This window comes from Fistularia commersonii, chromosome 8 (assembly GCF_037954325.1).
Source record: "Fistularia commersonii isolate RoL2024-O1a breed Wild chromosome 8, RoL_Fcom_v1.0, whole genome shotgun sequence".
Lineage (NCBI taxonomy): Eukaryota > Metazoa > Chordata > Actinopteri > Syngnathiformes > Fistulariidae > Fistularia > Fistularia commersonii.
Genome location: NC_141291.1, coordinates 17,341,292 through 17,484,534, shown reverse-complemented (window position 1 = coordinate 17,484,534; position 143,243 = coordinate 17,341,292). Strand labels below are relative to the sequence as shown.

Here is a 143,243-nt window from a genome sequence, read left to right as displayed (position 1 = left end):
TTCCTACAGAATATTACAGATTTCAAAATACACGGTTGCTTTTCTGCTATCTCTTATCTGTCTAGCTGGCACTCAGGGTATGAATGCACCTCATGGATTTGTATAAATATCCAATATTTATTATCGGTTTGACAACCATATATTCACCTTGAGCATCTTCACACAAGCTGCCAACCCTGCTTAATGTCCTTATGGTCAATGGCAGGGCTTGCATTGCAACAAGGTAGACTAATTCTCTCCAAGTATCCTTTTTTGTTCCCCCATCATGTAAAGGCCCTCAGATTAGTTGTCCCATGTCTGCTGTATTAGCAGTCTTACCCTTGTAATAGAAATGAATACACATAAATCATTTGGATGAGTTCAAATGGTGTTCAGGAGTCTTTGCACAACATTAACTGTAGTAGAATCACTACAGGAGTACCGTGGCCAATTTTTAAGTTGGTAAGTTAAAATTTGTCTGGAAACAACAAACATCAAAAAAACACAGTGAAAGTCCTTGCACAAATTAGAAATAGATTGTTGCACTACTGAGAGGCTAGTACAAAAACCCAGACATAAATCAAAGGGTAAGTTACAGGAAGAGGGAGCAGAAATTCGCCCATGACCAGAGGTTCGTCCACCGGGTCGGACGTCATAGGGCCCCCCTGAATAACCCCAGCTGAGGCTGAATTAACTAATAAATAACTGAGACAGGATGGAACATGCTGTGGGTGTTAAAACACAATGGCACCCTACGACCATAAAACCACAGAAAAAAAAAGGTTTTACTTATTGGTGCCCTGAAATGCATTGCATTGAGATGATATGAGGTGAGATAAAGAAAATGCAAATGTCAAATGTTACAATTTCTATCATGTCATTACTGACATCGCAGCAAGAAAAGCTTACGTAACATGTAATAAATGTAATATTCCGGCCTTTCCTGCCTGGGTGTTTTTGCTCTGCACAATGACCTCTAACCTCCGGCCAGCGTGGTGATCGAGAGGAACCGCTGTTTCCCTCAGAGTAGCCGATGACTCACGACCAGCAACTTTTCCATGCTCAGTACCAACCCTGACATGAGGGATTATTCTTGGGAGCAGCTCCGTGGAAAATAATTCTGGTTTCGATGACATCTTCAGTCATTGTGATGCCCGCTCAAATCCCCACTGAGACCATTTCCAAAGTTAAATTGATACTTTTTGCACACAGTGTTCAGCTCACTGATCAACTCTCACTGATCTTTTCAAGATATCAAAGCTTATCACTAAATTAATTTCCATCCCCAGTGTATTTTGTCTACCACAGCTGAAAAGTCCTTATTTCCTTATTAGGTCTCATGACCTCCTACATCTCCTGGATCAGAAAGTCCAAGTTCCATTTCTTTGATGAATGCAACCGCAGAAAACTATTTTCAGGAAAAGTGGATTTTTATTACTAGTCTGCAGTGCTTTCCATCTCACGAATTGATTATATAGTTTCTCCAGAACAGAAGAAGTAGCCATTGTGGAGTGCATCAGTGAGCCCCTGCATGCTGAATTCATCTGTCCTCCCTCCCTTCAAAGCGGCACTGAATTCGTCTTTGTCAAGCGCAAAAAAAAAACCAAACCTGTCTCTTTATAGCTTCCGCTATTGCTATGATAAATAAATATCCTCTGACACTCCTTGTCTCTGGTTTTGGGCCACAAAATACAGATCTTCACAAAGCTGTTTCAGCACAATGTCTGCTGCTTCATGAGGACCAAAGAAGTGCATGAATTGAAAATTTAGCTCGCTCAATAACTTGAATTTGAACACAGAGAATAGAAGCAGAGTTTTCTGTACAGTTTAGTGCAAAAAACAGTCAGTTAGTAATACCATACGATTACAGGTGAGAAAATGAAGTGGATTTAAAGGCAAAAGCGGAGTCAGTACAATATAGCAGCATGATGGATTTTACTATAGCTGTGCAAAAATAGCAAAAGCAATAGTGCAAAGTGCAAAATAATACAGTATATTGTCAGAGTCCAGTGTTTTGCGGGCCGGCATGGGGGGTTCAGCGTCCAGTGGAGGGAAGAGGCCTTCATGTAGCGGGTCTTGTTGTCCTCGGTGATGAGACCCACCAGAGTAGCGTCGTCTGCAAACTTCACCGTGTGATTGGTGCTGTAAGTTGACGTGCAGTCGTCTGCTGCATGGTTGTTTTTAAAAACAAGGATGACTTGAGAATTAAATGCAACTAATGTTAGCTTCATCAGTGAGCAGGGTTCGTCTTAGCCGGGCAGTGCTGCGATCCAGGCTGTGTATGATTTATCATCCAAGTCAATCTTAGGGCAAACAGAGGTATTCCACTTTTCACACACTTACTCACACATCTGGACAATTTAGGGTCTCCAATTTACCTACAATTTTTTTTTTATTTTTTTTTTAAGCAGGGGGGAAATGGGAAAAAACCCGAACAGATCGAAAAATGCAAACTCCGCACAGAAAGGCCCCCCGTCGTTATCAAACCAGGAATGTTCTTGTTGGGCAGTGCTAACCGCTGTGCCATCCGGTGTTAAATCACAGGTGCCTAAAATTTAAATGGTCAAGTTTGAAGCCAATTTAAAAGTGGTTTTCACTGACAAAAGCTTTCCCTGTAAAATAATCCACTTACAGCACATCTTCCAGTTCTCTTCAGTGGTAGAAGTTGTTTTTGGCATTTGGCATTTGTTGTCTTTTTTTTTTTTTTTTTTTTTTTGGTGAGGTTTACAGCAGTTGTCATAAGCATTTTCTATGAAACTAGTGTGGCCTGCAATCTCCACTGCACACTTCAGTGACAATGTACAATGTTTCTTATTTGTGACATCATCACTTTCACTTTGTTACACATTATTCACCATAGCCAACTGTTTGCTGTGATACATTTCATGCACACAATAGAAAGTACATACAGGAGAAAACATGCATGTAATAAAAGAGCTACTCGATGAATGACAGGGGCAATATTAGATATTACTACGGGGTATGAATGTGTACTGACCCAATTCCATGGCTTGAGCTTCTAATCAGATAATGTACAAGAAAGCTGCTGTTTGGAGTCAGACAAGTATTCCCGCACCATGTCATACTGGGAATATTGATACAGAGTCATTTTCAGAGAAAGTCAGTTTAGATACATGTCTTGGGGAAATTGTCAGGTAGTTTGCTGGATAGAGATGACTAAAATTATGCAGATCTACAATGTAGGCAGCATTGAAAAGTAAAATAGAGACAGAATAATGATGTGAAGAATAGAATAGAATAGAATAGAATAGAATAGATCAATGTTCACCCGGGAAAGTTTTATTTTAGGAATTTTCCCAAACAACACTCCAAATCTCTTTTATTTGGCACAACAAGATGTTTCACGCCAAAGCAAACCCTATTCCTGGATTAAATTTGAATTCTGTTCTGATACACATTGGGTTGTACAGGTCTCACTCTGTTCTTTAGACTTTATTGAGGAGCCGCACATCCCATATACCATGTATATATCATTATTAGCCGAAAAAAACCCACAGTATTTTGCTCCAACCTAACACACAACATCATGTCAAGTCAAATGTTATTTATAACGTGCCAAATCACAAGAGTTTTATAGATGTGGTGCTGCGCGATTCTGACACTTATCTGATCACAATCCCAGTCGTATACCACCAGTCGATTGGGAACCATGTGACAGCACCGAGTCGCACTCACCAAACGCCAACTAATTAGTACAGAATTATTTGTTTATTTCACAGGTTTAGGAACAAAAACAACATAAACATACACAACATAAACAACATTACATTACAGACTCATAATAACAATACAAATATAAAAACATTCTAGGCATTTTATGGTCCAGTGTTCTACAGCTTTCTTATTTAATCGAAGCCCCCAATCTCTTTGTGTTTTGAAAAGAGTCAATTTTTTTTTTTTTAATTCAGGTATCTTTTCTCCCTTTCCCCAGTTTTGGACAACACAAATGAAAAAGTCCAAATATATTTTCCCTTATTTGCATTGGCAAATAAGATTTTATGAACTACAAGTTAAAAATACACATTAGATGGACAAAAGTACTGGAAAACCTGGCCGTTACACCTCCGTTCAAAAGAATTTGTAAGCGTCCGGCTATTATTTTCATCTCCAAAGTACGAGGCCCGTTAAGTCCTTCCCCACAAAACTTCAACCATTGATTTCTTCACAGAAGATGTCCTGGCCATGATGCACAGCCATGTCATAACCAAGAAGGGCTCTCCACAAACACTCCCAAAGTGCATGAAAGCATGTCATTTTTGCTCAGGATATTTTAACCCTTCGCAAATACCATTTGTCCACCCAACTTTACAGCTGGCACAAGCAACAATCAATGAAAAATTGGGCTGGATAGATGACTACACCTGACAGACTAAATAAGAATGGACATACACAACAAAAACAAAGAAGAACTGTAAACATAGCTAATGCATAACAAATGCACAATCCAAACAATACATATAGGGTTGGTATGTGCAGCGACAACAAATGCATTGTTAGCACATTGTGCAAGATAGTGTAAGATGTATTCTTCTTAGAAGACAATTTTTCTCCCAATAAAACGTGCAAAAATGCATCAATAAAGACATATGAGTCTAATGGGAGTGCAACTGAATAACAACTAGACATTCAATTCACTGTTTTCAAACGTGTCAATCCCATGAGTAACAGCACTTTAGTGACTGCACAGCAAGATATAGATAAATATTGTTTGGACAAAGGCAACATCACACAACAGATAAAGGATCAATAAAGTTGTTTTTTTTAAGGAAGTCTTAAAACTAACCAATTCAATTAAAGGAGGGGGAAACTTACTTCACATGCAGACAGGTCACATGCCTCTTCCTCTGGACAAAGATGTCATTTACATCACTAGCAGAGGTCAAACATAGGTTAAGAATGACTTTTGTATTTGGTCACGGCTGACATTTTTTTATTATGAAGACCCTCCCCAGTCAGACATCTTCAAGATAATTGAAAAGCAGACTTATACTCACTCCACTGGCTGTTACGAGGTCCCTCACAACAGGTTTTAGAGTTTCCTCTAGAGCCTGTTCCCCTGAACAATCAATGTATTCAATAACTTAAAGTAGAATTCCCATGGTGATTGTTAAAGTTAAGGTAAATAGGTGGGTGCCCGTTTATCAGGCTGCGCTGGTCTCTGGTTCCTCACTGGCCACAGAATATGTAAGTATGAGGACTGACCATGGATGTAAAAATCTACAAAACTGCCAGACTTTGTCAAACTTGCAAAATGATCTACAGGTGACACCACTATCACTACATTTAAAAGGACAATTTAATCATCATTTTAGATGAACGAGCAACCACATAAAATTCTCTTAAAGATGAATTGTGAATAGAAATGATACTTGTTAATGTCGTATTATCTAAAAAAATTTTTTTCTTAGTTTTGGTGAGGTAATGACTGTACATCAGCAGTTGCACAATGTCAGGGTTTCACGTTTCCCTAGCCAGACTCTTCCATCAAGATTGCCAAAGAAACAGGTGTTTCCTCAGGCCGTAGAACACATTTTAACTGCTCCTGAGTCGAGTGGTGGTGTGTTTACACTACTCGTTCCGCTTGGGGATGTAAGATGTTTGGTCACGTAAACATGGCATACGTGCGCCATGTACATATGGGAAGAAATTTCACAAAATGACTTACAGCAAAAGCGGAACCGGACAGATCCTTGACTTTGCAAAGCTCTTCTGAATGACCCATTATTTCGAACATTTTTTAGCATGCATTGCCTGGTGCTTAACTTTAGATGCCTCTAGCAATGGAACGAATCATCGGAGGTGTTTTCTTTTGTCCAAATAATGCATATGCTTTATACTGACTATCCTCCCATGTTATGACCCCTAAAAGTCAGACATCAACAATCAATCGAAACACCTGGGAAAGAATTTCATCAACACTGATAATCATTTTTTTTGATTCCAAAAATTGAATTTGTTTTTATGTCAGCTGAGTCAACACCAGATTTCTACGATTCAAGCAGCCCCAGGCCTTCGCCCGATTAACAGAATCTGTCAGCTTTGTGTCGAAAATTTTTCAAGGCTGCAACCTTCTCAGACAGTGCCTTGTTTTCTTTTTCAAGCTCAGCTACACGATCTTCTAGGCATCTAATATATTCCTTCTTCTTTTGTCTGCACTTCTGGGCAGCTTCCCTACAATGACATGAAAACTTTTTTTTTAACAGTCTCCCAGCAAAAACGTGGTCAGAAATTAGTTTAATCCACAACTATGGATGGATGGATGGATGGATATTAATATGATTAAGGTTTTTTTTTGGTAATAAGCATTGTCAGCCTTATTCATGCAGTTCCCAACACCAATCCTGTATTTGACTTAAGCATCTGTTGGTGGACCAGACTGGATGTATGATCCGATGAACATGCCTTAACTACCACTAATGGGAAGTGGCCAACATGTATCCTCATCAGGTGCCAGAACCACCTCAACTGTTTACTTTCAACACGAAGCCCAACACTTTCTCTACAGTTAAGCCCAGCCACTCTGTACAGGGAAACGACTTAACGGGTTGGATCAGCCGAATTAACTCACCACATGGGGGTGATCATTTAAGTCTCCCAGCAGAACTATGGAGTCACCAGGTGGTGCCCCATCCAGGATATCTACCAGATGCAAACAACCATCAGACATCTCCTTCCCTCCACCTGTAATCACAATGAGGCAAACCCCTTTCTCAGCAGGGAAATCTCCAACACATTGGCAACTCAAATGGGAACTTGTGAGTACCTCCACACCCACCAGATGCCATTCATCCTGATCAACTCAAGGAAAGGAGAGTCCAACACCTCTGTGGGAGCTTGTTATCAGATTTGATACTTCACTTCTGAGAGTCCAATTAGTTCAAGCTGTTACCACTCCACTACTTGTCTTAGCTCTGGGTCTGTCCGTGACAGAAAGCTAAACATGCCTTGTCCCTAGGAAGAGTTTTCTCAGATAAGGGTAGACACGATTATGACTCAATCTCTTTCTGCTGCATATCAAAAATCACACCTGACTGATTGGTGACCCCACGGGATAAATCTGGGCTCAGCTGCAGCCCCATGAGCCTGGCAACCAGCTGGGTAACGGCACACTTCTTGTCAAAACCTTGCTCTGAACTTTGCCCCGGCAAGCTGCCTTGCTGCCTTTTGTTGTATAACATAATTACACTATAGGCAGCTATCTTATAAAAGGAGAGCAAACCTGCTACTTGTCCATCATTATAGTCAGCGGTGTCACCCTTTGAAGCAAATAATAAAAGTCTGCTTTACAATACGGAGTTGAGGAGACTAATTTTGTCATATATTCTACATCCTCATCATAGATGTCATGGTGTATGATTCAATCTGCCAATAGGTAAATGACATGTAGGTATGATCTTTACAAATGATTTCAAGGTTCATAACCTTGCAAACTACATTATTTGGCTGCAAATATTACTCCAAAATGCAGGAAAGTGTCCTGTTACAAAGTATCATGTTAAATATGTATATTATTAGTAATGGTTGATTTGAGTAAATAACTAAAAGAATGGTCCAACATTGTAGCCATAATGACAAATGTTGAGATGTCTTTTGAGCACCTGATTCTATATCAGTAGCTTCAAGTCATACCTCTGTGTGAAAGAATCCCACTCAATGAGATCTACTAGAGTATAAAAAGTACATCACTGATAATTGCATAAAACTGTGTATACAACCATGTCATGCCCAAGTGCACTTGGAATTTTAAGATATTAACTGACAAGATATGTGCTGTCCATGTCCATGCTCTTGTGGGTATGATGAACACCAGGGAACCCAGAGGAAACTAGACATGGAGAGAACATGCTAAAGGAATTGTGTTGCTGTAAAGGTAGAAGCGCTAACTACTGGGCTAACCCAAAAACAAAAACTCTACAACACTCAGATCTTATATGAAGCAGTAAACAGGTAGGTCCTCCTGTTTGCTTAGAAAGAGATCAACATATAACCCCATATAACTTCACCAAGTCAGATTAATAAGAAAGTGGCTTTCTTGCGAGGATTCTCAAGGCACGGCATGGGAGGATTATGACACTAGCCGCCAACAACTTAAAACCGGTAAAACACCACACCGACACTGGTTAAGTACTGAATAAAACATATGAGGAAGACACTATATAACAAAAAAAGAGGAAAAGTCTCAGAAGAACTGCTCCTGATTTGCACTATCACGGCCGCTATCTCATCTTTAAGCTAACTGTGTCTGCTAAACTGTGAAGGGATGAGAAGCAGCCAAAAAGCTACAAGAAAACTAGACAGTATTCAGTCTGTTTTTAGTGGAGATTTCATTGAGCTTTTATTAGATCACAAGAAAAAAAATTAGAAGTTAAAGGCGGGAACAACTTCAAAAAATTCAGTCCCCTAGAGCCTATCTCACAAAATTAGGCGGCACAAATCTTTTGCAATATAATTAATCACCTTCAGTTGAGGGACTGTACAATTGCATGGGTGACAAGAGGCCTGTTTAGGTGTCAAGCAGGGAATTTAATTGTATGATGTTATGTTGGGAAACATGCATCCTGTGATTTACTTCTGCACTCTTGTTCCTTGAATGCCCCCTTGAGACATTATCACTTTAATAAATCTATAACATCACACCATCAGTGAGGATGAAATGAGCCAATAAAGATTGTCTTTGAAATTGGAAAATAAATGTGTACAACTCATTCACTGTTTATGAACAGCCTGCTGTACCCTAAGCTGAAGTGATTTCATCTTAATAATCTGACACTCTAGACAACAATCTCCCTTTTGCCCTGTTATTTGTACATTATTACCTAAATATGTAGGCAGCTTCATGTAATAGGAGCAAAAAAAGAACTGAAACAAAGGAACATTGCAAAGATATCATTCAGGCTGATGAGAGTAAACCCTGGCTACTACCTGTTCCTCATCAAGCGGAGCTCCCTCTTTGGTAAGGCCTTTTCTCCGGGTTTCTGAGTGGTGTGAGAACCTGTTTGTGCCGCACCTTGCTGGAGGCTGGAGCTGGTGCTATGCAGCTGGAAGGCAGTCAGGTTACCTGAAGAGCCTGGGCAAAAAAATAATAAAATAAAAATACAAACCAATAATGAACAAGAAAACAAAACAAAAAAATGTTATATGCACTACTTGTAACTTTGTTTCTCATGTGTTATCATTATTTGGCTATTTATATGCTTTTAGATTCATAGTTTATTTATGTGGATTACACTATGATGGAAAAAAAGGTCAATTTTTTTCTGATTTAGTTAACGGAACATACCAGATGTACCCTCCACTCAAGCAAATTGATAAATGACTTTCACAAAGGCATGCCGAACGATGATGTATTACATCACATCATTGCCTGCCATTGTTCCAACCGAATGACATCATCTGGTCACCAACAAACAGGTTCATCCTCTCTCACAAGGAAAAAAAGAACAATCATCTTATTTTGAGATAGAAACAAAATATGAAAAAAAGGTTCACTTTCAACAAGAACATTTTTGAAACAAGTATGTTGATAGGGTCCAGGGTACTGTGCCTTTGCACCATGGCAGCTAATGTATGGCTTGGGGAAAGCCCCAAGTTGAATGTCTTCCCTTTAATGCAGATAGGGCTGGCCACAATCGTTACAAGGATGGTACATATGGTCAGGTAATCCAGGAAGTTTAAAAAAATGTATTTTATCCATAGCTGAATGTATCTCTGACCTGGAAAAGAAACAAAATAAAAGCAACAGAGCATCAATATTTGAATAAAAATATGATTCATTCACAACAAATATACCTCATCAATCAGTCAAATGGCTAAGACTAGCAGGAGCTTAATCTTAAATACAACCGTCCTTGTCTGGGCCGACAGACGATTAGCAGAGGCTTCCGGTCCTCTGCTTCTGTGAACCACTGCGATCCGAAAATTTGTACCGAGCAGCAGGGGATTTATCGCAGCATAAGAATATAAGAAATCACTTTTGAGTGTTTTGGTGAAAGCTGATGAATGAAGGTGGGAAACTATGAATTCAAGAATTATCTAGAGAAAAAATTCTGATCGACATATGCAGTTACCCTGCCATTACATTTACCGCTGCATGGGCGCAAAAACAAGTCATCCCATCGTGTTGGACAAGGCTAATGCTTACAGTAGGTCAATTTTGATTGAACGGTACATCCAACCATTGGATATATCCCAGAGACCAAAAAAAAATCTAGTTCGCTTGACATAATGGGGTTCTGCTAGTTAAGTTTCTCTTCATGTGGTCTTCCATAGTGACCAGGTGAAATCACACATTTCACCAACAGATAAGCTCCATAACTCTATACAATTTTGGTGCTTCTCTTGGTTTCTCTTGAATATCTTCACATCTTCACTTGGAAAAAGCTTTCTTTACTGACCCTGATATTGACAGCTCAAGTTCTGTTTGAAATGAACCTAATCAACAATTGAAAGGTTGCAAAGACAGGGGCTTTTCTCAGTTTTATGAACTATCTCAATCTATAACTATGAATGTTATGAAATTGAAGTACTTAAAAATAGAGAAAGTACTACCTGGGCACTGATGGGAGACCTTGTAGTATACCAGTTACTTTCCATCAAATAATGAAGTCTCAGCTTTAAAGATATTTTTAAATATGGATACAATCCCGTGTTAAAGTTAAATGTTAGTTGAAAAAATAATGTTATATCAATACCACATGTGGTACATGTACAGCAATCATACTTTCTTGCTCACAGATTAATGCAACGTTTATTATATCTACTTAAGGAGATGCAGAATTATTCCTTACAGGACATTGAGACCTCCTGTTTTTTGTAAATATCTCATTCATTTTACATTCCACAAGAGATACTATCCAACATTAATAGTAACATTGATGCCACTTGCATTTAGTAGCGCTTGAACAAACCCTGTGGGTATATATCTTGGGACTATATTTCAAGCTTGCATCTTTGAATACTTCTCATAAATGAATTGTAGAAATTTATACAATGTCATTTTGTTAAGATCTTCATCTGTGAAGGGGCCATGTCACTATGACCCAAGCAAATATACATAACTATAACTATAACTATACTGTAATTCATACAATTTGGATCAAGAAAGCATATTCGATATTTTCAGTAGGAAAATAAACACATTCTTACTTGTTTTAGAAATATCCTACAGGAGTTCTAAATTTTAATCTAGAAACTGACTTAACCTAAAGAAGTCAAGACAATTGCGATCTGACAGGAGTAATAATTTAGTGAAGTATTACATACTATATAGTTGTGCTGTGTTCCCAATCCATGCCTAAGGGTGTGCATACTGTATTGATGTGCATATGTCATTAATGCACTTTACCATAAGTTTCTAACTCTGTGGTTCCTACTGAAGCTAAAAAAAAATCCTGCTTTTTAACATTTAGTTAGTTTAGTTGGTACCTTAACATGTTTCATTTAAAATGTTCCACTATTACTTGGATGCAGAGAATAATTGTTCTCTATTCATTTTCTCAAATGAAGAAAAAAATTACTCTTGATATATTATTTTGTATCGTGTTTAATCTACTATTTGTACCTGGTAAGCCTTGAACACACTGCCTCTGCTGGTTATCGCAGTATGGAGGGGCAGACAAAGGATGTAGAGTTTGTGACCCAGTCATAGGCAGAGGGGTCAGAGACTGCAGGTTCTGTGTTCCCCCATGAAGAAACTGGACTGGACCTCATTAAAAAAGAAATAGAAGGAAAAAAATTAGAGGTGTAAGTCTTTTAATTTGCAGAAAAAGCTTACAGCAACATGTATGACTATTTGTTTTTGTTTCTACATTCTGACTGCCTTTAAGGCAAATTTATGGCATATTTTCTTATGACACAAAGGTGCTGAAAATCACAGTCACAACAATGTTCTTGACAAATTTTAGAATGAGTAGTTACCTTGCAATTGTGGAAAATAATAGCTTGGCTGGCAATTTAGCATCCCTTGACTGTTTGGGTAGCTGCTTGCTGAAGGCTGAGGAACGGATGTGCTCGGAATACCCAAAGACAGAGGCATCTGAGTCTCCAAGGGTTCTAATTTGATGTGACCATTCTGAATTATTGTGGCTGAGAAAGAAAACCATATAAGCAATGCATTTTCTTGTGGTTGATAATTCAGTAATGAGCAATAATAAAATGTCTAATCTATGCATAAATTATTCAAATGATTGACATTATGTGCACTGTTTTCATGTGTTCACAATCCCAAACTGAAAAGATGGCAATTAAGTTCCCATTAACTGAATATGCGAAAAAGAAGCTTGAGGAAAAAGCTTCAAGATTAGGTGCATTATGAATGTCACCACTTGGAATCCAATTGAAAATTAATCAAAGATGTGCCCATGAACAAATTGAATCAGTTTGGTTCTGGATATCACTATTTCACTGACATCCCTGGGACTGATAAGAGAATTTCTAATCATATCTGCCTTTGAGATCGACAAAGGAAACTACAAAATTACAAAGGATAAATGTCTAACATTTTCCTTCAGCTTTAAACTAGATTGGAAATAGATGTATCGTCCTAAGGTTACGACTGATATCATACAGAAACCATTTGTCTTCATGAGTCAGACTAAATTGTTATCACCCCATGCAGCTTGGACAATTAACGGTTACTTACTAATGGGACTTGTGAAATTCAGACACTGTGATGCAGAATCATTTTGCTGAATTATATTTTAGACAAATAAATGTACTATATGCACTGCATTACTCCCACCAGATATGCACGGATATAATGTACATTCAGCTGAGAATATTGTTCTATGAAAACAGCTACTGTGATAATAAATGTACTCTTAGTTAAGCTTACGGTTCTGAGTCTGGCTGGTCTTACTATTACTTGACTTCATCCTTGTAGACAAAAAGTGTGTAGGCACTCTGTGGAGATGTAGGACATTGTTAGATCAAACTATACACTTTTCCTGTCAGCTGGGGAACAACTGAGTTGCGGTAAAATAATTGAATTTGATCCTTCTATAAATCCAGAATAGCCTGGGGGTATAACAGCATCTTCCATTATTCTTATTGATGTTCCTGTTTCCCCAGGTTTTCCTCATCCTCCTCCAGCATTGGCCCATTCTCAACAACCTAATCCCCATCTTCCCGAGAGGGAGATGGTTTCTCTCTGCCTGACCACTTTGTCAGGTCACTGGTCACTGTTGGGCTTATTTAAGAATGCGGGTTTTTAAAAGCTTTTAAAAAGTTCAGAAAAAAAATGTGATGTGCCGATATGTACTGTCCCAGTTATGTTTGGTTTTTAGTCACAATGTCAAAATTAGCTTAGTTAAAAACAATTGCGAAACAAATAAGTGACAATTGTTATTCTCTGTGTAGCAATAACCACTTTTTGGATCTTGAACTCACTCAGAATCAGCACAATTTCCTGAAGAGAGTTGGCAGTTATCGAGAGTTTAACCAATTTCTAGTCATTTCAAAACATCAGATCCCTATTTATTTCAAAATAAAAAATATAGATAAATGGCACAAGTAGTGAAATACTGAATTTGGACTGTTTGTTTTGAAGCAGGTAAATTGGTGATGCCTACAGGTTGTTGGGGAATGATGCCTTTTGAAAATTGTGATGATGGTTAATGAATCAAGACAACACAAGAAATTTGTCTTTTTTTTTCTTTATTTGAGTTGCTCTTCAAAGACAAAAATTTTTTTGCATGTACAAACTGAAGGAGCGGCATAGACTGAAAATGGTCGGGTGACCTTATTTCTTCATATTCAGGATCAAAACATCCAATGACGTGGATTAGTCTACTACTAATGCTAACGCTACACTTTAGCACGGGACCAGTCATTGTAGAGCTATGCAGCATTATTTTGAAGTAGCACTAGAATGATGACAATGACAATAGTAACAATTACTGTTACAGATCAACTTCCATCAAAGTGAGATAGACGCTGCTCTGTCAAGAGTAGGATCCAAATGAACAGTCACGCATTCGATTAGTTTATTCCGCCTATCCCAAAGTAAGGGATTTGAGAGTGTTATAAGCTTCCAATGCACCTATTGAATGGTTTGGGACTAGGGGAGAGAGGAAACCCATGTGGCCATTGTGAGAAACTCCACATAGAATGGCCCCTAGTCAGAATCTAAGCAAGAAACTTCTTGCTGTGAGGTGCTACATAAGTCAGTGCTTTCTATAAGTACTGCCCTATCTATCACTGCACACAATACCATATGCATAGAAAGAAAACCGCAGCAGTGTAAGGATCAGACAGAATCACAGAAAGCTGTTAAACTGCATAAGCAATGTGGTCATTCTGTAACTGAAGTGGTTTGAACAGATTGATGCATTTATTTCAGTAAATCTGTGGAGAAAAACGCATTGGCATAAAAAAAAAGGTGGTTAGAAGGAGCATCTCACCCATCTTGGCTCTAAGTAGCACCTTTGCAACAATGTGGTTACCGGCTCATACTGGAGCATTTCCACGAGCAAAACCTTCATTGTACACTAAAGTGGATAAATTGCTGAGATATGAACAAGTTGTGCCCTTTGTTTGTAGTACATCACCACATCATATGGCGTCATCATATGGAGTCATTTGAAGGGTGACCGCACTCATGACCTAAAAGTCATGTGAGCATTGAGTTGAGGCGAAATAAATGGACTGTTTCATTGTCAAAGAAAATGTCAAAACTGCCGTTATCTGTCTCTGATGAAATCATGTGGGTTTTTTTTTGTTTTGTTTTTGTCCTATTTTTGGTTTGTATAATACGCTTATATAATACTCTTTGAAGAAAATTCAGCCTCAGGGGCCGGTGTCTCCCTGAGCCAGTCCCAAGCCAGGATAAATGCAGAGGGTTGCGTCAGGAAGGGCATCCGGTATAAAACTTTTGCCAAAACCAAACATGCAAATCAAACATTTTAACCAGATCCAACCAGAGTAGAGGCCCGGGTTAACAACAACCACCATTGGTACTGATGACCTACCGGGAGCCAATGGAAACTGGGCAACTGTAGGTCAAGGGAGAGGCGGAAAGAGTGTTCAGAAGCAAAGAGAGAAGAGGAAAGGCATGAGTCTGGGACTGAGAGTAGGGACTTTGAATATTGGGACGATTACAGGCAAAGGTAGAGAGTTGGTCGACATGATGCAGAGAATTGAAATGAGATGAGATGAAAACAACTTTATTTATCCCGAAGGAAATTTAAGGTGGATATACTGTGTGTATACTGTGTGTTCACTGTGTGTGCTGGTGCAGGCAATAGAGGGGATGAAGAGGTGATGGGCAGATTTGGCACACAGTATGGAAACGCAGAGGACCAGATGGTGGTAGATTTTGCAAAAAAGATGGAAATGGCTGTAGTGAATACCTTTTTCCAGAAAAGACATGAACATAGGGTAACTTGTAAGAGAAGAGGTAGGAGCACAGGTAGACTACATCTTGTATAAATTAGGTAACCTGAAAGAGATCAGTGATTGCAAAGTAGTTGTAAGTGAGTGTATAGCCAGACAGCATAGGATGGTGGTTTTGAGGATGACTCTGGTGGCAAGGAAGATCAAGCGGACAAAGGCAGAGCAGAGGACAAAGTGGTAATGCAGGGAGGAGTTGAAAAAGGCTCTGGGTGGGCAGGGAGAGCTTCCAGATGACTGGACAACTACAGCTAGTGTTATCAGGGGGACAGGTAGAAGAGTACCCGGTGTGTCATCTGGAAGGAAAGTAGATAAGGAGACTTGGTGGTGGAATGAGGAACTGCAGGAGTATATACAGAGAAGCAGTTAGCAAAGAAGTGTGACACTCAGAGGACTGAAGAGAACAGACCGAAATAAAAGGGAGATACAACATAAGGTAAAGATAGAGGTGGCAAAGGCAAAACAAAGGGCTTACGATGACTTGTATGCTCGGTTGGACAGTTCGGAGGGAGAGAATGATGTATCAATATTGGCGAAAGAGAGAAATAACAATGGAAAGGATGTACAATAGGTCCAGGTGATTAAGGATAGAGAGGGAAATGTATTGACAGGTGCTAGAAGAGTAATGGAAGATGGAAAGAGTACTTTGAAGAGCTGATGAATGTGGAAAATAAAAAAAAGCAGGGGTCAAAGAAGTGACTATTGTAGACCACAAAGTAGCAGAGATTGGTAAAACTGGATTGAGGAAGGCATTGAAGGACTGGTGCAGAACATGTATGCTAGCTGTGAGACCATGGTGCAGTGTGCTGTAGGGGTAACAGAGAAGTTCAAGGTGGAGGTGGGACTCCATCAGGGATCAGGTCTGAGCCCCTTCTTGTTTGCAATGGTGATGGACAGGCTGACAGATGAGGTTAGAAAGAAATCTCCATGGACCATGATGTTTGCAGATGACATTGTGATCTGCAGAGAGAGCGGAGAACACGTTGAGGACAATCTTGAGAAGTGGAGATATGCACTGGAAAGGAGGAAAGAAAGGTAGTCGCAGCAGGACAGAGTATGTATGTGAACAAGAGGAACTTGGGTAGAGCAGGGAGGCCACAGGGAGTGGAGATCATGAAGTTCGAGGATTTCAGGTACAACAGACAGTGTGGAAAAGAGGTGCAGACACAGGTTCAAACAGGTTGGAGTGGGTGGAGAAAAGTGTCAGGGGTACTATGGATGCAATAAATAGATGCAATAGAAGACAATCAGCCTGAATGAAAGGAAAGGTGTACAAGTCAGTGGTGAGACCAGCGATGCTGTATGGACTAGAAAGAGTTTCAATGACAAAAAGATAGAAGGCCGAGCTAGAGGCCGCAGAGATGAAAATGCTAAGGTTTTCTTTGGGAGTGACCCGGATGGATAGGATCAGGAATGAGTCTATCAGAGGAACGGCACATGTTCGATGTTTTGGAGAGAAGGTCAGAGAAGCCAGACTGAGATGGTTCGGTCATATACAGAGGGGGGATAGTGAATATATTGGTAAACGCACGCTTGAATTGGAGCTGCCAGGCAGGAGGTCTCGAGGAAGACCAAGGAGAACATTTTTAGACGTAGTGAGAGAAGATATAAAGGTAGTTGGTGTGAGAGAGGAGGATACCGAGAATAGGATTAGATGGAGAAGGTTGATTCTCTGTGGCGACCCCTGAAGGGAAAAGCTGAAAGAAGAAGAAGATAATAATCTTTGAAAAGGCTTTATTCTGTTGAAAACTGTACATAGGACAATGTACAGTTTAATATTATTTACAATGTTCACCGTATGACATTAGCAGAAAAAACAGCTAACCATTTGCCTATAATAAAGATATAGTACATCTCGGACAGTATAATCATACCTAGCAAGGTTATAGTTTCTAAAACAGGGGTGGGGAAACTTTTTGGCTCAGGGGCCGCATTGACTTTTAAAATTTGACAGACGGGCTGAGTCAACACAAGATACAATACATATAAAAAAAGAAAAGATGCATTTGTTAACACTACATATCGGACTCGTCTGACATTTGCTTTGAAAATAAAACCAGCTTGGTATTGCTGACGTTTGCTGACATTTCACAAACAAACCGCTTTTTCCCTTTGTCTGCAGCAAAGGCTGAATCACAGAAATATTCTGTTCACAGGAACAACCGTTTGAGCTCACACGTTCATTGATCCAATCATTCAATCATTCACATCACGTATGAATTTTGTGCCAATCTTTGGCGGGCCTGATTAAAAAGACCAAAGGGCCAGATGTGGCCCGCGGGCCGTAGTTTGCCCACCCCTGTTCTATAACCTCCTGTTACAGCTGCAGAGGTGCATGTCTGCACACAGTGTCACTTATCCACTTTGTGCATTGTTCCTGCGTGGGGGCATTGTTTGCAAACAAGCACCTTTCTTTCCAATGCAGACCACTACTTTCACTTTCCTTATACACATATGCCAAAAGACTGATACACTCACTCGTCATATAACTACTTATCTGGCTGCACTGCAGATGGCAAAGTCAGAATTTCATTGCATTGTACATGTTTCCAGACTGTGCACATGTGCACTTTTAAGCTTGAATGCTGAACAAAGAGACTCTGCTGCCGATGACATTTGGAGAATCCACTTCCTCAATGTGGCTTCACAGCTCCGTTTACAGGACGCCCCCCTCTTCACATTTTTCACTCGATGCCGGACATTGTCCATCATTTGCAGTACTTCCTGGACGGCCTCTCCACCCTTTGATATCAAAACAACCCTCGCACATGCTTTTATGGCAAATTGACATCATAATGACTTCGAGGCTTTACTCTCTCCTCTGTGTGACCTCATAGTTTTACCCATCACGATTCGGGTAATAATTTGTCTTGATTATAGTGGGTTGCAGCCTTATCTACGCTGTTCATCAAAGTGTCCTTGTTTTGCGTAGGACAGATTGTGACATCCACTGAGTGAGTCACTACTTCATAGTTGGTATATATCATATATATATTTGTCATCAGTGCAGATTCAGTGGACATTCTTCAACAAACTACTGGTGATGCACATTTGATCTCCTCAGCAATGTTTCTGCACCAGCCACCTGGAAAACTGCAACTGCATCATCAGGCCTGTTTTATCTCCATAACTTACATACATACATTTTTTCATGTTTGTTAAAATTGTCTCATCCTTAATCAAATAATCAAAAGGACGTTATGGATCATTATTATAATGAGCGGTGCACTTTTGAGATTGCTGTGTCCGGTCCTTGTTACTTGTTTGCCTGTTTCTGATTTTTCTCTTCACTCATAATCCCTCTTCTTCTCTGGAATAAATTGAAATGTTTAATATTTACTGCATTGACAATATTGGTCATGCCTCTCAATCCAATCGGTAATTACATTTTAACCACCACCCGGATGTTTTGCAGGTCCCATTTTGTCTGCCAGAGCAACCCTGACAATTTAAGACCCCTGGCCTCAACTGGACCTCTGAATCACTTCTGAGGCATTTGGTACCAAGACACTATGACATCAAGTCCTGCTTGTTCCAAAGTGAGACCTTTTAGGATCTGAATGTTTGTCCTGAATGTTGCATGGATGCTCAGCTGGACTGAAATCTTCTGCACGTCTAGATCTTATAGTTGTGTTCCTTCAGTGTTACAAGCATTTTCCTGTTTACAGAGACCGCTCAACTGCAGGAATACCGTTTTAATGAAGGGGTATACTTTGTCTTCAGGTATTTTCAGGTGGATGGAGCCATATTTTTCTACTGCTACATTGCCAATAGCATTATACTGCCTTATGATGGCACCTCCTGGGGCCATGTCCTAGACTAAACAACACATTCGTCCACATGATGCGAAAGAATACCTCATTTATTAGACGAGGCAACCTTCTTCCATGGATCTGTGGTCCGGTTGTAATGCTCCACAAAGTCAACTGCATTTTGTTGATCTTTCACCTAGCACAATGAGTGGTAGCATTTTCAAAAGTTTTTAGTCATAGTAGTCTTCTATATGTGCATCATGTTCCTTGTTTACCAGTTTACCCTGAACCACTCACAAAAGTTACTGACCATTCTCGACTAATTACCCAAAGAGGTTACAGTTTCATAGATTCTCTTACCCTGTAAATCTTTTCATCACAATTCAGCTCTTGTCAGAGTTGTTTTTGTCCTTAGGCTTGATTCATTTTTTCATTTTTCTATCTCATCAACTTCGAATAAATGTTACATGCTAACAGGTGATATTGTAGCCAGATATTAGAATGATTGAATTCACCTTTAGATGGTCATCATATTGGCAGAACACTGTATGATGTGTCTTTTGTGCTCTTTTGCTTTCCTGCAATTGCAAAACTCCTACATTGATTTCAACCATTTTTTTGTGTTCCTGGTCTCTCTTTTATTCAAATTATACCAATAAGTACTGCAAGGCCTGTGAAAGTCAAAGTTTTCCTTTGCTCAACTATATGAGTTGATACAGGCAAAATTAAACATTTCGTGATGCCTCCAGATTTACTATCTTTCTGCTCATAAATGCTGAGTTTCCTATAAATGAATTTCTTCTTCAGCTTCATGTTCACTCAAATTTGATGTCATAGTTGTGGCAAACTGCACAAACCTTCCAACAATCAGCGATTAGGTGTTCTTTTGCTTCACACACAATGGTACCTCAGCTACCAACCATAGCCCTTATCTGTCACAATCAGCACACTGAATGCACATTAACCATGACTACAGTCCTATTATTGTGTTTAATATTAAGTAGTTATATATATGTGCACTCTATCCGCCTTTTTTTGTGATGTATTTTTTCCATGCAGATATAATCATATTTCCTGCTCTCCTTTTTCTGGTCTTGCAGCAGCACATTGCTAGTTTGTGGACTTAACCCATGTGTTAAAATGATCTAGTAAGCGTTAATTGATTTTGCTGGAAAGCTAGTGGCACTTCACTTTTCTCAGCTTTTACTGGGACAGGTGTAGTGAACTGGGAAGAATTGTATATAGCAACTGAGGAATGGAATTGTGAGATCATACTGAGATGTTTTTGTAAATCCAAGATAGCTGCTGTTAGCTGTATAAGTGGATTTACTTTATGGGATGAACCTTGTGTCTACATGGCAACAGTATTCCCTCTCATCACTCTTTGATTTCAAAGTTTTATTGAAATTGTGCATCCCCTCCGCACTGCCTCTGCTTGTTCACCTCTGTGTATGCTGTGCCCAAGTCTAAACATTTGTGTTTGCATGGTCTTTTTTTCTGAGAATTTTTATGCATGAAAGAGTGTATGTCATTGTTTCAGACCCAGTACAATAATCACAAGGATGAGTTGAATGATTTTGTGGAATGTTTGTATGTAATATGTATTTTGCATTACCTTATTACTGTATCCAATCCTCAGTTGGCTCATCATTACTTGCTCTTTGCGATAAGTCTTGCTCTGTCCTGAGCTGAATACAAATAATTTCCTGACAGAGAATGTGCTGCGATTTGAGTGGCTTTCTGGCCACATTTTAGCAGCATCCAATATACACGCTCATGGCTTTCCTTTCCGAATGAACATGCATCCTTTGAAGCATGACGTGTTTGTCTGGCAAGTGACTACATAGCACCTTGCTTTACATTCATCTCCTAGAGACATAATAGCTTCCCATTTTACAGCCCCTCTCTCCTTTGCCTCAGACACGACTCGTCGCCCTCACACACACAGATACACACACGCTGACTTCTTAATCAATGCTAAATTGGTGCAATGGGTCAAGCAACATCCCATGATGTATGTCGATGGCTAAGATCTTAGATAGGCTTGTTCCAGACTTGTACTCACATTACTTTCTTGTGCCCGAGGGATTTGATGACACGTGGACTTGACAGTTAAAAAAAAGTAGTCTCATTTGGTTACAGACATAAAGAAGTACTTTTGTCACAAATCTTGAGTCTAGATTTCTTCTGTATGGTTTTACAGCCGCTGGTATCCATAGAGCGGCATTTCCATCCAATAAATAGCGCTGCAAAAGAACTTTCTTTTTGTCTTCTTGAATAAATTACAGGCTCACATGACACTTTAAAGACCTTGCTGCAGTCCCTAACTTGAAAAGGTTAATTTTTCCTCTGGCCTGAGAATCTCTTTGCTCTAAATGACATCACATGAAATCGTAAAAATGTCATTTTTGCATATAGCGACGTCATGTACTCTGTATTGCATCATGGATTTCTTACAGAGTCCCATTAGCTCCAGCTATCTCCTCCCCTTATTAACATCATAGCTAAGATGTGATTGGGAAATATGTTTAATTTACTCATGGAGTTTTGGGATGGAAAATATTTCAGGCGAAATGTCGAAATATTAAGTCAGCTTGTAATGCAGAATGGACCTCTTCCCCTGAGTGCAGTAAGTAACTATTTAATCAAATGTTAAAAGATGTTGTGATAATGACAAGACTGCTATCATGCGCTGGAGACAGAGAGTGTAAAGAAAAGACTATTTCAGGTTCAGGTTTCTTTATTCATATGCACTCAATAATAATACAGTCAAAAATGCAACAAAATGTATTGGACATGAAGAATGGGTCAAATACTATCCAATACACAGACTAACAAGAAACGAAAAAAATAAGCACGTCATCAAAATATAATAAAAATATAATCTGTAAAATAGGTTAAACTACATTTTGCCTGTATACATGTGCAAGATCCAGAGTTCAAACTAAACATTTACTCTCTTGAAGTGTGAGTGTCTGTGAATTTGTGCGTGCCAAAATGAAGTTAATGCACTGTTTGAAAAGGCTTATAATGAGTTATGTGGCCTAAGCAGTTGAGTTGTTTAAAAGAGTTATTTACATGAGAAGAAAGTGAACAAGGAGATCCACCCTACATACACACCTTAATAATGTACACATTTGAGCTGCTTGTTTTGACAAATATCTAACCAGCTAATCACATAGCAGGAACTCATTGCATCTTGGCATTTATTCATTTATACATGTGACATTCAAACCGAGTATCAGAATGGCGAAAAAAAAGATTACTATCTAAACTTAGAATGTAGCAGGTTTGTTGCTACCAGGGTTTTATTGTCTACAAACCTGAGAGTAATCAAGCAGTCTTACATCCATGGAAATTGAGACAAAAAGACAAAACCAGTCAAAAGAGAGAAACAAAATCAACATGGCATTTTCAGTGTCAATTGGGAACTACAAGGAGGATAAAGTGTATCTTAAGTATTCGCATTAATGGGACAAAACTGTTAAAGGGAGGCATTTGAATCGAGTTGTTTAACACAAAAATACACAAAAATACAGTAACTTGTCCTATGAACAGTTTAATTATAGCACACAGCTATCGCAATAATGTGCTATTTTTACAGGTGTTTGTGATCATCACACTGAGCAGTAAAACAGTGGACCACAATCTCTTTACCGTGCAGGAAATGTTAATCATATTGACAACACTATATTGACTTGTTAAGACAATAATATTTTTAGCTTGACTTTGAAAGCAAAGAAAAACTTCACAGGATGAGATATGTGACAAAGTATTCAAAAGCAAGTTGTACCACAATAAACTCAGACGTGCTACAAAGTGCAGGAAGTTCCAGGTTCTATGAGAACTGTGATCCTGCCGTTGACACCAGTCATACATCCTCAACCATGATTTTCTGTTCTTTCCTCCCACTTTTTGACGAGTAATACCAGAGAAGTGCACATTGTAAAAAAAAAAAAAAAGCTGATATCTGTATGATGGACATGATCACTAATATTTAGTGATTATGTTAGTTTTAGTTTTAATATTTGAATAGGATTACATGTAAAAATGTACATGTTTCTTTTTACCAAATCAATAGAAAATACTGTAAAACACATGAAGGATTGCCTTCTTATCCTATTTTTGTAATAATTTACATTTATTTTGTCAATTTTTGAATGTTTACACTTATGGGAAGCAGATAGAAATGTGTACTGTTGCAATTTAATACAGTTTTGGCCATGAAAAGCTATTATTAGCTGTCATATTAGCTTTGTTGCTGTATATTAAGTGTAGAGGGAAGAAATAATTCACATCAAACTGAATGATGTTTGTATTACAAATGATTTTATGGCCTCACAAGAATGGGAGCTTATCTAAGTGTGTTATGATAAAGCAAAAAAAGCATTCATTTGAGTCAACTGCTTGTTATGTGTCAGTCAGAAGTAGACTTCACTTACGTCTTTGGAATTTTTTAATAATGTAGGTAAAAGTGCAGCCGGGGATAAGTCGTGGTTTATATGTTGAGACACTACTGAGACATAAAAAATTGTGAACTGTATGATGGATTGGCAAAATGTCGTAGGTGTCTGACTGCGTTAAGGCCATCCTTTTTCTGTAATTTTTTTTTTTTTTTGCCACAATAATCTCACTAAATAACTTTCGATCAATTCTATACTCACAGGTGGCATTGTGATAAAGTGGGACATCCGTTTGTAAAGAAGACTGTGGTGTGATAATTTTTAACCACAATACACTTAGCGCAACTATGTTGCCAATACAAAGCAAGCAAGAAAGAAACGTACTTACTTGTGCATTTCTCCAACGTGATCACTTGTTATCGGGACGCAACCAGCACTTTTACACTTCTAAAGTACAGGACTGTCTCAGAGAACTTTATCTTCTGTAATGCAATTACAAAAACAAAAATATCATACATTCTGAATTCGTTACAAATCAACTGAAATATTGCAAGACTTTTATTATTTTAATGTTGCTGATTATGGCTTACATCTTAAGAAAACTCAAAAATCCTATCTCAAAATATTAGAATATCATGAAAAAGTAATTTTTGATTTTTTAATTGCACTACAGAAGATAAAGTGCTTTATCTTAATATTCTAATTTTCTGAGACAGTCCTGTATATGTTTTAGGAGCCATTTTTTTCAACGGGAGACAGAAAACGTAACAATTCATCTACGCCATTGAATAACTCATTCATTTTGGAGTTGATGTAATATTTCCTTCATTTTCCCTGTATACCTTCTGCCAGTGGTTAGCAGAATATCAAAAATCTCAATGTGCTTTATTTGCCTTAACTGTTAAAACCTCTATAATTGTTTGCCTTTCTAGTCTACAATAACAAATTAACAGTTACCAGCCATTTAACATTTTAATGAAAAGTATCAAAAGTGATATTCTGTAAAAGCACTGGCAAGGCGCTTCCCCTGTTTCTGTTGCAACAATGTTGATTTTTTTTCCCACAACCACTGTGACCTTGACATCACCACAGCGGTATTTTGGTTACATTTGGGTTAGGCCTCTAACACTGTGCACAACAACACGCTGATATGTAACCGTTGCCACACAAAAAAAAACACACAAATGAGACTGGAACCTAATGTTTGTGTGTTTGTGTTGCAACCAGGGTTTTCACTGATTCAGGTATCAGTGTATGCATCCTAACTGGCTCCCAGCACTTGAATTCCATGTTGATGGGGCATTTGTGTCTAATCTAGTGGGAAGGAAACCTCAGAACTGATACAGAACTGGGCATCTTAGCGAAACAGGAAATTTCATGTTTCCTCTGCTTCTTATTGCACAGCTTGCATTATACCACTTCTGCATGTTTTTGCTCACTCACACACACACACACACACACACACACACACACACACACACACACACACACACACACACACACACACACACAGACACTAACACACACACACTCACGTTAATGACTGTTCTTGGGCATGCGTAACCCTATAACTAAATCCCAGTTTTAATTTCTCCATTTAAATTGCATTCAGAGGATGGGAATTATTCTGAAAGAACCCTCTATTAATTATGTAGACACTTCAACAGTATATTCGTTTTATTTTGATATTGACCGTTACATTTTTCTCTTAATGTACTGAGCTATTTATCAACTTGTGTTGTTTTCAGTTCAGGATCATAAAGTGTCAATAAGAAGTAGGTTTCAAACATTTCTTTTTGACTGATTTCTCTACTATTTTGGCCCTCAGGTTCATGAGAGCAACAAATGAAATACTCAGCAACAAAAGACAGACTGGCACAAAAAGTACAATATACCAAAATGTGGGTTCCCCTTCCTGAAAGCATAAAAATGATTTGGAATACTGCACTTTGTGTGTTTGAAAAAGATCTTTACATTCAATGCTTGACTGTCCAACCATGTTGAGAGTCTGTGTTGTTTCAAACGTCCGGAACCATTCTGTTTGGCAGCAGTTGAACGGATTTCCTGTGAGGAAAATAGTTTGTAGTTTTGGGGCTAATGCATTTGCTTGCCAAGGGAGAATAGTGGAAAGTTTGTTGTCTCTTAAATCAAGCAATTTTATGTCCAGATTCAAGATTGACCCTGGAAGATAGACAAGGGAGTTTCCCGACACGTTCAAAAATTTCAGACGCCGAAAATCTGAAAAGTCAAGGTCGCTGATATGTGTGTTTCCTATACCTAAATACTTCAATGTTTTGCTGAGACTTTTTATCGATTGTTGGGCAATTAGTCCAGGGTTGTCCGACAGATCCAAGTGTGTGAGAGACAACCCGGTGAACGCAGACGGCGAAACCCTTTTAACGTTGCATCCTTTGAGATAAAGTTGTTGTAAGGATACAACATTTTTCCAGTCCACGCAAGCTGAGGCGGAGTCTACCGGAGTTTCGGCTTCCTCGGGGGGACATGTTTCAATGTTTGTGTAACTGAGGTCAACCGACCTAATGCTGGACATTGAGGAAAATAATCCCGAAGGCAACCGGCCAAGAGAGTTCAAGCTAAGGTTAAGGTACGTTAGATTTTCAAGAGCCGTCATTGAATCGTTATCCGCTACGATCTGACTCAGCTTGTTGTTGCTGACATCTAGCTCGTACAAGCTACTGGAGAAACGTGTTGAGGTGAGATTTAAGGTTTCCAGGCAGTTTGTGGACATTCGGAGTCTGAACAGGACAGGCATTTTCTCGATGAATCCTTTCGGGAAATACTGCACCAGATTTCCTCTTAAGTCTAAAATCTGGAGTGAGGAGATGTCACCATGGAAACCCTCGTCCCACAGCTTGGCTGTTATGTTTTTCACATGCTTATCCAGGTTGTAGTATTCAACGGTTTTGGTAGAGTTGGGGAATGTGGCGTCGTCCTCTAGGTGTTCATAGAAACTCATAAGGTTGTGGGAAAGGTAAAGGTTCCGCAGGTGGCTGAGGTTGGGCAAGAAAGGAAAGAAGAGCAATCTGTTATTGGACAGATCAAGTGTCTCTATCTGGAAAGTGTCATTATAGTCCTGTCGAGAGATGAACCACTCGATGAAATTATGGCTGACGTTGAGGAGCACCAACTGGGTCATGTCGAAGTCAGTCAGACAAGGAAGGAAATTGAAGGCCATATTCAACCTCTGGAGTTTGGGATTGCTGTCAAAGGCGCTGTCGATTTCGAACAGGATGTTCCTCTGTAGGTCCAGCTCTTTGAGTTCATTAAGCGCCTTGAATGACGTCTCATCCAGTCTCTGCAAGAGATTTCCTGACAGATTGAGATATTCCAGGGAGGTCAGATTTTGCAGAAGAGCGGCAGCCATTTCGTTATCGAGCTTATTCTCGGAGAGATCTAAAGATCTAAGCTCAGGAAGCCGCTTTAGTGCATCGCTGGTCTCTCGATGGCCCATATGAAGATTGTTGTTTGCTAAATTTAAACTCTCTAACAATTTTGAGTGTTGAAAAACATTTGACTCTAGCTTCTCCAGATTGTTACAAGCCAAATTCAGGCGTCCGAGCGAGGGGTAGTGGAGAAGGGAATCGTTCTGTAGTGTTTGAATGTAATTGTGGTTGAGGAAAAGCTCTTTTATGTTGACGGGTAGTCCTGCAGGCACAGACAACAGGCTGGCGTTTTTGCAGAGAGCTGTTCTCTGCATCTGCAGAGAAAAAGAGAGTCAGTGAGATTTTTAATAAGTTCCTATAATATAGAGCATTTCTATTATATGACTGATACAAGCCATCTGCAAGGTCTTTTACCTCTTGAGATCGACCTCATCGTTGTCTGCCTCTTGTTGTTTTCATACAGTTTTTGTTTTATCAATTTCATCAATAGAAATATCAATCGGTGGGGTTTATTTGTGGTATTTCTGTTTTTGATAATTTCAGAATATGTAAGTACCTCGGACAGATTTGAACTTTTAAACAAATCTGTTATCATATCTGTCATAATGGTGAAAGGATTTCCTCCAGTTGGGATCAATAAAGTCTTATAAGACTAAGTCGCTTTTCTTATCTTTTAACAATCCCAGTGTTCCTGTGCATTAAAATTTCACCAACAGATAAACAACAAGAATCTAAGGATCTGGCCCTTTGTCACAAAAGGGACGAGATTTAGTTGTGATGTTAAAATGAAATGCAACATTGAGACCCCAGAAGGAAATATATTTGTCAATCGACAGCAGAGCACTTGATTAGTGCCATAATCAATTATACAGTATATATTTAATAGTTATGCAAATGTCAGTTCTTCTGTGGTTGGTTGAGACTTGTTATTAACTTGTTATCATCTTGCTACTTGGAAACCAGATCTGAATCAATAAATAAATTCATAGTCTGATAGCATCACTGTGAATTTCATAAGTAAGTAACTCAGTCGGTTATTTTGCGATGAAATTCAGATTGATTTCTTACCGGCTTTTTTTTTACATACCTACAGCATATGCATCAAGCTATCTAAACCACATGTCTTTGAATTTTGTTTGGTCAGTGTAGCTCTGGAAAACCCTACCCTCAAAACAGTGAAACACTAACTATGCAACATTACCTCCTTTTCTATCAGTACCTCTCACATGAGGCAGAGCGGAAAGTCAGAAGACATAAAATTCAACTCTATTTATATTTGACCCATATTTTTGATATCTTAAATTATTAACGTGACAAAAGAAATAGAGGAACCAGCTCACCAGATTGCACTTGCTGTGTTGTGGATGACTTGAGACGGTCAGGATTGTCCACATGGATATAACGCAACAAAGGATGGGAGTGTGTCCGTGGACTGGCATTTTATCATCCTCACTGTTTGAAGGGAATCAATAAATAACAAAAGAATGGCATTAGACTACTTCTATCGGGCAAGTAGCAAATAACTAACTAACAAATAGTGTATTTGAATGAATTCAACCACTACATTCAACCCATTATGGATGAACCGTGAGCAGAAGGTAGCTACTAAGCAGCGCCAGGGGTTCAGTGTCTTGCCCAGTAATACTTCTGCAGGCTGGGAGAAGCCGGGAATCGAAGCAGGAATATTCGTTTTCAGGGACGATTGCTCTATTTCTCAACCTTAAATTACCAAATTGAAAATGTTCTTTTCCTCTTGCATTTGTCACAATTGTAATAATCAGGCCTTGTGCTCAGTATCTGATACCAACGGTGCAAGCGGTCTGGGTGATTTTCATGAATTTTCATGGTCACGTTAAAACAACTGCGCAGTTTCTTTATGTTTCTTTTTTTCTGTATTTTGTGCTTTACTACAGTTCAATACAGTACATTTTCTAAATGAGGTTTTGTAAAGAAGCATCACACTGAAGAAGACATTTTGTAAAATACTTCTCCCTTTGGAGTGCGGCTGCTCAAAATGACATTCAAGGTGGCAAATTGATGTACTACCATACTGAATACTGAGAAAATTAGCCCCATGTAATAATTCCAAATAATTTCGCTATCATTTTTGCTTTTAATATTTAGCATAATCATGTGGATATAAATTTGAAAATGAGATTATGCCGTTTGATGGCTGTAATCCATAAAATCCAAACAGTGATATAAAAGAATGTTATACAGTACTAGTAATAATGATTAAAAGCAATATTACTATTAAAGATAAAATTATATATATATTTTTTATAGTTGTAGATGGAAATGGAAATAAAAACTTGGGGCATTTTGGGCTCCTTTTAAAATACATGGAGACACCAAAGATGAGCTCAGATTTACGATACATTATTTTCACATTCTGTCTACGACGATCCAATACTAAACTCATAAAATAAATTTATGACATTTAAATGTGATATTATTTACAGTAATGGCAACAGTTCAGCTTTGCACACACAGTTGATCAGTAAGGTATATAGATCCAGCACACTGAAGACTATTCAATCATTAAAAATGTAGCTTATATTAAAATCCACATGATGGTGCATGCAGTTCGTGGACTTACACTGGTGGTTTGGTGTGGATGTCCCAAGCCACTGAAGGTTGATCTCCTGACCATATCGCTGTTTGACTCGCCGTTACAGTGTGTCGTAATGTGTGATGTTCAGCTGCCTTCCTCTGTACTGAGTGAAGCACTGATGCCACTGTTTTACTATTCACGGAAGCAAGCAAGCACCGGAAACCGAGTCACATGGACAAACTGCAATCAGAAAGAAGTTCTCAAGCTCAGGGGCCACAGGAAAGCAAGTAAAGGCTCAACAGCGATCAAGCAGAGAGGCGCAAGTGTTTATTTCTGTCACAATGTGACAGCAGGAATATCGATGCAGAGGCAGCTGATGTTGGTAGAGCAAATGCCACTAAAAAAAACAACTCATTATACACACCCTTCACACTTCTTCACACCCTTCGTTGTTTTTTTTTTTGTTTTTTTTTTTATCAGCAAACATACCAAAAAGGAAACCACTAAACATACACGCCCTTCCTGCTTGTTTCTCTTTTTTTTTTCTTTTTTTTTTTGCCTGTTTCTGCAAAAGAGGACGTATATTTCGGGTAGTGACAGAACATTAACAGCCATGTTAATAAGCTGATAGACAGCACTATCTATATTACATTTCACAAGATAAAAAAAATAATAATCAAAAAACAAATGACATGTTACAAAACATGATGGATACGACAGGTGACATTTTACATCGAGTCAATAAATATTGATAAGATTTACACAGAAAATTCCTTTTTGAGACTCCAGTTTTTGTTTAGCTCCTTTTTTTTTTACCAACCACAGATGTCAGAATAGGGAATCAGGAATCAGGAAGTGATGGTGCTGTCTTGGGGAGTAATATATTAGTGATTCCTTCCTGTTTCACAAGTCTTGCTCATACTTTGCTGCAAGTTGGGCAACAAAATTCTCTACACTACATGAATCGATGAGGCTTGTTCAAGCTACCTGCTCAACACTAAATAAGCAGATAATATGAGGAATGTGTATGGAAATCTGTTTCCAGTCATGTGATTTCTTTTCAAATTGGTTACAGTGTCTTAATGTTTTTTTCTTCCATTGATGGACCTGCCGACTTAATTTCTTTCAGCCTATCAGCTTTCGGCCTGTGCTTATTGTCGCCATGCCGGTTCTGTTGTCCCTAATAAACTTCATGGCATCCTAGTAATGTGCAGTATGGTGTTAAAGGCATAGTGTGGATGACAGAAGAGCTCAAGTGTAAAAGTAGTAAGCACAGAATTGGGCAAGATTTTTAAATATCACTTCTACTTGTGTCGAACATGAAAAGAGACATTCACTTGTTGATTGATTCTCTACCCTTGAGTTAATTATCTAATCTATTATTAATATTGTTATTACTATTATTATCTTGTCATTTATAAATTATTGTGTGAATTTTCAACTAATGCTAATTTGGAGAAGTATGGTTTTTTTTTTTGTATTAATTATAGCAGGAATCAATACCCTCAAATTTGTCTGATTCTGTTCATTATCCATTTGAGCAAGATTCATCATTGAAATGTTACATTCTTTAGCAAGAAGCCATTCTTCGAAAAAAGTGACAGCCCACATAAGCAACAAACGTCATATATCTACATGGACAGACAAAATGCTATGAATTACTGAAACAAGGTCAAGCTTAACATACTACATATTCGTTCCTTTTCAAGTTATGAAATCATTTATATTCACTTTTGACTTCATATCCTCCTGGTGTCAGTCAATTTAAGAAGCAAAATGTTCTTCACCTCTTGTCTAACTTATGTAAATTATTTCTAAGCTAAAATGTACCTATGTTTTCTGTGCCAAGATTAAATATTAAAATCATTTGAATGTTGATAATGACAGATTAATACATCAAAATCCTTCACCGTGCAGTAATAGTAGGTATCATTTACATACTATTTGAAGTTAGATGAGAACTTCTTTACATATATTTTCCTCCTATTCCTCTGCAAAGCTTGCATATGTTTTTGTGCCTCCAGCTGATCACATATCTGCCTCTTTACTGGCTGGTCGGATGAATAGCTTGTATATATTACTCTTCAATGAAGAACATTAGGTTCATTGGAGATTCAAGTCCAAATTAATTTTTTCTCCAATCTGTTGTCGAAGCCATTAATGTGAGCTACACAGCACCAGGAGGATGATACTAAATTAGGCACTATTTTTCTTTTTTTGGTGTTTGCTGTTTGTACTCTGCAAAAAGTCAGGGACCATATTAAAATACATAGATAATATGTTGTAAAACATGACCCCTTTGTACATTAGCTTATTTTTCTGTGTCAGCCTTCATCTGTTTCTTGTATCAATTTCAATAACTACTTTTTAGTGAGTTTTAAAATTTAGCTCAGACTTTAACCTGAAGTAGATGACAGTTCCAGCTGTATTTTTACCTGTAAGATATTGAGATTACACACGGCACAAACATGGACGTTTGCAAGTCTTGGGGTTTGAGGGATTACTTTGTTGGCCGCGGTACAAGAGGATAAGAGGGGGGCGTCCTTGTCAGGGAGGATATGGGCAGTTCCGCTGGAGAGTTCTGAAGGAAATGTTGTCATAGTTTTAAGCTTCATGCCTTTAAAATACTCATCACCTGTTTCCGTCAAAAGGATTGGAACATACATAACCATTTGTCCTCCAGCAAACCTCTTCCATTATACTATGTAGCTCTAACCGAACCAATACTTGCCGAAATCTTCGGATGAAACAAATTCAAGTGAAGAAACTCAAGTCAAGTTACCAAGACAAGAAGATTTCAACAAGAATTCACCGTGACCTGGATGACTGAGAACCTCCAATTCCAATTCCTCCAATTAACCAATTCACACCCATTGCATCGGCTGATCTCGTAATGAAACAAAACTGCTAAAAATGTGAGGAAGTTAATTCATAGGGATATAAAATTGATCATAACAACCATTTCACCCCCTTAGTTGTTTATGTGGAAACAATCTTCTGAGTTGAGAGCCCCCTACGATGCGCAAAGCCATTACCGCCCTCTTGTGGCAATAAATCACAACATCTTTTGTGTTGAAATGATGCTTATCTGATAATCAGGTGGGATTTTTCCAGTTGTTGTCCTATTTAAGTAAACTGAAGTGTTTTGAATGACGCCTCTATGTGGTGATACTTTAGTTCAATTCTATTATCTGTGTTTCTTTAGCAACAACATAACCATGTTATTAATAAATAAAGTGGATATTTCTGTGGAGGTTCTCAGTCATCCAGGTCATGGTTAAATCTTGCCAAAATCTTCTTCTCGTGACAGGACTTAATTTTCTTCCCTAGAAAACGTTTCACCTCATCCGAGAGGCTTTTACGATTCGTCTTAACTTGATGAGAGGTGAAATGTCTTCAAGGGGGGAAAATCTAGACCAGAAGATTTTGACAAGAATAAGTTAGATATTTTTCCCCAAAGATTCTATATCAGCAAAACTTTTTTATATGAATAGTGAATCCAAATTCAGGACAGGAAAAAATACTGTCAATATATGGTCATATTTTTGGGGAGTCTTTTTAATCAATGGGATAACATATATATACCTTCAGAGAAGGGTGACTTTAGGTCCCCTTCATGAGACTGAAAAATTCCAATGCCAGTCTAAAAGGTCAAGATACACTCTGAAACTTGATCAATGAAATAGAATCAGAATCACTCCTATGATTTAAAAAGTGAACAGATTGCCAATAATACCAAACTCACTCAAACCAAAACTATCATATTAATGCTTATCTCTGAAGTCCTGGAAACAACCAGGTTCAAAATTAAAATGCAGATAAAATTCAGATGTTCTTTGCTTCCCTTTTGGATTTATTCAGTCACAGAAAGCGGATTCAATAAAAAACCTTACAGGGAACCTTGTGTTGCTAGTGGAAGACATGATGGTCCTTTCACACACACAGCTAAAACGTGTATATATTGTATAGATGTTTGGAAAGGAGGAGAGCAACAATTACTCAATAATCTGCTGAATCGGAATAAAACTGTATCCTTTACCTTATGATGAAGGTTGAGTGTCTGTGGCTTATTCTTTATTTATTCCTTTATATTTCATTTTATAATGAGTGTTGACTGAGGTATGTTTCACTGTATATAAACCACCCAAATTCAATTTAAAATGGGTCTCTTCTCCGTGCAGTGGATGATGCAACACTCAGACATTGATATGTGAAACACATCAATGTCTCTGAGTAATTTGGGATCAGCAAGACTTAAACAATTATTTTAACCAAGCAATGTCTTCTAATAAAAATTTGACAGAAAAGTTGTCTCCTTTATGAGGATAAATTATTTCACTGTGTGAGTTACAGTAAACTATTTAAGGGAATAATTGTTTTTGTTCGTCTTTCGGCCCGAAGCAAACTAAAACAAGCTTGTACCATGAAATTAGGTATGCTTTTTGTATTTTGTCCACTGTATTCTCATGATGAATGGCAGAGATTCTGCATTGTTTTTTCAGTGATAAGTCAGTGTCATTTGCATTTATGGCCACTGGCAGGCGCAAAAGGTCGTCATGTATGAGGCAAAAATATCATAATAAAGTCATTTGAAGTGTATGTAAAGCACTGTCCTTAAATGAGGAATTAGTACTGCATTAAATAAAAGATTCAAAGAATTTTTGCTGAATTGTTCATTATTATTCATTCTTCTTTATCCTTATCCCTGCAATGTGACACAAACATCCAGGCAGAATCTACTTTGTAATGACCGAAATGCAATGATACTTCTATCAAGCTAACTGCCACATAATAACTGCATGAAAGTTCTAATGTTCGGTGTTGATGATGCTAATTCAACAGATAAAGAATTTGAAGTGAGTTGTGTTGAAAATGAAGACTTTGGGGCATGCTTCTGTGTGTACCTGCCATAATCTCTTAAATCTCCCTTAAAAGCACTTTTTTGGGAACCATTCCTAAATAATTTGTAACCAGATTATGTCAATCACTAACATATATACACCATCATTACTGTGTATGGTAATATTACATTTAAATCCACTTACTGATGTAAACCACAAAGTATAAATTTAAAGCTAAAACGACATTAAATTGCCCATGGTCCAAAGTAGAAATGACACCTGCCTCAAAGCGGCTTCGTTGGGTCCATTTATAGCTGCGTTTTTTTTTTCGCTCTGAAAAATCAGTTTCTTTGGATTTGTGCTGGGTGGGAAAGAAATAAAAGACAAATAAAAAATGTATTTCATGATTCGCAAATGAATACACACATTTCAACACATAGGAAGGTCCCATGTCCAACGATAAGGGTGATGGAGATACTGCGACATTAAGAGGTCTAGGTTGTGTCAATCTACGAGTGTGACAACATTTACCGTTGGAAGAAGAAAAATGATTCTCACCCACAGCCAGTTCTTTAAAAATCACCACATTTAGATAGAGGAGAGCAATATACAGTATTTTATGTAAATTTTGCATCAGCATTGACTGACATGCAAATGATACATAGGTTTAATAAATGATGCTGCAACCTGGTTTTGACATCTTCATTTCTTTTATTTTATAGTTTTGTTGGCTGATCCTAATAGAAGCAAAAAAGTTAAAGCACCTGTGCTTTACTTGATTATAGTCATTATGGATTATTTGACACTTCCTGTCCAATATATGCTCTGTCTTTTTCAGTGTTGGAAACAATACTAATAAACTGCGGAGGTTCTCAGTCATCCAGGTCATGGTGTCTTCTTGTCGAAATCTTCTTGCTGATATCTTCAGCTCTGAACTGAAGAGGCCTCTTGGATCGGGGTGAAATGTCTTCAAGTGAAGAAATTCAAGTCCAGTTGCCACAACAGGAAGATTTCGACAGTATTAATGAACCAGTGTCTCCAACCTTTTTTGACATTTTCCAAAAAAAAAAAAAGATTAGTCAAGACACATTTTATATGGCAAGCTGATTTTTCAGTGGGGATCTCACTTGGTTTAATCTTAATATAATTTAAATAGAAGTCAAAGAGATGAAAAACTTTATGATCTTGTTTACCTCTTCAGAATGACTGATTTTACAAGAACCAATTACATTTCTAACACGCCTCTCATCTCTCACAAACTGACCATGAGTAGTTGTAAATATAATCATGTAACAGCCAGTGGTAACACACCAGCACTTTGATATAGGTACATTTTTTTTTTTTAGCTAATACTTGTGTACTTTACCTTAACATTTTTTTGTATTGGATCATTACACTTTGGGCAGTTTTCATTAGGTAGATGATATGAATAGTTGTCTTACTACTGGCTAACTAATTAAAGAGAGAACTATTACATGTTGTCAGACCACACAGGCAAGCTTCAAGTCATCTTCATTCTATGACTGGCACCAAAATGTTATTTTCAGGGCCTTTTAACCATACAGTATCTATAGTACCATAGATAAAAAACAGGAAATAAATAGTGTGTAATCCTACAGTAGCACATTAAAAAGGACACACATCCACATGATACGTATACATTTTTCACCATCACCGGGCTTCGAAAGGGAAGATGTTTCTGTCCAAATGCCAGTAACATGCACATATATAACAGGAAGTCAACATGTCCTGTTTACCTTAATTCATATATACCATTATTGATATGGCATAAAAACTACAATAAACCAGTCACGGATTAGCATTGGACTGTGTTAAACCACTATATGCCGTCTTCATTGACTCACACATCAGCTGGCTTTGTGTATAACTTGTTCAGATTCGATGGTCAAGTATTTGCCACAGTTAGAAATATTTTTGGCCTCTTCCAAGCAGACATAAAATATCCGGTCCATGCTGACCACGGTTGGGTTGGATCGGATGTGACATAATTCTTTCCTTATTCTGTAAGTAAAAGAGTCCAGCATTTAAACTGTAAAAGTGGAAACTTCCACGTTGACACAAACATGTTTATGGCAACTTTCCTTTCCCCTGTAGTGTCCAAAACCATTGACTCTGGATTCATATTGAGCAGTAGTAAAAATGCTCACAGTCCTCTTCATGAGTGTGAATAGTTGCTTGGAAAAAAACGAGCGTTTGGCTCCCAGAATCTTTGGAAATTATGAGACAAATGGGAAAAAAAACATTTCCCACTTGTAATTGGCCAGTTTGTTCCAGTGATGAGACAGATTATTCAGGGTCTAGCCATCCAGAGGTTTTCCCAGGTACACCATGGTGACTTCAGTGTTGCCGTACACTGCAGAGACTGCTGGAAACAGGCAGGCTTTTGGCAGTCCACGAAATGCTATGCCAAGGAATTCAAAACCCCTCTCAAAGGCTAGCGTCTTGTCATCCATGTCTAGAATCACGCGTATTCTTTCCCCAATCTGAAACCAGAAACAGTGATTTGATGAAACAAATACATAATGGTTTAATAAGTCAAACAAGGCAATGATAAATATCAGTATTTGTACTGATGAACCCACACTGTGGCACGGTTAACATTAGTCTAATGAAGGTGCAAGCCAACATCTAACTGTAGTTCCTACCTGGTATTTGGGTGCATTGTTACACTGTGGGAAATTCCCGTTGACCTCCCCATTGTGAAGGAGGTTGTTGTCAACCAAGTTCCAGCCCCAGCTCTGGTCATCACTACCCAGCAGGGCTACGTAGCCCTGGCACTGCATGGAGGCCCGCTTTGTAGCAATGCCTATGACTGCGACGGTGCCAAGGGGGCCTTCCCACCATATCTCCCAGGCATGACGCCCCTCTGAGAAGCCGATCTTGCCACGTGCGCCGTCTGTGCTCTGGGCAATGGGGTTTCGGTGCAGGGTGAAGCCATTCTTTTTAACATAAACATTGCGAGAGCAGTCATGGGAGCTCAGAGCATGCTGAAAAGCCTTGAGCTGCAGAGAAGAAACGGATAATATTTGGATTAGCATCTGGCAAAAAAGATTTTCATTTCTGGCCACAGACAGCATCAACCAAATGAGATGTTAACACGACACGAGTAACAAGGCATTTGGTCTTTGATGCTTGGCTTGAAAACAATTAGGAAAAAATTTAAATGACGTCCATGCTGAGTTTAACAGCTGAAGCTCTTTTCGCACAAGTTCATCAAAGACTCACTGCGGCAAATGAAAATCAATTTTGCCGGCAAAAATATTCTGGAAATTCCAACGAGGGACGAAGATCAGGTGGTCTTTTTCAGATTTTAAAACAGCACTATATATATATGTATGGGTAAAAGTAACCTAATACACATAGCATTATTTGTACCATCATTTTACTTCTAAACTCTGATTCGGTGATGTTGTATTTACACATGTGAATGTTAACGCTAGTATATTCTACTCAGAGAAGTTGCAACCCCAAGTAGTGCAGCTTGTTCCTCTCAGAGGCAAATTCAACTGAAAGTATGTTGCCTCCAAAAGGTTCCTGAAAATAGTTTCATGAGGACCTCAAACAATAATATCAATCACGGCTCTTTCTTAAACAGGCCAGGGCCACAGTTCTGCGCATGGTTTTGAACATCAATGCACTTATAGATATAAGAAAAGATGGCTCATTAACGGACGCAATTATCATATGTCAGTATGAGAATCTTCTAGTTTCAATAGTTCCTTAACATTCAGTTTCATGTTGGAAATCACCGTGTTCCACTCAAGACTGGATGTCAGGAGATCATCACGGCCGGATGTGTTGGCAAGACAAAGATAACATTTGAGAGGAAATAATCTTCATGCAACATTAAGAGTATGGTGTTGAACCTACTTTGCCCTTGTAGGTGGGCAGGTTGCACAGGATGTCTGATCGCAGGGCTTCATCGCTGAGAGAACGGCTACACAGACTGCGCCACACCTCGCTGTTTTCATCCGCCAGGATATTATTCCAGTGCCAGCACACCAGCGAGCAACGCATCAAGTCGGAAAGCTCTAAGTAAGAAAATATATGCTCCAGAACTCGAGCCGGCAGCCGCCCGGCCACCCCTCCGCATCCCCCGGCTGCACCCGTGTAGGAGCCGGCGGAGCTACAACTGGCCGCCGCTGCTGCACCCAGGCAGGAGGAACCTCCGCCTCCACCAGCAGACATTAGGCCCGTAACGCTTTTACTGACGACGTCAGCGAAGTCAAAAGTGTCACCTAACACCGTAAATTGTATCCTACTATAAAAGCAATAGCAATATATGACATAGTAACTCAAGACATTCGTCACTCTAAAACCACAACACCATGGATCCGACTCTTCCCTGTTCAATGGCTGAAGGGAAGCGATGCGCCAAGGTCCCGGAAGGACAAGAACAATGTAATACGACTATAAACAAAGCAAAACAAGGAAGGGATGAAAGCATGCAGTGGAAGATGTCAAACTCATGTCTATTCTCAATATGCTGCTAGTTTTTAAATATAATTGTAATTATTAATCGCCTCGGATAAAAGAAAAGCACACTGAACATCAAAAATATTTTGTTCCTGCAAGGACCATAGAGAAGACATTATAATGAGCCCGGTTGTGTTTGTTTTAATAGCTTTGCAGTATCTGTACGGTTACCCACCGGGCGTCACACTGCTGCGATGCTATGGTACGGCGACTGACGGACAAAAATTAGCAAATGTGTATAATAACAATCATGAAAAAATACGGAATGAACTAAAACTAAAAGTGACACTACATTCAAATTGAAAACGGAGGGGGTAGTATTGTCAAAAAGACCCAGTTAAGGGGTATAAAGGCTATTTATTTCAGTCGTTAAACGTCACGGCTGAATTAGCAAAACACACGAAATTAAGATTTTAAAAATGATTTAAGATGAGCATTAAAAGCTTTTTAAATATCGCCCGGCCATGTGACACTACAAGGAAGTGACGCAGTGTGCTCCAAAGAGTTCAGCAAAGCATCTGGGAGCAAAACAGCAGTAAGCCACATTTTATTTTCCTACCGGAGGACCCAAGGGGAGGATCAGCGAACGGCCAGGACAGTTAACAGTAAGTTGTGTGGTTTATCGTGATATTAGGTCGCTGTTGTGTTGTTGTCCGGCGGGCAGAGGCGGCTGTTGCAGGACACAGCTGTCTGGCTACCTGCCTCCTCCTGTGCTGCCGTGCGGCCTGGTGACAAGCTGTCCCCGTCTGGCCGCTGTCCAGACACTCCGGTGGTTCTTCACCGCGGTCAGACAGGTGATTAGCAGCTCAGTCGGCTTATGTAGCTTCAACACATCGGCTACAGGAAACGCACTGAGCTAACTGCATTTCTAGCTTGAAATTGCGCTAATGGGTTAAGCTAGCTGATGTTAACAAAGCCCGTTACGTTTCCCATCGCCCCGCAGCCCAAATCTATCACAAATTCCTCCACATAATATTGTCACCCGCTGTGTGGAAAGGGAAGGCGGTTCACGTCGTCTTTATAACAGCAATACATCGATTATTGTGAATAAGTTTACAAGTTAATTATAGAGCGCTGCGTTTGCAGGCAAAAAAGAACTTTTATAATTCCGACACACTCATCGTCAAAGCATCCCACGGTGCGTTGTGAGAGAGATCTGGAATCTATACTTTAAATGATAGTCCAGTCGATTCACTTGTTCCATATTATTTATTATTGTAATATTATATTATTGTGTATTATTGAAAATATGTATACAACCCTAAAATGACATCGTGCAAATCGAATACAATGTCAATGTTCATCTGCCCTGTGTTTTTTTTTTTTTTTTTCTCTCGAACCACTGCACCCAAAATTAGATTTTCACAACCTCGTACGATGGAGATTTTCAACCCCCGGACCCAATAACTCTCCACAGTGGGCTCACTGTTTTACTTTCTTCTTATGAACTGACGGGTTTATTGCGATCCATTTGACGTCTAAAGAATGGACTTGTAAAACGAGGCAATGAGTCGTGGTCACCACCAGAGGGCAGGGCTGACGTGATCGGAGATGAATGAATTGACTCGATAAACTTATCCCTGATACCCTGTTCGGGTTGAATTGACTACTCTTCAATTTTGGCTGAAATTAAAATTATCGCTTTTTTAATCTAAAGGTGAAGTGTACTTCTTGTGAATTAGATTTAAAGCAATGACGGGGCAATTCAGAGTCCCCCTTTTCCAGTATTGATTTATGTGATAGGCCTGCTTGAATGTAGGGTAACCCAGTGGGAGCTACACAACAAAATAATGCAGTTTATTTTTATTTCAATATAACTTCTGCTCGCTTGTGATTTTGCAACATTTGGGTGACATCTGCTGTCAATTTAGGTTGTTGATTTATTTTTTTTCTCTTCATTGAAATTATAGGTAATTAATGGTAAATTTCGAGAAGGTTTATTTTAGTTTCAAGTTGGTTCTTTTTCAATTCCAAAAAATCTTTTTAGTTACTTGCTTTTGTATTGCAGAATATTCTCATTGTTAAAAGGAATTGAAATTTAAACAATAAAATACAATTAGCAAACATTGTTTGTGAAGTATGATCCAAAAACTGAACATAATACAAAGGTTGGTTCTGGAATACTGAAATAATCAGGCCAAACTAACCAAAATGGAAGAAACTAAATTAGATATATGGATAATCATATGTATGCATAATGTATGTAGAATGCTTGGGCTTGGAAATAAGAATTTTGCCAGGACCATCCTAATTTGCTTTTGTTTATATTAGTTTTTTCGGGTACTGGTAATAACTAAGACCTGTTCCTGCATCACTGAACAACTCCAAACCCTGATATTGCTGAAAACACAAAGATATTCATTTATTTTTCTGTTGTGCAAGTTATCGTCTGCACACTTGTACTACAGTCAAATAGTCAAATATGTATTATATGTACATCTCTGATCCTTACAATTCATGATTGCATTCAAACATTTTAAACTGAAGCAACATGTAGAACATGTAGAAAAAGTTCATCATATTCATCATCATTAATTTGTCTACCAACAGCATATGCTATTTGTTATACATGTCCTTATAATTTGTAGGGGGAACATTGAGTGTCAGAGAACCCCTGTGGTTGACAGAATAGTTGATTTTGCTCATATGAAGCCAAAGTAGCACTGGGGAGTTCAAGTCAATGTGTTTAGTTTCTACTTTGGAATAAATACAATTGTGAAAAGGGACATAAACTGTGTCATCCTAAGCTTTGAATTCAGGTGTTCTTTTTTTTTTTTTTTCATTGCAGAAATCTGTGATAAGGTGACCATAATGAATCCAGTGTACAGCCCTGCACCAACAGGGGTTCCCTTCACCAATACAAAGGGTATAGGCTACCCAGGTAATGTCAGAGGTTACTGTTTTATTTGGCTGATCAACTATTTCAATTATGTATAGAGGGGGATTAACAGACTTCAAAGAATTTAATCCTTATTCTGTTTCTTTCATTTGTGGTAGCTGGATTCCCTGTTGGTTATGCAACAGCTGCCCCAGCATATACTCCAAATGTGTATCCAGGAGCAAACCCTGCCTTCTCCAGTGGTGAGAACCAAGTCCAGCTTAGACTTTCTATTCTCAGAGTTCATACAGTAGTCAGGTCATTGTAGAAGAGATTATTGCAGACATAAAGAATGCTTTTTTGTCCAAAGCATTTACTCAAAAAAGTGGACCTATAAGTAGACATTATAACAGCAATTCATTTCCTGGTTCTTTGAAGGATCAATTTAATCAAATTATAAGGGAAACCAATGGAGCCCTTTAAAAGATTGTGTATGCATTGTGGGTTAAAGACTATCTGCAGACTAGCAGAGAATGAAGTGAATACTGTAGGAGTAAGACATTTGATGACATGTTTGCACAGAGGCTGTAACATTGCAGTCTGCAAACACTGTCAAAATTTAAATTAAATCCAATATTTTCTTAAACATTTAAAAAAAAAAAAAATCCCTCTTAGAGAGTGTGTACCATTATGGCGTTAATTACTTGTGTTTTGTCTTCCCTGATCCAGGCTATGCTCCGGGCACTCCTTTCAAAATGTCTTGTTCTCCCAACACTGGGACAGTCCCACCCTACTCCTCCTCACCAAACCCCTACCCAACTGCTGTTTACCCTGTCAGGAGCACCTACCCCCAACAGAACCCTTATGCACAGGTAAGTATCACTATAATGAGGATAGTTAAAAGTGACACATTGGTATCAAGATGGACTAATTTAAAATGTTGTTGTAACAACCATTTCACTGCTCAAATCATGTTGTCTTTACATCCCATTTCATATTGTAACTTAGTTCTTTTTTTTTTCTACATTGCAGGCATTAATACCTTCACAACAACAAGGCACCTATTACACACAGCCACTGTATGCTGCACCACCCCATGTCATCCATCACACGACAGTGGTCCAGCCAAATGGTATGCCAGCGGCCATGTACGCCCCACCAATCCCTCCTCCCCGCCCTAATGCTGTTACCATGGGGATGGTTGCCGGCACCACCATGGCCATGTCAGCTGGTAGGCTTTGTTTGTTTTTCTTTTTTAAATCATTATTTGAAAGTAAACAGAAAGGACCGTACAGGACAGTTTTAAGTTGTTCTTACTACTTCTCAGGAACTTTGCTGACGACACCGTCACCAGCGCCCGCGGCTCTTGCACCCCACCCAGTCACCATGCCCACATATCGGCCTCCTGGCACTCACAGCTACAGCTATGTGCCCCCACAGTGGTGAAGAGAGGGCACTGTGAGTATGATGTTTGGACACAATATTGGCTTCACTCGACACACATTTGATTGTATTGTATTTACTGTATCGCTGTGGTTGTGTCTGCAGGTCAGAAGACGAAAGATATGCATTCACACTCCAGTGTTTTTTGCAGTTGGTGAAGGACCGGCTCTGCCAGCGTCTGCAACCAATTACTCTTCTTCCAGCATAATGTGAATCTGAAACCCAACTACATAGAAACAGGCCCATTTGGATTGGGAGGGGGTGAAGTATAGGCCCATCCCCATGACCCCTCCTCATGGAATAAGGCTGCATTCCACGCCACACCCCAGCGCCAGCACCTCTACAACCTGCTGCATATCTCACATCGAATGGCAAAGCCTCCATGCAAATGTTTTTTTGTAGGCAGTCATGCAGGTTTTTATAGCTTAAATCCTTAAGTGGGGAAAGTTTGGAGGTTGTCTTTTTTTTTTTTTGTTTCTGGGATTATTTCGGGGATACATACAATGTTGAATGCATGTGTATATATAGATATATGAAGTAATGCTAGCTCAATCTACCTGCTGTGACCGATGCAAAATCAACAAAAGGCACACATCCAAAGGAACTAAAAAAGTAATAATTTACAATGCAGAATCACCAGTGACCATGTCTTAAATGTGAAAGAAGATAAGACAAGAAATGTTTGTTCATGCAAAAACAACACTGCACAGTCCAGTGCAGACCAAACTGTTCTATTTTCACTGCTTTGTGTTTTGGTAAGTGACGCTTGGTTTTTATTATTTCTCTCAGTGATGCAGTGTATGCATTGTGTTTTACCATTTTTGTATTTTAGGAAAAGATGAGAATTTGAGTTTTGCCTCTGACTGACGGGCCATTCCTACACTTAAGTGTTCAATATTTTTAAGAGAAGATAGTGAAGTTCTCCGAAAGTCTGAAGCAGCTTGCATTTTCTGCTTGAAACACTTTTGGGTTTTATCAGTGTGAAAACTAAGTACTTATTTTAGCCACAAGTATTCTTGGTCGGCTGCGAATAGAAGTTGAATGTCAGTTGAACTCATTTAATGAGTAGATAAGCAGGATGTTTCGTGTGTGTGTGTGTGTGTGTGTGTGTGTGTGTGTGTGTGTGTGTGTGTGTGTGTGTGTGTGTGTGTGTGTGTGTGTGTGTGTGTGTGTGTGTGTGTGTGTGTGTGTGTGTGTGTGTGTGTGTGTGTGTGTGTGTGTGTGTGTGTGTGTGTGCGCGCGTGCGTGTGTGAGAAAGTGGCTAAATAGAAAACCATTAAAATGGTGCCATACCGTGAAACACATCTAGAACTGTAGACCTACATGTCACAGCAATCAGTTTGTTCCTAGGTAGGGCAGAAGCACTACACATTAAATCACTGCTAACTGTGCAAATGTTAGAGAAACATATTGTCAAAAGTCTATTTGTGAATAGCACTACTGATGAAAGGCACTAATTCAAAAATGTTTGGAAAGATACCCGACTTTATGACAATGCTTGCATTTTGACCCCAAGATTCTCGGCTAACCTGCCAATATCACTGTCTCGGACTTGCTTTTTCTATGTTGCCTCAGTCACCTCAATTAAATAATCTGTTTTGTAAATGTTATTTTTTTTGTGATTTTGGTTCTTGTTTTGTATTCTTAAGAAAGAACAAAATAAAAAATATAAGACAAAATTGTTGGTAACAGTTTAATTTTTGGCTTTGTGGTTCTTTTTGTGTCAAGGACAAGGTGATTGAAAGAAAACATTTGTATATATCCTTCATGCAACTAGTTTGTTGACAGCCGGATTTAAAAAATTAAATTTCAAAGATACTGGCCCACTTGCAATCCTGAGTAACTAAAGATAATATGATGGGTGTTAAAGCTGCAATCCGGGTTGGTGTAGAAAGGCTAAACTAGCTCCTTTATTTGTTGTAGTACAAAATCCAAACACTGGGGAGCGTCGAAACTTCTGGATGAGGACAGGAAGCGAAAGCACAACAACCTTTCCCATCATGCAACTCTGCGCGCGAGTTGAAATTGTGCGCGGTCGTCCCGTGGAAGTGAATTTACCAAATTTAGTCTTAATAACAATACCAATAATAGACCTGGAGGCGTTCGTTACACTTTTAAACGTATTTAACAGTTGGAACATCGAGTGTTAGGTTGTGGTAAAACTTAACAGAACGCCGTATATGCTTGCTAATTGGCGGCGTTTTTGAAAATCGGACTACACAGTGTGTTTTTTTTTTTGCTCTGCCCTCAACACCCTCTATCGAGTGTCTTCTTAACTGCGCCAGTATTTTACTTTTACTGTAAAACTGGAAGATGAGCAGCGGGACATCCGAAATCCGTAACCTGTTTCAGGACTTGTGGCGGCAGCTCGGAGAGTGTCATCGAAACGCCCTCCAAGGTGAGGTTACACGCTCCAGGTCAATTTCCAGTGGAACCCCCGGAGCCTCGTTCACAAACTCCCAGGAAAAAGCTTGCGTTTTCCCCTTAAAGGGGTCACCTATCGATAGAAGCCAGAAGCGATAATCTGAGAAAAGAGGCATATTCAATCTTTATTATTTTATTATTATTATTATCTGTTTCACACCCTGTTTCTTGTCACTTGTTGGTGAAACCGTTCTAGGAATCTCTTGGGATTTTCACTTTAACGACGGCGCTCTATTCTATAACCACTTTATGTCTCTCAAACCTTTACACAACATGGCCAGTACCTGTAATATTTAAGTTTTGATATATGTGCAAGGCAAAGAGCAAAGGAAATTGAGAAGGTTTATGTCATGAGATTTCACTTTCCATCATTAATGAATAGTGGAAAACACTAATGGTGCCTGGAGGAGGTTCACAGTCCTTTAGAAACATAGTGCTGATGTGAAGATGAACATTTTACCCTCCATGGCAATTATTTTTGCTGGCGGGCTACATTTCTTATTTGATTTTTATGCACAGGCCAGCCAGGTATGAGAATGTAAATTGAACAAAATGAAAATTGCAATTAAAATTTTTACATTTTTGGGCATTTTATTTCACCTCTGAAATCATGAATGATCATATATATGTACCAAAGTTATTTTGTATGTAATTATCCATACAAAATTGAACAAAAGGAAAAAAATAAGGACTTTCTAAATTCAATATTGATTGAAAATACTTATATTTACATATTTATATGAATACTCACAATACAAATATTCAAAGAAAATAGTTTGGTGGGCTGGATAAAACAGCAAAACGGGCCATAAAATGGCCAGGTCTGCTCCATAGGGTTAATCTGTTCTCATTTTCAAAGGATTCTTTTAAAGGATTGCTTTACAAAGGATGGATATAATGGCCTCTCAATTTATGCTTTTTTAAGTATCAGTTCAGAAAAAATGTACACTTGTCAACATCAATCTGTGCTTGTTGCTGTTTTCAGAACTGGAAGAGAAGGTGAGCAAGCTGAAGAAGGAGCGCAGTTTGTAAGTACTCTGACACACTCTTTGAAATTCTGATGTGTTTTACATAGGTTATGACATATGTCATTTTTAATGACCAAGAAATCATCCATTTTCAGAGGGACTGCTGATATTGTTCTGTTTTATTTTCTACAGAGACGCACAAAAACTTGAACTATATTATAACCGTAACAAGAAGCTGAAGGAGGAATCCAAAGCCTTGCAGGATGCCGTCAGTGTTCTGGAAGAGAGGTGACTGAGTCTGCTGCCAATTTTTACATTTCAGTGGAAAACCACAGCTATTTATAACACAGATTTAATTTGCGGTCTACTTCTTCCTTCAATAGTTTCCCATTCATAAATGAATTGATTGGATGGAATGACTGTGCTGACCATAAAAGTAGTTTTAGTCTAAATGCTAAGGAGAATATGAAAAGCAGTAGTCATTTGCTTCAAGTGTTTCATTTCTACTTTTGTGTCATGATGTATTTATCTGTTTTGCAGGCTTAGAGGAGTAAAATGTGACCGATGTGCTATCTTGGAAGACAACTTGAAAAATTGTCAGGATCATAATGAGCGTCACGTCAACAGGCTGAGTGAGTTTCCTACTTTTGAGATATTTGCCACAATCTACGCCTTTACATCATCCCATCATTTTGATTTAGGTGCCTGAACTATTATCATAGTAAGTGGACTATTTTGTAACCGTGCACAAGCTGCACAACTTGAGACAGGCTGTGCAATTTTTACATACAGGTAGTTTATTGGTGGATCACAATGATTTGATGGATTAAAAAATGCTTTCAAACATTCTTCAGATTTGTGACCTAACACGATGTATCATAATAGCAGCCTGGAAACAGGAGAAAATAGAAATCATTTAGTATCCATTAGTCCTGCTTTTTATCGAAATATAAGGTATGATAGTGAATGTTTAAAGGATTTGAAGCTGGTTTATTGAATCCCATTATTTCTGCTACAGGCGTTCAACATATCTGCTAATGATGATGAAATGTACTAGATTGGTTTAAGCTGTAACTTTTCATTTAGTGACTTAAGAAGTTTACATCTTCAAAAATGGGGCCACAACACCTGAGGACCATTAAGACAAGTCTCAGCTGTATGGACTATCTAATCTAGAGAGCAGTACACAAGTATCAAATATTTGTGAAAGAAAACAGACTATATATATATTCACGTGTTTCCACTGATATTCATTATAGATGATTAGCACCAACAAGTGTCGAGTGATTTTCACAACATCAGAAGCCATGCTTATGCTGTTTTTTGTAGTAAATACCAGGCAGCCCGTTCTGTCAGCCTCAAGGCGTTAATTGACCAATGTGTGGTTTGTGAACTACATTAATAAGTAAGGGTATTTGGTGGTAAGCTTCTATTCTGCCCGCTTTGATTTCACTGTGCTGCTGGACATTTTTCCAAGAATGGAAATTGGCTCGATGTTACATTCCACTGAAGAACACTCGGCTGGCTAGAGTTCCTGCGCCTTGCACCTCACTCGAGTAGCACACCTGACTCAGGTTGTGCACAGTTATAATAGAAGAGGTTTGGATGAGACAATTACTGCTTCACTAGTCACATTTTGTATGTATCTATGCCCATCTTTATGCCTGGCATTAAAATGTGTCCCAAAGAGTATGATCATAACTAGTCAATGTTAAATATAGAATAGACACATCAGGAGACATCAGGGTCCTAATACTGAGACTTGGTCTGGGGTTAATTTTGGCCACAGTCATATTACAGTGACCACAGTATGATCTGAGCGCCACTGATAGGCCACCCTGGTCTTGATTACCTCTACAAAAAATTGGCAATGGCTGAATTATATGCAAATACAATTTTCAAATGCAATTTTGACCATCAAAAATCATTATACATACCCTATGATAACTTCCTCCACTGCTTTTGATTCATGTTTGAATTGGATATGAAAACTGAAATAAAGCTGGCTTCCGTCCTATTGTCTCATTACAATTCTTAACAGCTGAATGCCTTTGGCATGAACATTTGGCACCTGGAATAGCAATGTGATAGGTTTTACACAGCTTTTGTATGGAAAATAATTTTAACATTTTTCTCACCAGAGCGTGAAATTACTATCCTGGAGGATGAAAACAGTAAACTACATGATGTGCTACAGAAGTTGAATATGTCACAGTAAGTGTGGATTGACACTGGGGGGGAAAAATGTTTGCTTGTTTTGTCTAAAATCATTCTGGTGTTGTGGATAAAACTGGTGCTTGACAAAATTTGTTCTTCAAATTGTTTTTCAAACAAAGTTCGGAACCAGACCAGTCCCCACCTCTGGAACAGGAAGAGGGCATCATTCCAGACTCTCCAGTCTTGCCGGGCTTACTGCCTCTGCCTCTGGCCAACAAACTGAAAAGGTGTAAAAATCCAGATAAAATGCAACGTGTTCGCTACACAGAGATACCCCAACCAAAGTTTAGGCTCTCACTCTTAAATGGTAAATTATTTTTCAAGATGTGTTCATTCCAATCCTTCCTCTCTAAAACCCTCTGTCTGATTCTGTTTTGTCCTCTAACTGGTTATTGTTCTTTGTATTTTTCCCCCATAGACATGAATGAGGATTCTCCAAAGAACACTGGAAGCTTAGAAGTGCTTGCACCCAATACATGTGAAATAGACGGATCCCAGATTTCTAGTATGATTTCAATCAAAGTAGATGATTCTAAAAAAAGGGCCTCCTGTTCGTCACTGTTAAGGAAGATGCGACCACGTGACAACTTTTTCTTGTTTCAGATGAGGAAAGAATGGCAGAGTTGAATAAGGATACTTGTGGCCTTCCAATGAAACCTCAGATGGTAGGAAGGGTTCATGCACATTTGATGTAACTTGTATGCCGTGTGAGGGAGGGAGGGAGGGAGGGAGTGAGTGAGTGAGTGATTTTTTTTTTACCCTAATAGTCTTACCCAACACGTTTTTCTTTCTTTACAGGCTCTTACAGCTATGGGTCAGCAAAGCAGCTCAAAACCTTCCAGTAGAAATTCTATTCGTTTGAAGTAAGGATGACCACTGTTTTGTTTTAATGGGAGATAATATTAAATGTAAATTCAATATGTAGGTTGCTGAAAAAATCTCAACCATTTGCTGTGTCAAAAAAGACAGTGTTAAAGACAAAAGCATTGCACTAACAATGACAGCACTGTTTGCTTTCTTTCATAAAGGCCTTACAACTCCCTCCTTGCACCCAGGCAGAGCAACAGTCCTGATTCAACCACAGAGATGTCAAAGTCATTTATTCCTCATATCAAAAGGTTTTCAGAAGATGCCCTAAGTGGCACAGGGAAACGCAAGAAGGATGGTGGTGAACCCAAGGATTGGAAGGAGGACAAACCAGACCCCCTGGGGATTGGAGGACAGCATCAAGGGGATCGACGTACACAACCCGAACCTGTCAAACAAACGCCCGGAGCATTTAGCAGCCAAAGTTTGACAAAGGAAAACCAAGAAAGAAAGGTTTCATCATTGTTCCGGCTTATGTTTGTGTGCTTGTGAGTTAGAAGTTCAGGGCACTAGTTTGTTGGTAGACAAACTAAAGTACCTTTTCAAATGTTCAAGAATCCCTCCTTTGTGGGATATATCAGACGGTTTTCTTTTTCGTTTTAATTTTCACTTAAAAGGGGAAAAATTACGGTATATTATTAAGTAGGCTTTAAAAACAGCATTTTCTTGGACATGTGACAGGTGCAGGTGGCTAAAAACAGAGTAAATATGAAGTCTGAAAGTCATACTTTCAAGAAGCCAAGCGAGAAAATGAAAGAGAACATCAAGCAGCCAAAAAAAGCAATGGAGTGTAAGTTTGTCACTGTTTTTGACTTGGTGCCATCATCTTGACTCTCCTCATTATCTTTGTATCACAGCTTGATAACTTTTCTCTTTCAGATGAATGCAAGTCCAAAGAAGAGCATGCATGGAGTATTGACCCTGCACTTGCCATGTCCTTGTATGACCCTGAGTGGAATGCAGATGAGGTACAGTCCACAGGCTACATAGACCTCAAATGGGAAAAGTCAAACCACAAGAAGTAAATGACATTTGGTGCAAGAGCTTAGCGCACCATTTGCTTCAGTTGATATAATTTTTCTATTATGGTAACATCAATAGGTGCCTGAGGAACAGATATGTCCTCATCAAGATTTTATTTTCCTGCCTTCAGTGATGTTGTCATCATAATGTAGTCCTGTATTCCCATGATTCATGGCTGTACTTCGCACACAGTGAAGTGTTTCAGTCCAAGATACCCAGTTGTTGCATTGACGGCCCAGTTCCTCAGCAAGGATATTAAAGGAAGATTTAATATCTGGTTAATGACAGTCAGCTGATACCTGCATTTATTTCTTTGTGAAGACAAATAAATTCAGCTTTGGGGAGAACAGAGCAGTTGTTGTCTCCTTTAATGTGCCTCTGGGCTTTCCTTTAATAGAATCTAAAGATGAGGGGGCAGGGGCAGCATTATCAACTCCATACAAGAGAACTTTACTTAAGGAGCAAGTTTTCTTAATTTCCCACAATTACATGCTACCTTACCTCTTTCAATGCATGTTTGGGTAGATGGGAATCCCCTATTTTTTGTGGGGACAAGACATTATGTTCTGTATTGAGTGACATGTAAATTGATGTGAAACGTTTAATTTCCTTCACTTCCCTAAGTTTGATGAGTTTACAGTACAGACACACACTATAGTACAAACCCATGCTCCCCTCTGCCTTGCATGACACTGTGTAATAATAAAAACATTTCCTCTTTTAGATTAAAAGCCCAGTTTTTTCTTGATTTCTTCATTAGGGTTTTATTGTAGAAGTTGCTGGTATATAGTAGTAATATTTGTTGCTCTTTTCCTCCTGCATGAATGGCAAAAATACAGGTATAATCAGAGGTCATCCTCATTCTTATACTGTGTCTTGGTTATTAGATTTTGAAAAGCCTCTGCTTTAAGCAAATAACTATTTTGTGACATGCTACATCATATCATTATCAATGTTTTGTAAATTTTGAGTTTGGATGGATAGTTGAATGGTTGAGCCATAGCCTGGAGATAGTGCCTGTGCACAAGTGAGCCAAACATATTTTTACGAGCAGTTTTGTGTGCAACGTCTCAGCCAGCACAGCAAGCATAACCATTACACATTGGCTCACTGCCTTGAAGAGGGTCCTGTGTCTTGCATAGTGAGCAGCTAGCACATTATTCAGTGATTTTAGAAATATCCCTATGTAATTGTCTGGACAAGCAACACCACCTGGCAATGTTCATTTGAACACAATACCAAGGTGTTTGTTATTTCTATTACACCAGTGTGATCTTCTGTTTTCTCTAAAAGGAGGAACAGTCTGACAATGACTGTACTTTGATCAGTCACAGTGTACCTCAGCACCCAAGAGAAAATAAAACCAAAAATGAGGAAGATGCCACATGTGGTAAGAATAACTGGAAAAACAGACTGCACCTTTAGTCTTTCACTTATATATTTCACAGCATAAGCAGTGAGCTTTTAATCATGTGCATTTTATGTTGATTTGCTTTTAATGGTAATTTATTTGTATTTTCTTTTCTTTTGTGTTTAAGAAATAAATGAAAAAGCCAATGACAGTTTGGATTTGGAGAGAATGTTTGAAACCACAGCCCACGAGGAGTATCAATCCTGTTGCCATCCCAGCCAGAGCCAGGAGGAGGGTGGGAGGCATTTAGATTTAGAGAAACCTTTACAATTATGCAATTTTAGTTTTTACATTGTTTGTCATCTCCCCAACCTCCATCCTTTCAGCTGCAGAAACAGGGTCTCCTGAACAGTCTCTGGAGTACTGGAGAGCACAGAAAGCACCGTAAGAAAACTCCTTTCCCTCAGTTTGGAGGCTCTTCAAGGCCTTTTTGATGTCCTGCAACATCAGCATGTGAAAAATTGTACCCTATAAACGATCTTTGAAAATAATCTAATATACAATTCCAGCCATTTTTGATTGACATAAAATGTGATTACCTTGCCAAGTGATAAATAAACGGCAACAGTCTGATGTTCACTAATCCTAGAACCTGTCCCTGGTTGATCTATAATGAGCTGTTTGTTTCCCTCAACCCTGATCTTTACCATCGGTTTAGACACCCAACATTTGCACATGTGGCAGTTGTTCGCAAGAAGGATGAGAGACGGAAACTGAAGGGCACTACCTGCAAGGAGTGTGAGATTGTAAGTACATTGTGGAACAAGTAAAAGTGTTAATTGTGTTTACAACCAACTATTGTTTGGTTTTCTCCTTGCAGTACTATGCCCATCTTCCAGGAGAGGAGAAAGAAAAGAAGCTGTCTGCATGCTCGAGGCACCGTTTTCTTTATATCCCTCCTTCTACTCCTGAAAACTTCTGGGAAGTTGGATTCCCATCTACCCAAACATGCATTGAAAGAGGTAAGGTAGGATGTAATTGTAGGAAGTTAAGAAAACTGGTGTGAGTGAATTGTTCCCTGTCACTGTCTCACTTATCATTGCTCCTCAAGACAAGTTCTTCTTGTATGGAGTTGATAATACTGCCCCCGTCCCTTGTCTTTAGGTTACATTAAAGAAGAGAAAAGCCCAGTGGCACGTTTAAGGAGACGACAACCTTACACTGCTCTCTTCTCCTCAAAGCAGACTGACGAGGACAATTAAGTACGTATTAAAAGGGGAAAAAAAAAACTAAAAGGAGACACTTTTTTTGACCATAATATGTAATCAGGTGCACGATCTCTTAACACTGTATGGCCTAACGACTTGTTCATTTGCCACTTCTGTTGAATGTACAAAAGTGTTCATAGGTTGTTTGATTTTGTTACCATCAGAGGTTTTGAATAATGTTGAATAAATAAATAACTTACTACTTCCTGTGACTTATGTCAACGAAATGTAAGTTTTGTGCATCATTATGGTAACATTCTGTGCAAAGTGGTTAGTTGAAAGACCTTGGCTTCCTAAAGCAATCTGCAAAATACAAGGCAAATTCTAGTGCTCAAAGACAAAACATTGTGTTATCCCACGGTAAAAGAGCACACATCAAGAGAAGTACACAAATATAACTTTATTTCTCGAGCAAATTATCACACGACTACAAAGAAAAATACAAAAGGATTTTTTTTTTGAAATGACAGTATTTTCTGGAAGATTATTTGAAGAGCTGCTCTTTCTTCACTGAGACTCTCTCTCAGAATACACCATCAGCACCTCCCCAATGTGGCTGACGATGACACTGTAACCAATCATTACATTACATTACATTACATTGCATTTGGCAGACGCTTTTATCCAAAGCGACTTACAATCATATCAGTTCAGACAGGAAACACTAGTTTGTGTGTGTGCGTGTGTGCCCATGCATGTGGAACATGGGTTTCAAAACAGAAAAAGTTAACAGTCAATTGCCTGGAAAACAAAAAATCCTTGACAAAGAACGCATTTATGGTACATCATATTTTGGAACAAACTGCTGCATTATTTAATCAACCCTTAAATTATGATGTATATCTTCTAGCCATAAAATGTATTTTTCAATTTGAAATGTATTTACCTTGTACTTAATGATGGACATATTATCTTACATTATCTGTTTTGAAATATCTTTCTTCAGCTGTTGAAATGTAACAAATTTGAGAAACTAAATCATGCCTCCAACATGTAAAATGTAACTACAGTTAACAGCAAGTTTCTAGATAATATGTTTATCAAGGGTTTAATAAAAAAAATCTAAACTGCATCAAGATGACTTTGGAGTTTAGACAACTTAAGAACAGCAATATTCATTTAATGCATTTTGTTTAGTACAACATCCTGGAAATTAATTTTAAGATCACACGTATTTTGGTAATACCTTGAACAATAGAGAAAGTCAAGGAACATTGCAATAGATGTCAAAGTAGAAAAAAACTTGATTGTTCCTGTGGGTGAGTACCTTACCAAAGTACTGATGGTCCATTAATGGCCATTGTGAAAATAAATGGTGAGAGAAACATGGCGGTAACCTAGAAAACACCAGCAAGAAAACAATAAGGTGGCTTGTTTTTGGGCAAGAAGAGATACCGAAACCAGTAACATGATGGAATGTATGCAGTTGATGTATTAAAATGGAAAAAAGGAACCATTCATTTTTTTTCATTTTCAAAACTATTTTAAAAGGAACTACAGCTTTGTAGTTATAACATTTCTTAATTTTGCTTTCTCATAATTTCTCATCTAGCGTTTTATCTTTGTTTCTTTAGATTCTTTGTCTTCTGAAAATGCAGCTGGTGTCCATTTATTTTTTCAGAAGGTAAACCTTTCATGATATGTGGTTTATAGATTAAAACTTGAAGAAGTTATACAATCACCTTGGATAAGAAAATCCATACAGCAAAGTGCTGGAGGGAGACTCCGCTTTTTAGTTTAACTGTTACTAACAGCAACAGGAACCCCAGTAAGGCACTGTGAAGACAAACATGCAATTTTACTTTCATGCACAGCGTTCATACAGTGATCCACCGTACAGTGGAGGTGAACATCTGGGATCATCTTTTCCTTTTGGCAGCTCCCTTCAGGGACTGATAATCAAATAATCTGTTTCCATCTAACCTCACTCTCACACCAACTAACTTCATGTCCTCTCTCACGCCATCCATAAATCTCTTTTTACTCCTTTTCAAGGCCTCCTTCCTGGCAGTTCCAATCTTAGCATCCTTCTACCCGGATATTCACTATCCCTCCTGTACAGATGTCAAAACCATCTCACTCTGGTGATATTTATCTGCCACTTTAAACTTCCTCATGCAACCATAGATCCTCTCTCTGCACTCTGACGTATGACTTTTCTTGACCTTCAAAGGCTCAATGCAATTCACTCTAACCTTCTCTGTATTTCTCTATCAACATTCTCAAAGCAAACACTACATCTGTTGTGTTTTCTTGGCATAAACCACACTGTTGCTCATAAATGCTCACCTCTGCCTTTAGTTTCCATTTCTCTTTGGCATAACTTCATTTTATGGCTCATCAAGTTTATTCCTCTATAGTTACCACAAGTCAGGCACCTCAAACTCCCAAAACCTCTGAAATCCCTCTTCGCCACCCCATCCGACACCATAAGTGTATTACTGTTCATGTTATATTTGTAGATGTACAGTGCACTGTATAGATGTATCATTTTTTTTGTACGCTCATTGTATATTTATAGACATAAAGCCATTTGTATGCAGGTACAAATGTACAGTTTATGATACAGCTGTACAGTTTATTCATAGAGGCTTGGAACTTCGGATGTTCGTGCTACTCCATGTGCCCTTCAATTGCAACTTTTAACAAATCTGCACATCTCCCTTGTTCTTAAAAATTGACTTCAGCAAACACCTCCTCCATTCCTCAGGCAACCTCGCACTCTCTAAGACATGGGTAGGCAATTATTTTGGCGGGCCACATTTCTTATATAATTTTCATGCGCGGGCAAACTAAGTATCATGTAAATTGAACCAACTGAAAACTGCAATTCAAATATAAAACATTTTTGGCATTGTATTTCAAATTTAAAATCCTGACTGGTAATATAAATACTAAGATTATTTTGTATGAAATTGTCGATACAAAATTAAACAAAAGGAAAAAATAAGGAGCTTCTAAATTCAATATTGATTGAAAATATTTAAAGAAAATAGTTTAGCGGGCCGAATAAAAAAGCAAAACGGGCCGGATGTGGCCCGCGGGCCTTTAAAATGCCCAGCTCTGCTCTAAGATCATATCTGTAGAAATCTGTGATCAAACTTCCTAATTGTCTAACAGCTAAATCCAGAATACTCTCATTTGATGCAAAACCAACACTGGTGGCTCCCGCTGGATTCTAAATGAATAGAAAAGCTCACCTAGCACAGCAGCCAAAGTGAAATGTGTAGGACTGAAGGGAGGGAAACTCCAAGGCACTCATAAGGTCACCTGCAAAGGGGCAAAGGTCAATACCTGAATGCCGCACAGACAGACTAAAGCATTAATTTGTATGAACAAATAATGAGCAAAGTCAGAATTATTCTTACCTGTTGGGTGAGCAGCTATTGCCAGCATCAGAACACTATTCATGTATAAAGAAAGGGGGAAAAAAAAGTATTTATCTCCTGTAATCGCTTAAATGCATGTTCCGTCATTGGAAAAATTAAGGATGCAGCCACTAATCAACAAATGGAATTTGCCTTCTATAGAGACTACCTGCAGGGAACAATACATGGCCTCAACTCAAGATTTGAAACAATTTTGATTTTCTTTTTCTATTTCTATTAATTCTTACCTGACCAAGTAGTTAATACACTGCTGCTCCAGGTCACTGCAATGAAAATATCACAAGAGTCTTGTAAGAAGAAGCATGTGAAAAAGTAAAGGCTAGAGAACAACTGCACAGCCACCTGTACTGTATGTAATGCTGCTGAGACTAACCCAAGATTACTGGATTTGTTGTGAACTTGAAATGCTCTGTATGCACCTGTACAATTGAAAAAGGTAGATTTCAGTCTCAGTTGCTTTTCCTTCCTGGTTCAAGATGCCTAAAATCAACATCGACAGAATAACTGGGCTTTCTCTATTTTGAAAAAAACATCGGGAGTTCCAATCAACAAATCTCAATCCTCTATCATTTCAGATAGATCTGATCTTTACACTGTGTGCACAATTATTAGGTAAGTGATTTTTTTATCCATAATTTCCAACTCTAAGCTTTATAAACGTGAATGCTTCCTGGATTTAATGGATATCCAGTGGTGTGTATTTGTGTAACAAGGGACAATGTGGCCTCAGGAGATCAACACCGTATGCATAATTATTACAGATTCTTCTCCTCGTGCCTAAAACGGCCCAAAAAAGAGATTTAAGTGACTGTGAAAAGTCAAAAATTGTAAAAAGTCTTTTAGGGGGATGCAAGACTCTTGAAATATGTAAGATCTTGGGGCATGATCACAGAACCATCACACTTTTTGTTGCAAATAGTCAACAGGGTCGCAAGAAGCGTGTCGAGAAGAAAAGACGCAAATAAACCGCCAAAGATTTGAGAAGAATCAAACATGAAGCTACCAGGAAGCCATTATTCTCCTACAACTGCAACCTACCTGGAAGGTCAAGAAGTGTTCAGTTCTCAGAGACACGGCCGAGGTAAGAAAAGCTGAAACCCGAACTCCTCTGAACAAGACACATAAGTTGAAACGTCAAAAATGGGCCAAGAAATATCTGAAGACTGTTTTTTAAAAGGTTTTGTGGACTGATGAGATGAGAGTGACTCTTGACGGACAAGACGGATGGGCCCGTGGTTGGATCAGTAACGGACACAGAGCTCCACTTTGAGGTGGAGGTTGGGTACTGGTATGGGCAGGTATTATTAAAGATGAGCTAGTCGGACCTTTCAAGTCGAAAATTGACTCATAATCAACTCTCAGATCATTTTTTAGAGGATGCTTTCTTCAAGCAGTGGGAAAGGGAAAAACGCTGCATCTTTCAGGAAGACTTTGATTTTTATGCAAGACAACGCTCCATCACATGCATCAAAATACTCCACTGCATGGCTGGCCGGTAAAGGCCTTAAAGATAAAAAACTAATGACGTGGCCCCCTTCTCAACTGACTTTTGGCCCCTTCTTAAGCAGGAAATTAACAGCGAATGTAAATAGTGCATCTCTATGAAGAGTGTCAGGGAGGCTGTGGTTGCGGCTGCACAAAAAGTTGATTCTGACCAGATCAAGAAACTGACTGACTCTGTGGATGGAAGGCTTGTGACTGTTATTGAAAAGAAGGGTAGCTATATTGGTCACTGTGGTTTTTTGTTGTTTTTTTTCATTTCAAAAATGTTTCTTTGTAAATTTTGAGTTTGTTTATTATTCTCGCTTTAAGAGGTGAAAATAAATAAGTGAGATGAATAATAGTTGCATAATAAGAATCTGCACACTGATAGTTGCCTAATAATGGTGTACATATAGATATTCCCTTAAGAAAGCCAAAACTTCACTTTTACGACTTAACTGTTCAGGTTAGAGGGTTTGTTAAGATTTTGGATTAACCAGGAGCACTGTAGTTGTACAATAACAAAATAAATCTTCAAAAATATAACTTGCCTAATAATTGTGCACGCAGTAACAGTGGTGATAAGGTACTCTTGTTCAGTTGGTCCATTTGAAACATTCCCAAAGTCTAATTTACACCCAGTCATTAAATTAAAAAAAAAAAAAAAAACAGATAAAGAAACTCAAGACTTACCAATGCAATAAAAATGCCCAACAGCCCAGAGGTAACCAGTGAAGTCAAACTGCAACATGGTATTAAATAAACCTTAAAGCAAATTGATTAAAAGCCACTTATCAATGACTAGATTGATGGAAATGACTGAAAGGCTCGAAGGAGTTACCTGAGGATCGTGCTGTGGGAGGTTGATGGCTGACAGCAGCATCAGACACAAGCTAGAAAAACCGAGGCAGATTTAATAAATGTGATATTGCTCGTCCAGAATTTCAATTGCAGTAACACTTCCTGCCATTAGTTGACTATCATTTTCAATTACTTTTAATATGAAGAAATTTTTAAAAAGTCCACACCTGATAAATTTCAGCCATTGCACTTTCTGTGGAGGTCAAAGGCGTGTGTGTGAGTACTGATCGAAGTAGTTTATTTTTCATTTTTTTTACTCATCATGAATAAAACGGTGACAATTGGACACATTGCACCCACCTCCCTATGGACAACCTTCAGGATTACTTGACTCACAACATGAGAAGAATTCTGAAGGGTGAAGAAGAAAGGAATGTCCTGGATGGGAGATTAAAAAAAATAAACAACAGAACTCCCTTTTGAATATCTTCACCACAAGAGCAAAACCAGAAATAAACAGGGTCACCTACGATGTGCGATAAAGCCCTGGACCCGGAGTATATGTTTCCTACGAACAGGATGGATCCAGGAAGCCAGGCGAGGGCAGCAGAGCTAAAATGGATCATTTAAAGATGTCAACTTTAAGTCTTGCGGAGCAGCTGAGTATAAAATCTCCACTCCTGCGAGAAAAGTACCCGCTGATGTGACTCACGTCCACCCATCCCAGCTTTCCCGACAGGAGGAGCAGGATGGCTCCGATAAATGTCTGCCATCTGAAAGACACAGTGCGTTGGTGGACTTCAAGAACATGAATAGGAAGGTAATAAACTGTTCATGAATTGGACCAAAAAAAAATATTTCTCACCCCTGAAATATGGTTGGATAAGTGAAATTCAACACGGAGAGGACAAACTGCAAAACAACAGCAGATCATGAGCTTATTATAAAAGAGCGTGATTTGTAATATGTCTTCTTCTTCTTTTCCTTTCAGGTTTTCCCTCCAGGGGTCGCCACAGCAAATCAACTTTCTCCATTGAACCCTGTTCTCTGTATCCTCCTCTCTCACATCAACTACCTTCACATCATCTCTCACTAAATCCATAAATCTTCTTTGGTCTGTCTAGACCTCCTGCCTGGCAGCTCAGATTCCAGCATCCGTCTATCAATATATTCGATATCCCTCCTCTGTCCATGACTGAACCATCTCAGGCTTCTCTGACCTTTTCTCCAAAACATCTAACATGTGCCGTCCTTCTGATAGACTCAATCCTGATCCTATCCCTCCTGGTCACTCCCAAAGAGAACCTCAACATCTTCATCTCTGCAACCTCCAGCTCTGCCTCCTGTCTTTTCATCACTCATCATCGTCTTGTACAGCTTTCCTTTCATTCTGTCTGATAATCTATCACATCGCACCCCTTACACTTTTCTCAATCCTTTTCCAACCTGCTTGAACCCGTTTCTTTACCCCTTTTCCACACTGCTCTGGACTGTTGACCCTAAGTTCTTGATGATTTGTCGTCCGTCTATTTTATGTATATTTGTAAAATTCAAAAGAAAAAAAAGCATACTCCCACAAAGTTGAGATTTTTTTTTGTTATTCTTCTTAAATGACAAAAAATGGTCCTTAAATGAGACATTTTCAATGCGTGTGTGATCATCTGAGTTGATTATGGACACAATATGTCATGCTATTAGTCTCCTAGCGACTCCTTAAAAGGCAATCTCATCCTAATAAAAAAGACTAGGTTCGGGATTTTTCACTCGAGAAATTGGACTGATGGAAACAAGATTTCACTCTTAAGCTTCAATGTTTCTCCTAAAGGTTAGACCAGAATGGGATTCTAAGCTCTTGTCACAACCGTGTTTGTGCGAATGATTGACTCCTGGATCAATGAAAGTGAAAACAGCAGGGGACTTGTGTTAAACATGATCAGACTGCAGAAGTGCAGAGGCTGCTTTGCAATCCAAACAAGGGGGAGGCAGACTTTAGAATTTATTTTCTTCATCATCTGTCTCTGCACTGATATCAAACATCTTTACTTTCTTAATATTTCACTGGACATTGAAAGTTTTAAAGAAAATATTTACATAATGCGCTTTTAAGTATTTACTTCTGCCTGCTTATCTTCTGACAAAATATACCCAAAAGGAAAGGAGTTGTGTAAATACAGGCCTTAAATCAAACAGCTTCCTGATATTCATGTAATCATTTGCAGGATGTTGAAATAAATAAACCATGATATTCAGTGAGCATGACTTAGACTTGGTAGTTATTTAATTCTATCCCCTTTTTGTCTATGATGATGTGAAAGAAGTGGATTCCATCATGGGGAAAGCACATTTTATCTTTTCCTTTAAAAAAAAAAATGCAGAATTATTTCCTGACCAAGCTCACTCACCTTGTTTGTGAAATACGATACAACGAAAATGCAGCTAAAAGCGAAGCCCATGAAGTATCTCCTCCACAGCATTTTATCGACATGATCCCTGCAGAAAATAGACTACAACAGATACATGTCGTCTGTTTCAAACTACAGACATTTTCAAGATCGGAAACTTCCCTCCCTGCAAAGATGACACGTCAAGACGTCGCCACATAAAGATCGTCTATTGCAAGAAGAATCCTCACTCCAATTCAAATAACCGTGCATCAGTTGAATGAACAGTGAGGCCAGTAAACTGGTGATATTGTTAAAATTGACTGATTTTGACTCCAAACCCCCATGATATTTGTGGATTGGTCTATAATTGTTGAATCTAAAAAAAAAAAAAAAATGTATCACAATTTTTCAACAACAGGACCGCTAGAGGATTGACATTATTATTATTTGGTGAATTACAATATATTTACAATCATCCGATTAAGCAAGTTTGCTAAAGTTTATATGTCACTAATCTTACACTGATTTAATTTGAAACACTAGAAAAGTTTGATTGATGACCCCTCCCGTGGTTGCCATGGGAATATGATTGATTGAACTGTTTGATTTAGAGCTGGTTTAAGAAACAGGGAGGGAAAGATTTGACATTCAACAAACCATCCTCGATGATCATGATTATGAAATGGATGGCGGACATAAAGTCAATATTGATCAACCCTACAATATTAGGTTAAAAAAGTTACTGATTTTAATTTGTATCAATATAATGGTAGATGAGTTTTTTTCTTCAGTATATTACCTGCTTGATTCTCTCCTCAAAGGGAAAGTTTGTTTTAAAATTTTGTTCCTGCAGAGCCAGCATGCGATTTACACGCTGTTATTTTTTTTCTAGACTTTAACATACAACACATACCAGGCCTTGAAAATGTGGCCAAATCACACAGTGTTATGTAAAGATATGGGGAAAATATTACAAATAGTTTTCCAGATCACATGGAAATGTTGCAAACTCACATTCAAGGAAATAAATCCACCAAGAAACTACTTGCAATTATTGAAAAGTTCTTCCAAACCCATATTTAAAACTTATGTGGTGGCTTAAATTTCTCATTTCTCTGGCAGCGTCAAGATGGAATCACAGACTCTGGATTTCCATTTGCAGGGAAACTTTTTTTTATTTTTATTTATTTTTTTGGACAACAGAAAACACTTAAGCAGCAGGAGGAGGATACGCATCGATGACAGTCCTCTCGCTTTACTCCTCAAATGATCTATTACCGGTAATTTGACCCATAGTGTCACAGTGGTTTGTGTTTCTGCCTCACAGCAAGAAAGTCCTTTGTTGGATTCCAAAGGGACCTTTCTGAGTGGAGTTTGCATGTTCTCCCCATGTCAGCATGGGTTTCCTCAGTCCAAAAACATGCAGTCGGTTCACCGGAGACCCTAAATTGACCAGAAATTAATTGGGAGGAATTATAGAACTGTGAAATATAATTACATGTGTTGACAAAAAAAAAAAAAAAAACACTTCTCAACAAATTGTTTCTCAAAGATGCGGTCTAAATCTGCATTCATTTAATTATTCACACATCCTGTATGTAGGGCCATATACATGACTGTCTCAGAAAATTAGAATATTGTGATAAAGTTCTTTATCTTCTGTAATGCAATTAAAAAAAACAAAAATGACTTTTTCATGATGTTCTAATACTTTGAGATAGGATTTTTGGGTTTTCTTAACATGTAAGCCATTATCAGCAATATTAAAACAATAAAAGGCTTGGAATATTTCAGTTGATTTGTAATGAATCCAGAATGTATGACATTTTTGTTTTTGTAATTGCATTACAGAAGATAAAGAGCTTTATCACAATATTCTAATTTTCTGAGACAGTCCTGTAATGGCCCTACATACAGGATGTGTGAATAATTAAATGAATGCAGATTTAGACCGCATCTTTGAGAAACAATTTGTTGAGAAGTGTTTTTTTTTTTTGTCAACACATGTAATTATATTTCACAGTTCCATAATTCCTCCAAATTGATTGTCTGTAAGTCACATAAAAATACTGAAAATGTCAGATGTTGCAAATCGATGACAAAACATTACAAATCCTGGATGCGGTTTTCAATTCCACATAAAAATATTACAAATTCAACTCGAAATAGTAGTGTTTTCCAAAGCATTGCATTTGAATGCTGTAGATTCAAACATTCCAATCACGCTGTTATTTCAAAAGTATTTTTTTCTGTCGGCTTTCCCACACGTTCAGTCACGTTAAATAAATAAAATAAGATATCTGATGATAGAAACCGTCACGGTTTTCAAAAATGGACGCAGAGTGATCCCCCTGCAGAGGGATCGTTCACCTCGGGGACGGTCACGTGGTATCCTGCAAGTTTCCGTGTTTACAGTCAGATCCGTCTGTCTGCCGCTCGTCTTCCTGTGTCCGGGGAGGATGGTCTGCGGTCATGGCCTTTCTGAAGACGCAGGAACTGTCTAAGGAAAGGTGAGAGGGCTTCGTCACAGCTGAAAATATTGTTATGTTTTTTGTTTTTTGTTTTTTGTTGCAGCTGTGGGGTTTTTTTTTGAATCAATTCTCACGGAGGGATGCAGCGTTTGCTAGGGCCATATGCTTTCCGCAACGGGATGCTCCCGTTTGCATCGTGTGTGTGTGTGTGTCTGTTAGTGTGTGTGTGTTTTTGTCAGTGTCAGTGTGTGTTTTTGTCAGTGTCAGTGTGTGTTTACACGTGTGCGTGTCGGTGTGTGTCAGCTGCTGATGCGTTCACGTCTTTGGACCCAGCAGACGTGCCACGGATGCTGGTGAAACAAGTTAAACACAGCCAAGGAAAAGAATAGCAAATGTAGCTTCACAGCAGTTTGGGCCAAAAACAAACAAATAAGCAATAGAATATTGCTTATTTAGCAATATATATAAAGAAACTGCGACATTCCATGTGTTCAAACCTGAGGGTTCAGTTGTGTCAGTTTTATTGCTTCAGACTTCCTGTTGTCTTTATTTCAATTCACCATCCGACAATGTTATTGTTCTCCCTAAGATTTTCTCTTCTGCTGCTGGATTTGGAGGAATATTATTTTGAACAACACACCGCGCATCATGTCACCTCCAGTGCAAGCAAAGAGAGGTACCTTTGCTTTATCAATGTAATGTCAATAGTAATATCAGTCCCTACTGCAACTGATTGTTATGATCCAGATCATGTCATTGCAGCTTCATGTTAGAGACAAAATAAATCCCTGTTGGTTTTTTACTTGACAGCTCATTTTCTCCTCCTTAAAGTAGGATCTTTTAGGGCCTGTCGACCTTATCTGGTCTCATCTAGCACCTTGTTATCCTGCATGCGAGGCTTGGGGAAAGCTGAAGGCTTTGATAACCCCTTTGAACAAAAACATAAAATGCATAAAATGCCCCAAAAATTTAACCCTGGATATGAAGATGGTGGAGAATCCACTCTAGAGACAGAACTAAAATAATGACTGGGCATCTGACTCAATGATGAGGTTTTGGAGTTTAAAAGAGATATTGACCATTCAAGAAATGAAGCACTGTTTCATTTACTTTCTGTTATTTGTGTTGTTGAACCATAAATTCCTTGAAATAAGAAATGTTCTTTTAACCTGCTCTGTTCCATCATTCTTTTTCCATCAACGTAGCGAAAAAAAAAAAGTTTTTGTTTTCCTTCCAGAAAATTCCGAGGTTCATTCAAGGTCTGTTCCAGATCAGTCATTTTTGACCCAGAAGATCTTACGGAGCCAATTTTAAAGGTCATTTTTGATCATTATTGCGCTTTACACCAGAAATCGTCACGGCAGATGAATGTTTTACAGTATTAAGAAGCATGCACGATGAGATTTGTTACTTATATTTAAAGAAAGAATGTATAACAGTAAAAATATGATCAAAATGGTATAAAGCTGACCTTCCATATATGCTTAACTTTTTACATTATACATCTGTTTGTGTGGGATGCATTTGTTATGTTTTCTTCATCCGGGTATATTCCCATTCGCTGCATCTGCAGATTCCTTTCCGGGACTGCAAGAGGATAGAGTTATTGGAGAGAGAGACCAACCCTTTCCACGAGTGAGCACAATCTAATGTTTGCTATTTCATACCCCGATGTTTATTCAGCGCGTCAAACTGGTTTCGTTACACCAAAATGGCATGTAAATGTTAACTTTCTAACGCATCTGCTAATGGTATATTTCAGATACGGTTTGGGATCCGCGCAAAAATCCAATTTCAATCATTTTGTACTATTTAGCAGAGCTCTCCATTTATCATGAGTCAGTATATGTGTCAGTGTTTTGCATTTGCGGTTTAGTTTAGCTTGTCCTGTTTTGCGGTAACAGATTTGTTTTTGCGTTTCACTGTTTCTTCATCACAGGCCCAAGCCCTCGACAATATCTATATTATGTGGACAGGTGAGTTTTCCAATTATTATAATTTTTAAAGACCTTATTCACCAAAAGCCATCCTCAGGCACATTATTGTGCTCGTACATTGCTGCGTATTTTTGGTCTCGACGCGTCTTTGAACACAAACACTTAACCATTTCTGATCGCAGGTTATATACATCAAAGAGAGCAATGTCATCGCACCGTACAGGATCGAAAGGGTGAGTCTCAGAGCCGGTTCGATGCCGTCGGCGCGACTTTTTGCTCTCTCATGTGTTGGTACAATGACCGCCCGTTCATGAGGAGCATGCCTTTCTGGTTATCATGTGACACGATCAGCTGGAAAATTAGGTTACAACCACTGACATAATTGCAGCTGAGAGCGAGAATGATTTATGTCCGAGCTTATTAGCATTTCAGCCTTATTCAAACTGTCAGAGTGAGAAACTAGATATCAGTTATTTGATCTCATCGTCCAGCAGCAGCCGAATGTGATATACAGTATAGGACCAAATATGACAATGTAACTGTGGATATTCAGATGCATATCTTTCATTGGCTGATTATTTTTGAATTACTTTATATCAAAGGAAAATGCATTTTAGTTTTACTGGCAATTATTTGCCCCAGGATAATTGAGAAAAGTAATCTAAACTTCGTTAAGAAATTACCTTTTACACAGCAAGCAGTTGCCGAACATTGAAAAATAACCAAGAAGTTACAGTAAAACCAGAATCAACGCGTTTAAACTACCTAGAACTTTTCTTAAAATTATATAACTTCAACCAGTTGCCTGATGAGATTATGTAGAAATCTGGAATAAATGAAAGAAAAACTCTGGAGGAAAAAAAAAAGAGGAAAAATAGATTCAAATTATTTTATAATTTGACATGCAATAAATATTATGATTTTAATATTATAATAAATCTGAATGATATAAATATAATAGATATGAATTTATATATATATACATATATATGCAATTAATACAGATTAAAATTCAAGATCTTAAATCTGATAGAATTTTAAATATCAAATTTTGAAAAGGTTTAGACTTCTCAATGAAATGATTAAATGTAACGTAAATACTCTGTATATCAGTGTCTGCTCACCTCACATAAACATCTTTTGATTTCACTTGCCAGGAGACACAGAGAGTGACGTTCCAGCTGGAAGTGTGGAGCAAAACTGAAGATCTTATCCAGACATTACTTCAGGTACATAGTTATTCTGGGAGAAAATGGGTTCCAGGTCTGGGCCGTCCGTAATTATATGGTCAATGAATTTCTATAGAATCACTCAGGAGTGCAGGAAACTTTAAATCCTCTAGAAGGGGTCGGTTTTGTGCTCAGGTTTAATTTTGGGAACGTTTCAGCTCCACAGAGCCTCCTGTCTGGAGAAGCTCGGTGATCAGACAGCAATGGTGAGTCCGCTCTTGCCGAGGCTCCAGTGCACGTCCTGTGCACTGTGTTTATGCCAGTAATCGCTCATTGATAACTGATCGAAGAAATGTGACATCTCTTCCAGATCGCAGCCAATCTACAATCGCGCCTGGCCAGATCATCATTCGACAAATACTGGTACGGTGATATTTGTGCTGCAAGCTCTTCGACCTCTCGTCGAGCTGCTTGATGCTACAGCCAGTTTCCTTGTGAAGCTTTCAGAGTGTAGCTGAAAGGCCTCACATGGAGTGCGGCGTGGAAATGGTCATGCCGCTCGTTTCGAATCCGGGCCACGTCTGTATCACAGATGAAAACCTCTACTTCCAGCCGCTGAATGGCTATCCGGTGAGTTGACACGCATGCGTGCTTCCTGTTTCGTGGGTGGCAGTAGAGCTCAGCGGCGACGTTACGTCTCCTCTTCCCTCTGTTCCAGGAGCAGGTGATTCAGATCAAACTGCAAAGGATCAGGCGGATCTACAAGAGAAGACACGGGCTCAGACCGCTGGTAGGTGGTCTGCGGTTCATGCGGACGGCTTTTGTAAGCATCTTTCTCTCAACTCTTTGTTTGTATGTGTCCGCCCCGGCAGGGTCTTGAGGTATTTTGTTCAGAGAACGACTTCTGCTCTGACATCTACCTGAAGTTTTACAGCACAGCAGACAGGGACGAAATCTATTACTACATCGCCACATTCCTGGGTGAGAAAATCGCCGCCAGAAGTGAATCCAGCCCCTCAAAACGGATTCACACAAGTCATGGTTTTTCTTTCTTCTTTGTTCGAAGATAACCATATAACAGAACACACAGCAGAGAGCTACATGCTGCAGTGGCAGCGAGGCCATCTAAGTAACTACCAGTATCTCCTCCACCTCAACAACCTGGCCGACCGCAGCTGCTACGACCTGTCCCAGTACCCCATCTTCCCCTGGGTCATCGCAGACTACACCAGCAAGCATCTGGGTGGGTCAGACACACACCTTAATATGCAGCTTACTCCTGAGCACCATTTCTGGATGGGTCTTTCAGAAGTTCAGGATTCCCTAAAAGAACAGCAACTTCTTCTTCTTCTTCTTCTTCTTCAGCTCCAATTTCAGCATCTGTCCCTCCTCTGTACATGACCCAACCATCTCAGTCGGGCTTCTCTGACCTTCTCTCCAAAACATCTAACATGTGCTGTTCCTCTGATAGACCCATTCCTGATCCTATCCATCCTGGTCACTCCCAAAGAGAACCTCAACATCTTCATCTCTGCAACCTTTAGCTCTCCCTCCTGTCTTTTCATCGTTGTCACTGTTTCCATTCCATGCAGCATCGCTGGTCTCACCACTCTCTTGTACACCTTTCCTTTTATTCTGGCCGATAGTCTTCTATCACAAAGTACCCCTGACATTTTTCTCCACCCATTCCAACCTGCTTGAACCCGTCTCTTCACCTCTTTTCCACACTCTCCGTCGCTCCGGACTGTTGACCCCAAGTACCTGAAATACTCCACCTTCTCGATCTCCACTCCCTGTAGCCTCACCGTTCCACCCGAGTTCCTCTCATTCACACATAAATATTCTGTCTTTCTGGAACTAACCTTCATTCCTCTCCTTTCCAGCGCATACCTCCACCTCTCCAGATTTCCCTCAACCTGCTCTCTGCTCTCACTCCAGATCACAAAGGAACAGTAACCCGAAAGCATTTTTGGAGCATTTGTATTTTGGAGTGATTTGCAGGGTAATGCCAAATTCTTTCGCTGTATAGGTTGGAAATGATGATATAAAACAGTTAGTAGTATTCTGGCTAAGAAAGGAAAGAACATTTTCGTACTTGCAAATCTTGGAATAATTTTGATTTAGGGAGAAGTTGTAGCATGTGGTCAGTTCATATTATCCCTGCGGTGAACGTGATGGGATTTGTCACTCTATCATGTTTCTTTCAGTTAATGTCCACAGTCCTTTTTGTATTCCAGATCTGGCGAATGCCGCCACGTTCCGGGACCTGAGCAAACCTATTGGAGCTCTCAACCAGGAGCGACTGGACAGGCTGCTGGTGAGACCCGTCGAACATTTGAACCTCTGGGCAGAGAAAGTGTTTCTATGCTGCCGTTAGTGAGCCGGATAGAAACTCTTCCTCTCGCCGCTCTTTCCGTTGTGCTTCAGTTTGTCTCAGTTATCCAATTGTTCTCTCTCAGGCTCGCTACAGAGGCATGCCAGAACCCCGCTTCATGTATGGCAGCCACTATTCGTCCCCAGGCTACGTGCTTTTCTACCTGGTCAGAGTTGGTATGTTGCTAATATTCACCCACAGAATGAGCGGAACTTGACGCCCCACAGTCGGAGCGGGTGCTTTTTCCCCTTCCGGGCTGTTTTCGTTGGCCACCAATCACTCCAGTGATGCAACTCTGTTAAATGCAATGAAAGGACTTGATCGTGCAAAACAGTTTGGAAATTCTTTGCAGCAGTTTTTATCCAATTTCATGCAAGTAGAAGGAGATCAACGGGTTGGTAGCGCGGAGGGGAATTATGGAGTTTACCTAGAGGAAATCATAGAAGTGCTTCTCACAAAACAATTATGTGGTCTCCGACAGCATGACAAGAAGTGTTTAGGAAGACTTATGGCATGACTGTAGCCTCGGCGTCCCCTGCTGTGTAACTTTGACCTAGAATCTTCTTAAGCAATTCTGCCAGAGGATCAGGCTCGTAAGCACCAGGCCCGAGAAAGCACAGTAACCGGAATAGAGCTGATACATTATGTGTTGAGATGCCTGAAGGGAGAACTAAATGTTACTATGGGCCGAATGTCACTAGGGCAATGCTGCTTAGGAAGTACTTGTTTGAGAGCTCTTAGACAAAGGACATTTTATTTTCAACACCACTTAAAGGCAACATTGACTTAGAACAAAGTAAGCCGGCATTGACTTATAATACAATAAAATTAAATTCATTTCCCCCAAATAGCTTCATTTTCAGAGCTGTTTCTGTACATTCTTCCAAACTACTTACTCCAAACAGCCAGGGCAAGTACAAGATACTGAAAAAAAAAAAAAGCTCAGGTTCCAGTTCAAATATACTTTTGGTTTTTTGTATTTAACTAGGTACCTTTTAACATAAATATATTTGCCTTGTACCTCATATATTTCAACACATGGTCGTTATTTGATGATGAATGCATTTAGAGTTTCCTGAAATTAAAATAAAATAAACTGTATTGATCCCCTTAGGGGTAATTCCTTTGCCACAGCAGTGTAACAGTTATAATGTCAAAAATAAATATGAATTACTTTGCTCTTTGCCATGGCACACACTCTTAACATCAAGAGGGGGTTCAGGCAAAATGAATGTCACTCTTACTCACTAACAAGAAATCATAGATTTAGCTGTATGCAAAAAAAATATATATGTAAGTCAGCATTCATGAAAAGTCCAAGACACCCTTGCTTGTCACTTAAGCCCTTAAAATGCTGGAATCCAATAATCTTGACACCATTTTCATAGGAAAAAATTCCATTGATCATTTCAATAGTTTTCAACTCAAAAGTTGCCAACTAATCAGTTAGATTGTTGATCCATCACAAGGTTTGTTTTAATTCTGGATACATTTAGGTGGCAGGACTTTTTTCCAACTTTTACCAGTAAAAGTAAAACTACTTTTGCTACTTAAGAGCATGGTCATTCACTTTCTCTTACCTCTACAGAGGGAAATGTGTACTTTTCAAAGCAAATTTGTCAGAGGAACAGCTACAAAATGAAAATTAAAAACCCAATTCACCCCCTTTGATAAAACAAAAAAAAAAAAAAAAAAATGGATGCTTTTCTTTTAATAACTATTCAACTTGATAGTAGCACATGGTGACTCATTATTCCATGCAACATTAAACTATTTTATTACAGAAACCATCCAGGATGTATCAGTGCAGGCTTCAGGTTATGAATTGCTCCTTCTGCTAAAAGATGAACCCATGTTTTCTGATGTCTTAATCATCATCATGTCCTCCCCTGCAGCTCCAGAACACATGCTTTGTCTTCAGAATGGCCGTTATGACCACGCTGACCGCATGTTCAACAGGTACTTTGCTTTTGTCTGTGGAGGTTCTCAGTGATCCAGGTCGTTCTTGTCAAAATCTTCTTTTCCAACAAGCCATCATAACCTAGACTGAGAAGAAAGTCAAGTTCAGCTACTATGAGAAGACCATTTTGACAAGAACTGTCAAAACAAGTGTTTCTTAGCGTCACACTTCCCGTTTGTAAATCTTGAATACTTTGAATGAAGGGCACCTCAAATCGCAAATCACTAATGCAGAGTCAGGGTTTAAAATATATTTGATTTATTTACCCTTTGTTCATTTAGACTCTGAAATGTTTGTTTGCTGTTACTTATATCTTCCGATGAGTGAATGACCGCTCCAGTATGATGGAGACGAGTCACCAGCTTTAACACAGCTTTACTGCACAAAAAGTGTATTTGTCAGAAATGTAATTAAATAACTTGCCAGTTACTATGTTTTAAGTTCTCAATTACTCATAAAATGAAAAACACAGTTTGGTTGTTCTTACTCCTTATAATTTATTTTAATCTATCATAAATTCTTGTTTATACTATATTACACTTATCTATCCATGGTTAAGTTTATTTTTTGATGACGATGATTTCATTGCTGATGAGTCATGACATGACAGCTCCCTGTGACAGCCATCGTCTGAGGCCAAATGTCATGCTTCTGATCATGAAATACCTAATCACAATCAAAGAATTTTTTAGATTGTAATCATATTTACAATTTAATTTGAAATGCATTGGTTTTTGTCACAGCATAGGTGAAACGTGGAAAAACTGCCTTGAGGGAGCAACTGACTTCAAAGAGGTAAAAAAAGGTTTCACATTTTGTCATTCAGTGAATTTTTTTTTTTTTTTATATAATTATATGTTTGAACTCAATACTGTAAAGGAGTTAATTGCAAAGGTTTAATAAATATTATTTGGTTCAAGATGTGCGCTGTTCTTATCTGTGAGCGGACAAAAAGTCAAGTTTCTGGCAAGTTGTTGATGGTCATGTCCATAATCTGTCATTCATCCCTTCATTTCTTCATTTCTTCATTCCTCCATTCATTCCTTGTTCAGTTAAAATCTAAATTTCACTAACAGGAAATTTGCATGTTAACAGGGCATGTGAGATAAAGACACACCTTAACAGAGAGACTCATTACAGTTGTCTTTTGTGTTATTTTACTGTTTAATCTTCATATCCAGTCTAATCATCTATAATATGAAAAATTAGGAAACAAAAAAGGATTTTCACAGGTTTGCTCTATGTTGAAATAACCTGTTCATGGATGTGTAAATGTGACTTTGGTGGAAATAAAAGGAAAATGGATTTAAATTGGACTGAGAGCGCAGGCGAAACATAAACAAATGCCACTCAGACCAGCTGCTATTGTTACTCGAAGATCTGGACTTTTATTTAAGACAATGTGATATAGCAGGATGCAAAACAAGCAGATTATCCATTCGATTAAGCTGCACAAACATTAGAACTCCTGTCAGTGAGGTGCAAAGGTTCACGCGTACGAACATTTCTGACCACCCTCTCCTGTCCTGTAGCTGATTCCAGAGTTTTATGGGAACGACTGCAGCTTTTTAGAAAACCAGCTGAATCTGGATTTGGGCAGGAGGCAGAATGGAAGCTTAGTTAGTGACGTCATTCTCCCCCCGTGGGCCTCTGGTATGTTACATCTGAACGTTTTGATTATAACAATGATGATGATGATATGCATCCAGCCACAACTTGTTTTTGACAAACTGGTGAGGTTGGGGGATTTTCCTGTTTGTTAATTTTCTAGATGCCCAGGACTTCTTGCAGAAGCACAGGGCAGCACTGGAGAGTCCGTATGTGTCTGAGCACCTTCACAAGTGGATCGACCTGGTGTTTGGCTTTAAGCAGAAGGGCGGCGAAGCCGTAGCAGCTCATAATGGTAAAATTACACTATAACTTATTTTTCACTTAAATCCAATATACTAGACTTAGGCTAATAACGTCTCATTGTCTATCAGTGTTCCACCCGCTGACCTATGAAGGTGGCATTGACTGTGACAGGTAAAAAAAGAGCACCTCCACTTGTAAACATCAAATAAGAAATAGCCAACAACCAAGATGTGCCGGAAGATACATTTCCCTATTTGTTTATGTGAAGCATCGAGGACCCCGACCAAAGAATCGCCATGCTGACGCAGATACTGGAGTTTGGTCAGACGCCCACGCAGCTGTTCACCAGCCCTCACCCTCAGCGGATCACCCCCAGGCTGCACAGCGTCGCTCAAAGCCCCGGCGTGGGTTCCCCCACCACTGAGCTGTCTCCAGGTAGCTGCCTTGTGCTGCTTGGTTGTGAGCCTGCTGAACTCTTGGCAAAAGTGTAGTTCTGTTGCAGTTACTGACAAAAGAGCAGTGCTGTATGAGGTGTTGTTAGTTGCCAAATTACAGAACAATATTGTCGTAGATGAAAATTTTGTATGCTTTTGATCTGTTCATTAATATGTTATTTTGAAGCAGGTCATGAATGGATTTTATAGGCGTCCACAGCAAATCCCTTTTACACAAAACAGCTTAGCCTTTATTTTCACCCTGCTAATGTTTGATAAAGAGCACAAAAGAAACCCCTTGTTCCTGTCTTCCAGTAACTGTCATGTCACTGATGTACATATAATGCGTAACCTTTATGCAATTGAAAATAATCCAAAATAGATGTATTAGCTACCTCAAGGGATTTAATGCACGAGTAGCCCCCGTTACTTCATGTTATTTGTTTGTTTTCAATGGAGAACGTGCTTAGAGCTTTTCAGTGAATAGTGTGATGTATGTGATGTAATGGAAAAAAAAAACAAAGACATTACATGGTTATCTGCAATTCTATTCTTTACCATTAATTTCATGTATGCACTCTGTGATTAATTGTTTTTGTTTGTTTGTTTTGCTCTGAGCAGCATCTACAGCCATCTTAGTTGCTGTTTGCTTGCTGTTTCGACATTTACTGCACATCTTCACACATTCTGCTGTTGTTTTTGCAGCGTCTCAAAATGAGGACTCCTCCTTCGAGGACCTGACAGAGGAAAGCAGGAAAATGGCCTGGGCAAACATGGGCAACCTGAAACCAGCCGCCAGCCACAAGATCCATAAGGAGTAAGTGGCGATGAGTACACTCGGCTGTTACTAAGAACAAAGTGCAAAATGAAATAGCAGCCGGTAAATTGAGTTGTAAGCTCTGTCGAGCAACTCCGGTCGAAGTAGCCTCCTACTTTAAAAAACAGAAAAATTGTGAAGTGCTGACAAGATATGGGCTCTGAGAATAAAAGGGAAATTTGACATTGCATAATTCAGCTTCTTCGACAAACTCCCAGACTCAACCTCCACCGAGCGTTTTAAAGCACAGTAAAAGTATTTACGGCATTATCAACCTGCACACGCTCTCCCGACCGCGCATTTCCCAGAAAGTTTTAATCTGCGCTGAATTTTGAAATAACTGAGTCATTCTGCTGAATGTGCAGGGCGGTAACGGGCATGGCTGTGTCTCGAGACGGAGCGGCTATTTTCTCCACATCTCAAGGTGCAGAGGCAGCATTTTTGCGTATCTTTTGCAAAAAGTCCTTGTGGATGTGCTGGAAAGACGGCGCGTCACAATCCCACACTGCAGGAAAACCAATTTTAAAACGCTCCCTCTATGACTGTTTATTTCAGACTCGACATTGAAAATGTTCACCAAAGAGTTGAAGGAGTTCCAGAGAAGCATATCTTTCTCTAACATGGTATGGAAATATACTTCCCATTTACGGTGTCTTGCTTATCATTTCAAGACTTTCTCTAATCCTCTTGGCTGTTTTTCAGCCTTTATCGTCATGTCTGATGCTGGCTGATTGTAAAACAGTGGTGTGTTCATCTTGGGACAATAATGTGTACGTATAAACATTTCATTTGGGGTTTTTGTTGCACCCGAGCTGCTACTGACCTTCCACTTTCCTCCTCTCCAGTTATTTCTACTCCATCCCTTACGGCAGGCGGCAGGACACACTGATGGGTCACGACGACGCTGTCAGCCAAGTGTGTTGGTTTGATGATAAGCTCTACACGGCCTCCTGGGACTCCACCGTCAAGGTTAAACTAAATAAAAAATAATAAAAAAAAAAAAAAAAACACAAAATGGATTTATATAATTAGAATTCAGAGTTAGTCATAAACCTGTTAAGCTAGACAGGATGGAATAAGACTGTAATAACAGCTATTAATTACACTTCTGTGTATCTTATTGTTATGATTAAACATTTTTTAATCAGTATTTGGAGCAGCTACAGAGAATTTTGTTGTGGTGTGTCGCAGGTGTGGCAGTGTCCGTCTGAAAGCTCATCCAGTCACAAGAGATGTCCTTTTCTGCCGCGGGCAGAGCTGGAACACGATGCCGGGGTGAGTCAGTGAGATCGAAGCATTTTTTTGTGCAGAAAAATAAGTCTTTCTGAATGCAACAGTTGCATTCAGCGGATATCATTCATATTTTAATGTGGAACTCCGTGTTTTCTGGAGTTTCAGTGTTCTATTTGCCTCTTGAAGCTGCTGTTGTACCTGCAGGGCTTTAGCGTATGCATCTTCGAGAGATAGATCAGTTGCTGTGTGCATGAAAATGGCAATAACTCTTAAATGGTTCAGACAAAATATTGAAGAAACTCACAATATTAAAATGAAAGTCTATACTTAATTCCCTTGTTGATTCCTTCATTTCCAGATCATTCAAGTGGAACCAACAAAATATAAAAATAGTATTAAAGATAATGTTCAGGTACTCAGCTCCCTCAAATTATTTTCTATAGATTTGAATCCATCAAAATATAATTACTTAAAGTGCCTCAGACTGCAAACAATCAGAAAGGTCATTTAAAAACTGAAGTCGGCACTTCCTATTTTAAGTCACACGCAAAAAACAGCAACCCTTCGGGCAATTTTACAGCGCCAGCTACTGCTTCTAGTCAGAAGTGCAATAATATGCTTAAATATTTTTCACACCCTTTCCTTGACAGAAAATACAACAGCATAATTTGATTAATTTAGATACACACATAATCATGTTTGTTTATATGAGCTTTTGAAATTCTATAAGTTCACACATTCTCTCTTACTAACAGAAGGTTCTAGAGAAATTTTAAATGTACTAGTACCAACCACACTAATGCATCTCTGACTCAGAACACTGTATGTTTGTATGATGTCATCAGTAGAATAAAAATGTAGATTTATATTGTAAGTGGGCAAAGGTCATGTTGCCATTTTGAGTGTTTTAAAGTTGGACAATGTACTATTTTTAAGAAAAATCTTCAGATGCCATCATCGAAGTAGTTCCTGAAAAAACATCTATGAAACTAGTTTCAGTCGTAGGTGGCTTGGGCTCAGTTTGTCCCCCCAATCAGAAAGTTTATGGTTCATTTCCCATCTCATCCTGTCCATTGTGTCCTTGGGCAAGATACCTGGACACCTCTGCCATCGTGTGTGTGTGTGTGTGTGTGTGTGTGTGTGACCTGGGCTTCCTAAAGTAATCTGCAAAATACAAGGCAAATTCTAGTGCTCAAAGACAAAACATTGTGTTGTCCCACGGTAAAAGAGCACACATCAAGAGAAGTACACAAATATAACTTTATTTCTTGAGCAAATGATCAGACGACTACAAAGAAAAATACAAAAGGATTTTTTTTTTTTTTAAATTACAGTATTTTCTGGAAGATTATTTGAAGAGCTGCTCTTTCTTCACTGAGACTCTCTCTCAGAATACACCATCAGCACCTCCCCAATGTGGCTGACGATGACACTGTAACCAATCATATCAGTTCAGACAGGAAACACTAGTGTGTGTGTGTGTGTGTGTGTGTGTGTGTGTGTGTGTGTGTGTGTGTGTGTGTGTGTGTGTGTGTGTGTGTGTGTGTGTGTGTGTGTGTGTGTGTGTGTGTGTGTGTGTGTAGGGGGGGGGCATGAAAATGCAAATGGATAAAATGCTTTGAGCAAAGGTGCAAAAGACCATTTAAAATCCCACCTACCTCACACTTTCAGGTGAACACTATAGGTCTGAATCCAGCAGGGACTCTGCTAGTATCAGGCTGCAAAGATGGGACGATCACCATCTGGGACACGGGCAGCTACGGCTCTCTGCAGCAGGTCCGCTGCCATGATGGGAACATCTACCAAGCGTCCTTCAGTCCAGGTATGCAGCCCGAGGTCTACACGGCGGAGGAGTATCTTACCTCATGGGTGCACAGTGGATATTCAGGTCCCCAGATCCGTGAGGGAAGTTTGAGCAAACGGTCTAATAATTAGACAGTAGAATCAGACACACAGTCAACAAATTAGACTGTGTCTGATTTTACTGTTTAGCTTCAAGCTAATAGTACTGTTTCTTTAACTTTACTCATTCCTGTATGTTTTAAGTCATGGTCACACATTATTTTATTGAATCTTTAATAGCGCTTTTTTTGTGAATAGTGTATTGTCTTTTTAATACTATACATTATTGTTACTATACATGCCCTTAAAAGAAAAATTTAAAAGGTTTGCTTTTGGAAAAAAATGAATAAATCAATGCTGAAAAATTGTTACTGTGGTAACCTGAAACCTTGGCAGCCCATTGATGATGTGTTCGGATTGGCTGAAACACCCATGAGGCATTAGCCGCAACTCCAGCACTTGATCTAATGGATTTGCCTCCATGAGTCACCTTTACTTTTAAAACAAGGGCAGCTGGTTGATGGATGACAGCATTACAGAAATTGATTTTGGGCCCAAAGTGTTTGCTGCATTATTCCTTGTAGACTTTGTTGTCACATTAAGTCAGAAAGCAACTTGCTCTTAGAGGCATTTTACAATGAGCAACAGCGGTAGTTATGGGGGACACCATGAAAATGACAGGGGATCTAATATCCCATCACAGAGCACCATAGCCTAAGGTTGTCTAAGAATAGTCACGAAAATTGGCAGGAGTCACACAACTGGCGGAACACCCTCTGTTCACCTAAATTAATCACGGTTGCTTTTAAAATAATTGTTTTTTATATTCAGATAGTCGACACGTTCTCAGTGTCGGTGACGACTCCTTCATGAAAGTCATTGACGTCCAGACAGGGATGGTGATCTCATCTGTGAAGTCCGAGGAGAAGCAAAGGTGAGAACCAGTCTTGAGTTTCAGCATGACCCAAAGCATGTCTTTTAATTTGACTACTTACAGAGTAAATATTTTGTGAAAATAATTTGGATTCAAGCCATGTTTATGTGGGTTTCCAGGTGTTTCTGCTGGGATGGAAGCCTGGTGCTGTGTGGGGGGCACTCAGGTGACCTCCTGCTATGGGACTTACTGAGCAGCACTATCACGACAAGGATCTCCGCACACTCAGGTACAAGTCACCCGCTATTACTGACCTGCTTACTTAAATCTTTGCTATATCTGACAAAGTGTTATGAATATGAACTGCAGTCTTTTTCATGCCTTTGTAGACATGCAGTGTATCTACTTGTGTTCTCTGTGTCCAGGTGCTGTCACGGCCATGTGGATGAATGATCTGTGCACCACCCTCATCACAGGCGGGGATGACCGGCAGATTATCCTCTGGAAGATCTAGACTTAAAATTTTTGTGTTTTTTTTCGATATTTTTTTTTTCCCCACCCTGCTAAGAGAAGAACCCCAAGAGCAAATATCTGGTCAAGTATTGCCTGAGCCAAAACGGAGACTAAGAAAACCCGAAAACTAAAAATCTTAAAGCAGCTGGAGTGGAGATGAATGATTCTCTCAATTATGATCCCAAAATTCACTAGTTGCACATTGAGAGAGATTATCCAAGTGCAAGTACAAGTCCTTGTTCATCTGAGCAAAAGCCACTAATAATGTGTTTTTTGTCTGCCTGATTTATGTTATATCGGTACCTCTATTATCAGTTATCACTTTCAATACATTATGTTGCACTTTTTTTTTTAAAGAAGCAACCATGTGTCTTCATGAGCATTTTATTGTGGGCTCACAATAGTCCTTGAGTCGAATAATACTAATATTTACAACAAAAGGTTTCTGACCCTTTAATTCTGCATGCCAGGTTTTAATACTGATCTACCCACCTGAGCGTTATCTGCGAAGCTTGCAAATAATCACACAAACTATGTATTTATATATATAAAAATGGTTTAGTGTTAAGATAAGTAAGAGGAAACATTTACATTATTAAAAGTGGTTTCACAACATATGGCAAACATTTGAGGATGAAATACTTGGGTAGAAACCTAGTCTACATTAAGTTGGAGGGGTGGGGCGTTAGCCAGAAGTGCCTACAAATACAAAACAAATGAATCACAGGAACAAGTTATAATATTGCCATTAAGAACAAATTACACTTTTATTTAAATGGCAATCCTTCATAACCTGAAAAGTTGCAGTCTCTCTGATTATTAGATAGAAAACAAAAGGACATGACATTATGATGTTATTAAAAATACACTGTCATCCTGAAGATATATAATCCCCAGCATTTACTTCACAGGAGTGCAAAGTTAGACCCCTCCCTTCAAATCGGTTGATTCTCCTTTGCTTGTACTCAGCGAGGTGCTGGAAACATCCCTGAAAAGAGATCTGGATCCACATTGACATGATAACAACATGCGTTTGCTGCAGATTTGTCGGCTGCACATCCAACAAACCAAAGCTGCTCCACTGGGCTGAGATCTAGTGCACTTAGAGGACATTCGAGATAGGTGACCTCATCATAATATTCAAGGAAGTTGCTTGAGATGATCTTTGTGTTTTCCTGCAGGAAGTAGCGATCAAAAGATTGCTGTGGACAGTCGGCGGCTGTGCTGCAGACTGCTATGGTTTTTAAACACTTCTAAATTTGTACTATGAGGCCAAAAATGAGCTGAGAAAATATATCCCCTAGTAGTATATCAACAGTAGCCTGAAATTGTTCATTCAAGGCAGGGAGGTGTTCTGCTATCATTTTTTTTTTATAAGTCAAACACCCCCATCATCTGTGTCACAGCAGAAATTGGAAATTATCAGGCCAGGACACGATTGTGCAAGCAATTCAAATTGTAGTCTTTGCTTCCTTTTCTTTGGAATTGACTGAAGTGGTACATTTTGTGGACCGCCGCTGCTTCAAACTTCATGAGTGGGCTGTCCATAAATAGTCCTTTGCCTGAACTGGTTACAAATAGTGGTTGTCTGACTTTATATATGACTATAATCTTAAACCAGTCTTGCCTTTCTCCTCTGACCAGACATCTGCCAAGCAGTTTCAACCCAATTCTCACCGTTTCTCTTTTGTCATGTTCGTTCTGAAGGTACAACGATTGGATTAATATTTTCAGAGGCTCAAATGTCCCTCCCAAAAATTAAAACAAACCAAGTCAACATTCCACTGAATTAACTACAGTTTGGATTTTATCCTTTATCAATGACAGACAATATTTTGTTATACACATCTTCATAGTGATTTTATAACAAAAATGCAGCGTGAAATGCAGCACACGCAACCAGCTTGATCCGTTGAAATGTAATATTTGTTTATTTGTCACTAACAGAAGAGTGTCTTCATTTCGTCTGTGCTTCCTGCTATGAAGGAAAACAAAAACACACAGAGTTGTGATTTTGTTGACTATATATATATATATGTACATGTATATATGTATGTGATGTCAATTTACTGAAAAAAGTAGTAACCTTAAGTTTTCCAAGGAGGCCGGCTTTACGTAAGTTGCCAAAGGCTTTCATTAGTTTTGGTGTTGGTGGTTTTGGGCCAAAAAGCGTCAGGCCTTTCTGCTTTTCTTCAGTCTTTCCGGCAGCTGCAGGGACTTTGGCTTTGGTCAGTTTCCTTTCAATTCAAGCAGACACACATGCTGTTATGGACTGCTTTAAGAGTAACATAATTGTAACATATTTATATCTTCAAATGTAATCCATTTACCTTCCCTTCCTTGCCAGAACTTTCTGCGACTCCGGGTAGTGGATAAGGATGTCAAATAAATCCTTCTTCTCCAGGACGAAGAGGTTGGCGAAGCCGTAGGCTTTGACGTTTGCTGTGCGCCTGTTTCCTCCATCCTTGGCCGACTGTAGTAAGCTGGCAATCGGTAGTGTCGCATTATAACACCATGTTCATTAGTTAATTATGTTTTTTTTTTTTCTTGGATTAGGCTAGACCAAATTGATGAACAACATGATTTATTATTATATAGAGTCTGTTGAATATTGGATCATGGAATCGCACCAAACACATGATTAAGAAAAGAAAAAAAGCCATGCATTGCTTAATTCAAAGAGGTAAAAACCAAACCTGCTATTTGTGCTCTAAACATGCCATGAAAAACTAGTCTGACCTGTGAAGAACTCACAGAAATATACATGTTTTTTGTTTTTTTTTTAATTTTAAGTAGCTGCTTCTGCATACCTGATTTCTCCAAATACACTACCCGCCTTCAGTGTGACAAACACAATACTGTTATCCGGCCCCCCCACCACTTGCACCGCTCCACCCTTGATGATGTACATCTCCTTCCCGATGTCGCCCTGAAAACGTCCACACAGGAAAACATCCATTGTTTTGTTGGCTTGTTTTTCTCATGAGGAGCTTTTTTCATCCGATTAAATGCATACTAAATCTAATATAGACATAACACACATTCTTATCGTTAATGTTTTTTTTTTTCTAATTTGCTCCACATTATGGCTTGCGATCTATTTTCATCAGCTTTTTTACCCTCTATAAACTTATTTTTAACTGCTTTGTTGATTTTTTTTTTTTTTTTATGTCTGTCTGATGAGCGGGACCTTAAATCCCTTTGTCCCCATTTTGGCAATAATGGGAAGCTTCTCCTTTGTGTGATAACACATTGCAACTCACTTTCTTCACCACAAAATCTCCTGGTAGATAAATAATTGATTTGAGCCTCAGCAGCATGTCCACCAGCATCTGCTGATCACAACCCTGAAAGAAACAATTCACATATTCATTCATACTGTTATTTGTTTTCCCGATTGAGCCCCGATTGATTAGTTTGTTGACGTTTCTCGACAGGGGTCACCTGAAATAGAGCAATCTTCTGGAAGGTCGCTAGGTTGATGTCTACAGCGATGGCGGTTCTCATCACCAGAGGCATCTTGTCGAGCAACTCAGATTCATCTGAGGGTGACATAGTGTTGATTTTACTTTCTGGATTCTTTGAAGGTACTCGAACAAATCGCGAAAAAGTCCAAACATCGCTGTATACGCTAAATAAAACGCTGTTTGATGTGGTGTGGGATAGAGGGGTCAGATCGCTTACCCAACATGCCTTGAGCAGCCCAGGTGTAGTTGAACCACGTTCGAACCCTGTTCTGTACGTGCTTTGGGATCGAATAAGTGTGCATATAGTCAACACAGCTGTCCATCGACGCCCGGAAATATGTCTGACCTGCTGTTGCTGCTCCGATGACGTCTCGCATCTGAAAACCCCAAAAAATAACAAATAAAAGAAATATCATATGAAATAGTAGCTATATATAAAAATAAAAAATAAAAAATAAAAAACTGACTAACGCTGTTGACTGATATTAAATAGAATGAACTCACCTGCCCAATCAAACTGGAGAACACAAACACGCCGACAAAAAAGTTTGTCATCTGAAAGGTGATCTCAAAAATGGTTATAGGCTCTGGAAGACCCCCGATGTTAATCAGACTGCGGACAGCAAAGTAGTAGCAGCGTATGTAGCTGTAGATGATAGAAAGTGCACAGGACAGAAAAATAATTACAAAGTATATACTTTTGTGTGACATGACATCTCAGGATGTCGCGATACAGCCACTCCCTCACTGACACCAAATAAACCGTATGGTCTCCTGTTATCGGAACTATCATCGTTATTTTGCATCATCCGTGTCGCACTGAGAGCAATTACTGCTGTTAAGCTGTCGAGCCACAAAAAACGTCTCTGTGTGGTCAGATAAACACACAATTCCACGCTGTACAGTCTTTCGGAATGTTGAAATAGCCTTAATTTTTTGCGAAATCCCTGAGTAAATATCATCTTTTAAATTCAGTTCTGCGTGTTTTAAGTCTTTAGAGAACATGACTAAAATGAGCAGAATGTAGGAATTTTATGATTCCTATGTTCTCCATTGGGCGATGAAGATAATGGCCGAAATTAGATATTATTGTAGATTTTATGGTAGACTTTAATTTTCACTCTTAACAATTTAGATCAAAGTGGTGCACGCTAACCAGTGTAGGAGAAGGAACAGGGGAAAGGGTTGAGGAGGCCGTTTTTACTCTTTGGACAAAGACCAGCGCTCTCTGTTTCAGGACCACGGAGAGCTCCACATAGGGCACCAGGTAAAGGGGTGCGGCTACTTTGTCTCTAATAGTGTGTAAAAACATCAAGACACTTTTTATGTCTGCCAAATACAACTTTTCTAGCTCCTCCAACAGAAAGAGGACGGGCCGAAGTGTCCTCAGCTGTAGTTACACAAAGAAGAGGGGTAGCTTAATTACCTAATGACTGGTTTATTATGAAGGTTGTCAATCAGAAAGGAAAAAGTGTACTTACGCTGATCCTTTTCCATTGTACACCCATGTAGTCGATCCAAGACCCTGATTAATCGATGCGACGTAAAACAGACAGGCGTTAAGGTGGAGTATGAATAGTAGGTATCCTGTAGTGCGAGCCACTCTGCAGTCAAAGGCCAGGGATGTAAAGACAAAGAATTGGTCACCCAAAGCCGGCGCTGCTGCTAATCTTAATATTATACACTGTATAGATAAGAAAATAAACAAGAAACATGCAGACACAATAATCTACGAAGAATCTATGAACCTCCAAAGGTGTTTTTGCTGCTGATTTTTTTTTTTTTTTTACATTTGATTAAATGAGGTTGAATGTTTTTGTCTAGCCTTTGAGCATTTACCTCCATATGTAAGCCTTGGCCATGATACTCTCAAGCCGATCGCTGAACTCAAAGAAAGACTCAATCTAAAAAATAAACAAGGAAACAGAGAGGAGAAGTTCAGAGGAGTGACTAATACACCGAAAATGCATCTTTTCTCTTATCCCGCCTACTTACTCTGATGAAACGATTGAATCGGTAGATGGAGGAGAATTCAAATTGAAGGCAGAGAAGGTCAAAGGGTAAGACGCTTATGACATCAGTCTACACCAAAAAGGAAAATTGTCATTTCAGTTTGATGAATTTTGTAATATTATCTCAAATATGTAATAGTTTAATTTTCTCACTTTGAATCTCTGTGATTCCCGATAATGTGCCTTTGTCAGAGTTCTGTCTTTCTGCGAAGGATAGAAGTATTTATACAAATGTAAACACAGTAGCGGACATCATATTAAAACAATAAAAATGCTTTATAAAAGAAAATGTTCAAAACACAAATTAAGAGAAAAGTAGCAAACATTTAAAATAAATTCAGATTTGCAAACATGAGATACCAATAGTTCACCTATTGGCTAAAGTACTTGGTGTACTTAAAAAAAATATGTCTGATGAGCTGCTCCTGATTTTTGAAAGGAGAGTTCCTTAACTGACAAAGTCTCTGATTTTCATACAACATTTTCTGCAGACCACTTATAAATCAGCAGCAGATTATTCTCCAAGGAAAAAAAAGGTATGGGGTATTTAGAAGAGATGGTTTTATCCACAAAGGGAATTTTAGAAAAAAAAAACTTAATAGGACATTATCTTTTTTTTTTTTTTTTAATGATGCCACTTAAAATGTTGTTAGTGATCAGTATTCTGGCATCCTTAAACAGTATTTAGGTTCCCAGGGTTCAAAATACATTTAAATCAAGAAATGTCACCATTGCGTACTATAATATCTCCAGCTTTGACAAACTGAAGTCTTGGCTGCCAAAGTAGGATATCAGCAATATTCACTATGTCACTAAGGATGTCAAAAAATATCCAGAAAGGATTTAGAGTTTCATTGTGATAGGGAAATGCCAGCCGGGCGGAGCAAAACCAAACGTTGTAGTTGTATGCCACCGCTACCAATGCCAGCCAAGTGATGTAGCGGCGATCTGGAAAGAAAACAGACTTTAGTTGTCTTGTCCATCATTGTGTTTGCAGTGTGTGTGTGTGTGTGTGTGTGTGTGTGTTACATCCACCTGTAAAAGGATCTATAGTGGTTCCGAGGACCGTATCCATTTTCTCCTCTATTGGACGAAATAAAACATCGATGCAAGAGAAGTTGATGTTTTTGAATATCTTGCCCTTCTTCTTGGCCTCCTCTGCCAGCCGTTCCTCCTCGGCTTTCTTTTCAGCTTCCAGCCTTTTCTCCTCATCCTTTTTCTTCTTCTCCTCTGCCTTTTTTGCCGCCTCCTCCGCTTTCTTTCTGTCAGCCTCCTCTTTCGCTATCCGCTCCTCCTCCTTTAGTCTGATGTAGTCCTCCTTCTTCAGAATAGGCGCTGAACAAACAGGCCATAATAATTAAGCAGTTTAGATGACGGTCGTGCGCGTGTTCACATTTGCCCATATGTGTCCATACTTACTAACAGGAGGGGTTATTTCAGGCGAAGTGGCATATGGATCTATAACCTTCTCTTTCAAAATTTCTGTTCGCTGTCTGAGTTTTGCGACGACACCTCGGAGGGTATCGTCAGTGTAACGGAAATAGACAACAGGTGGTGGAGGAGGCGGAGGCTGCTCACTGAAAACGGAAAAATAAAGCAAGAAAAATAGAAAACTAAGTCAAAGAGAAAGAGGAAGGTGCCCTGAAACAAGGGTCTACTACACCTGGTCAATCAAAGACTTGATTTATAGTTTGTGTTATCATATTCTTATTCTTGATAGGAGAATAGCTGAACAGGTATGAAAACACGACTGATCTTCCACAGAAGAAAAAGCAGCCAGACACATGACCCATGATCAGCTCTTAAGTACCAGTGTCCTCGCTTTAACCTCTTGAAACCTTATTTTAACCGTCTCCTTCCTGTCGGTAGAACAAGTATATCAACTAAGGATTTTATGTGAATACAATACTTTTCACTATGCCAAAGGCTTTGCCTTAATAATGTGTGTTTTGGATTGTTAAAGCTGCTGATGTCATTATCATTTTGATTGTTCATTTAATTCAAATCACAAACACCCATAAATTCAAAGGCACAGGTTTAAACCATAAAAATAGATGGATGGATAAAACATTTTTCATGGGACATTTTTCATTTTTCATGTTTCCACTTAGCTCTGACAATCGAGGACTGAATGATTGCATGTTGTTTTAGAATGGTATTACTGCTCTTAATTTCAATGAATTGTTTTTTTTATCACTCAAACAAACTAAATTGCTCAAAGCATCCTCTCACGTGCGTGTGAAGGTTAATTTGTCTATGATCACTCTGAGTCACAAGAATCACAAAGCTGATAATCTCCTTTACGAGTCAAGAAGTCAAAGTCTGTAGGTCCTAGTTTGAACATGCAGCTCTGATCATGAAGTATTAAGTACAATGAATATGAAACAACAGCAAATACATTACAAAAATAAATTTCAGCAAATAATTGAATAAAATCAGAATGGCATAAAGAGAATTGATTCAATTTCACAACATGAAGCGTGAAGATCGAACAAGCTCCGACCGACAAAATACTTTGAGTCAGAGTCCGGAAATGTACCTATATTCCAATATTTCAGCCTATTTTGATATCCAAACACATTACTTATGTTATTCACAATACAATACATAAAATTCACATCACATTATCCCCCTTTCATACCCATACGTATCTCTTGTTCTAGGGTCTTTAAACATTAGCTCATGTAATAATTAATCATTCTTTTATTTATAGTACCACAGCCTCTAAATGCTGTCAAAGTATGATAACGTATTAAAGTACAGTATTTAAGGATAACTGATAGTGAAAATTCTTCCTCTTTAGTGCAAATGGTCAATAGAAATGTTTAAAACATTTATTATGTATTCACTGCTATTTATTTTTGTCACTCTATTTATACTGTTGTTTAGTTCTAGTTGTGTATTTTTCCCCCTCACTGCCCATTGTCATCCCTTATGTTGTTATTGTTTGCTGTCTATTTATTCGTGGATTTTTATTTACTTTTTGTCTTGCTATCTTCTGTCTTCTGCCTTTCTATTTCTATTTATATTCACATTTATTTCCTTTTATTGACATTTTAACTGTGAACGCAGCTGTGATACAGGAAATTCCCCTATGGGGATCAATAAAGTTATTTTATCTTAAAAATTCAGAACATGTTGAAAAATAAGGACAGATGTAAGGATGTTACCCTTCAGTCCCATCTGGATTGGCAGGTGTAACAGGAGCAGCAGCAGGAGCTGCAGGAGCTGCAGGAGCTGCAGGAGCTGCAGGAGCTGCAGGAGCTGTAAAAGGTCAGCATTATGTTAATCTATGATGAGTTCCTTAAAATGAATAAATCTAATATCAACAACAGTAAACTAAACCATGAACCCACTCTTTTACTACTGATATAGGATCATCTTAATAGGGTTCAACTTACCGCTTATTGCTCCCGAATAAATACAAAAGGATAATTGCGATAGTTTGTGTTTTCTTTCAAGAGGAGCAAAAATCAATACACAAAACTCATTGATGTTTCTCTTCAAGAATTGGATTTTGAAGATATAAGAAATGTGTGAGACTGAGAGGTATTAATTATCGTGGTTTTTAAACGTGTGATAGATAGATTCACCGATGTCTAAGGGTGATGTCGTTTAGGAAACGTTTATTGTGACTGATATCGTGATTAGCATTGTTATTATTATCGTGTTTCATCGTGTTTTCATGACCATACCCTTGTTTTTAAGTGAAAAATGAAAAGGCGACACTGGTCAACAGGTCTGAAATATGTGTTTTAGCAGTTTGAGGAAGTTTGACAGACAATTGATCACAATTTAAGTTCTGAGGCAAACAAACAGCTCTAACATATTTATTTATGTAATGCGTGTTCTATTACTGTTCATGGCAAGAAAAAAAGTTAAATGTCACCGTTTAATATCTGGCCTAAGGTCATTTCCGTTTATCAAAAGCTGGACTCATCATGTTAGGACAATAATGAGAGCATAATTTAATCCAACGTGTAACAACATGTGTCCGGGTGAGTGTTGGTATGCTGGCGAAACACATAACGCTTTTGCAGATATAGAAATGTTTTTTCACCTTGTACACGGTCCTTCTTTTCTTCCTCTTTATTCACCTGGTCTTCATCTTTCTTGTCCCCTTTCTCCGGTTCCTTGTTCCCTTCCGTTTTCTCATCCTTCAGCTGTTCCTTCTCATCCTTCCTCTCAGGAGGCTTCTCCTCCTGTTAAAAAACAAAAGACCCGAAATGCTCAACATTGTGTCATCCTTACAACCGTCTACATCACAGTGCAGACTCTCTTGCTAATTTACGGCTTATCGACACCTCCTCCAACCCATTTCTTCAAGCATTAAGTCATGGATTGAAAATGTCTGTCTACAGCCCGGCTAGAATAAACCTGAAGCTCAGAGAGAGAGAGATTCATTTCCAAACCCCAAGAACAAAAGTGTAATGCAGATTAATGCAGATGTTGGTTTTGTAACCATTATTAAAAGCTCAAACATAAAAATTTTAAAAGATCGTGATAAGGAGGGGTTCATCGAAGAAGCTCACTGTTTATTTTCCACATCAACTCAGATATACTGATTTTTTTTTTTTTAAGAAATGAAAAGGGAGATGCTCTTCTGTTCTTCTTGTGTTCATTAAGGGAAAATGTTTAGGTGAGTAATTTTCTATTCACAACAATGACCGTTTTAAATGTGGAGTTATAGCCATATTTCTGAAAAAAAAAAAAAAAAAAAAAATCATATCCAAACCACGCTTTCCTACACACCCGCTTGAAAAACAACTGGATATATTGATAAAGGAGTTGAGGTCTTACCTCAGCAGCTGGTGTTGGAGCAGGGGGCTGAGCTGGAGCCGGAGGTGGGACAGCAGCAGGTGCTGCAACAGGAGGAGGAGGCTCCGGAGCCCTTATCAGTTTCTTAAACCTGCTGAACATGTTGTGGATAAATGTGGGCTACAGCTCCATCCACTTCCCTTCTTGCACCCCTTTCTTGATTGATTTGAGAGCCTCTCAGGAATCCTCGAAACCAACACGACCCTATTCTCACATCCAAACAACAGACTGAGGCAATTAATTCTTCCAGGTCCATTAATTCCCTTTGGACACTCCCCTCGATCCCAACTTAGATCAGCCGCCGATCGGTGCCAAGACAAGACACCTGGCCCGTCATAGTAAATCAAGTGAAAGCGGTTCTGGCTATTTATCAAATATTTGTCAAATAATCATGCTGAGTAACTTATATCTAACGTTGGTGTTTATTGCAATATCTGGGAAACAGTGAGGTCAGTTTTATGCACAAACCCATTACATCAGGAAAATATAGCTCTACTTTGTCCCTGTTCTGAGCACTTTCGGTGAACTGCTTTTGGGACGGTAACATTTCAGATGTTCGTAAATTATGGCCGTGAAAGATGAACTCAGTCAGGGTAAAATTAAACAGTCCCGAGGTTATTTCCACCCCTGAGGGAGATCAAAAGGCAGAAACCACTTAGTTAATATCCCTGCCCAGCTAATGGGATTAGCGAGCACTTGTGCACTCTTGTGCTGCAGGACCAACAAAAATACTGACCTACAGCTTTGCAGCAGAAAAACAAGATGCAATGGTTGGTGGTGACATGGGACATTTTTATTTGCAGCATTGGCTTTTCGGTATAGTTTTGTCACTTGATATAAATGACCTGGACCTTTTGTGACATGCACAATGTCAAATATCGAGCTAATTCAAACAGACTTCGGTATTTGTATAAACACCAAGAACAATTCACTTGACAGAGGCAAATGCTGCAAATCCTGACCTTTATAAACACACAGCTGTGAAGGGATTCTGGTGTGCGTTTACCGTGACTGTTCCCGGTCGGGCTGTGTACCGTAGGAAATGTAATTTAACAAATTAGATATTTTTGATGCAATTACAGCTGTTGTAGCAGCCTGCTCTCTCTGCTCGAGTGATCAGAGAGGAGAAATGTTCATTACAAAATTAAGAAAAATTCCGCTATTGTAAAAATTTTACACCAACTCTGAAAATGGGTGTACAAAAAAAAAAAAAAAAAAGAAATACAATTGAAGTGTAGGAATCACTGGCCACCAGCAACCTGTGGCCAAAAAAGACAGAGAAAAAGGAAAGGTATTCAGTAGCAAGTACAACTTAACGAACAAAAAAAAAAAAAAAAAGGTTGCTGACGGACACTCACCCTCAGTTTGTCGAGCATTTTCTTGTTAATTGTCCCGCCGAAAGCACGCAGCAGTTTAGGAGTGGCTGGTTTGGGTCCGAACAGTGCCAGGCCTTTTTTCTTATCCTCTTCTGCTTTGGCTGCTGCCGGACCTTTGGCCTTCATGAGTTTCCTTCACAGAAACACACACAGACACGCAAACCGCGTTACATTTTCTCTAAAAATAAATCACAAATGGACTGGAATCTGCTTATCTTTAAGCAATTACTGAAAAAAAAAAAAAAAAAAAATCAAACATGTTTATTTTTGTCTTTTAAAGATTTTGATAATACTCCTTCTGAATGTCAGTCAGTCAGTTTGCAGCTGTAATCTGGAGCGTGTAATCTGTTTGTGTCGCTACTGCCAGGAAAAACCAAATAATCCAGACAGATGCACAAGGAACAAGTAAATGAGACGCTCCAAAATAATGATTTTACTTAATGAAGGATCAGAGATGAACTTGGTCCTAAAATAAGGAACAATACATTGATTTATATTCAGTGTGGACAAGTGACTTTAGACAAATGTTAATTGCATATTCTCCCACGAGAGTAAATATTTCTGGTGCATAATTTAACGGCAAAGAAAGAAATACTGTTTCCCCTTTATGTGTTTGTTATTTTTCAACACGTAACCATTAATACTGACAATGAACAGAACAAAAGCACAGCCTCTGATTATACCTGACAGTTGACTTCAAATTTTGAGCAAATAATTCAAGCTATTACCAAGTGGTTCTAGTCAAGATTAATCAAATTCTGATAAGTAATTTTCTGAGGGTTGTAAAAAGACCCACGCCATTTTATTGGAAGCAGCAGTGACAAAGGAACCGGTGTTTTTGTAATTTCGCTTAATACCAGAGAGGGGAGACAAAGCCTGCACGATTGGTTTACCTCGGGAGCTTAAAGGGAGGAGAAAAGGGAGGATTAGACATTAAGCCCTGAGTGGTGGTCTTTCAACTGAGATATAAACACATTTAGCCAGGCCGAAAGACAAAAACCAAATACATAATATGTCAAATTAGAGGTAAGTTATGCAAAATTGACTGTGAAATATATTTCAAAACAGGCACTTATTCATTGTGAGGGCCCAAAAGCGCTATTGCCCCGTCCCAGCCAGAGAGACATGACAAATATTAAAAAAGAAACAAAAATAAAAGAAGTCCTATCTAAAATTTTGTAGGTTTGGGTCTGTGTTGTGGGTTAGAGCAGTATTTCCCAACATTAATGTGCCGTGAGAGATCATGACGTGTTGAAAAATATCCAGTTTCACCTGATTCAGTCCAAAAATGATGTATTTAATGCAGATAATCGTACAATAATTCGTACATCTATCTATGTGGGCAGCATGCGGTGACAAGAAGAACAATCAAATCCTCTTCCACTAGATGGCAACAGGTTGTGGATGAACCTGTGCCTCTACCTGCTGCTCAAATAGCAGAGTAATTAGTGACGCTTCGAGTGAGACAGCAGTAGTGATATGTGATATTACACGGATAAATATTTTAAAAGAAAAAGTATTCAATCAGGATCTTCTGGTCCTGAAGAGCATTCTGATCCAGATGAAGGCCCAAGTATGAGTAGTAGTCGGTAAAAAGTAAGTAAAAACGTTGAGCTCAAGACAATACAATGAAAGTTATATTGCATTTTCCTCAGTAACTGTGAGAATATCAGCTTTGTGTTCCCATACAGGGCCAGATTTCACACTGAGAAAGTATATTTAGATTACGGTTTCATTCTATTTCATTAAAAATGTTTTTAACATATTTATTTGGTGGTGTGCCTTGTGATTTTTATCATTTAAAAACACATGCCGTGGCTCAAAAAAAGGTTGGGAAACATAATGTTGAAACTTTCAGGGAGATCGCAAAGATTAAAAAACAAACAAATTTAAAATGTTTTGGGTTTGGGTCTGTGTTGTGGGTTAGAGTGTTGAAACTACCGCAAAGGAGTGTGTTTCTGATTGAAAAATATTTCATCATTTCATAAGAAGTATCAATATTTTTCTCTGTCGCCGGGACATTTCAAACCTAAACTTGCGTGGATGGAAACATCTGCGCTGCCACCTTGTGTCATCATTAATTTTCATCAACTATTTATCTTGTTTTGCACGTTGAAGTACTTTCAGAGGTAGTTTCGCAATGATTTCATAACGTGGTATCATGGCAGATGGAGTTTGCGCTGCCTGACATTTTATCAATTACTTTTGATAACTGAAAATAATCAAAAGTAATATTGAGACATACCATTCACTTTCTCATTTCATGTCTGAGCAATTCAGAGTCTCTAATGAACCTACTGCACATTGTTGGATTTTCAAACCGGAGAGGCCGGAAAACCCACACAGACACAGGAGGCAACATGCAGACTCCACGCAGAGAGGCCCCCTCCTGGAGTCGCATCGGGACCTTCTGGCTGTGAGGCAGAAGCGCAAACCATTGCAAACCGTCGCTCGCACCTCTCACCGGCACCAAAGACCATTCACGTTGCATCGTAAGAATAATAAAATGAATAGAATGCGGAACAATATTGGACGGTATTCTTGCATGGTTTTCATTGATTAATTATAAACATCCCACATGCAGTCATGGAATAATCTCTCTTATGAGTGGAGATGTCGTGCACGGTAAAAATGTTGAAACCATGAAAATAAAACCAATTCAAGCATGTGTCTCACCTTCCCTTCCTTGCCAGCACTTTCTGGGACTCCGGGTAGTGGACGAGGATGTCAAACAAATCTTTCTTCTCCAGGACAAAAAGGTTGGCGAAGCCGTAGGCTTTGACGTTAGCTGTTCGTCTATTTCCTCCGTCTTTGGATGACTGTAAGAGACTGTGAAAAAAAATACATGTATGATTAAAAAAAATTCCATCCTTGAAGAATAAACTAAATCAGGAACCTTCTCTTACCTGATTTCTCCGAACACACAACCAGCTTTCAGTGTGACAAACACAATGCTGTTGTCGGGCCCCCCCACCACTTGCACGGCTCCACCTTTGATGATGTACATCTCCTTCCCGATGTCGCCCTAGCCGATAAAAAAAAAAAGTCATACTCACGTCAGAGCTCGTGGGTAATTTTATCAAAAATGTACCGACTGGACTTTGGGATGGACTGCTTTGAACGGGAAGATAGCGGGAAATTAACTTGCCTTTTTAACAACAAAATCTCCCGGCAGATAGATAATGGACTTGAGTCTCAGCAACATATCAACCAACATCTGCTGATCGCAGCCCTGTTGAAAAATACGTCGTTTAGTTCTGCCAAATATTTGATTGCGGTGTTTCTGCAGTTTAATGTTTCAAGGTGCGTCAACCTTGAACAGATCGATCTTCTGAAAAGTGCTGAGGTTGATGTCTACGGCGATGGCAGTTCTCATCACCAGAGGCATCTTATCCAACAGTTCAGACTCGTCTAAAATTAATTAGAAAAAGGAGAGGACTTTGAGTTCCAGAGTTCATATTTTGGTTTTTTTGACTTCCCCAGATCCGAGCCATACTAACCCAGCATTCCTTGAGCATCCCAGGTGTAGGTGTACCAGGTGCGTACTCTGTTTTGCACAAAAGAGGGGATGTGGTTGGTTACCATGTAAGCCACGGTGTTATCCATGGAGGAGCGGAAGTAGGTCTGTCCAGCTGTGGCTGCACCGATGACATCTCTCATCTGAGGCATCATCATATTCAGAGAAAAGAAAGGATGTGGTTAGTCGGATGCGAAACCTAGTTTGGGCCTTGAAACGATAATAGAAAAAAAAGAAAAAATTGACAAAAAGCAGGGAATCTCTGATTACACGTTCACATCTTTTTTGACCGTCAAGACTTCAGGGAACCAGTGATATAAAACCATTATAGACATTTGTGTTTTAATCATTTAGAGGTTCTATCACAGCATTGCCAGAAATAATAATCATTGAAGTTGCATGAAAATTATACCCTCTGTACAGCGCAGTAATTCCAATTTTATCTTTGATATGTTTTGACAATTAATATTAACAGCTGAAAACCAAACTGTCCATATTTCTATGTTATTTTCTTAGGTATATGATTATTATTATTATTGTTATTCTTTTGCAGTACCATTTCAACCTTATCGGATTTGTCGCAATGACGACAAGTGAATGGCTAGCTTGGGGTCTTAGTGTGTTATTGAGTGGAATGAAACAAGCGGTTTTGATTCCCAGTCAATTTATACTTTATTTTTTTATCATCTTTTTCCACAAAACTTTCAATAGGATCTATTTAGACACAACATATAAGGTATATGTTGATTTGTTTACAAATCTTGAGTTAACCCCCCTATCCTCCTAAAATAAACGACAACAAAAACAAACATACAAAGTAATCATTGTAAATAGAAAAAATAAAAACAGACCTGGAGAGTGATTTTATCTTCATTACATTGCTATTCATTTGTGAGAATAATGTCAGGCCTCTGAAGAATTACATTACTGACCAACATCTTCCACAATGAGCAGAAAATCCTTGTTACTCATCAACAGTGCTCTTACTCGTTCCTTTTTAGAAATGTCGCCGGTAATGTTTAACCCAACAACATTTTTTGAAGACTGTCTCTTCTAATAGTCTTACAGTGGGAGACATTTCCAATTTCATCAGTCACACCAATCAAGTTAGAATTAGAGATATGTTTCTTGAGTGAATGATTGAATATAGGTGTGGCTCTGCAAACATAATAAGGATAATAAACCGGCAAGCTGTAATAGTTTACCGAAATAAAGACCAAATTCAATATTGATTTCCCGTGAACAGCAACCTCCCTACATTGCATTACATCGCAACAAGTTTGGTGGTTTTTACTGCAGGGGCTGATTTGTTTGCGGTTGTTTCTTGTGTTTCCTGCTTCTAAACAGTGTTTTATAATATTACAGGTACCTAACTTGGGACTTGTGCAAGACCATTTTCTCAAGAAATACAATAAATGTTCATCTCTCGTAATGTTTTTTCCAGATCTGGCAACACTGTCCGTTAGCTTTTCTCTAAATCACCACAACTATCAAGGTGTTAAATGGGGTTAAGTTTGGAGACGCTACGATCTACCAGGTGAACTAGGAAAGCTGGTTCGTGCTACGGGGCCGGGAGCGACTCTGTGTTACCTGTCCGATCAAACTGGAGAACACAAAGACGCCCGTGAAAAAGTTAGTCATCTGAAAGGTTATCTCAAAGACGGTGTGGGGTTCATTAAGACCCCCGATGTTGATCAGACTGCGGACGGCAAAGTAGTAACAACGCAGGTACCTGCAGAGAGGGTGAGGTTGTTAGAAGGGTAGAGATTTGATTTGGATGGGGAGTAAATATTTGAGGGCATACTGGAGGAGTCAGATTGCGTTTAGGGTGGATTTTGAATCACTGCTTTTTGCCCCTTTTCAGTGTTGTTTCCCTTGATGTCTTGCTGGCAAATTAAAAACAGAAAATCCAAGCAATAAGGATAAGTAAATAAGATGCCATACAGGAAGTGTTATCTTAAAAGCTGCTTCACCCCATAGACCAAATTTTTAAAAAATAAAGCACAGGATATCTCAGAGAGAGTTTTTTTTTTTTTCCAAGGGTTCTTCTGAACGTTTTGAGGACATCCATGTTTGTATGAGGGTAATCGATTTTGAAAGGAGCTTTACTTCAGCAATTATTTGAAGCAATTTTGAAGCAAATTTTATCCCCTTTGTTTACCAATGGCATACATCCAATTAATAGCTAGCTAGCAGACTTGTTTGCTTCAGATACAAGACAATAAACACTGTAGTGTTCAAAACTGAAAGCGTTCCCTTGTGACTCATGTCCATATGCTAATTTTGGAGTTTTATGTCATGTGAAAAATAACAATAGTTGCCCAACAACCATCACAGCAGACATTCAATGACTCAGTGCTTTTCATTATTTACCGCTGTCTGCACTTTCTTTGCAGAGCAGAATGGTGAAACAGCTTTTAAAGGATAAAAGAAGAGGAAGTAAACAGGTAATGACAATAAAGAAATATTTGAACTATTTCAATTTAAGTAAATCTACCTGGCTGAGTATGATGGACATAAAGAATGCCCCAAAAAGGTAATTAGTCATCTGAAACGTCAGTTCAAACATGGTCGTGGGAAATGGCAACTCAGCGATCATCAGCAGGGACTTCTCCGCGTGGAAGAAGCAGGTGAGGTAACTGCAGCAGCAGCAGCAAAGACGGAACATATTATTGATTTTAAAGCCATGGATTTTCTTTGGACACGAAAAAACAACCCTGAAACTTTTTCAAGGCTTGGGTTAAGTATGAAATTCCTTCGTCAATACTCACTTTTTAAAATTCCACTAAACACTTAAAAAGCGAAGATAGTGGCTTAAAGATAGCGGCTTTGGAAATGTTATAATAATGCCTAATTCAATGACTGTCAGTTCAATACTAGTTCCTCTTTATAACATGTATGAAAAGATCCTTCCTGCCCAGAGACTCTGTGTAAGAAGCTTCTTGAAAGAAGGTATTGCTGTTAACTTATCATTAAATTTATACTTCGATACAGCTCTACAGTGAGCCAAAGAATTCATTTTTTTATTGACTCATTAAGAATTTTTCGGTTTTCATTATCACACTTACTGAAAAAAAATAAATAAAAAAAAAACTCATAGATACATTAACCTAGGTTAATACATTTAATGAATCCATTTCCCCTTTTTCTCATCCATCATGGACGTTTCAGAGGTGGGATGGTAGATATCATTCATAACACTATAACACTATAACATATTTAACACTATAACAATAATACAAATACTTACGCGCTGCCCAAGCCAGAGTAAACCCATTTGGTTTTACCGATGCCCTGGTAGTCTGAGGCGACGTAGTAGAAGCAGGCATTGATGTGCAGCATGAAGAGGAGATATCCGATGGTGCGAATCACTCTGATAGAAGAATGAACATGTTAGTGGTTTGTGTTACATTAAGAAGCTAATTTTTTTTCCCCAATAGTGCTTCTTAACTGTTTTTGAATAGGGTCAGCCTTTAGTGTCTGTGGTAAGATTTGCCCCAGAAAGATATTATTCCTTTTTCTATAGTTGGTAACATTGAAAGCTGATGCGATTGGCTACGGGCTGCAAATGACACGGCAAGCATACATTGAACAAACTCTGGGGTGACAAATCATGATTTCCATTCAACAGTTATGAAATATGAGACACTGAAAAAATATTAATAAGATCAATTTCTTATTAAAGAAATTACCAAACAAAACATAGATTGCTCATCTATCATATTGATTTCCCACTGGATGATATCAATTATTTGGAGTGATCTGGCACTTCTAGACAACTTTGTGTCATAAAAACTGGATACGCTTCAGAGAGCTATCAGCGAATTAATGTGGCGCATTGAAAAAACAGAAAACAATAAAAAAAAAAAATAAAAAAAAACCTAAAAAGGCTACATAGCCATGGATGAAAGAGTGGTTTCTCAAAAAAAACATGACTGATATCCTCTGAGAGACCATCTTTTGTTTTATTATTTTGTCTGTTTTGGTGATAAGCCATGTTGTTACAATAAGTCAGTTTGACTTCATCTATTGGCGTATTGTCAGTGTTTTGATTGGCTGCTGTGTAAAACTAGTTTTGCAGTGGAGGGTTTTGCAACTGTTCTGGCAGACTTTTCTTAGTGTGGAGAATATTACATACAAAGGGTGGGGCCGGGTTTTTTCTCCTGCTTTGCAGTGAAATGAGATGACTGATTTAATTTGACAAAAGTGCAAAACAGAATTTCAAAAGTGTAAGCGAAATGACTACAACACTTTTTTAAACGTGAACTAACTCACCTCCAGATATAAGCTTTGGTCAGGATACTTTCCAAGCGGTCGCTGAACTCAAAAAATGTATCTGCCTTGACAGAAAGGGAAATATCAACAACGGCAACAGTCGGCGCGACCTCAACAACATGAAACGCGCATCTTAATTCACCTTCAATAGACGATTGGCTCTAAAAATGGATTTGAATCCAAACTGGAAGTAGAGCAGGTCGAAAGGTATCAGGGAAACCATGTCAGCCTGCTCAGGAGAGAAAAAAATCCTGTCAGAGAAGAGATTATGCCAGACTTTAGTTTTCCCGCAATACTATACTTACAACAAATCTTTCAGACTCTCTGTAATTCTTCTTCGTCAAGCCTCTGTCCTTCTGAAAAAGGAAGAAGTCACGTTAAGCTCATTTTCCATCTTGCGGCCTCAATATGGCTCGATTCACTTACTATTATGTCTCCTCCTTTGACAAACTGCCTCCGGGACTGGAAAAGGACACTGTCTGTGAGGTAGATGAGGTCGGCCAGCAGGTCCAGGGCAAACCAGATAGGTATGGTGCTCTCGTTGTGGTACGGAAAGCACAGCCGCGCCGTGATGAACCAGGTGTTGTAGTTGAAGGCGAGAGTCACCAGGCTCAGCCAGGCGATGTAGCGGCGGTCTAAATTGGGTTGAATCGTCAGCAAAGAAATTTAGAAATGTAAGTCTTGATTCATGGACCGAACTGTAAACATTTTTTGATACCTGTAAAAGGGTCAATGGTTTTCCCAAGTACCGGATCCATACTGTCCTCTACTGGCTTTAGCACTGAATCCACTGAGATCCAAAACATTTCTTTTAACTTGACGGATAGGGCCGCCTTCTGTTTCTGCTCTTCAAGCTCTGCTTTCTTTTTCTCTTCCTCCTCCTTCTTCTTCTGTTCATTCTCCTTCTTTTTCTTCTCCTGCTCTTCTTTCTTCTTCATATCAGCCTCTTCCTTTTTTATCCGCTCCTCCTCCGCTTGCCTTTTCCTTTCCTCCACCACTTGTGTGTACTGGTCTTTGCGCAGAAGCGGCGCTAAATGAGCAAAAGTGAATATCGTCAAACGTTAACCTGATTTGACCCCGCTGTTCTCGCAGCTATTTGCAGTTATGTGTAAAAGTGAGAATGCCTTTGAACATGAACGCTTAAAACACTCGCTCAAAAATAGATCATTGTAGCCTCCGAGAACCCTCGCTGTGTGATATATACTGTATGTTCCACTCGGTGGAATGCTTATTACATGAAGAAGTCCCAATGTTGCCACGTGTATGAAAGAAGCAGCGTTGTCGCTCAGTACAATGATTAATCTCATGGTCAATTTATCCAAATGTCAAACTGCAAATGTTAAAACCAATGAATACAACTTTAAACCTTTTAAAATGAGTTGACTTATTGTATCTTGTCCTCTTTCATCTTGGGATTGGAGGCATTACTGATTGGTGTCACGTGCTCAAAAATAAATGTCCTCATACGAGGACAAAAACAACCTTCATCCATAATCAGGAGTAAAGGGACTTGATTTTTTTTCTTTTTTTCTTGACGCTCAAGTTGATTAGCGCTTGTACTCACTGACAGGTGGGCTAATCTCTGGGGATGAGGCATATTGATCTGCAACTTTGTCCTTGTAGAGCAGGAGTCGCTCTCGCATGGACTTCACTATTACTCTGAGCTGCTCGTCGGAGTATTTGTTGATAACAATGGGCGGAGGAGTTGCCGCATCTTGCCTAAAAAAAAAAAAAAAAAAATTTTGTTCAATCACTCGTTCGATAGAACTTAATGTTTATATGTGGTACAAAGTACCAAGCATATGTTGTCATGATAGATTTTTCATAAAAAAGAAAGTAACTTATAAGACTGGGTGCTGCAAGTATTATTATATACCAAAACTTAATGACATTTAAGTGGATGAACGAGGAGAACAGTGTTATAGTGTTCAATCCCCCCTTTAAGTTTCTCAAATGAAACCAATTTAAAAAATGAGGTCAGGAGAAACACACACATTTTGTTCAGACCTCTCTTTAAGCCGTCCTAACGTTTCTGACATCTGTGTATAAAACCCAGTTAGCATCCACTTATATTTTTTTATCATTCCCTCAAGAATAAAAAAAAAAAAAAACACGAGGGAAATGAGGGAACCATTTCACCCGCAGAGATATGTAGGATCATGTTGGAATAAAGTGGACACCAACCGGGGGCTTTCCCACAAAGCAGTGGGGATAAAAACAAATATCTGGTCCAGTGGTTCAGATGAAGTAAACAGGAGGTGAAAACAGGCTCTATATAGGCTAACTTCCTTTCCTGACATGATAAAACACCCCAGCCCACCATCTGCACTCAGTAAACCTCCAGCAAATATCACGAAGTCTGTGGGAGGGATTTTCTATGAACTCATTTGGACACAGAAGAGACTCCTCCGAGTTAGCCAGCAGGGAATCTGTTGAAATAGCAGACTATTAAACATTTACGTTCATTTAAAATGGCACACATCTGGAATCGACGCTACATTCGGTATTACCTTAAACTCTTTCCATGAGCATTAGGATGACTCATCTCCGTTTATTTCAACCGAAAATGAGCAAAGTAAGCTGAACTAGTAACCAAGTTTGTCTACTCTTGACTAGTTTGCTACTTGGGCAGCATTTTGGCCCAATGTCAGGGACTTTAATCAAATCATTTTCAAGAGGTTTAATTTAAATTGTAAGATGAAGCTGACCTGCAGGATTAATAATTGTGACCAGATTCTGTCAAAGTATTTCTTCCACAGGCTTAATGAATGCGATTTCACTTTTATTCACGATTGCGCGGAGGTACAATTTTGCCAATCCTAATTTAGGCGACTTGAAATAAATCATAGGTTTTTGCTAAATCACATGCAAATGTTGCAAATCATATTTTATATTTTATGTGTTACACATGTAAAATCCAAATTAGTATTCATATTTCATATGGACAGGATGGTCTTTAATTTGTCTGCCAGCATTTGCATTAATTTTTGCTTTAACCGGCAGCTATTGCATCCAATATGAAAACCATGGTTGTAATAATGATATTAACTGGGATTTTGCGACAAATAAAACCGGCGGATGAATGGTCAGTATTGGTCAGTTTAATGTTGTTTGTGTTCTAGGAAAGTGTGAACCTGGTTGTCATTTTCTGATAACTCTGAGCCATTCTGCTCATATTCCAGTTTTCCCAATACCAATTTTTCAAATATGGGAAAATTGACAATAATATATGGAGGAGCAATTTTCATTTTGAGATGACATTTTATTGTTTGTCTCTGTCAGGTACTATAATATAACTAGTCAAGGAAAAAAAAAGGTAAAAAAAAAGGTAAAAAAAAAAAGCATCAGCATTGACTGGGAAGTAACAGCTCAGAACACAAGCTCCCAAAATGCTGAAAGAATTCAACTAATCTGGAGCTCATCAGTTGTCAAGATGCACTTCCATTAATAACCAGAAGATATTCTGTATATAAATGAAAAGGAGGAACATATCTATCCAGGTATAAAAATGCTTCATTTGCAGGAAATTCGAGTCCACAGCTGATAAGTTGAATTTTATTTTAAAATGTATCGACTATCGTAGATTTTTTGACATTTTCCATTCAAATATGACTTGTGATTGTGTTTTTTGTGCAAACTATATACTGAATTTATGCAAAATATGAAGTTAATATAATTTTTCTTTGTACTTGACTGAACAAATATCCTGATATTAAAGTATAGCTAATGGGATCCTGAAAAGACAAACAATATTAAAAAGGAGAATTTCATTTTGAAAAAATGTCTGAGTCCCCATAAGGATATTAGATACAATAATGTTAACTGCCCAGTGATCTTTTCGCCGCATGAATTATTACATACTCGCACTCCTCCTGAGCTGCAAACGGTCTCTGAGGCCAAGTCAAACACTCTCGCGTTCTCAATGTCCCTGATTTACTTATAGCTTTGCTGCTGATTTTGGAGATGTGTCCTTATGCGGAGGAGAAGGTACATGTGTTTAAAACTGCAAGGATCAGCGGCCTATGTCTTTACCTGTCAGTCTGATGGTTTACATTGTGGGGCCAGAAGCAGCCTTGATGAGCTTCTTAAAACTACAAAGCTGAAAAGCTCTTAATCCACTTTTGGTTCATCTCCCTTTTAATATGCACCTTAGACCTGGTTGCTGAGAGCTCACATGCTGCATTCACCATGTCACCCTGCCAGGAAATCTGGTTAATTGGTGTTCACAGGATGATTAATTTGATACTGGTTTGTGGTGTCAGTGTCTTGCCAGGTTTACGGATTGATGATGCTCACGCGATTGCGCAGTGAACAAAGCAAATGAAAGACACGTGGCGATAATGGTGTAATGATATGACTACGGCTTCCTCTCTATTATTGGACTTTTTGGACCTCACCTTTCGGGCGCCGCTTGATCAGGATTCGTGGTAGCTGCTGTCGGAGCTGGAGTTGCTGCAGGAGCTGCTGCCGGAGCTGGGGTTGCTGCAGGAGCTGCTGGTGTTGGGGCTGGTGTTGGGGTTGGTGCAGGTGCCGGTGCAGGTGCCGGTGCCGGACTTGGAGATGATTCTGTGAAAGTAACAAAGAAACTTTAAATTTATGTCTTGCAAGTTTGGCCTCGGTTAACTTTTTTTTTTTTAATATCCAAGTCCACTGAATATTTTAGTTTCCATATTTTTGTTTATAACTCTTTTCAAAACCAATTAATTATGTTTGCCTAAAGCACTTGGTGACTTTAATTTCAAAACCAGCTCCTTGGAAAACAATAAGTTATAGTGTGTGACTTGCCATTAATGTATTTTGAAAGACATTATAATACAGCCAGCAAAATTGCATCTGAAAAAGAAACAATGGCACGTGTAACTGCGTAACACCGCGCGAGCAAAATGAAGATGCAGCCATTGTGTTCTTGTTTGGCGTGTGGGAGATAATGCCACAGAAGATGAAGACACAAACATACAGATGCTAAGAGAGAGATATGTTAACTGAGGTCATAAATGAGATTTGTTACCTATGTTCTGATGTCCCGTAGTGATCCTGCATACTTATAAGAGGATAATCCATTTTGGACTAACTCTTAAGCTGCATGTATTTCTGCTTTCAATGTTGGTTGCACAAAACACACATGACACTGATCAGCGTTAAAAACAATGGGGCATCACTCTGCTGCAAATCCTGACACTGATGTGGACAAGATCCAAAACTCATTAATTCTTAATTAAGTCTGAGGTTTGACGTTAATTCATGATTTGGTTGGTTGTGCATTTTATAACATAATTAGCAATTGTTTGCAGATTTAACACTGCTAATTTTGAAAGTGGTTGATCTGAGGAGAAGGGGACTTAGTTAAGAATGCAAAAAGACTCCACAGGTCTGCGTCACCATAGAAACCCCGTTTACCCTAGAGTAGGACTGGTTTTTGCAGAGCGATCATTTGTACATATATTTATCTAAAACTGTCGCTTGGATGTCAAATAACCGGGAGAAATAAAAGATAATGTATAACAAGCATTAATTTAACAATTGTTAACAATTAATTTGGAAGCTTAGGTTCGGTGACAACCAATTAAACATTGCATTTGACATAAAAAGAAATATAGCTGTAATAACTATGGGCAAAAGGATCCAGACACATTTTAAACCCTGGGAACTTGAAAAACGAATCTTCAGCAAGACTGAACATTTTCTACTGATGTGCTGTAGACAGTCTTTTACTTGTATGCAAATGTGAATTTGACACTATTGTGAAGTTCCATATGTTGTCCCATGATTTACAATCAATTATGTGCAAAAAAATATTTAGAATCAGCTCATCTAGAACTACAATCTCCCCATGAACAGTCTGAATGAGTCAAATTGGTTGAGTGGTGCAGGTACTTTTTCCAGTTCAAAGGAAGAAAAATTGTTTTAAAGTGTCAAGCTGATTCTTATAGTCCTATAGAAGCCAATGGAGGTAAAAGTGACTGGAAAAAAATTATGAAAGTCACTCAGACACAAACCCAGCTGTGTGGGTCATGAATTATTGGTTACTGTGCTATTTTTGCCTCAGAGATGAATTGTCTCTTACCCTTTGGTTTGTCCTCATCTTTGTTGGCTGGTGAATCCTCCTGTACGAAAAAATCAACAATTTCCGCAAAGTTAAATGCGACTCTTTCCAAAAAAACACATTTTAAATTGAGTAGTGCTTTAAAGCAACGTTGTATTTAACATTTTGACATATTTTGTCCACATCTGATTGACACACTTTATTTGCGTTTGAATCTATTCAAATTCCCCCCCCCCTTGCTAAGTGATTTCCGTCAAGTTTGCATCATGAAGTGATTTAAGTTAATGCTTGCTGAGCTTTTAAGGGACGCACAAGCAGATAATAAGCTATTGCATATTGTTACATACTTAAAATAACAAACCTAACAGTAAATCTAACTCTACGCTCTAACAAGAATAGTATTTTGAACTCTTTTTTTTTTTTTTTTACCTTGCTTGCTGCTGGAGCTGGAGTTTTAGGGACCTGATCAGGTGTCCCGCTGGTGCCTCCAGAAGCTGCTGGCATCTGTGGCCCACTGAGGTAGGCCTTCAATTTGCCAAACATGTCTAAAAACTTAAAGCTGCATCTGCTGTGTTATTTCCAACTGACTGCATGGAGAATGTGCTGAATCCTAAAGCGGTGAAAGATCCCCCTCCTGGCTTAACCTGCTCTTTTTTTTCTTCAGCAGCCTTTTCTTCATCCCTTGCCTTCTTACGATGCTTTTAAAGCAACATGTCCTCATAACCAAGTTGGCGCTGATAGTATTACTGCTTTTAGAACTGCTAATACTCTTGCAAGTAGAATAGCCCCCACCATCACCAATGACATCTAAGCCCATCACCATCTCATACAAGATCCCAATAGGATTATGGCTGAACACTAAAGCAGACCTGACAGAACAGGCCACAATGTGATAACACATGTGTTCCAGCACATACAGACTTGTATAATAAAGAATTGCGACCGGTGTTTTCAAAACACATCCTCCATAACAATTAATGTTTTCATGACTCTGCCCTGTAGGTCCTGCTATACCAAATTGAGAAAATTGCCACAAAACAGAGGTCCAGTAATAAGAATGCAATTTTTGCTAAGACGCACACTGAACCAAAAGCAAATAGTAATTGTGTAAAATGAAAGCCTTTGGTGATACAGTTAAGAATCTCTATTTTTACATTGAGGGGGTGTTTTTGTGTATGACCAAGTGGGTGGGTTTTAGGGATACACCATGTCTTTTTCGTTTGAATAAATGTACTGTCTATTTATACCCAGACTTCACCAAATATGTAATGTGAAACCTTCACTGTTTTTCAATGTTTGTATTTATCCTGTTGATTAGACTTTGGTGCATTTCAGGACACATTACTGTCAGTCCCTGACAGCTGGTGGAATAACAATCTCCAATGACTCACTGACTCACATACATTTCTTCTATTTTACAAATCAGTGGTGGACTCCAAACAAATTAGTACAGTTCCTCCAGTTGCTTGGCTGTTCGAGCAGATCCTCTTAGCTTCCACTGGCTTGCCAGCTGGCCCCGGGGTAATAGGCCTGTTCTAATACTAAAACCAATGTTCAATGTGTGATCCTAATTGTGGACTGTATTTGTCATACTTATAATTGTTGTATTTCACCTTGCCAAGAGGGAAACAAAAACTATTTTAACCTTTTGCGATCCTCAGTTTAAATACAACAAATTCAAATTCAACACTTTGAATTCCCACCATCTTCGACTAAACTTTGATGGTTCTCATGTTTAGAGGCTTAGATATTTTATTTATCTCTCTCTCTCTCTCTCCATATATGTATATGCATATATAATAATATTTGGGAATATATATATATACATGTATAGATATGTATATAGGTGTGTGTGTATTTTGTATATATATGTAAGCTGTGTTTTTTTAATCAAATTTTTAAGTCTTGGGTACAGGTAATGCGTTAAACTCATGGGCTCTCTGTCCACATCAGACTTGCACAATTCCATCAAAAAATTTAATACAATTAAAAAATAGATAAATAAATAAATAGATAAATATGAATCAAGGCCGTTTGTCATGGCAACGGAGTGCCCACCACCGCACCATTGTATCATCTTTTTGTGAATCCAATTGGTTATGATTGGCATTATTATAGAATAGATCTTTCGAAAATAAAAGTTTTTTTCTTAAAGTTTTAGAGTGTAAGAATGCTTCAATCATTATGAAATTGCTATTCAAGAGACATATTAGCAAAAAGCTGTTATGTCCTATAGTCTTATCTGGTCTTTGTCATACACTGAACGCATGCAAAGAAACACCCTCATGCAAACACAGATGGTCAAACTAGGTCTTTCAAACTGTGTGGTCTTTCATTGCTTATATGCTGAGATTATCTTTGCCAGGTGAATGCAAAGTAAATATACTAAGCAAGGAAAATAGTCCTGCATGAAATTTTTTGCTTTGACACTTTCATAAACTGTTATCATGAAACCCTTATCACGGTATGATGCTTGCTTGTGGGTAAAAAAAATGAGAACTTGACCACTAATTCAAACCTAATGTAGAAGCAACAAATACCTTGTTTAAGTTGTTTAAGTTGTTTATGTCGCTAATTTGACTCACCCGTGAGTTTGTGTATCAGAACGCCATCAAGGATCACTCACTTGATCCCGGCAGCAGGAGAGGATGAGCGTGGATGGAGGCAGATGAATGCGGATGCAATTTTTGCATTTCTCTCTTTCCACTCTCTGATGCAAGCAGATTGGTATTAGATCGTCCTCATATCCTCTAATAATCTAATTAGGGGTTTAGTCTGATGCTGCCATGAAAGAGTTTGATAAATATCAGAATGAAATAATAGCTGTTGATTTGCAAAGGGGTGAGCCAGAAAACAGCTGGGATGCCTCCCATATCTGTGACGGCAAAAAAATGTGTGTTATCTTGAGAATCTGTCATAACTTTTTAAATCTTGCCCTACTTTCTTTAAAACAATGGAAAATTAAATGTTAACCGCTACATCTGAGAAGTCACAGACAAATCAATTACATTTAAAATTAAACAGATTTAATTTGAACTCTAGAAGAAAGCTGTTGAAACATTTATAGTTGTAGTTGTACAAGAGAATTCTCGTCAAAATCTTCTTCTCCTTGCAACTGGACTTGATTGTCTTCCCTAATGGACTGTGGGGAGTTTTCCATATATAACCACCAGGGTTGGGGGCTGGTCTAAATAATATGACTTGTTATGTAAATTCAGTTGTTTTGCAGAAACTAGATTGACAGGTAATGTTATGTTAATGTCTGTGTTGTTAGGTGGGAACAATACAAGGTATAACTTCTGGGGATTTATCTTTGTCAATATTTGTAAGGTGTTGCCAAAATTCTCATAATGTGAAACAAAGGCAAGAAACCTGCTGGATCGCATGGACCGAAGCTTAGTTAGTAGTCTGGTTCTGGTGGTGGTTTGGAGGGTGCAGATAGGCCATGTCTGTGTGAGATAATCTGTCTTGGGATAGATCCCGGTACGTTGTTATCAAGGGTTGTGCCTAAGCCCACCTCTTCTGTTCAGAGACGTTTTTTCTGTTCTGTTCTGGGAAAGATGGCTTCTTGGACTCCTCTCTTTAACCATCTGTCTTCTCTGGCCAAAATGCAGATGTTGCTGTCTTCCAAGGAGTTGTCCTTGTCCTTTAGGAATAGGTGGACTGCGGTGTCCTGTCTTGAAGTGGTGGCTCTCTTGTGTTGGAGCATCTTTTTGTGCAGAGGTTGCTTTGTCGATACATACATCATCTCAATCTTCGGTGCAAGAGACAGCATACGTTATATTTTGTAGTGGCGCAGTGGTTAGTGCTTTGGCCTCATAACACAAAGGACCGTGGTTCGATTCCGACAAGAGAACCTTTCTGTGTGGTGTTTACATGTTCACCCTGTGCCTGTGTGGGTTTCCCCCGGATTCTCTGGTTTCGTCCCACAGTCCAAAAACATGCAGCAGGTTAATTTGACAAAAATTGCCCCGAACGATTGCTTGAGTGAATGGTTGTCTGTCTCTATATGTGGCCCTGTGATTGACTGGCAACCAGTCCAGGGTGTATTCCGACTCTCTCCCGATGACAGCTGGCATAGGCTCCAGCATCCCCCGCAACCCTGTGCAGGATAGGCGGAAGACGATGGATGGATGGATAGATTTTCAACCAATTGTAATAAATGCTGTTGTCACTTATTTTTTTGCAAAGTCATTTATCAGAAACGCATTTAAATCATCCACTTAAAAATAAAACACTGTCTTCTGCAGAAAAGGCATTAATGCCAAACTCTCCATGTATAAAAAAAAGCAATTTATTCTTACAATTTAGAAAAATAACTAAAAACTGAAAACTCTTTTGGAATATTAGGATAGTCCCTTGAAAAACTGAAACAATAAATAGAAAAATAAATCACAATCTTTTCCAGGAAGTTGACAAAAAATGTCTGAAAAAAACTGTGTCAGGGATACAGAAATGATAAATATTGAGGATAGCTAATTCATAAAGTAGCAAAACTAGTATTACTCTCTTAAGAATCATAAAAAAACACACCAAGATGTTAATGACCTGCTCACAGGAAATGGAAATCTGAAGGGCTGTTCCATGTTACTGTAAAAGTCAACTTGATAGACTTGAGTGGATTAACTTGATAAACTTATCCATAACCTGCAGCAATGGTTGCCAGACTTCTAAGGTCATGCAAGTTGACACAATCCCTAGCTGAGGGAATGTGCATATTTGGTGGATCATCATTTGGCTACAGTAATGTAGAGTGATTAACTTCTTTTTTTAAAATCTATGTAGCTTAAAACAAATCTCACATTTTCCCTCACAGTTGCATACAAAGATATTTACATACATACATGTCTGTATGTAAGTGTATGCATATGCACACAATATACATAGATACACACATCTATGTGTATATACATATATACCGGTACATTATTAGTGCATACATGATCTCTTTAAAAATGAACAAATAGTTTTATTAAATGTATTGACATTCAAACACACACACACACGCGCACGTATATGGGTGTTTAGCACTTCCGCCTCACAGCTCAAGGATTCAATAAATAGGCACCTTATTTACATGCGAAACTGAGATGGGCTGTGAAATTACTCAGGGAAAGGTTGGTGTGGTTTCTGCTTTCTGACAAAGTAAATATTTGGCTCTTTAAATGAATTAAATCGTCATCACTTTGTCTTCTGCTGGGTTAGGCGCGGCTCTAATATTTTGTCTGGCAGAAGCAAAGACCAATGAGGGGCTCTATTTTGTTTGACACCATTTAAACAATGCTGGGGCCATCCTTTTAATAAAAAGCCGTTAATATTGGCCATAGCTCAGCTCATTCTATCAGCCTTACAAATATCCAATGTCAATATGCTGTTGCCGTGGCGTCATATTATGTATAGTCTCTGGCTGCTTTTCAAGAATTATATCCAGTCTGGCAAATTTTCTTAAAACTTTGTGCTCTTCTCTCCTTTTTAGCAGAGTTTGAAAATTGTTAAGGATGATAATCTCTTTCCATAATGGTGGCAGTCTTTTTATCCGGGGCGAGGACAACGTAAGGTACAATAATGCACTGAATATAAAAGTAATGTTCATACTCAAAATCTGTGTGGCCTCAGGTTCAGACATGGTGTGGAGTTTCCTTTTCACACGTGTTGCTCCGAGCAGTAGATTTCCTGCATCAGATATGTTCACACAATATGGTAACACTCCATTCTGTAGAAAAGCGATGGCTGTTTGGAGAATCCAGGAAGGCGACAAAGACGACCCGATCACTATTCCCCAGAGTTTGAAATATTATGTGTACAGCAACCAGACTATAGCTTGGTCATCATCCACAGGATCTCTCGTCCTCTAAATCTGTCAGATAATTCATTCCTTGCACTCTCTCCTTGCCAGGGGTTGAAGAATGTAACTTTTTTTTAGTATGCGTTTTGGCATCTTTGCTGATGCACTTGTATAAATGATGTGTCTTCAGCAGCAGATTTATTTATTTCACTCCAGTTGCATGAAAAAGTCATCAACAGACACTTCCTGCCGATGAATGCAATCGAGAGAGCGCGCTAGATGAAACAGACTTTGCATTCTGGAAACTTGTTAAAAAAATGTTTGGTGTTCCTTTTAACTTATAATAACATCCGCCTTTACATATTCAGTCCATCTGTGGCGGAAAGATCCTGTCCTACTTTAACGGAATGCAGTGTTTGAATTGTTAATAAGTCTTTATCCTTCAGAAAGATGCGCATTACATGGTGTAGGCTATGATATGTTTTTGCATTATGTTATGCAAAATCATATTTTGTGAATTTTGAATTTTTAGGTGTTAAAATAAATGTCCGTGATTAAAAGTTAAAGGACACCGGTAGTCTTCTGTAAGGACTTTATTAAGATTTTAATGATTCAATGTATTAGATAAACCGAATACGGCAGAAAAAAAGCTCATGATCTGAGGCGGCTTGCCGATGAGTGTGATTTGTGGGAATTAAACTGATGTTTAGCTCGAAGTTCACAAATCTCAGAGACACGGGGTGGTGCTTGTGTTAGTATTTGTCATACTTTGATTTTGTCTTGAGAAATATTTACATTTCAAGGGTGTTCGCTGCTCGTCTGCCAGAAAGTAACATGAACAAAATGAGATCCTTGTACAAATGGATGCACACCCCTGCACAATATAAACTATCATTATTCCTTTGGTAGACCCTCAAAATGTTTTATACACAATTCAGGAAAATGTGTTTAGTAATTTAAAAATACAAAATAGTGTTGAATGTGTCTTAAAGGCTTCATGAATGTTGAGCACAGCCTCCTTTCATATCCCGTTCCCTCTCCTCTCCTCTTCTTTCCTTTTTTCCTGACTTCTCCTCTTCTAACCTCTCTTTTCCAACAGATGATGAAAGTATTTTCTTTAAAATTTACCAGCTGCGGCTAAAATTTATCCTGAGCTCCAAGAAAGCAAAAAAAAAAAAAAAAAGATATTGATTCAACCTATGAGTGATTTAAAGACATCACATCTGGTGCAACTGCATGAGAAAAAAAACAAAACATCTCTTAATTTACTGCAGGATCCAAAATAATTACTCTTCAAATATGACATTTGATAAAATGGGTGTGACACTCACAGCTTATGTTTCCAACACGGTATTTTTGATATAGACTATAATTCCCTGGCACTATTTGCAAGATTGTTGATCATTTAGATATAGTACAAATCAAGTACACCACTTTATTGATGCTCTTTGTGTTATCATTTCCATGCATAGATGTCCAAATATGATAAGTAATGATTAATAATATGTTGAGTTGCTTCGGAAAGATGTGGAGTGGCGTTATTGGACCCAAATTTGTTGTTTTTTTTCATTTTTTTTTAATTCACAATATGAATTTCAAAACTGTTGCATGGAGACCAGTGATTGTGCTGTTTCAAACATTTCTTTTTTATTTTGGGCTGGCTGCTAGTGAGATTAGGTGGAAATAAGGTCATGTTTTTGTTGGAGAAGTGAGTAGAAATACATTTGGTATTCCTATTGTTTCATTCTTTCCACTTCATCTCCTGCCAAAGCAAAAGCTGCTGGTTTTTATTGGGGTTTCCTGTAATGTCTGTTTGGTTTTAAGTGTCTGTGCGTCTCTTTGAGCCTTCGTGTGTGATTTGGTTTGTGTTTCTATGTGGCAGGTGTGTAGCGGTGAGCCGCAGAGCACTGATGTGTGTCATTGAGAGGGACAGTGGGGCTTAATGCCTTACTGGTTGGTGTGCACATTAATCAGAATAAGGGGGCACAGTGACAGGCAGTCATTTGGACTAAAAGCTTACAGTTACAACAGCAGGGATTGTAACTAGGGAGGATTCCAACAGCCAGGCTACTTGGGGTGGCTCTCTGTTTCCATAGATTGATCCGGAAAGGTTCACAGTGGCCAAACTGTGGAATTACAAGAAATACATTCATTGAGTCAAAAAGAGACTTTTACCGGGAATATTATGCAGAATAAAGGCATTTTTTCCAAGTCACAGGCAGTGACCAAACCCATTTTTACTATCCTACTTTAATTCGTTGTCGTTTGTTGATAGTTTTGATAAATTTGCAGTAGTGTACAGTAAATATAAGACTAAACTAGTTTGTTAAATATTCACTTATCATTGAACTACAATGGATCCTAGCGGTGAAAGATTCTTTTGGTTTTACTCTACTGACACCCAACGTACTTGAATCGGGGATATCTGACAGCTTTCCGTCATCGGGTGCAGCTGATGAAACCTGTCATCCAGATGAATCGCTGAGCAGATGCATTGATCATTGTGCTTCATGTTGTGTTACTCCAGTTTGTTCTGTTCAAATGTTACATAAAAACCCGTTAGTGATACTCCAATTAAACACTGGTCCAAATGCAGAAATGACCTAATTGCTGTATAATGTCTCCTCACCATGGTTAGACTTCTCCTCTGAGGTTGAGGTTTTTGTTTGTGCATCACTTCCTCAGGCTGGCTTAAGAAGCTGCTATTGCAGAGAACAACAATCTTTGACTCTTTAAACTCTAAGCAAGAAATTCAACAATTTCCCAAAGACATGGATATAATTAATTCTCCTTTTAAGCATTTATATTTTCTGCAATCATGTTGGCAGGCATTGTGTTTTTGAACCTACCGACCAAAAGATGCACAATGATTACATTCATTCAACTACATTTTGAGCCAAATCCAAATGTCTGGTGTTTTTTTCCATTATGTTTCAGGTGATCAAAGTTTCCAAAATCTGTTGCATATTTTCCGAATTAGCAAAATATCAACAAATAATGAATCTAGTTTAAACTAGATAAGTTTTCTAATGACTGTGCATCTGCAGGGTCTGCAGGGAAAACACAATGTGGTGTATTAGTTTTGTCTTCCTGTGTTTCTTTTAAATTACTGGTAATTTTCCCCTTTCTGGTGCCTCTTCTTGATAAAGAGACTTTAATTTTAATGAGAATGCCAGAATCAATCAAACTTTACATGGAGATGAAAACATTTTAGTTAAAATATCATTTGTTCAAGTGAAAATTCAATTATAGAATGTAATGAGTGGAAAGGAAACATACAAATGAACAGAGTTTAACAACAATGCTACGAGGAAGTTCATTCTAATTTAAAACATATGTTTGATTTCTTTGTTTTAAGATCAGAAGGTGTTTAGGAACACACACATACACACACGCAGGCACGCACACACACACACACACACACACACACACACACACACACACACACACACACACACAAAAACAGGAAAAAAAACAGCCTCACATTTCTTGTGGGACAAATTAAGAACTTCTAAAAGAGCAGCAGTAGAAGATGAGTTATATCTGAGATAGCATAAAGAGAGTTTTGCATTTCATTCTCTTTGTGTAACAGGCTGATAAAACCAGATGGTATCAGACAGTAAGGCTCGATCCGATCTTTGATTTTGACAGATGATTGGATTATACAGATAGAAAAGCCTGAAATGCTAAATTTAGACCAGAAAGCAAGGGAATTACAAAGATGCTCAGAAAAACAGATCTGCGCTGTCTCAGTGGATGATGAGTAGATGTGCTGGTCTGACACTGTGATCATTTTTCATGAATGTTAACAGCCTAATTTAAGTTTTTTCCCCTCTTTTTTTATGTCACCGTGTGACACACCCTTGGCACCAATCAAATCGTACTTGTCAACTTTGTCAGCCAGCATTAAGCCACAGGTCCCCTCATCATAACACTTTCAGCCTGACAAAGGTCAACTGTTGTTAAAAAATATAACTTCCTGGGTCAACAGTCCCTGAATTAGTTATACACCAGAGGCTGATATGATGACATGAAACTTTAATGGTCCTGTCAGGGGAAGTAGTCATTATAGCAGAAAGCAGCTGCAGAATACTGGAAGAAGCCATTTATATGGATGAATATTATATGGCAGAAATAATTTCACCAATTAAATTATGAATATATAAATAATATAAACAATAAAGTGAATAGTGAAAAACAGGAAAATGTTTTAAAAGCATAATAAAATCCAATAAAACAACATCATGCCATAATTCACAACCAGCAGATTGTCCTCATAAGGCTTTCTAATACCAGATGTAACTCATTGCAAGCAGGGTTGAAGGGATAGTAATGAGATGTATTTTTTATTTGTTTTTTTGCTTGTGGTGATGGTTGGTCCCTTAGTTTCCTTGCACCTGCATTCGCATATTCGAAAGTGTTACAAGTGTTACCACTGCCTTGATCACCCCTTATTATCTGCAGCTCTACTCTCAAATGGCTGTTTTTTTTTTTTTTAAATAATGTTATATAGAACCAGTGACATGCAATCAGTAGAGGCAGGGGAGGCCGGGCCTCACCTGTCATCATGGAGAGAAAAAAATGTAAAATGAAAATATAAATTAAATGGTTATATTTATTCAGTGATTTGTACTATAAAGTTATTTTCCACTTAACTTGACAATTTTTAGTTTTTGTTTTTTTTTTAATCGCTGAAAAAAAAATCACATTTACCGTTCAAATATGGAGAAGAGACGTGCGGTGACGCAGCAACCAGCTGAGCCCACTATTGATTGCACAATGATTATGCTAACTGTGCTACCATGCTATGCACTGAGTCCGTATTTCTGTCTCTTTGTATGTCACTATTAGCATTTTCAAACACTTTTAATGTATAAAGTAAATTTGCATAGATTAGCTGATGTGTATAATGTTTTTCGTCAACAACCGTAATGTGTTTCTTGTAATCTTAAAACGACTGTGAAGAGACATTAAGTGAGGCACTCAGTAACGGTGCCTCATGGGAGCGGGCACTGGTGATCCCAGGGAACCTTCTCACTACTCGGCGACAGAATAATATAATTAGCAATAGCAAGCTAAAGTAAACAGTTAGCAAGTCAAGTGCAGCCATCCAGTTATTTTTTCCCGATCACGTCGGGCTGTATAGCTCACAAACGGTGAAGGATGAATGTAAATCTCCTGGGCGGCTTCTCAACTTTTTGGCCCAGAAGGATCTCATTCAAACTATTCCTGAGGCGACAAAGTTGCTCCGGCCGGTGGTCACCGTTCCGGCTACGACAGCATCGGTGGAGCGCTCATTCTCGGCACCGAAAAGACTCAAAACATAAAGTCGGAACAGGACCGATCAAGGACGATTTCCATTGAGACAGAGAGACTTTTAAAACTGAAGAAAGATAAGGAAGACTTCTACAAGCAAGTCATAGATGCTTTTCTTCAGAAGGAGCGCCACATGGACTTCATTTATAAGTACAGGTAAGAGATAATAACTTTTTTTTCAAATGTGCTTTTTTTTCCTCTATGCTACAATTTGTATACGTAAAGAATGCTGATATGATGTTTTAAACAAAACACTTTAACTGCTGCCAACAATATGGCGAATAAGCTACTCTGTACGGTTCATATGTTTGTAAATCTGACTGTGATGACGTCAGTGCCTCACCAGCCATGAATCTCACATACGTCACTGTATTTGTGTTTCACGGTGGACAACAAAATCCACAATACAAACCTTCTTTTAATATAATATTCTTAATTTCCTTTATTATTTCTAATATTCTTTGATTTCTTCAAAGTATTACTGTAGAAGACCCTGCTAAAAGTCAAACTTCAGCTTCAACATTGTCATCAATGATCTATTTCCTTTCTTGTTTCTTCACCAGGTCACCTCCTGCAATGAAATTTGCAAGTATCAAATAAAAAACACATGAACCTCATCGTTATCAAAAGCAGGGGCTCATTCATAACTTCAAATTCTTTTATATGTTATGTTAAAAATTTCTTGTTTTTCTTGTTGAACAGTGAAATTCAATCATATCCAAGAGGTAAAAGTCAGTTGTGAAACTGTTCATTATCTAATTGGAAATGGGTGCTCTCTGATCAAGCAGAAACAAAAAGTCGGTGTGATATCGATGTTTTTTTAAGGACATTTTTATTCTTGATACCAAAGAGAATCATTTGGCAGAACCATTACATCTTTGCCCGGGAAACAATGCTGTCACATGGCAACATCTGCAAGTGACTCTACTATAGCGTAAACATTTGTGCATAGGAAAATAGAGATAAGATAAGATAGTACTTTATTGATCACCATAGGGGAAATGTTTGTTACCGCAGTGCAACAATAATAATACTAATAAATCTGAATATAAATATAAATGGAAGAGACATATAAATAAAAGACACAAGTGAAATGATAATGTTCTTTAAGCAAAAGTGAAAGAGACATGAAAAGGGAAAGTGTTTCCTTCAGATTGGTTTCTAGGATCCACTTTTGTAATGTTCTACAGGATTATAGTTACTTCTGTCTATTTTACTCCAAAGGCTGCAATCACATGCATTCAGTTATGATTCATCTGCCTGCCGGTTGTCTAGGTTTCATGCTCAAGCCTTCTTCATACAAGTATTTTTAGAAAGTCTAAGGAGAAAACGGTGGAAAATGTATTTCTGGAGCCACAGCAGGAAAAAATATTACTGCTCATCTCTATTTGCAGTGGTTAATCTCTGAAAAGTCCATGTCTTTTGATGTTAAATTCCTATCCATAAAGAGGTGATCTAAGCCAGGAGTTAATACTGCTGCCTGTGATTGGCTGCCTAATATTAGTGTGTTACAACATACAGTTGGTGCACAACTTTTCCCACTAAAACCCCCAAAACCCTACACCACTAAGAACCAAACCAGACAAAGTTAGATAATTTGGGAAGCAGCTTGAAAGGACCCTGAACAAACCAGACATTACAAAACAAGCAGTTAATTTAGAAACAAGAAATGGATGAACTGAATCTGTCCCAGATATATATATGGCCATCATGGATATTAACACCAGAAATAAATCCGAAAGAATTGATGTCTTTTCTAATGTAAATATAGTGGCTACTTTGGTGCACTAGACTGTGAAACCCATTATCCATCAATGCGGCACCGTTGCTTCTAGCTTTCCCATTCCCTGTGAGAGACTGGCTCGTCCTCTTATCAGACCCGCTCCCTTTCAGACAACAGGTTGTGATTTGACAGGTAGTGGACCAATCCACAGTGTGCGATAACATTTTGTCTGCAGGAATCTGCATTCCGATCCTCCCTTCTTCAAATGCAAATATCATAGAGAATTCATAATTCTGCATTGGCTTGAGAAAAATACGTTTTTAAGAGTGACTTCAGGACTTTTGTGTGTTTTAATCATATGAAAGATCTTCTGCTGATATCTGATGAGCTAATTTGGCTGATTTATTTGAATGCTTCATTTTTATATGGATAACGTACACGAGTCTTGTCGTCAAAGTCTGTGCTTCCACCGAATAGCCACTAAGAGGATGAAACCTTTTTGGCAAATATTAAGTAAATGTTCACAGCCATGTTAATAAATACGAGCTCCATGAAAGGCATTAGGAGTTTTTCAGATTTGCATTTTCAGCGCCTGGTTTTAAAAACATATGCCCCAATTCATGACTCAATAATTGCAAAAATAGTAATAAATTGGACATTGTGAGGCATCACCTCACATAATGTGAACATTCACAGACAATCAACAACTTCACACAATTTGCACAACTGAAGCTTTTCACACTTGTAGTGATTCCTTAAGTGCCCTGCAGGGGTTTTATCTGCCCTTAGACCCAGCAAACAGAAAAAAAGACCATGAACAAGAGGAGGAAGTTGAGGGTTAATTAGAGGTGTGTCTCTTTTCTTGTCTTATGTGCCGGTATACAGATGGGGACACAGATAATCTCCCCTTTTCCTCTTCTCTCCAAGATGAGGACGCATTCTGTCCCAGAGCAGCTTCCACTTCCTCTCAATAACAGCTCGAGACTACCTTCATATCAAGGCCACAGATGCCGGATGTAATCTGTAAGGTCTGTGTGCGTGAGTGAGTGGGTGTGTATGTGAGAGAATACGTGTGTTTCATTTCTAAAAAAATGTAGGGCACTATCATGTAACACATGAAATTCATAAATGATGAGTACAGAATTATGTTTTTTACGTGGAAATTATCTCTGGTGCTAGTGGGACGAGCCGAGTTGGCCCCAGCTTACCCTCAGATGCATGTAGGTCTTCCAGTTTGTGTTATGGGACTGATAAGATTGTGTTTTCCTGATGATAGTGCTTTTGGGAGTGCACAGCAGATGGATAAACACTGAGCCAGTGTTATTTCATCTGACTTGTGATGTCTTTCATTTTACTCGGCTCATTAAGTGTGCCTGTGCAAGGTGCCACACTATGGTTTGCTGCATAGAGACCTCACTTTTCCCAGTTATAACTGCTAGTTTCAAAGATCATCTATGAGAATAAAAATGTATGTGGGACTTCTTATCACGGTGATACTGTCTAGCTTTGGTAATGACATATAGTCATTTAAGTCAAAAGATAATTTCAGTACAAAATGGTATTTTTATTGTCTAAATGGGTGCAAGTGCTGAAAAAACTTTCTCCCATTGGGAGTGGGAGGACATGTCTTCCAATGTGGGAAAGGATTCAAAAAATTAGATTTAGATAAGATTTAGGATTCAAATTAGGGGATAGGTGCATATTGTTGGACGTCCACACAGGAGAACCATCTGCTTGCTCCACCTCCAGACCCACATTTCCCACATGGATATGAGAATTACTTTTATAACGATTGATGGCGTAAACGATTGATGGTGTAGCTATTGATGTTCATAATCATATTTTATCAAACATAATCTATATATCAGGTGTGTATATAAATGAATAAATTAATGGTATTGTTATCTGAAATCACATATGGTGTGTTATACACTGACTATATTTCTTTTTAATGATACAGCGCTATGCGATGATGGGATGAAAAGAATCCTGAGAACGATGATGATGATGATAATGATGAAAATTGATTTCTACCTATCACATGCTCTTACCTGACCGAAGCAGACTCAACATAAGTCATTGCATTTAATTAATTTTCAGCCCATAACTGCTTAATGGTTTCATCAATTTTCCATCTATTATGTTTTGTCCTCCAAGTCACCGTGTCACCTCCCCATTAGTAATGCTTTTAGGCCAATAAACCGTCCATCTACAGGCAAATATCTGTTTCATTTTCATGGAAGAGGGGATGTTTTAATGTTCGATTTAACTCTTTTTTTTTTTCTTGTTACTGACATCTTGGGTATTTCTTAAATATATTTTGGCCTCTCTAATAATATGTAAAAAGGAATTTAATTCACTCAGGGCAATCTGTAGCCAATGTGAAGATTTAAATAAAAAAAATTCAATGTGTGTATGTCTTTGCGATGGCAACGCATTATTCTTTCAAGAATTATTCAGCTGTATATTCAATTTTAATTTTACTCTCACACTGGGTGTTAGGTGTAATATATTACAATGTAATGCAGTGCTGCAATCACAGGTCATTTGCACAGTAATCTCCATGAGGCGCCGGGAGGAAAATAGCCCTCAAACACGTCTTTTAATGAGCCTCTCTTATTTTTTGCCACTTTTATAAACAGGAACAAGTTATTAGTAACATATCCATTTTTTGACCAACCCACATTACATGGGTAACCATCATTACACTGCTTGTATGCATTTACATAATGGTATATTTGTGTCGTAATATTACATCATAGCTACTCTCTCAAAACCATAATTTTCCATGTGGACCGTTAGATAATCCTCAGCTGGACCCAGAAATGCCCAGATCTGATCATTTTATTCATTTATCATTTTGGATCGGGCTCAGCAAAGGGTACAATAAAACACAAATGCGTTGCTAATAATATTTGCTGTTGGTCTCTGATCACGTGATACCAAAACTGATAAATCAGCATAATTTTTAACCTTGTTTAGGTGGTGTATGATACACATAACTGATCAAGAAATCATATTAGAACATCCTTAACTATGGCATTTTCTTTAAAAATCAGACTTGATATGGGAAAGCACGTTTATTTACAGACTGCTCAGCACTGGTTGGTAGATTTGATTAATTAAAAAAACAACTATGGGAGGATCATAGCTTTTTGGTTTCAAATAAGGCCCATTTTTGGGGTGTGTGTCTAAGTGTGTGTTCCTTTCATTCAAGGCAGAGGGCAACATTTGGGTATAATGGGTCTGAAATGGGATTGATTACTTTACTTTAATTGCCAACCTGCTAAAAGTTCTATGTACTATGTGTGCTTGAGTTTGTGTGGGTCTCTCTCTATCTGCATATATAGATATATATAGCTGTATATATCTATATACAGCTATATATATAATGCATTTGCATTTTCAAAGTGCTGCTGACCTTATATCACATCCAAGTACAATGTATTTTTTCCTTGCATTTTGTCCTGCTGTCTCACCAGATTTTCACTTTCACAGCGGCTGGGAGCAGGGTCTCACAAGTAGCACACACACACACACGCACACACACACACACACACACACACACACACACACACACACACACACACACACACACACACACACACTTCCTGCGCCTTGTTCCTGTGTGAGCTTGACTGTGTGCCAGACAGGAATTGCATACATTGTCCTTCCCCTCACCATCCTGCCGGGATGCAACAGCTGCCCCTCCACCCCAACCATGTTGGGTAATGTGTCTTTTCTGGGTACAGGATGCGGTACTCACGAGTAATGGTAGCTCTTGATGTATGAGCTCAGTGGAACTTTGCTTGTTTTCTGAAGGAAGATGGAACCCTAGCAAAAAAACTCCTTTATCTCCATATTCACATTGTTTGCCTGTTTATATTTCTCCTCAAATCATGTGCCCAATGCAATCTTTCCCCCCGGTTCCATTTCCTCTTTCCAACCATCTACTATTGGTGTGCGGGTTGAACAAAGGGATCAAAAATGACCTCCTGTCCTTTCTCCACTTCTTTTCCAAGGCTTATTGTTATGAGGTTATTTGGCTGCCAGCTCAACTGTGAAATACTAGACAATTGCAGTTGAGTTCCAGGAAATACATTTCCAGGTCTTGTGAGGTTGAAGCATAAATATTTGAATGCCTGCAAGTTTACGGAAGGGCACCGCAAGCTCTCAAAAAATAGGGGTAAGATAAGGTCTTGACCCGGATGTCACCCTCTTAAATTAATCACCTAAGTAAATTTTTCAGATTTTTCAGGAAACATAAAAAAACAAACCATTTGACAAACTCTTGACATAGGCAATAGGGGCAGAATGGCAAAATCTGCTTAACTGAAGATGTAGGCAATTTTGGCAGAGGTGGTCAGCATCATGAGGAGATGATTTAGGAAAAAAAAAAAAAAGTAAAAAAATGACTTAGGCGAATATGTTAAGAGGGTGACGAAAATGTCGGTGGCACCAAGTCTTACATAATGGTCTTTTTAAAAATGAGCAAACAACTTCATGAATTGGACACACACACTCACACACACACACAAACTCCAACCATCCATTCATCATGTTCCCCCTGCTCTGGCTGACAGATGTGCTCATTAAAACCCATTTATGAAAATGATCCTACCATTTGCCTTGACATAGTTAATAAGGTTCTCCTGGAAATATTTACAGTATAGTTGATCTTTTTTAGTGCATAATAACAGGTGGTCCTACAAAGAACACAAAGAACTGCCATATCTGATATTGAAGTGATCCGAGCTAAGGTGCTAAAGCAACAAGGTATTCATTAGCATCCAGTGGGGATGCGTAAAATCAATAGGCACCATCATGTTAGATTGGAGATGGAAATATGATACTTGGCCTCTTCTGGCTTTTGTCCGTGTTTGCCAACGAAACCCGTAGCTGTGATCAATATGTAGCAAGTCCAGAGGGATTAGACTTACTGAGGGGTGGTCTTGATGCAGGGATCACTGATGAGTGTGTCTGTGCGTGGCGCTGCTCTCTGGGAACCTCCAGGTCATGAATTGTAATTTATCAAACCCGCTGGGCAAATTAATTGGAAACTAAATCAGATTTCCTGGAATTGTAAAACTTTATGGTTTATAAATATTGTCTATCCTCTAAGACCTACTGTATATACATCATTCAATAATCTCTCTCTCTCTATAAATATATATATGTATATTTAATTTAGAATTCTCTTATATAAGCACAATGCTACAAATATCTTATTTTATCCGCTGCAGCACAAATGGCAGCTTAAATGATATAAGGTGTGATATTACACATATCTAGCATCTATAGTGTATCTGATTTGATTCTTTCATGTGTTACCCATAAACTGCGGCTATAACATATAACATTTGAGTCCAATACTTATTTATTTTCCGTGTCAAAAGGGGATTCTGTTAAATATTAGTTACTGGATAACGTAATGTCAGACTCCCCATTTCACCAAATGATACAATCAAACTATGTACTAATGACTCAATCATTTTTTTTTTTTTTTTGGACCAGAAAAGTCTCAGCACCCTATTCTGCAAATTTGGATCTCTGTTCATACTCAGTAATTCTTGATTGCATCTACATCTGCACATATATGTTGTCAAGCTAACCTGTTCAATGTCAATGTATTTAATGACTGTGCTTTAGTTTTGTTACTGAAGTCCATGTCTGATGTTACTCAGGATCATGGTTTCACCTTACATTTCATCTTTTCTTCAAACACTGCATTTCGAGTAGATGATAGGGAGGATTTTAGTCATTTTCTGAGCTGTAATGGTTCCTTCCATATATTCTTGCAAACCTCTTTCTATTGCATTACATTCTTCGTGATATTTAACATGTATCAACTATGAGATTACATGATGAAAGGAAGCTATTGTATCGGGTGGGAGCTTTGATTCGGACATTTTAGATCAAGAAGAGTTTGTAATTTTGAATGTGAATGTTCCAAAATGAACATCTGAAAAGGGACGTTTTGAGGACCTTCCTCTTTTCTCTTTTATGTTTATTTCTTGGCTCCAGCACTTGGCTGAAGTTTTCAAGATGTCCTTTTCTTTTGCACTTTTGCAGACAATGTGGTGTAATACATATAAATACCATGTGTGCTGCATTATCTTGGTAACCCGATGGTCACATAATTTTCAGAATCTGTTTCTTTTTTACACATCATCTTTTCTTTCTCTTCACATTTTGTCCAGCTTGAACATATGTTTATGAGTATGGGAGAACATAGATATTATCAGCCTCTTCATCTTCTTCAATGCGTTTTCTTTGAAACCCAAAAAGGATTCTGAATAGGGCGTACCAACATATTTAATAGCAACTATAAAGAAGTAGCGTCAGAGCTTGGGTGGGAGCTTGGGTGGGGCTGATGCCGTATGGCATGAGAAAATTATTTCTTTGTTATTTTTCCTACAGAGCCACAGACCCTGCAATGTGAGTTATCAAAATTAAACCAGGGAGCTCCTGCATATTTTCATATATGATATGCATCTGCTGATATGTAGATTAAGATTTTGCAAACAACGCATATCTATAACCCACAGATACTTTTGTTCGTCATTCTTGTGTTTTAAAAATGTATTACATCAGCTTTCTGTGCACTAGAAGAGATGTTTGTGTGTGTTGCGGGTGTGTGTGCATGTGTCTGTATTTGCAGTACTAGTGATGGAGCATGTATGATGATGGAGTGAAATACAGTGTAAGTCAAACATCACTCTTTAATGGAAGGCAGGTGGTTGTAAAATTCTTCTTTCCTGTGCTGATATAGTACTGGTGCCTTAAACACTACATGGCTCCCTCACCTTTGTGTTCCCTTTTCTTTTTCATATGTAAATGTGTGTGACGCGGTGCCAAGAGGTGAAAAAGAACCACGACACAGCACCAGGGCTCTCATCAGAACGGAAACTCAGAAAGCAGTAGAGAGACAGGAGTCGCAGAGAGAATAAAGAAGGGAAGTTTCCCTCTAATCTGTTTCTGGCAGTGGAGGAATGAGTCATCCCCTGGAGCATCGCAATGCTAAATGACTTTTCCCTCCCCTCCCGCTCTGAGGGTCAACTAAGGTAGAGTCTTTGAGGAGTAGTCAGGTGCATGGAATCCTTCACAGCTTACTGTCAAGCATGAAACACAATGCTTTATTTTACATTTCAAGGCGAGGATGTCATTTCAGGACTCCGGAAAAGGCCAAATAAGGCAACAGGTTAAGAATGGTGAAAAATGATGAGTAAAATTTCCCTTTGGTGCGGCACACTTGCAGGTTACGGCCTGGTTTAGTCATTTAAAAGGAATAAATGAGTGATATTGGTGCCAGTTGTGTATATAAGAAAGTCAATTTGCCATCTTTGTCACTTCTGGATCTATAAGGGAAGTTTTTATTTCTCTCCAATAGTAAGGTGACCATATGCCACTTTTGTCCAGACACCCTGGAGTTGGACAGGATTATAAATCGGGGAAAATGTCTGATTTTCATAGTTTTTCACAGGACCTTTGAGCATGTGCTTGAAACGACAGGGACTTTGCAGAGAAATACCACGGTACTTGCATAGCACCGTACTGTAACAGCAATTCTGTTCATGCAATACAATTTCAAAGAGACTTTTCTGCAAAGACTTGATACTAATTGTTTTGGTTAAGATCGTCTCTACTGCAAAATATGGATGAAAAGACATAGAGAGCAAACAAAATAATGCAGGGTAAGAAGATTGTCAAATGGAGATTTAATTTTTTTAGATAATAAAGCATATTAAATGACCTCGCAATTTCAATTTCGGTTAAAAGAAACATTATTTGTCTTATAACTGATTCCTATCTATACAGAGGAGGCATACTTTGAAGTATTTTGAGGTATTAAGGCATTTTTGAGTAAACGTGGTAATCTTTTAAGTATCTTGAGGCTCTTTTTTGGAAATCAAAATATGGTCACCTCATTCATCAGAGGTAGTTTGAACTCATCTTGTGCTTTTTCCAAGTGTGAGCTATAGAAGGGCTGTACTTTGTAGAAAGATTCCAAGGAAACATCTTTGAGGACATCTTTGGCTAATAAGTTACAATACTGTACAGAGAAAATTAAAAGGAAGGACATCCCAAAAACACAAGGTTGCAATGAATGTTTGGTGAGGACCATTTGTTCAGCACATATAATCAGCACAGGCAGATGTTAATGGATAGTCAAGTCAAGTCAGCTTTTTTTATCAATTCCTGTCACATGACCTGGACATACAAAGGAGTTGAAATGACATTTCTCACTATCCCATGCGTAGACAGACAGGAAAGACAGTGAAATGCAAGACAGAACGACTGATAGGACACATATAGCTAAGATGGGACAACATATAGTAATGAGACATATTGAGTTTTGACCTAAGTGTAATAAGTGTAGCTATTGTAACAAGATTAATAAATAACATTTATGCCTAGCTACTACTGTAACCAGAAATAAGTTAAGTCTACAAGTAAACAGAGAAAGGTTGGTGTGCAGTACAGTACAGGACAGGATGTTGTTAGAGTCAAACAAATAATGTCATGTGGATCCATTGGATTATTTATGTCACCGTATTCTCATGGGTTCCGAGAACTAGTTGCCCAGGTTTGGAATACAGGAACGGTGCCGACCAGAAAGTGCTAGAAAATACTGTCAGGAGTTTTCTAGGGGGTAAAGCTCCCAGGGTGATCATGGGAGCGTAGACAGATCACCTGGAAAGATATTGGGGCTCTGGCTAAGCAGGACCACTGAGCTTTGCCAGGAGGGTGTTCTGACACCCGTTAATCTTAATCAGTGTTCCGGGGAAGATCCAGGGTGTGCCATTTTTCCATGCCTGCCTTCCTCAAACACATTTTGACGGGGTGTGAAGTCAGCCTCGCCCAAGGGTGTTGCACAGAGTGTATAAAATCCTCTGAAAAGCTTGGGCTCCAAAAAACACATAAGCAGCCACCACCTCCATACTAGTAACAACCCCTTCAACATCAGGGTGACTGCGGGATGCAGGCCGATGTTAGAGCTCAGTGTCACCATCGTGGTACGGCATAAAATGATTAAAATAAAATATAAAAATGATAAAACCATGTGTTTGCCCACCTGGAAACAATTTTCTCATTACAACTGACAGTCCTCTTGCAAATGTCAGCATGTGAATCAGTTATATTCCTTTCCGAACATGCAACATCCAAGAGTGTCTCTGTAAATCACTTGACCTTGGGTGACACATAAACATGAACCTATAGGAATCTGTTATAAAGCGCCTCGATGCTGCTTTGCAGAAAAAAATACACCGTCAACCCATTAAAAAAAATAAAATGAGTGAAAAGTGAGCGTAATTTTTTTCATACTGAATCTAGAGGTATATTTGCATCATGAACTAATAAGGAAAAACCTGGTTTAAATCCTAGTGCTGATATTCTGGCCACTTTCTCATATTTAGATTCTACAGTATTAATAATCCAGGCTCAGGCGGCGAAGGTGTGTCAGATAGAAACAATCATAATAAATATTTCGATAATAAAATGATAACATTAACATCCATCCATCCATCTTCTTCCCCTTATCCTGTGCTCTGGGTCTATCCCCGCTGTTGTTGGGCAAGAGGCGAGGTCTCTTGTCGATCACAGTACTAAAAAAAATACTAAAGTTTAAGTATCAATTGAAGCATTAATTGTTTGATCTCATTTCTGAATTGATAGTGATAATTAGATACAGTCTTCCCTCCCTTCTCTCTGTTTGAATAATGAAAACAACTGTTGGAACAGAATCGATTATGAAATTTGCCTTATATTTCAAATTAAAACTCATAGGGAGCAGTTACTCCTTGCAGCAAATTTAAGTACAAACTCTTTTTGTTACTGATTTGTTATTTTTAGCCTAAGTTTTCATTATGTCATTGTATATATATGTATGCATATTTTGGGCCTTATGCCATGAAAATGTTGTCTTGGTAGATTGCCCAGAAAAAGTAAAGAAGTTAAGCATATTTTACATATAAAATTTGTAGCAGATGAAAAGATTAGAGATAAGTTGAACACATCTCTGCTGTGTTGCTGTAGAAACCGCCATGACTCCACACCTCTTTTTCCAAGGCTGGGTCTCTCTGTTAGACCTCAATACCACTAACTTTGTATAATAATCTCAGAATCTCTATCAAAGTTTGCATTGAAAGAATTTATTTGTATTCAGTAATGAGATGCATTACAGCATGATCAAATACAATGATTTAATTTTTAACACGTAGAAACTTTTAAAAGAGTGTTCGTGCAAAACCATATGAAGTGTAATTATAGTGAATGCTCATAACATCAAGTACCTCTTTCATAGCAGGACCTCTTGTCAGTCTCTAGATCCTCTGGGATGACAGTTGAGTTCAAATTACTTTGAGATTAATGTCCCCTGAAGTGAATTGACTTTCGGAAATGAATCCGAGTAGTAAAATGCTGATCTGCTTTGGCGGGACACACTTTGAGAAATCATCACCCATAAGTTCACAAAACATTTCATTAGAAAAAGCTGTTGAAAACACAGTCATCTCAATGCCATTTTTTTAAAACATGAATTAACCAAGAGCATCTTTCTACAACTGACAATGACAAGCAGCCATGTATCAAATACACATAAGAGATAGAGATGTCTGTGTAATAAATTCCCAACCTATATCTTCAATGGATAACAAAGTTGAATACAGTGGTGCCCCTATCGGTATCTGCTTTGATGTATTGCATTGGATTTGGCAAAGTTCAACCCTCATGGCAATTAAAAAAAGAAAGCTATTAAACTCACTTTGGCTTGGCGATCAATATAAAGACGGTATTCAAAATTGATTATGACAGGCCCGTATGCAGACCGCTTTCTGGATGAAACAAAAAGGAAAGTTTAAAATCCACAGTAGCCATTCAAGTATTCAATGAATGTATGGCGGAGAAATGGTGTGCCCTCATATCGCAAGCCAGCGTGTGTGAGAGAACTTTATTTACCTTTAAAGGTACAAGACTTCAACATGAGATATAATTTTTCAGTTGTCTGCAAAAATTGAAACAGAGCACAGTATATAATCTGTAGCCATTTTAGGTTGGGAGGTTTTAGGACATACAGCTATTCTTTATTCTAAGATTTCTCTTAGAATAATTCATCTAAATTCATCTAAATGAATTCATATTCATCTAAGATTTCTAAAGCATATTGCTGATTCACAATTATTGTACAGGATGCGGGCGATAGTGCCACAGCCCACTTAGCATATACTTTTATTATTATTGCGCTGTGTTCATGATTTCCTTTTAACATATATTTATTTTCATGGCATTAGTTGACAAGGATACACATATGAGGTGAACGGCACGGAATCATCAGTGCTTTTCCCCATTTTAATTACCTTGAAGTTCATCAATCACTGTTTTATGGCTTTATAATTTCATTTTACCCCTTATATTTGTGTATTGCTTGCATCCTGTCACATGGCTCGAAGACTGTTATCAGCTTAATCCGTTAACTTCCTGAAAACATTTTGCTCATATTACATTAAATAAAAAAGGAGTGATTTTGCTGGAAAGAATAAGCAAATTAGCAACACCAAGGTCTAAATGTGACTGGAAAGAAAACAAACAAAAAAAAGATGTGTAAGATAATTCTTTATCAGTGCCATAGTGGGCAGTAAATAGTGGGCAGTGCCATAGTTTACAGTAAATAAGCCAGTTTGAGATCTTCCTCAGTAGTTTCATACTGATGAACATCTAAACATTTCTTGGGGGTTCTGTATTTTTAGAGTGTAACATTCATCACCTTAAAGCACAAAGAACAGATGCGTTGTTCTTTACAGGTCTTGCTGGACATCTGCTTGTAATATTACTAAATATTATTTGTTCTGAGTCAGAGCCTTCTGTAGTGAACATTTTACTTTCTTTGCAAACAAGAAGGAGACAAGAAATATCTAATGGCAACTTTTATTAAAGATTTTTTTTTCTTTTTTCTTGTGTGATCATACTGATAAAACACAGAGCACCTGGTAATATAGTACATCTGATCAATCTCTTATTGGATTCAGAAACAAACCTGGCTTTTCTCCTCCTCCTCCCCAATCCCTCACTGGGACTCAGACTGACTGCTATAGAGACTCGTTTCACTTGAAATATCATCACCGTAATCTCTTTTGTGGATATCTTTTTGCCGAGCCTCAATTCTTTTTTTGGCAGGTTAGAGAGACAAACTCACACCCCACTGCCAGATCTATTCTCCAGTATAATGATGGCTCCTGCTGCTGGGGAAAATATGTAATTCGTTGCTTTGCTCATTTATTATTACTTTTTTCCCCTACTAATTTACTGTCATGCGATTTCTCTCTCACTTGTTGACAGTTAGAGAAGTCAGGATATCAATCAAACCCCGTGCTTGAGTGGCTGTTGTTGGGATTTTCTCCATACTGGGGGGTGTGGGTGGATACAAAGCCCTCTGGCTCTTTTTGATCAAGCCAAGATGTACCGGTAGTTAAAATTTGGGGCGACTTTAAGGTCACTTTGCAAGTTACGTGTTTGGGATGGTCTGTTATTATTTGACTGGAAAACAAGTCACATTGCTGGTTAAAAAAGTAAATAAAAGGATAGAAGAGGATGTGCACCCTCCTCTTGAGACAGTGTTTTGGACTCATATTGCATTATCAAGAAACAGCAATGTCATCAGTGCTGCTCTGTTTTCCATGATGCTTTGTCTGATCTGGCCTCTGATTGGCTGGAGCAGATAAAGCCCGAAATGGCGCCTGCAGCAACCTGATTGCCACACAATCCCCTAAAGAAAAAGCCAGGAATCCCGTTCACGCTCCTCCAGTGGGTGAAATTGAAACTTGAACGGGTGGCTTTTTTCTGTGAGGAACAACCTTTGACCCGTCATGATTTTCCATCAGAAACGTGCAGCAATACCAAGTAACGACTTTAAGTTGAGACCAGCACAGGGCAATAAACACACCCACAACCCGCGATCAACCCAACACACACTTCCTAAAGTGTGTTCCTAAAGGCGGCAGTATGACTTCAAGTCAGGGTCACCACCTTTTTTCAAGCCCTAATACGACTTCTCCGCCGTCTAATCAGCGGGGCTCATTGCTACCCAGTGGTGAGCCAAATAACTCTTATCACCAGCACCTATTGCGCAGATTTATGTCAGTAGTTGACTCTGCTTTAGTGCCAATTTTCTGGTACTGCTGGAGATAGTGGGAAATGGAGGGTATTTGTAAGATTTTGTCAGGGAGGCACAAACAAGTCTGTGTAATACTGCCATTACCGTTGCTAAGAGCTGGCCTCTCATTGACACCGCGGAAAGACATACTGAAACTAACCCACATGTTCAGGATATTATGGCACCTTGAACTAATCTGATCCACTACCTTCATTTGGTCCGATAGCTCAATGCCCAGAGTGCTGATTGCAAGCCTCATCTGTAACAGTGCTGCAGGGAGCTGAAATGTGTGGAGGTGGACTTGCCATCACTGCCATTAGTGGTGATGAAAGACTGATGACTGCAATCTTTTCCAAAAGATTATCCACATTTTTAGAAACATCATTTTGAGGATCTGATTGAGCTCAATGGATGTTTGTCTGATAACTGTTAGGACACCGAAATGAATGTGTGTTTGCTCTTGTCTGTCATCGGGGTTGTCTTTCGAGTCTGTGTAATTGCAAACAGAATTGTATGCATTTAAGTTTTAGTTGCTTTCCATGACTGTGGCAGCATTTCATTGGTTGTGATGACAGGTACTAGTCAACACATGAAGCTTTATTCTTAAATTATTTATACCATTCAGGATCGCAACAGGGCTGTAACAAACTGCTAACACTGACACCTGAATGGGTTTCCTGTCAATCACAAGGCCACTTATAGACACATACAGCCTTTCACTCTTTAATTCATACGAAATTGTTGTTTCAAGTCTTACCGTCTGTAGGGTACATTTTTTATTCTGTGGTAGGAAGCCAGAGAAATTGGCGTGGAACCAGGAAGTTTCATACCGACCGTTAGTTGGTGAAAAAAGTCCATTGTGAAAATGTTCATGATAATTAGTGTCAAAGTTCACTGTTTCTATTGTAGTCAAAACAACAGGCACTGTACGGTGTATTTCTGTTTGGTTGGGCTCTTGCAGGTCTAGTGTTTCCTTTTTTATTATCATTCAACCCTAATTCTAACCCTTTAGAAACATCCTTTTTGTCATTTTGCGACGAACCTTAAGCGTTATGTCTACATCAACGTCATTAACCTTTTCTAAACCCAGCGGAGTTAGTATTTTCCGTGTATTTCTTTCGTAAATGAGAAACTGTTCCTCCACTGATGCTGTACCAGAAAGTAAATGCTCCAGAGAGTGTGTCTCAAAATGAAGCTCTTGGTTGGTCAAAAGATTATAAAGTTGGGATTCCAATGTGTTGGTATGTGGCGCTAAGGGAAGTTTCACACTTTGTCAGGCGGTTGACGCTTGGGAAGTGAGGATGTGTTGGACACACAGAAGCAAGCTTAGTAGAACATTAAAAATACACAATCCCAAAAAAAAAAACCATCACATGTATATCAACCAGAAACCATATAAACCAAACACAAACATCTCTAATAAAACAAACATGTTAAATTGTAATATGCTTTGTCATGTCTTTTGAAGTTTGGTGATTTTGGATTCCCTCATAATTGAATTTTCCTGGTAAATTAATAATCCAAACATTTTTATAATTATTTCTCTTATTTATTAGTTGCAGAGATTTTCTGAGAACATTTATCTCTGCCTGTGACAGAATTAACAGGAGAACGTGTTACTATTCATGCTTAGAAACTGAGAGTTCAACTTTTGATTTCTTGATATTGGAAGTTTATCTTGGTTTATTTAAAATAATTCAAACACTCCACGCATTTTTTATGGAAACATGATGTTGGTCCTTAACATAGCATTGATTTACTTCCCGGAGTGTTTGGTAAGGCTGTTGCATGTTGTCGAATATGGACCGCTGAAGAAACAAACAGAAGTTTCATGTCAATTGAGACAGAAATACTCAAGATAGAGAGGATTTGATGATGCAAGAACAGAAAGCAAGCCGTCAGAATCTCAACATCCTCTTGTTTATTTCTTCACAACCATGTCTTTTTTGAGTGACAAACTCATCATCATCCACGCCTGCAACAAGCCATTGCTTCCCCCAGGACACACACATTGCATCCGACAAATTAATCTGCCACAATCCTAACACAGTTTTCCCTTTTCTGTCTGTTCAGCTCTTGGTTGTGCATGAGTGTGCAGGTTTTCTTTTTTTTCCCTAGTTTGAATGTCTGTGAGGATATACTTGTGTGTGCATGCATGTGTATGTGCTTTGGTTCGTACACACAAGCATAAAGGCGCAGCAAATCCTTGACATTGCAGGAAAGCATCTTTTGCTCAAGAATAACTCCTGTCATCCCTGTTATGACCATGATAAACTTTTCCACCAGTTAATTACGAATATTTTGTGGGATTAGAGGGAGCAATTATTATTATTTCTGGGAAATTTATTGTACGTGTCACCAAGTGCTGCATGAAAATAGCAGTCAAAGAATGAATTATTTACTGTTTGTTTACTGTGAAAGCAGGATAAAGACCAAGCACTTCTGGAACCTGACCATGAGATTGTGAGAAATATATAGTTTCTCTTTTTGGGGGGTATTTCAATTTTTCTGCTGAATTGTAACATATTCAGATCATCTATTTTGGGAACATAAACCGAGCATAACAAGGTCACCTGTGTTGCTTTGTTGTAGACCTACAAACCCAAAGGGTGGAGATGATGCTTTAAATCCCAGGCTGCATTTGAAGTAGTGAATAAAATGGGGAAAAAAAAATCTTTCGACGATGCAAACACCTTGTCTTGAATAAATAAAAAGCACTGAAACGCCAGTAGTTGACGCTGCTTATGGTCAGTTCGATACAACATGCTTGTGCTTCACTCTACCTTCTCCTGTCATCGACCCTTGCCTCATACACCGACCCATCAATCTGTACCTGGATGCTGTAACCTGCTTTAAAAACAACCTAAATAAAAATTAACCGCTGGGAAGGCACAAAAGAGAGTTGGTCGATATGATGCAGAGAAGGAAGGTGGATATACTGTATGTCCAAGAGACCAGGTGGAAAGGTAGCGAGGCTTAGAAGCTTAGGAACAGGTTTTAAGTTGTACTATCATGGAATTGACAGGAAGAGAAATGGATAAGGAGTTCTCTTGATGGAGGAGTTTGTTAGACATGTTCTGGCGGTTCAAAGACTGTGAGATAGACTGATGAGCTTGACATTGAAGGTGTGATGCTACAAGTTGCTAGTGGCTATGCCCAACAAGTGGGATGTAAGTTGGAGGAGAAGGAACAATTCTGGAGTGAGTTTGATGAAATGATGCAGAATATTCCCAGAGGTGAAAGAGCGGTGATTACTGCAGACTGCAATGGGCATGTTGGTGCAGACAATAGAGGTGATGAAGAGGTGATGGGCAGGTTTGGCATCCAGGATAGGAACACAGAGGGACAGATGGTCGAAGACTTTGCAAAAACTTTAATGAATACTTTTTTCCAGAAAGTGCAGGAACATAGGGTTGCTTGTAAAGCCGAGCAAGCAGTAGACCACATCTTATAGGTTGTGTGATCTGAAGGAGTTCAGTTACTGCCAAGTAGAGGTAGGTGAGAGTGCAGACAGGCAGCATAGGATGGTGGTTTGCAGGATGAATTTGGGGACAAGGAAGATTGGGGAAGTCAAAGGCAGAGCAGAGGATGAAGCTATGGCAGCTGAAAAAGGAGGAGAGTTGTATGGTTTGAGGTAAGAGTTGAGGAGGGTCTGGGTAGTCAGGGAGAGTTTCCAAATGACTAGACAACTGCAACTCATGTGATCAGGGATAAAGATGGGATAGTACTTGGTGTGTCATCTGAAAGGAAAGTAGATACGGAGACTTGGTGGTAGAATGAAGAAGTGCAGGACTATATCCAGAAAAAGAAGTTGGCAAAGAACAAGTGTGGCATTGAGGAGACTGACCAAAGCAGTCGGGATGCAGCACAAAGTAAACGTCGAGGTAGTAAAGGCCAAACAAAGGGCATATGATGACTTGAATGCTTGGTTGGAAAGTAAGGAGGGATGGAGAGAATGATTTATACATGTTGGCATAACAGCGGGATAGAGATGGGACGGACGTGCAGCAGGTTCAGCTGATTAAGGATAGAGAGGAAAATGTATTGACAAATGCTTGAAGAGTTATAGGAAGATGGAAAGACTACTTTGAAGAGTTGATGAATGAGGAAAATGAAAGAGTGAGATGAGGTGACTATTGTGAAACAGGAAGTAGCAGAGACTAGTCAAGGTGAAGAGAGGAGAGCATTGAAGAGGAGAAGAGTGGAATAACAGTTGGTCCTGATGAGATAAATGTGGAGGTATGGAAGTGGCTCAGAAAGGTAGCGGGAGAGTTTCTGGTTTGATAATTCAACAGCATAGAGGAAGAAGAAACATGAGAGAAGAAGTATGATGGTGCCCATTTTTAAGAATAAGGGAGATGTGCAGAATTGTGGTAACTGTAGGAATAAAGTCGATGAAGCTTTGTTGCAGCAAGACAGAATATATGTGTATGAATGAGAGGAAGTGGAGAGTTGAGGCTACAGGGAGAAGAAATAAAGAAAGTGGAGGATTTTAAGTACTCAGGGTCAACAGTCCAGAGCAATGGAAAATGGTTAAGGTGAAGACACGGGTTTGAGCAGGTTAGGACAGAGATTGATGTGTAATAAAAGAGAATCAGCCAGAATAAAAGGAAAGGTAGACAAGAGTGGTGAGACCAGCAATGCTGTATGAATTATTATAATAGTTTAAGTCTGAATTCAATAAGAGTGTAACATATAACAATTTGACACTTTAAAAATAAAATATGTTCACCATCTATTTTGTGTTCTGGTCAAAGTTACCCCTTTTAAAGTTTTACAGAAAGAAAAATGCCAGTATAAAAGCCTTTCTCCCTTTGCTCCCTTTCTACCCGGTAGAAAAAAGTAAAACTAGGACTGGTTATTTTAGAAGTAAGAATATAAAAACCCAGCAGACCCTTCCTCTATATTTAATCTAAATCACGATATCTGTTTGGGGTTAGTTAACAAGTGATCTCTAATTTCCTACTAAAGAATAGTCACAATATTAATTTCTCAAATTTTCTGTACTTTATTGGCAGTCTTTTGATTTTTTCTCTTACATAGTATCTTAGAAATAGTCTGACTTTACTCATTTGAAAGTCAATTATTGTGATTTTTTTTGAGAATTATTTTTTTGGTCAGCTAATTTTTATTTCTAAATACTTTACTTTTCATTATCATAACTATCCATAACAACTGTCATGATTTGGGAAAAAAAAAGTATAATTGCAGAGCCCATGAGAGAAAACCCATCCCCACCCAATAGTTCTTTTCACTTTGGAAAACATGTGTTCAACAGACTCTCTCTCTCCTATGCCTCTAAGGCCAGTTTTCAAAGTACATTTTCTAAAAAAAGGAAAAAAATAGATCAATGACATGTCCAGTATATGGTGATAGGGCACAGATTAATGTCAACAGTCAAATAAAATAATAATTTGCCTTTCTATGTTGTGGCTTTAATTAAGATAAAGCAAATATGTGTTATGGATTCATACATAAATCTTTAATTCTCCCCAGCTTTGCAAAATCCATCTAGTGTCTTGAATCAATTTGAGCCAACTGAGTCTGAAAACTGAGCACATATAAGGGCTAAAAGCTTCCAGTGGGATAAATTAAAATTAACCAAGGGAAGGAAAAAGAAGGTGGAAGCAACAGCAGGGAGGCACTCTGTGATCCAGGAGGTTAATGACTCTCCCACCACATGTGCTCATGGGAAGTGGCAAACATTGCAGGTGTAAAATAGCATCTCACTGTGCTCCTACCAAAGCTAGTGAAGGGAATTTATTGGAAAGCATTACCAGCTGGGGACCATCTATATCTAGGGAGAATAACAAATAATAAAAGCTATGTCCGGTTAATCATGTTCCATTGTGAGATGGAGGGGATAAAGACCTACCCGCAGGCATTACCATGTTTTTACAAACAAAAAAATACCAAGATTGACAGACCAAAAAGGCAAGTGATCAACAAAAGAGCAGAAAATTAAATGTAAATAAAATTAAAGTAACATATTTCTTATTATAGAACAGAAAAAAAATGTAACGACGATAAACCTCAACCTCTGCACATAAACCATATGCCAAAATGACCCATATATAAACAATTTTCTTCTGTCCCTTTCGGCTTTTCCTTTCAGGGGCAACCACAGAGAATCAACCTTCTCCATCTAACCCTGTTCTCTGTATCCTACTCTCTCACACCTCCTAACTTTATGTCCTCTCTCACTACATCCATAAATCTTCTCTTCAGTCTTCCTCTAGACCTCCTGCCTGGCAGCTCCAGTCCCAGCATCTAGCATCTTTTGGCCTGAAAAAACCTAAGAGTAGAGAATAAACAGAAAGTTTGTGGTAAAACTATCAAAAAGATAATTTACAATTCATGGTATTACCTGCAATATATTTTCAGTGTCATCAATATGTATATGTATTGATCCCTTTCACAATTGTATTAGCTGATGTGTGCTGCATTAATGTGTTTGATGTATCATACAGCAGCAGATGTTAAAGTTTAAGCTCATCGATGTGTTGTGATTTACTGAGGTGGAAAGCAAATACGTTTTCTCAGAATGAATTCTATGCCAAAGCATAGAATGCTTGCTTTAATATTGTCACAAATCAAAAATTGACAAAGTCATATTGGTAAATTGTTCATGTTTGAAGGTGGTAATGGCTAACATGTATAATATATCTTGTTAGGGCCAGAAGCACTTTGGCCATCCAAGGAGTTCCAGAATCCAGGTCATTTATTGTGTAACCGAAGGTTTGTGAAAGCTGCCTATAATGCATACAACTACGAAGTAACAAATGCGGAGAGTGTAGTTTCTCACTGGTGACATTCCCGTCTATACTTTTTTTAATTTTTACACCATCACTACCCAGCCACAGCCTCATACCACACTGCCGCTCTATATTGACAGTTCAAAACAAGAGCTCTAGGCATCTACTGGGGTTACAACCTATAACAGTAACAAGACCGTGACATGTTACAAACTTCCCTTCCTCCAAAAACAGCAACAACACCAGTAGAGAAAAAAAAAAAACACAGGCCCAAAAAAAGGCGCTTAGTTGAGATGGACAACCCAGGCTTGTCAACATCAATGTGCACTCCTTATGTACAAAACATAGAAAAACATGCTCTGCCAATCACACTACAAAACCTTAACAACAAAAACATTATGTATGTTCTCCAACAGAGCAAGAAAAAATATCAGTTTACCCCTTAAATCCCCAACAGCACTTTCAACAACATGTATGTTTTTTTTTTCACGAATTAATCAAATATAAAAAATTCCTTCAAATGAACTGGTGGTCTCACAGTCCTCCAAGAACGAGAAACAGTCTGTTGTAGCTCACCGGTGCCTAAAACCTGAAGAGTCCCTATATCACCCGTGGCCAGTGACTCCCCAGTCCCGCAGTCCACCTCTGGCGACCCTTTGTCCAGCAGAAAGGGAGCATAAATAGGATAAGCTGGGAGGTTATCGGCAGTGCGTAAGGTTTCAGTCTATCATAATGGACTACCTGCCCTTGTCCATCGAAGTCCAAAGAGCTGCCTATATGATAGGTGACTTCTGGTTCTCCCGTAGACTCCAAATCAGACAAGACCCTGTGGGGTCCCTTCCAGTGGGGAGCAAGTTTCATACGGTCCTCCATTGGGTGAGGCAGCCATACCAAGTCCCCTACTGCATATGTTTGGTGGCAGACTGTAGTTCCGTTTTGAGTCTCGTGGGCCTCGGTGCCACCCTGCCTTGCGCCAGCAAAAGCAGTCTCCAGCCGCTCCACCATGGAGGCCACAAAGTCAGCATGAGAAAGAGATAGGACCGAACACACCAGCTGAGATGACGCCAACACATCCACCGGAATACGAGCTTCTTGTCCGTGAGTTAGCAAGGAATCTAGTTGGTGTAGGCATGAACAGATGTGTTATAAGCAAAAGCCACCTGTTTCAGATAACTCCAACTTACCACCACAGGCAAGCAACAATTTAGCCAGCTGGTCAATGAGAGTGTGATTAAGATGTTCCACCATTCTATCTGATTTGGGATTTAAGGTGCAGTGGTGCTTTCTTAATCCCCAGAATCCCCACAATCTCAGCTTCAAACTGCCAGCCCTGATCACTGTGGTTCACTTTAGCAACACAGTGTACTCGCGCATAGTCTTCAAACAAACACTATGCAACTGACGGGGCTGTCTGGTTAGGGAGAACAAACAGATTTGCAAAGTTGGCAAAGTAGTCCCTCACCACTACCACATATCTGTTCCCCTTAGAAGTCACTGGTAGTTCAAGAATTTCAGTTGCCTCTCTCTGAAATGGAGGAGTTGCCTGCACGCTCCCCATCGGTGCACGATGCTTAGGCACTGGGGCCCTGCGAGTCTGACATGGAATGCACTCTTCACACCACTGCTTAATATCATGGAACATGAAGGGCCAGTGACAAGTTTGCCTTGCACATTCCCACACTTGTTCCACTGAGAACTGTGCCACCCCATAGCATATGCTGCAGCACATCAGGGATAAGTGGACATGACAACTTTGCACAGAGTATCTTGTGTGAGCAGAAAGTTCACTGTTCAGTAGAGAATCCTTTTAGAGCTACTTTTGTCAGGCGTGTTGGTAAAATCCTCGCCAATTCATAGTCAAAGTTATCACCAGTTGCTCCCGATTTCTCCCATCGGACAGCGGCAAGACAATTGAAGTCCTCACGTACCACCAGCGTTGGCTTTCCATCACTAAGCTCTGTCGTTCACTAGCCAATGCCAATGGGTAAACTAGCTGCCACGCTGAACATTTCTTTTTGGTCATAATCCCACCGCTGCCATACGTGTAACTGAGGCCTTGTGAAAGCCGCCTCATTGTGTACAACTACAAGATAACAAATATGATGATTTCAGTTTGTCACGTTCCCAACTTTAATTTTTCATCTTCAAACCATCACTACCCTAAAAAAACACTGTATCACACTTCCGAACTCTGTTAAGGCTTCAAAATAAGAGGTCAATGTATCTACTGTGGTTACAACTTATAATAGGAGCAAGTCAAGAAAGATATGTTAAAATTGTTATCAAAGACTGTAAGGACAGAGGAGAAAGGGACATGAAGGCCTCCATCCCTGTTTGTTTTGTCATGATTCAACCAAAATCAGACAAAGTCACTGATAATGAATCCATTACTTATTGATGATTTTAAGGACAAATTCGGCAGATTTTCGCATCGAATAACCATGAAAAGAAAGGGCTATGCTGCTGTGATAGACACAGACAATGTCACACTGCCTTATTTATTATTATGGCCTTTTTCCAGCATTAAATTAAGGCTGCTTTCAAAAGAATGCAGACGGTACAAACATTATTAGGAGACATTAAATTTTGTAAAGGCCAGACATCAAGACATGTAGACGGCAGCAGAGAGCTGTCTGGGGGGAACAAGGTCAGGGACTCGAGGTTCTCTGAGCTTGGGAAGTGTCTTTGCTCAGCGACGGAGAAAAATCATGCATAGATATTTTGTTTGCTGTTTAAATTATTATACAGAAAAGAAAATTAAATTGCCTCTGAGACTTCAATAGACTAGTAAAACCTGCCACTACTGCATGAATGTTGTGTAAAACATTTGAATGGCATAGTTTATTCTAGTTGAGGATAATTGGCAAACTGAGCTCATCACTTCCCTTATGAGGTACAATTACCAGAAAGTAATTATTACGTTATGCTTGCAAATGCAAGAGTGCCATGAGGAGAAAATCAAATGGAGCTACCACAGGCTGTTATTCTCTGTAGGCGTCTGTGTGACTGGATGTATAAGCACTGATTTTGCATGCAGCCTATCTGAGCCAGTGTTGCAATAAACCTTTGAAATGAGCTCTGAGATCTGAGGTGGTGCTCAGCCCATCCATGCATGACTCGGTGGGAGAGGGCCGAGGACTACGATGTTGGTTCATTGACAAGGTATGTCCTGCCCGGCATGTGAAAAAATGAAGAAGATGGAGAGGTTTATCATCTGACTTTTAAGGTAAATCCAATATTGCATGGAGGCTAACATGGCCTTTTAAAGACATGATGTACTGGATTGTTTTTTCAACAATCGGTTTTCCACAATCAAAAAATTTTAACAAGAAGAATGTTACAATATAAAACATTGTGTTATAATGGATGATCTCATTTGCCTGATGCAAGCATACCATTTTAAAATAGACTAAATGAAAAAAAACTGTATCTACTTTTCTAGATATCGAAGTACATCATAATTTTTTTCTATTTGTGTGTGGCACACTGGTGTATTATGCTTCTTGAATTTCATTCATTCATTCATTATCTATGTGATATTCACTCAGGGTCACAGAATGCCAGGTGCCTATTCCAGTTGCTATTGGGCGAGGATGGAGATGTAACCCACAAATGGGCAATTTTGGGTTCTCCAACTCACCTACTGCATGTTTTTAGACTGTGAGAGGAGGCTGGAGAACCCAGAGGAAACCCACATGGGCACAATGAGAACATGCAAACTCCACACACTGCATTTCCGCGCTGCCCCTTCTTCAATTTATTTATCTTTTTTTATTAGATTTATATCTACGTTCATTTGTGAATTACCACCTAGAACATCTTGTGTTTTCATTTGTTCATTTTTATACATTAAAGTGAGCCCTCCACATCTTAATCAAAATCAGGTTTCATGAACAAATTTCAGTTTAACAATTACTAAACAACTTACTAAGTGCATGAATAGTCTTTCCCCATTTTCATGTGTCTCTCATTCAAAACTATTTATAAAAAATACTCAAAGCAAAAGTGCAAAAACACGGTGCAAATTGTATCACGGTAGAGTTATTTTCACATCATCATCCATTTCGTATAGTTACCTCTCCACCTGTAAAGTCATCCATCTCCCATAGACAGCTTTGAGAGTGAACTAGGAACACAAGATATGACTTAAACTGCTGTACCTCCCATTTTCCAGATGGGAAATGTCAATGTTTGCAGCTTGATTACTTGATCCTCTTGGACACCCCGGTACTATAGATTCAGCTCTTTCCCCCAGTAACAGTATAATTAATCTTCTCCTCCCAGCTGTCAGGCAGCATCATGTATTTGTTGTACACCTCTACTGTAAAATGGGCGAGATACTTTATTTCCCTCCATAGATGGTACTGTTCAGTGGATCTATTCTAATCTTAATGCATTATGAATTAATTTCTGCAGTTGCCCACAGAACTTCAAAGCACTTTAAAAAAAGCAGATGTTTTACGACTTAACACATTAGAAAAACGCCTTGCAAATAACTCCAAGCAACGTCACATGCTCATCACTCAGGAAACACTTTATTGTTATAGTTCGAACACTTTGCAACTTCTTTTTTCTAAAAGTGTTTGTATATGCCTCACAGGTACAGTCATATCAATGAGGAAGTATTCTTGATTTCCATGTGTAGTACCTTGCTGCTGTGGATAGCTACAACTGTCCCAGTAGATCCATCATTTTGAAGTGGAGTCCAAGAAAAGGTGGACTAGACATGACTAATCCAACAAAGGGAATTGCTTCTTGAATTCATTGTCTCTCTGTGAAACTTGTCAGTTGTGGGGGAAAAATATTCTTATTGTTTTTGGTCAATACCTCACAGGGTGACATTGCTCTCTGACCGCCATATTAAAGGCCGGGCAAGGAGATGTATTTAACAACCCAAAGGGTTTAGGGTTCCAGCAGACAGAACTTGATGTGACAATATCTTGTACACCACTTGTTTGTCACGTCTTTCATTTAGGATAATGTTGTGAACCGGCAGGGTTGTCTTGCTCACAGAGTTCTGTGTCTGGAATGAAAAAGTGTTTATCAAAGTGAATGTTTGGTTTTGTTGTCTCCCCCATACACAGCAATTATGGGCTGGGATGAAGGAAACACAGAGTATAAGTATTTATTGAGAAATAGAATCAGCAAAGTTGATGTATTGCTTTACAATTTCATTCAGAAATATGGGTAAATAAGAGTCAAGCAGCAGTCAATAACTTATTTCCATCACACTGTTTCAGGCAAACATATTCTAGTTGTCTCATAGCAGGTCTTCTATTTTTGCATCTTCCTATGTATAACGTCACTGCAGGAGCAACATCTGCATTCTTATTACACTGTTATCATCAGAGCTCTGTCTGATGGACTCGCCTGCATACGCAGGTACCTGGGCACACATACTGTATGCATAGTCATGAACATGGGTGCACACACAAATACTCTGCACAAGAGTACTTTTATTGGCAATGTCCAAGTTTGCAAATTACTTCTGTATATATCTGACACCATCTTCTCCCACTCATTTTGGATTTTCCTTTCAGGGGTCGCCACATATCCTCTCTTACTACATCCATAAATCTTTTCTTTGGTCTTCTTCTAGACCTCCTTCCTGGCAGCTCCAATTCCAGCATCCGTCTAACAATATATTCACGATCCCTCTTCTGTAAATGACCCAACCATATCAGTCTGGCTTCTCTGACTTTCTCTCCAAAACATCTAACATGTGCTGTTCCTCTTATAGACTCATTCCTGGTCCTATCCATCCTCATCACTCACAAAGACAACCATAGCATCTTCATCTCTGCGGCCTCTAGCTCTGCCTCCTGTCTTTTTTATCATTGTAACTGTTTCTAGTCCATACAGCATTGCTGGTCTCACCACTGTCTTGTTTACCTTTCCTTTCATTCTGGGTGATAGTCTTCTATTGCATAGTACTGCTGACACTTTTCTCCACCCATACCAGCCTGCTTGAACCTGTCTCTTCACCTCTTTTCCACACTCTTCACTGCTCTGGACTGTTGACCCCAAGTACCTGATAATCCTCCAATCTCTTGATCTCTACACCCTGTAGCCTCACCGTTCCACCCGGTTTCCTCTCATTCACACACATATACTCTGTCTTGCTGCGACTAACATTCATTTCTCTCCTTTCCTGCGCAAAACTCCACCTCTCTAGATTTTCCTTAACCTATTTTCTGCTCTCACTACGATTCACAATGTCATCTGCAAACATCGTGGCCCATGGAGATTCCTGTC

General features: G+C 38.7%; 8 protein-coding genes across 13 annotated transcripts; 3 read left to right on the top strand and 5 right to left on the bottom strand.

Moving 5' to 3' along the window:
• Positions 1-25,204: 25,204 nt before the first annotated feature.
• Positions 25,205-29,658, bottom strand: nrros (negative regulator of reactive oxygen species). Its single transcript, XM_086151465.1, has 3 exons — positions 29,546-29,658; positions 28,287-28,398; positions 25,205-27,260 (listed from the first exon to the last, which is right to left on the bottom strand). Exons 2-3 carry the CDS (start codon positions 28,383-28,385, stop codon positions 25,308-25,310), a joined length of 2,052 nt encoding a protein of 683 aa, XP_086007591.1. The 5' UTR covers positions 28,386-28,398; positions 29,546-29,658; the 3' UTR covers positions 25,205-25,307.
• A 5,790-nt stretch (positions 29,659-35,448) lies between these two features.
• Positions 35,449-38,713, bottom strand: fbxo45 (F-box protein 45). Its single transcript, XM_086151461.1, has 3 exons — positions 38,233-38,713; positions 37,008-37,364; positions 35,449-36,845 (listed from the first exon to the last, which is right to left on the bottom strand). The coding sequence occupies exons 1-3, from the start codon at positions 38,548-38,550 to the stop codon at positions 36,660-36,662; spliced, it is 861 nt and encodes a 286-aa protein (XP_086007587.1). The 5' UTR covers positions 38,551-38,713; the 3' UTR covers positions 35,449-36,659.
• A 588-nt stretch (positions 38,714-39,301) lies between these two features.
• Positions 39,302-44,778, top strand: fam168b (family with sequence similarity 168 member B). 2 transcript variants are annotated; one of them, XM_086151464.1, is made up of 7 exons: positions 39,302-39,443; positions 41,627-41,719; positions 41,836-41,919; positions 42,386-42,528; positions 42,689-42,887; positions 42,984-43,114; positions 43,205-44,778. In XM_086151464.1, exons 2-6 carry the CDS (start codon positions 41,650-41,652, stop codon positions 43,100-43,102), a joined length of 615 nt encoding a protein of 204 aa, XP_086007590.1. In that variant the 5' UTR covers positions 39,302-39,443; positions 41,627-41,649; the 3' UTR covers positions 43,103-43,114; positions 43,205-44,778. The 2 variants fall into 2 exon arrangements, with proteins under 2 accessions (XP_086007590.1, XP_086007588.1); XM_086151462.1 differs by having other exon boundaries at positions 39,311-39,443; positions 43,251-43,367.
• Positions 44,779-45,106: 328 nt separating this feature from the next.
• On the top strand, positions 45,107-54,826 carry rbbp8 (retinoblastoma binding protein 8). Of its 2 annotated transcripts, XM_086151459.1 has the most exons (19): positions 45,107-45,497; positions 46,509-46,551; positions 46,684-46,779; positions 47,032-47,123; positions 48,633-48,705; positions 48,828-49,015; positions 49,127-49,213; positions 49,312-49,373; positions 49,507-49,571; positions 49,737-50,028; positions 50,257-50,365; positions 50,455-50,543; positions 51,892-51,988; positions 52,137-52,244; positions 52,336-52,393; positions 52,668-52,755; positions 52,830-52,971; positions 53,114-53,211; positions 54,792-54,826. In XM_086151459.1, the coding sequence occupies exons 1-18, from the start codon at positions 45,413-45,415 to the stop codon at positions 53,209-53,211; spliced, it is 1,872 nt and encodes a 623-aa protein (XP_086007585.1). In that variant the 5' UTR covers positions 45,107-45,412; the 3' UTR covers positions 54,792-54,826. The 2 variants fall into 2 exon arrangements, with proteins under 2 accessions (XP_086007585.1, XP_086007584.1); XM_086151458.1 differs by lacking the exon at positions 54,792-54,826 and having other exon boundaries at positions 53,114-53,402.
• Positions 53,713-61,447, bottom strand: slc35d4 (solute carrier family 35 member D4). Its single transcript, XM_086151460.1, has 15 exons — positions 61,292-61,447; positions 59,755-59,801; positions 59,585-59,662; positions 59,420-59,501; positions 59,250-59,327; positions 59,117-59,142; positions 58,930-58,981; positions 58,782-58,830; positions 56,980-57,025; positions 56,834-56,869; positions 56,586-56,620; positions 56,418-56,487; positions 54,900-54,993; positions 54,490-54,554; positions 53,713-53,785 (listed from the first exon to the last, which is right to left on the bottom strand). The coding sequence occupies exons 1-15, from the start codon at positions 61,361-61,363 to the stop codon at positions 53,725-53,727; spliced, it is 891 nt and encodes a 296-aa protein (XP_086007586.1). The 5' UTR covers positions 61,364-61,447; the 3' UTR covers positions 53,713-53,724.
• A 2,230-nt stretch (positions 61,448-63,677) lies between these two features.
• nsmaf (neutral sphingomyelinase (N-SMase) activation associated factor) lies at positions 63,678-79,191 on the top strand. Of its 2 annotated transcripts, XM_086151452.1 has the most exons (31): positions 63,678-63,783; positions 64,334-64,420; positions 64,982-65,060; positions 65,318-65,379; positions 65,684-65,720; positions 65,864-65,914; positions 66,839-66,910; positions 67,069-67,116; positions 67,221-67,273; positions 67,351-67,480; positions 67,569-67,640; positions 67,723-67,831; positions 67,917-68,093; positions 69,088-69,167; positions 69,310-69,400; positions 71,120-71,183; positions 71,928-71,979; positions 72,717-72,837; positions 72,956-73,087; positions 73,167-73,209; positions 73,307-73,473; positions 74,178-74,289; positions 74,655-74,713; positions 74,845-74,912; positions 74,992-75,059; positions 75,135-75,258; positions 75,481-75,564; positions 77,194-77,344; positions 78,196-78,298; positions 78,418-78,527; positions 78,664-79,191. In XM_086151452.1, exons 1-31 carry the CDS (start codon positions 63,746-63,748, stop codon positions 78,750-78,752), a joined length of 2,733 nt encoding a protein of 910 aa, XP_086007578.1. In that variant the 5' UTR covers positions 63,678-63,745; the 3' UTR covers positions 78,753-79,191. The 2 variants fall into 2 exon arrangements, with proteins under 2 accessions (XP_086007578.1, XP_086007579.1); XM_086151453.1 differs by lacking the exon at positions 74,992-75,059 and having other exon boundaries at positions 75,169-75,258.
• Positions 79,192-80,550: 1,359 nt separating this feature from the next.
• On the bottom strand, positions 80,551-89,258 carry cngb3.1 (cyclic nucleotide gated channel subunit beta 3, tandem duplicate 1). 3 transcript variants are annotated; one of them, XM_086151455.1, is made up of 18 exons: positions 89,031-89,258; positions 88,291-88,432; positions 87,401-87,494; positions 85,650-85,807; positions 85,266-85,565; positions 84,970-85,178; positions 84,384-84,434; positions 84,214-84,300; positions 84,058-84,122; positions 83,700-83,822; positions 82,723-82,864; positions 82,436-82,595; positions 82,196-82,293; positions 82,015-82,098; positions 81,562-81,680; positions 81,082-81,234; positions 80,838-80,988; positions 80,551-80,729 (listed from the first exon to the last, which is right to left on the bottom strand). In XM_086151455.1, the coding sequence occupies exons 1-18, from the start codon at positions 89,148-89,150 to the stop codon at positions 80,709-80,711; spliced, it is 2,277 nt and encodes a 758-aa protein (XP_086007581.1). In that variant the 5' UTR covers positions 89,151-89,258; the 3' UTR covers positions 80,551-80,708. The 3 variants fall into 3 exon arrangements, with proteins under 3 accessions (XP_086007581.1, XP_086007582.1, XP_086007583.1); XM_086151456.1 differs by having other exon boundaries at positions 80,551-80,726; XM_086151457.1 differs by having other exon boundaries at positions 87,401-87,467.
• Positions 89,259-89,839: 581 nt separating this feature from the next.
• Positions 89,840-104,885, bottom strand: LOC147232144 (cyclic nucleotide-gated channel beta-3-like). The gene is made up of 18 exons (XM_086150421.1): positions 104,689-104,885; positions 104,281-104,320; positions 102,614-102,782; positions 99,781-99,935; positions 98,935-99,246; positions 98,643-98,851; positions 98,522-98,572; positions 98,359-98,445; positions 98,217-98,281; positions 97,192-97,314; positions 95,532-95,673; positions 93,925-94,084; positions 93,738-93,835; positions 93,573-93,656; positions 93,331-93,449; positions 93,101-93,253; positions 90,407-90,557; positions 89,840-90,307 (listed from the first exon to the last, which is right to left on the bottom strand). Exons 1-18 carry the CDS (start codon positions 104,800-104,802, stop codon positions 90,290-90,292), a joined length of 2,250 nt encoding a protein of 749 aa, XP_086006547.1. The 5' UTR covers positions 104,803-104,885; the 3' UTR covers positions 89,840-90,289.
• Positions 104,886-143,243: the final 38,358 nt, after the last annotated feature.

Bases quoted from the DNA above. Each gene is read 5' to 3' on its own strand.
- slc35d4 (XM_086151460.1), bottom strand. From the start codon at position 61,363: ATGCTGTGGAGGAGATACTTCATGGGCTTCGCTTTTAGCTGCATTTTC. The intron at 59,802-61,291 runs GTGAGTGAGCTT...GTTGTTTTGCAG, and splicing joins TATCGTATTTCACAAACAAG to TTTGTCCTCTCCGTGTTGAA. The intron at 59,502-59,584 runs GTACTTTTCTCG...GATCCATTTTAG, and splicing joins GACGTGAGTCACATCAGCGG to CTCTGCTGCCCTCGCCTGGC.
- nsmaf (XM_086151452.1), top strand. From the start codon at position 63,746: ATGGCCTTTCTGAAGACGCAGGAACTGTCTAAGGAAAG. The intron at 65,721-65,863 runs GTGAGTTTTCCA...TTCTGATCGCAG, and splicing joins TATCTATATTATGTGGACAG to GTTATATACATCAAAGAGAG. The intron at 71,980-72,716 runs GTAAAAAAAGGT...CCTGTCCTGTAG, and splicing joins GAGCAACTGACTTCAAAGAG to CTGATTCCAGAGTTTTATGG.
- fbxo45 (XM_086151461.1), bottom strand. From the start codon at position 38,550: ATGTCTGCTGGTGGAGGCGGAGGTTCCTCCTGCCTGGGTGCAGCAGCG. The intron at 37,365-38,232 runs GTAGGTTCAACA...TCTTCTCTGCAG, and splicing joins TGCCCACCTACAAGGGCAAA to CTCAAGGCTTTTCAGCATGC. The intron at 36,846-37,007 runs GTAGGAACTACA...TTCTGGTTTCAG, and splicing joins ACAATGCACCCAAATACCAG to ATTGGGGAAAGAATACGCGT.
- LOC147232144 (XM_086150421.1), bottom strand. From the start codon at position 104,802: ATGTTTGGCAAATTGAAGGCCTACCTCAGTGGGCCACAGATGCCAGCA. The intron at 99,247-99,780 runs GTGAGTACAAGC...TTGCTCATTTAG, and splicing joins AGAGATTAGCCCACCTGTCA to CGCCGCTTCTGCGCAAAGAC. The intron at 93,657-93,737 runs GTTGACGCACCT...ATTTTTCAACAG, and splicing joins AGAAGATCGATCTGTTCAAG to GGCTGCGATCAGCAGATGTT.
- nrros (XM_086151465.1), bottom strand. From the start codon at position 28,385: ATGCCAGTCCACGGACACACTCCCATCCTTTGTTGCGTTATATCCATG. The intron at 27,261-28,286 runs GTGAGCTGGTTC...TTTTCTCTGCAG, and splicing joins AACACAGCAAGTGCAATCTG to ATGCAGAGAACAGCTCTCTG.
- fam168b (XM_086151464.1), top strand. From the start codon at position 41,650: ATGAATCCAGTGTACAGCCCTGCACCAACAGGGGTTCCCTTCACCAAT. The intron at 41,720-41,835 runs GTAATGTCAGAG...CATTTGTGGTAG, and splicing joins AAAGGGTATAGGCTACCCAG to CTGGATTCCCTGTTGGTTAT. The intron at 41,920-42,385 runs GTGAGAACCAAG...TCCCTGATCCAG, and splicing joins AAACCCTGCCTTCTCCAGTG to GCTATGCTCCGGGCACTCCT.
- cngb3.1 (XM_086151455.1), bottom strand. From the start codon at position 89,150: ATGTTCAGCAGGTTTAAGAAACTGATAAGGGCTCCGGAGCCTCCTCCT. The intron at 83,823-84,057 runs GTAAATGCTCAA...CTTTGACTGCAG, and splicing joins GCCAAGGCTTACATATGGAG to AGTGGCTCGCACTACAGGAT. The intron at 82,596-82,722 runs GTGAGTTCATTC...TGGGGTTTTCAG, and splicing joins TCTCCAGTTTGATTGGGCAG to ATGCGAGACGTCATCGGAGC.
- rbbp8 (XM_086151459.1), top strand. From the start codon at position 45,413: ATGAGCAGCGGGACATCCGAAATCCGTAACCTGTTTCAGGACTTGTGG. The intron at 49,016-49,126 runs GTAAATTATTTT...TTTCCCCCATAG, and splicing joins TAGGCTCTCACTCTTAAATG to ACATGAATGAGGATTCTCCA. The intron at 50,366-50,454 runs GTAAGTTTGTCA...TTTCTCTTTCAG, and splicing joins GCCAAAAAAAGCAATGGAGT to ATGAATGCAAGTCCAAAGAA.